At 35.6% G+C, this 144,179-nt stretch overlaps 5 protein-coding genes, 1 long non-coding RNA gene and 2 pseudogenes across 16 annotated transcripts; 6 read left to right on the top strand and 2 right to left on the bottom strand.

Moving 5' to 3' along the window:
• Positions 1–2,692: 2,692 nt before the first annotated feature.
• Positions 2,693–5,117, top strand: LOC146903797 (uncharacterized). Its single transcript, XR_015020370.1, has 2 exons — positions 2,693–2,954; positions 4,866–5,117. It is a non-coding gene; the product is annotated as an uncharacterized LOC146903797 (long non-coding RNA).
• Positions 5,118–10,297: 5,180 nt separating this feature from the next.
• LOC146903798 (stress response NST1-like protein) lies at positions 10,298–15,956 on the top strand. The gene is made up of 3 exons (XM_085729779.1): positions 10,298–10,479; positions 11,236–11,639; positions 15,445–15,956. Exons 2-3 carry the CDS (start codon positions 11,271–11,273, stop codon positions 15,613–15,615), a joined length of 540 nt encoding a protein of 179 aa, XP_085585905.1. The 5' UTR covers positions 10,298–10,479; positions 11,236–11,270; the 3' UTR covers positions 15,616–15,956.
• Positions 15,957–18,566: 2,610 nt separating this feature from the next.
• LOC146903799 (ubiquitin receptor RAD23d-like) lies at positions 18,567–23,718 on the bottom strand. Its single transcript, XM_085729780.1, has 12 exons — positions 23,540–23,718; positions 22,387–22,548; positions 21,616–21,663; positions 21,245–21,315; positions 21,112–21,156; positions 20,736–20,913; positions 20,077–20,220; positions 19,922–19,987; positions 19,787–19,834; positions 19,606–19,709; positions 19,183–19,261; positions 18,567–18,864 (listed from the first exon to the last, which is right to left on the bottom strand). Exons 1-12 carry the CDS (start codon positions 23,603–23,605, stop codon positions 18,748–18,750), a joined length of 1,128 nt encoding a protein of 375 aa, XP_085585906.1. The 5' UTR covers positions 23,606–23,718; the 3' UTR covers positions 18,567–18,747.
• An 11,805-nt stretch (positions 23,719–35,523) lies between these two features.
• On the bottom strand, positions 35,524–36,987 carry LOC146903800 (uncharacterized; annotated as a pseudogene).
• On the top strand, positions 36,785–49,521 carry LOC146903801 (2-alkenal reductase (NADP(+)-dependent)-like). Its single transcript, XM_085725521.1, has 4 exons — positions 36,785–36,884; positions 38,484–38,593; positions 47,761–47,843; positions 48,065–49,521. The coding sequence occupies exons 1-4, from the start codon at positions 36,785–36,787 to the stop codon at positions 48,441–48,443; spliced, it is 672 nt and encodes a 223-aa protein (XP_085581647.1). The 3' UTR covers positions 48,444–49,521.
• A 1,978-nt stretch (positions 49,522–51,499) lies between these two features.
• Positions 51,500–58,491, top strand: LOC146903802 (pentatricopeptide repeat-containing protein At4g21880, mitochondrial-like). Of its 9 annotated transcripts, none has more exons than XM_085728108.1 (15): positions 51,500–51,884; positions 53,210–53,903; positions 53,979–54,155; positions 54,276–54,340; positions 54,641–54,748; positions 54,942–55,055; positions 55,844–55,948; positions 56,060–56,164; positions 56,254–56,418; positions 56,497–56,624; positions 56,702–56,777; positions 57,113–57,187; positions 57,305–57,522; positions 57,605–57,789; positions 58,408–58,491. In XM_085728108.1, the coding sequence occupies exons 1-14, from the start codon at positions 51,837–51,839 to the stop codon at positions 57,747–57,749; spliced, it is 2,223 nt and encodes a 740-aa protein (XP_085584234.1). In that variant the 5' UTR covers positions 51,500–51,836; the 3' UTR covers positions 57,750–57,789; positions 58,408–58,491. The 9 variants fall into 9 exon arrangements, 8 of the variants coding, with proteins under 8 accessions (XP_085584234.1, XP_085584235.1, XP_085584238.1 ...); XM_085728109.1 differs by having other exon boundaries at positions 51,500–51,711; positions 51,767–51,884; positions 57,605–58,491; XM_085728112.1 differs by having other exon boundaries at positions 51,500–51,711; positions 51,767–51,884; positions 53,657–53,903; positions 57,605–58,491.
• A 13,544-nt stretch (positions 58,492–72,035) lies between these two features.
• Positions 72,036–74,087, top strand: LOC146903803 (2-alkenal reductase (NADP(+)-dependent)-like; annotated as a pseudogene). The gene is made up of 4 exons (XR_015020037.1): positions 72,036–72,222; positions 72,339–72,505; positions 73,306–73,388; positions 73,608–74,087. The product of XR_015020037.1 is annotated as a 2-alkenal reductase (NADP(+)-dependent)-like (transcript).
• Positions 74,088–77,863: 3,776 nt separating this feature from the next.
• Positions 77,864–82,910, top strand: LOC146903804 (pentatricopeptide repeat-containing protein At4g21880, mitochondrial-like). 2 transcript variants are annotated; one of them, XM_085728116.1, is made up of 13 exons: positions 77,864–78,628; positions 78,709–78,885; positions 79,006–79,070; positions 79,367–79,474; positions 79,668–79,781; positions 80,571–80,675; positions 80,789–80,893; positions 80,983–81,147; positions 81,226–81,353; positions 81,429–81,504; positions 81,958–82,032; positions 82,150–82,358; positions 82,440–82,910. In XM_085728116.1, the coding sequence occupies exons 1-13, from the start codon at positions 77,914–77,916 to the stop codon at positions 82,582–82,584; spliced, it is 2,187 nt and encodes a 728-aa protein (XP_085584242.1). In that variant the 5' UTR covers positions 77,864–77,913; the 3' UTR covers positions 82,585–82,910. The 2 variants fall into 2 exon arrangements, with proteins under 2 accessions (XP_085584242.1, XP_085584243.1); XM_085728117.1 differs by lacking the exon at positions 80,571–80,675.
• Positions 82,911–144,179: the final 61,269 nt, after the last annotated feature.

Genomic DNA, 144,179 nt, shown 5'->3' on the forward strand with positions numbered 1-144,179 from the left:
CTTAATGTTTTCCTTGATGGCGTATTTGTCTGTAGAGAGTCAGTCGATAATTGATAGATTGCCCGTGGTGAATGAATTTCCTGAAGTTTTTCCTGATGAGATTCCAGATGTGCCACCAGAGAGGGATGTTGAATTTTCGATTGATCTTGTACCGGGTACGAAGCCTGTGTCGATGGCTCCTTACCGTATGTCAGCCTCCGAGTTGGCAGAATTGAAGAAGCAGTTGGAAGAATTGCTTAATAAGAAGTTTGTAAGACCGAGTGTCTCACCTTGGGGAGCGCCGGTATTGTTGGTGAAGAAGAAGGATGGTAGCATGAGATTGTGCATAGATTACCGTCAGCTTAATAAAGTGACGATAAAGAACAGGTATCCACTTCTGAGAATTGACGACTTGATGGATCAATTAGTGGGTGCTCGCGTGTTTAGTAAAATTGATTTGAGGTCAGGTTACCATCAGATTAAGGTGAAGGATGAAGATATGCAGAAGACGGCCTTTAGGACACGGTATGGCCATTATGAGTATAAAGTGATGCCCTTCGGTGTCACTAATGCGCCAGGTGTGTTCATGGAGTATATGAACAGAATTTTTCATGCTTTTCTGGATAAGTTTGTTGTTGTATTTATTGATGATATCTTGATTTATTCTAAGACTGAAGAAGAGCATGCAGAACATCTGAAGATTGTGTTGCAGGTGCTGAAAGAGAAGAAGTTGTATGCAAAGTTGTCAAAGTGCGAGTTCTGGTTAAGTGAAGTAAGTTTCCTTGGCCATATTATTTCTGGTAGTGGTATTGCAGTTGACCCGTCGAAGGTTGAAGCGGTATCACAATGGGAGACTCCTAAGTCAGTTACAGAGATTAGAAGTTTTCTTGGTTTGGCTGGTTATTACAGAAGATTTATCGAAGGATTTTCGAAGTTGGCACTTCCATTGACTCAGTTGACCTGTAAAGGTAAAGCTTTTGTGTGGGATGCTCAGTGTGAGAATAATTTCAATGAGTTGAAGCGAAGATTGACAACGGCTCCAATTTTAATTTTACCAAAGCCGGATAAACCTTTTGTGGTATATTGTGATGCGTCCAAGTTGGGCTTAGGTGGTGTGCTTATGCAAGATGGCAAGGTAGTAGCTTATGCTTCGAGACAGTTGAGAATTCATGAGAAGAATTATCCTACACATGATTTAGAGTTGGCTGCTGTGGTTTTTGTGTTGAAAATTTGGAGACATTATTTATATGGTTCCAGATTTGAAGTGTTTAGTGATCATAAAAGTTTGAAATATTTATTTGATCAAAAGGAGTTGAATATGAGGCAGAGAAGGTGGCTAGAGTTGTTGAAAGATTATGATTTTGGTTTGAATTATCATCCGGGTAAAGCTAATGTGGTTGCAGATGCCTTGAGTAGGAAAACGTTGCACATGTCGGCTATGATGGTGAAAGAATTTGAATTGTTGGAACAGTTTAGAGACTTAAGTCTTGTTTGTGAATTGGCACCTCAGAGTGTGCAGTTGGGTATGTTGAAAATTAATAATGATTTCTTGAAGAGTATCAAAGAAGCCCAGGAGGTTGATGTGAAATTTGTAGACTTGATGGTTGCTAGTAATCAAAATGCAGATGGTGATTTTCAGGTTGATGATCAAGGAGTGTTGAGATTCCGAGGGAGGATTTGTATTCCTGATAATAATGAGTTGAAAAAGTTGATTTTAGAAGAAAGTCACAGAAGTAGCTTGAGTATCCATCCGGGAGCTACAAAGATGTATCATGACTTGAAGAAACTGTTTTGGTGGACTGGGTTGAAGCGAGATGTCGCGCGGTTTGTATATGCGTGTTTGACTTGTCAGAAATCGAAAGTTGAACATCAGAAGCCTGCTGGTTTGTTGACGCCTTTAGATGTGCCTGAATGGAAATGGGATAGCATCTCCATGGATTTTGTGACTAGTTTACCAAACACTCAAAGAGGGCATGATGCCATTTGGGTTGTTATCGATAGATTGACGAAGTAAGCACATTTTATTCCTATTAATATCACCTATTCAGTAGCTCAGTTGGCGGAGATTTATATTCATAATATTGTGAAGTTGCATGGTGTCCCGTCGAGTATTGTGTTGGATAGAGATCCGAGGTTCACTTTGAGATTTTGGAAGAGCTTGCAAGAAGCTTTGGGCTCTCAGTTGCAGTTGAGTTCGGCTTATCATCCGCAAACAGATGGTCAGTCGAAAAGGACGATTCAATCATTAGAAGATTTGTTGAGGGTGTGTGTGCTTGAGCAAGGTGGAGCTTGGGATAGTCATCTATCGCTGATAGAGTTCACGTACAATAATAGTTACCATTTGAGTATTGGTATGGCACCTTTCGAAGCTTTATATGGTCGCAGGTGTAGAACTCCTTTATGTTGGTTTGAGTCGGGAGAAAGTGTTGTGTTAGGGCCTGAAATAGTTCAGCAGACCACGGAGAAGGTCAAGATGATAAGAGAGCATATGAAAGCGTCACAGAGTCGACAGAAGAGTTATCATGACAAGCGTAGGAAGGACCTTGAATTTCAAGAGGGTGACCATGTGTTCTTGAGAGTCACTCCTATGACCGGTGTGGGTCGTGCATTGAAGTCCAAGAAGTTGACTCCAAAGTTTATTGGTCCTTATCAAATATCTGAGAGAATTGGCACGGTGGCTTATAGAGTTGGTTTGCCACCACATCTTTCGAACTTGCATGAAGTGTTTCATGTGTCGCAACTTCGGAAGTATGTAGCGGACCCTTCACATGTTATTCCTAGAGATGATGTGCAAGTTAGGGACAATCTTACGGTGGAAACTTTACCTTTGAGGATTGATGATCGTAAGGTGAAGACGTTGAGAGGCAAAGATATACCTCTAGTGAGGGTTGTTTGGGGAGGAGCAACTGGTGAAAGTCTTACTTGGGAGTTGGAGAGTAAGATGCAGGAGTCATATCCTGAGTTGTTTGCTTGAGGTAATATTTCGAGGACGAAATTCTATAAGTTGGGGAGAGTTGTAACGCCCCATTTTTATTCTATTACTTTTAATAGATGTGTGAATATTTTTATATGACTTTATCTGTTAAATATATGATTTTATGTGAAATATGTGTTTTGAGTGATTTTATGTGATATATGGTGTGATGCTATTTTATTATATGATTTATGGAGTTGAGTTTTATTTAAATGAATATGGCTTTATTATTTGTGGAAACATTAGGAGAAATAAAAATAGGAGTAAAATATTAATATTTTGGTTAATGGGAGTTAATTAGTAATTATGTGAGTTTAAGGGAGTTAAGAAAAATAAAGGAGAGGTTATGTTTATTGGGAAATAGAATAAAGAGGAGTCAGAAACATTTTTCACGTACAAAAGTAAAACATAAGTTTTGGGAGAAGAAGAGAAAACCTAGAAGAGGCAAAGAGAAGAGGAGGAACAATTCTGTAAGCTTTTGATTCATCTAAACTAAGGTAAGGGTGGGATTCCTTTCAATAATCATGGTATATAATTTGAAAATTGATGAATTTGTTGTTCTTGGTTTTTAGGGTTTGAGAAGTTATGTTAGATGTTGAATTATGATGAAACTTGTTGTTGAATTGCATGTTTCTACGTTGTTTTGGTTGCTAGGTTGTATATGGAACCTATAAACATTGTTCTAATTCATTTTGGGTGATTAGGGGATCAAAAATTGGGTTTTGGAGTGAAAACTGGTCTGTTCTCGTAAATCTGTTCATGTCCCATCGTAGTACGATGCTGGGAAATCGTACTACGATTTTTCCAGCAGCAAACAAGAATTTTTCAGTGTATCCCATCGTAGTACGATGCATTCCATCGTAGTACGATGTAACAGTGACAGCATTCCCCTGTTTCGTGTTCTTGCGTCTTTTTCACCCGTTTCTGTTTTGAATTAGCTTTCGGTGTAAACATGAAAGTTGTAGATAATTAAGTTAGCTTTAAAATGGCCTTGGTTTGGAGTGGAAAAGATTTGTAGATTTTGAGTTATGATAAAAATAGTCCAAGTGGGTCTTTAGCAAAATTTAAGAAAACTTAGCATAACTAATCCCAAGTTAGTCCAAAAACTTATGGTTGGTTTCCCAACTTCAAACTTAAGTGTTAGGGATTTAGTTGAGGTGTTTTATGGATATTTGAATTATGTTCTATTGATCAAAACTTAATTGCTTTTGGGGGATGTTTTAGATTCTGAGATGAATGTAATTGATTTATGTATATATATATATGCTATGTTGTTGATTTCCGTTGTTGATGTCGTTGTATCATCTGATGTCAAAGTTGGGGAGTGTGTCATAATTGTTTTAGGCACGTATGTTGTTGTTGTAGTCGTTGTTGAAGTTGTATGTTGATATACACAAGTTGAGTCCATTTGCATACTCACATCTGTTGGGGGCTTATGCCCTGGAATGTTCATCATTCAACCCGTTGGGGGCTTATGCCCTGGAATGTTTATCATTCACCTGTTGGGGGCTTATGCCCTGGGATGCTTTAACCATCCAAATTGTTGGGGGCTTATGCCCTGGAATGTTTAGCATTCAACGCGCGTAGATTGGTACCACCTGCATGATGCATTAGTTGTTGTTGTCGTAGCATTGTTGGGTTGTTGTTGTCGTTGTAGCATTGTCGAGTTGTTGTCGTTGTCGCATTGTCGAGTTGTCGGTGTCGTTGTGGATAACGTTGTTGTTGTTGCTGTACCTTGTTGCTGAAAATAATTATGTCGTTGCCTATGTGTTTATTTAAATACATTATTAATGATGCCTGTTGTGATATGCTTTGTTGTTTTCATTAATTTGATGAATTATATATTATTATTATTGGATAAGTTTCTCACCCCTTCTGCGTATATGTTGCCTCGACCGTGGGTAATGTGCAGGTACTGATGACTTGTAGGTTTGGTCGGCTCAAGTGTCTAGGGCTCTGATACATACTAGGATGGGGAAATCGTTGCGAATGTCTTCTCATTTCTTTTATGTATCACATATTTTGGAAAAGACTTGCTATTAGAGTTTATCGTTGTTGAAAATAAAGTTGATTTATGTTGGGGCCTATGTGCCAAGATTTTCATTGATGTTGAATTTTGGTTGAAATTATATTTTTAAAGAATTATTCCGCTGCGGTTTATTAAGATTCTTTATGTTGGTCTTAAATAAATAGATATTTTCTATTTATGAATTTTTGAAAAGTAGTGTGACACTCCGTTGTGTGATTACTCTGATTATAATAATTAATATTACGTTGTTGGGAGAACGGGGTGTTACACTTCTGATGATGCAGCTTCTGATGATGTAGCTTCTGATGAGATGACTTCTGCAGCTTCTGATGATGTGACTTCTGGACCTCTTGTCTTCAGGAGCACTATTCTTCAGGAGCAGCTTACTTCAGGAGCGCTATTTCTTCAGGAGCAAGTTGCCTTCAGGAGCGTCCAAGCTTCAAATTTTTGTTGTTTCCATAGCTCTTTATTTGCTCATTCAGAACCAATGATGATGTAACTTTATAATTATGGTCCTGTACACTTGAACAAATATTAGCTAATCCAATTTACAATTTTTAATACCTTGTTATCATCAAAACTCTTTAAGGTTTATTGTTAAACACATTTTGTTCCAACATCTTATTCTTTTTAAGGCATCTCATGACTCTTTCAATAGCTTGACAATGCTTCTCACACCGGCTACTGAAAAACTTGCACAAACGACATAGACAATATAGGTCTAATACATCCAGTGACATAACAACTATATAACAATTTTGACCTTTGAAACTAGTGTTAAGAAAAGTGGTGAAATCACACTTGACTTTGTCCTAAACAAAGTATTAGTCCCCACTCAAGCCAATAAATTATTAAACCTAGCCAAATGAATTATATATTATTTCTTAGTCGAGGATAGAAAAGGAAGCATGTAGGAAAGAACCACATGCATAGGTTAGGCCAATTCAAAACAAAAAATGAGGGTGCGTTTCTTTCAGTTTAAAAAAAAATAGATTTTATGTTAAAAGAATCTAGAGAATTTTTTTAGAGATTTTTAAAAAAAATAATTGAAGTTATTTTTGTTTCCCTCCTATCCATAAAAATTCATTTTTCTAAAAAATGAGTTGTAACTTGTACATGTGTTACCTCCTTGTTGTTTAAAAAAATAGATTTTGAGAAAAGTTAATCCTAATAGCTTTTCATTTTATGATCAAAATAGATTTTTTTAATAAAATAATTTTTCCAAAAATCTTAAACAAACACTTACAAATGAAAAAAAAGATTTTTTTAAGAAAAAAAATAGATCTTTTTTTGAAAAAAATCTTAAACAAACGGGCCGTGAATCTCATATCATAGTCATGTTTATTGTACTAGGAACGGCTACATTTATTATATAAGTAGCATATATTACAAATATTGTCATGTTCATAAAATCAGAACACAAATAATTCTTTTATTGAAGCTATATAGTTGTTTTCTTATAAGAATCTTTTTTTTTTTTAAAGAATTCTTATAAGAGTCTTTGATCATAAACTCTTTCGTTGTTCTCTCATTATCAAAGTTTCTAGCAAATTAAAAATATTCATAATTTAAAGTGAGAAAAATAGGTCTTATTGGAAAAAGCTTCACTTCCAAATTGAAAAACTTAACATCACTTGCAATTTCTAGGATTGCTATCTTGAAGAACCATCGAATATTTAAGTTAATTTTCTCATTTCAAGTTATGAATATTTAAAATTTGCTAGAAACTTTGATGATGAGAGAACAATGAATGAGTTAATGTTCAAAGACTCTTATAAGAAAACAACTATATATATATATATATATATATATATATATATATATATATATATATATATATATATATATATATATATATATATATATATATATATATATATATATATATATAGCTTCAATGTAAGAATTAGTTGTCTTCTTATAAATAAATAAATGTAACCCTTCTTATTCTTGTTACCATTAATATGACTATGATATGAGATTCATTCTTTGTTTTGAATTGACCTAACCTATGCTTGTGTAGTTATTTCCTACATGCTTCCATTTTGTATCATAAAGTGAAGAAAAATATATAATATATTGTGCCAACTTGAGTTTCTTGTTTAGGATGAAGCCCTTGTTAATATGAGTTACACGTAACCTTTTCCATTTCTTTATTCTAAAGTTTTTTTTATTTTAAATAAATTTATTTTGATGTTTTTTTTTGAAGAAAAATTTATTTTGATGTTAAAGGGTGAGAATTTTACATTCTCGCGGGAATAAGATATCATCACTTTTTTTTTTGTAAGTGTAAGATATAATCACTTGTCACTTGTCATATTATTTTAAATAATTTATTTTCAATTTTTTAAAATTTTAAATTACATATATTTTAAAACTTACCAAATACATTGAGATGGATAAGATTCTCAAAAATTCCTTTAAAAAAATTTCTTGAAAATATTTCATATTCTTAAGACGGTACTCCTTCCGCCCCGCAATAGATGACCCATTTGAAAATGTGCAATTTTGACCTAACTTACTCTGACCGTATTTTTCTACTAATATACAAAGATAAATAATATCATATAAGATGTCTTTAGATTCGTCTCAATGAGTATTTTCAAAATATCAAATTTTCATAATTTTTTCTAATATATTATTCAAGATATTTAAGCTCAAAGTTATGCATTGGCATACGTATAAGGTCAACTGTGTCAAGTATTATGGGACGGAGGGAGTATTTTTTTGACAATTAACTTCTTTTTCTCTCTCTTCTTATTTAGTCACGATGTAGAGAATCGTGACATGATAGCCTTTAAAAATTCAAAATCTAACTTTGACACTCTGCAAACCGTGTCGCATTATGCAATCGTGACACGATTATGCTGACAGTGACAGATCCAATTTATGGGTGGAAAATCGTGTCACGGTTGCAAAATCACGACACGATGCTATAAAATCAATTTCTTGTAGAATCTTACTTTTTGGTGCTGTATTTCTTCGTCCAAAGGTAGAGTTCTTTGGAATGGCGAAGCTCTTGAAGAGTTTACTCTCGAGATTCTTCAAGGAGATCCCATATCTCCTTATTTATTTGTTTTGTGTATAGATTAAACTTACGATGGGAAGACTTATGATTTCTCATTTCTTATCTTCCTTTGGCATATGATCTTATTTTGTTCGTTGAGGCAAATATGGAGCAGCTAGAACTCATATCTATGGTCCTTGAAGTGTTATGTAAAAGTTCATGTCAAAACGTCAATAAAGAGAAGTCTATGGTATATAGGGGTGTTCAAATCCAAACCGATCCAAATTAAAACCGTAAACCGATCCAAAAAATTGAAAACCGCACAAAACCGAATATTATTGGATGTGTTTAGATGACATTTTGTGAAAACCGCTCGGATTGGATCGGATTTTGGATTGATTTTTCAAAACCGAACCAAACCAAACCGAACCGCATACAAATATTTTAATACATAATAAATTATATTAAGCTATTATTTTTTTCTTTTTAATTATTTTAATACTACGTATCAGTTTAATTTAATCATTTTTTTTTCATTTTGTATGTTTGAAAGATAATCAATCGTTGTTATTCCGTACTATTAATTTTTTATAAAACATATGTTATTTTTTGTATCGAACCCATTATTTTATCGTACTTTTATAAGATTATTATTAATAAAAAAAGTTATAATTTGTAATTTGGATATCCAAAAACCGATCCAAATTAAACCGCATTAATTTGGATCGGATCAGATCGGTTTTTTAAAATCAATCATCCAAAACCAAACCGAACCGCATATAATTTTATCTTTGGATCGGATGAGTTTTTGCCTCAAAACCGATCCAAACCGGACCGCGAACACCCCTGACGGTATATATCTCAAACAATGTTGGTTGGCACAAGAAGAAAAGTTTGAATGAAGCTTTGCGGATCCAGTCAATGGATGATCTAGCAAAGTATCTAGGCATGCTGATATTGCATAAAAATGTCACAAAAAATACCTTCTAATTTGTATTAGATGAAGTTAATCAGAGACTTAGTGTGTGGAAAGCCAAAACTTCATTGTTTGCTGGAAGGGTGACATCGGCTATCAGTTATTCATTGATCAATTTTATGTAAAAAAATTATATATTTTAATGTTTTAATGTGTTGATTACATAATTTTTAATATAAAGATTTTACTTTAATCTTCTTAACAACTGCCCTTAAACTCATTAACATTTCCCTTATAAAAATCCAAACCTTGTAGCTTGGGATATGGTTTTGTAAGCATAAAAACAAGGTGGTCTAGGTTTGAGGAAGATGTGAAATGTTACTATGGCATATATGAGGAGGGCTGTTCGAGATATATGAGGAGGCTGTTCGAGATTCTCTTTTATGCAACCTCAGAATATGTGAACGACAATTTTGCGTAAGGTGGTCTAGCTGTTTTTTCTAGAGGTTTCGAGTTTTTGGTGGTGGCCGAGGTTTGAAACCCGGACCTTACATATATTATACATTGTCTCTACCAACTGAGTTAAGTTCACCAGAACTGAGGTTTCGAATTACTTGTTTAGGATGAAGCCCTTGTTAATATGATTTACACATAACTTTCTCATTTCTTTATTCTAATGTTTTTTTATCTTAAATAAATTTATTTTGATGGTAAAGGGTGAGAATTTTACATTCTCGCAAGAATAAGATATAATTACTTTTTTTTTTACAAGTATAAGATATAATCTTTTTTTTTTTTGGTGTCCGGGGTTCGAACCACGAACTTGTATATATTATACATTGTCCTTACCAACTGAGCTAAATTCACGGAGACATAAGATATAACCACTTGTCACTTCTGATATTATTTTAAATCATTTATTTTCAATTTTTTAAAATTTTAAATTAAATATATTTTAAAACTTACCAAATATATTGAGATGGGTGAGATTCTAAAAAATTCTTTTAAAAAAATTTCTCAAAAATATTTCATATTCTTAAGACGGTATTTTTGTTGGCAAGCAGTTTAATAATTTGAATTCCATTTCAAAGATGAACAAATGAGAAATTAGAGTTTTAACCTTGATTTTGCGTATATAACACGATGTTTAAGGAGATCGATCGTAATTGAACTGATTATATTTTGATATTTGAATATGTAACGAATAACCACAATAATTTTTTAATGTATCGAAATTTTAATATAGGTCTTAATTTTTTTTTGATCCAATATAGTTCTTAATTATACACTATGTTACTCAAAATTGTCTTTAACATTTCAATGTTGACATTAACTCTTTTAATATTAGTAACTAAGTATCTATAAGGTCATTCTTTTTTCTTTTAAAATAGTGATTAATACCAACGCTCAGAAACACATCATTCATAGACGCGTATTAAGGGTTATATGCCATAAAAAAAAAAAAAAAAAACCAATTTTGGTTCCCAATTTGTCTCACGTTCTTTCACCCCAAACAGACAGACCCTTCGTTCTTTCTTCTTCTTCTTCTTCTTCTTCGCAAGCAAGCATCACAGGTATTAACAACACTGTGTTCCTCTTATTACTTTCTTTGACTCTTTCGAATTCATATCGACCTATACCTAATCAAGTTTCTAACTTTAACCCCATTTTTATTTTATGTAGTAATTATTATTTTATTTCTTGTTAAACCATTTTGGGTTTTTCAGTTTATTTACTCAATTAAGCACTTTTGAACTTTATAAAAATAGCTTATGAAATGTTCATAAGCTGTTTTCACCCACCTTATTTCCACAAGCTCTCTAGGATAGGTTGTACGAAAATAGTTTGACTTTATGAAAAAGGGTCTGTTTGAATTGACTTATTTGAGTTTATATACTCTCAAACTTTTGTGAGAGTGTTTGGATTGACTTATTTTTCAGCTTATGAAAAACAATTATGCAAATTCATAAGCTCTTATGTTAATTTATAAGTTCTCGCTTATGAAAATTGTATCTTCATAAGCTATTTTTTCATAAACTACATTGACGAACTTTTGAATAATACATAAAAGCTTATTTATTTGCATAAGCTAAAAAATAAGTCAATACAAACGGACCCATAGCTTATACATAAGCACTTTTGCTATAAGCTGAAGGTTAAGCTATTTATCCAAACAGGGCATTTTTATGAATCTTAAAATAAATAAATAAATTTGGGTTAAATTTTTCTTGTTGGGTTTCTGTTATTTTGATTTGCGGTTTTAGTCTCAGTTATTTAGCCTTTAGGTGAAAGAACTACAAACTAAACAGAACTGATAAACTGTGAATCAGGGGATTAGGGTTTACTGCACTTTTTGATTTCAACAATGTGGCGTTCAACCGTTAGATCATTTGCCACACGCGCCGCTAACTCGCACCACAACAACCACCATGAAAACCACAAATTCCTCTCTCCACATTCCTTTGTTGGAAGCTGGAAAGCTCCGAGGGATCCTAAGGAAGCCGAAGCACAGCTCGCTCAGCTTCGCAGAGACTACGCGAAACAGGTGAAAGAGGTTCGGAAGGAATACATTCTAGAAGTGGAAGCTATGAGGTTGGAGAAGCAGCAGAAGGATGAGGCTCGTAAGGAAGCGCTTAGAGTTGCGAATGAAGAGAGGAAGAAACTGAAGGCTCAGGAGAAAGAACTTAGAGCTCAAGAACGGAATATTGCTCAACAACAATTTCGTGAAACCCTTGTAAGTCCTTTTTTTTTTTCCTTTTCAATTTGTTATTGTGGAAATTGAATAAGCTATGTGGTCATGTATTGCATGTTGTGGATGAATTCGAGGATTATTTGAAAATTTGATATGTTTATGTTTAATTTTCTGATGTATACTTGTTTATTTTCAATACTTGGTAGTTAGTTAGGTGTTCCGGGTTCTTTTTAGGTTTATCACTCACTATTATGACTGTTGGTGTTAACCAACCATTGATGAAACCTATACATTGTTTTCATTTCTTTGACCCAACAATCGTCTAGATCCGCCCGTTTCATCAAAGTGTATGTCGGTTTAAACAGGTTTCAGGCGGGTCACTCAAAGTGTGCTAGCCCTTTGACCAATGCACATGTAGTAAGAAAAGTGGCTGTCACATTAAATTTGAAAGTCCGCCATTTGTCTGTTAGCAGGCCTCCTATTACTAGGGTTAAGTTAATTGGGTGTTTTAAATTTAAAAAAGTAGGAAACCAATGGCGTTTGGTTGTTTTTATGTTTGGTAGATTGGGAGAGAGTAGGTTTTCTAATTCATAGAGGTTGTCTATGTGTCGGGGCATTGTATATCATTCTTGTAAATCACTTCCTCCTTCCCTATATGTAATAGGGCAGAGCATCGGATGGGTTTGGTCGGTTTCGGTTGAAAAACTGTCCATTTGTGCCAACGGTTTAGGTGGATGGGGGGTTAGGCGGGTGGATTTCTTCGGCTTACAGTAGTGTTGGTTCGGAACTCTGATCTTTTTCACATCGGCTCATTTTAAATTTAACATAATAATCTAGGTGAGAAAGTGTTAAAAAAAGAGGATGTGTTCTTAATATTTGTTTCCATATATCAATCTAATAATAATAATGAAATAGTAATCAGTAGGTGAAAACAGTGCAGCTTTTGATAGCTAGACTAGAGCAATGGTTTTAAATAATTCACTGAATAATGTGTATAATGTTGAGTCGACAAGTTATAGCTAATAAGAAATATATGGACGGCATATTTAACATTTTGAAAAAGCTTTTATACTATCGGTTATGGGTACAACTGTATTCTAAATTACAGAACCGACTTCGACCATTTAAGACCGTGTTAACTATACATTTTTTTCATTTCTTTGACCCAACAATCGTCTAGATCCACCTGTTTCATCAAAGTGTATGTCGGTTTAAACAGGTTTCAGGCGGGTCACTCAAAGTGTATGTAATAGCCCTTTGACCAATGCACATGTGTTAAGAAAAGTGGTTTTCACATTAAATTTGAAAGTCCGCCATTTGTCTGTTAGCAGGCTTCCTATTACTAGGGTTAAGTTAATCGGGTGTTTTAAATTTAAAAAATTAGGAAACCGATGGTGTTTAGTTGTTTTTATGTTTGGTAGATTGGGAGAGAGTAGGTTTTCTAATTCATAGAGGTTATCTATGTGTTGGGGCATTGTATATCATTCTTGTAAATCACTACCTCCTTCCCTATATGTAATAGGGCAGAGCATCGGATGTAATAGGGCAGAGCATCAGATGGGTTTGGTCGGTTTCGGTTGAAAAACTGCCCATTTGTGCCAATGGTTTAGGTGGGTGGCGGGTTCGGTGGATGGCGGGTTAGGCGGGTGGATTTCTTTGGTTTACAGTAGTGTTGATTCGGAACTCTGATCTCTTTCACAATGGCTCATTTTAAATTTGACATAATAATTTAGGTGAGAAAGTGTTAAAAAAAGAGAGGATGTGTTCTTAATTTTTGTTTCCTTGTATCAATCTAATAAGAATAATGGAGAGTACTAATCAGTAGGTGAGACGGTGCAGCTTTTGATAGCTAGATTTGAGGAATGTTTTTAAATAATTCATTGAATGTGTATAATGTTGAGTTGACAAGTTATAGCTGATAAGAAATATACGGACTGCAAATTTAACATTTAGAAAAAGCTTTCATACTCTCGGTTATGGTTACCACTGTATACTAATTTACAGAATTGACGACTTCAACCATTTAAGACCGTGTTAACTCAACATTTTTCATTTATTTGACACAACACCTATCTAGAGCCGCCTGTTTCATCAGTGTATGTCGGTTTAAACAGATTTCAGGCTGGTCAATCATGTTTGCTCACCCCTAATATGTTAGAGCCCTTTGATCATCAATGCACATGAATTAAGAAAAGTGGTTTTCACATAAAAATTGAAATTCTGCCATTTTTCTGTTAATAAGCCTCATATTACTAGGGTTTATGTTATGGGCAGACCTAATTGATAGGGCCCATTTAAGTTAATCAGGTGTTTTAAATAAATAAATAAAAGATAGGAAACCGATGTCATTCGGTTGTTTTTATGTTTGGTTGCTTAGGAGAAAGGTTGATCTCTAATTCATAAAGGTTGTGTTAGTTTCTAGCAGTTATTTATTTGGTTCTAGGCAATTGTATTTCTCCCTGTTATTCGTGTATCCAACTCTTCCGAAAGTATTCTCATAGTTTTGTTAATTATAAAACCAGTTATATCCAATATACATTGCCCATCATTTCCCCGTTTATGCCAGATCTTATCAGTGTCAGCAGGTAAATTTTTTGTGTGATTGATAGACTCCTCCTTATAACCGATATGACGAGCTTCATATCAGAGCGCTTCAGAAGTCCTGTTCAAATCCAAAGCACGTCATTTATGATGTCTCTGTTTTAATCTGGCTTTGCACATGACATTGGAGCGTTGTAGTCTAGTCGCTAGTTTACATGACCCAAAATTACCTGCCTGGTAACTTGGATCACACAGTATACACTATACATCTTGTTCACGTACTTTTGTTTTGTTTGATTTAAGGAAAATGTTAACTTGTGCCCTCAAGGCACAAGTTAAGAAACCAAAGATAGAAACATTTTGTTGGAAATTGTACATTCAATAGTCTAGATATTTAAAATCTTATCTTTTCAAGACATAATTTATGATTTAATTCCATTTTTAGATTCTTAACTTGTGCCCTTAGGGCACAAGTTAACACTACCCTTGATTTAATTATGAAGGTGGCTGTTAAAAAGAAAAAAACTAAATGGATTTTGGGGTTGTATAACTGTGGTTGATTTCCTAACTACACATAAGCGAATGTAAATAGTTATAACTTATATGCTGGCCAAAAGTAAAATGAACCTGGCTTAACTTGTGTCTCTTATTTTTTGTTCATATTTGAAATTTGAAACCCAATTTAATGTTTTATTAACTTGGTCTAAACTTCAGATTTCAAAGTCTATTCTTGATCCTGTCAAAAAAAAAAAAGTCTATTCTTGATGCAAGAAAATGTTGTTTTAATATTCTTGCCCTCAACATAACATTTATTATGTCTCACTCTTTGAGAAGTGAAAACATTTTGACTCTGCAATATGTTTCTTTGGTTTAATACTTATGGACATATTTTTATAGTAGTTAAGGTGGATTTCACATTGATAATGTGCAGGATGTCTAGAATCTATGAACTTTGAAGACTAGTTTTGATCATAAATTAAGCGTATGTGTGTTGTATTTATACCTGACAGATAACCAACCTTCATATTCTAACTTCTAAGCAACATTATTAGTTTAAAATTTCTTACGCAAGCCGATCTATTTTTTGTCTTTGTTCTACAACTTTATGTTAGTTGATGCATTTGTAGTCCATACTAAAAACCTATATTCAGATCAGTTATGCAAGTGGAACACGGTTTTCGCTTCTCGTTTAATTTAATATTTGAGAGAAACTTTGATCAAGTTGCTCTGTACAATGTTTGTTTCATGTTATTCAATTAAATAGTCTTTAGTATTAATTTTACTTTTTGTTATTTTCGTGAATCAGTTGAAAGAAAGAGCGGAGAAACTTGAAAGTTGGAGAATGCAAGCCAAAAAGCATGAAGAGAAGAAAGCCGAGAAGAAAGACTTATTGCATAAACGAAGTTCACTGTGGGTTGATGAAGCTGAACTCGAGAAGGAAATCACAAATGTTGTAATTGCTACAACATATCTTTGAACCCCTCGCAGTTTCATATCTCTACTGGTTAGTAGAATTTTGTCCTATGTTCAAAGAAGCTTCAGAGAAATAATTATTTCGTCTAGAGTATCATATTTGTGCTTAGCTGTTGTTCTACAGAAGTTGCATTACAAAGCATGAACATAAATCTTTTGTTGGTTGTTCTTGGGAATTTTGAAGAGATGCATAGAAACCATGCTCCAATCTTTTAAGCGACTTGGTAGAACAAACAAGTGGTGGATTTGATGTTGATGCTCTGCTGATTGAAAACATTGCAAAACACTTCTTTATTTTAGTTTGTTTTGACCTTTTATTAATTCGAATGGGTTGTTTGGTTCGTACTTCATAGTCTCCTCAACGTAACATTTAGAATTGGTTAACTTGGAAAACTCGGGCAGTTAATGAACAATTAACCGAAAAATTATGTTTAATGTGCTTTTGATAAGCTCTCAGTAGTTGAGTTTGCTCGATGATGATCTCAAGGAAATTGCATTGAAATTGTGTTATCATTAGAGGGTAAAAAGAAAGAAAGAAAGAAAGAATGAAAACCATGCTCCTACTACTCTTGGAAAAATGAAGATTTATTATATACTGTATTTATTATCATTAGAAACCTACAAATTAAGGGAATACAAAATTTTGTATTGTGAAAAACAATAAATTCTCCAAAGTCCTGTCTCCCAAATCTCTTCGAAAAATTTCATTCAAATTCTTCCTCCCCTAAACTCAGTCAAATAAGAACACTTGATCATATGAGAAATATGAACATTAAATTTCATCAATGAATTAAAAATTAACGGACTGGGTTAGTCTCTCATCGAAAGAGGTCGTGTATGGTCTAAATTTTCACACACTTCAAAATGCATTTGGGATGCTTTTATTTGATGAAGTGACAAATCATTAAACCGAGACAATAACTCCATAACTTGTCCAAACAATTCTCAGTGGTTTTCTAAAAATTAAATCAAAAGTATTTTTGGTCGAAACAAATATTTGAATGTTGGGTCATGAAACGATTATGTATGTGTGTTTTTACTTTCTTTTTTTCATCCGTGAGGACGAGTTTTTCTTACTTATATGTTGTTTATCTTCTTCTTTTTCATCGAATTTCAAACGTTTGACTTAACATTTGACGCATCAACAATCTATATCTCTAGTGTGGGTTCATCCATTCAACACCAATGGAACATGTTGCCTAACCATCCTTGTCCTTTTGATACAAGAGTCGGCCAACATTTAGTCAAATCATTGACTCTAATTCATTGTTGGATCATGTGAAGAATTTGATGATCATCACACTATGCTAAGAGCAACCACAAAAATGGATTGGATATCACCTTCAAACTCAAAACTTAAAGATATTAAGTATCCTCCCACCGTCCCAAAATATAAGTAAAAATTGGTCAACGAAAGTTAATGTATTTGGTACAAATTTTTAACCAGATACATTAACTTTTGTTGACCAATTTTTGCTTATATTTTGGGACGGATGAAGTATGTGTTTTTTGACATATATAACTGTTCAACATCTATTTTTTCATTGAGTGTAAAATTGTTAACTCATTTGACACAATAATATCGCATAAATTTGAATAAACTTGTCAAAGCCACTACATCCGAAACGGTGAAAATATAATTGATTCCTTTACAATTCACTCTAACCAATTTGAAAATATAATTGGAATAAACATAGGAATGAAGGAATAAAGCCTAAACCATGTTGCACGTAATCGGAATGAACATAGGAAGAGGAAGGAATAAAGCCTAAAGTTACGAACTAATCTGATCTGTTAATTTTTATTATATACTCGAGATTCAATGTCCTCGTATGTCACAATAATAACTCACATGCGTTGCTCCCTTGTACAATACTTTTAGCATGTGTTGTCTAATATCTATATCCCTATTCTGAATAAGACGGCCAACACAAGTCAATATATATCACTATAAGCTATTAGATTCAAGTGGTTAATAAACTTCAAATGACGATTTTTTTTCTTTAAAAAAAAAAACGCGAATTCGATTCTTGAATTGAACAATTTTTAATCATACTTTTAAGTTTCGCAAAAACAAAGATTGAGTCTCTTTCCCCTACCACTCTAAATTTGGCAATATGAGCGATAGCAATGTGGTTCAAAGGTTGAGTGAGAATGTCTTTCAAATAGGCAAAAGATGGATAGGGTTGAGAATTTTAAGGTGGCAAAAATAGGGATTGCCCATAAAAGCAGCCAAAGTTGTTTCCTATTACTGATTAAACATGTCTCTGCATGCATTTGGAATCTGATCTCATAAACTTTGAAATTCATTTGAAACTAAGAGTAAAATAATTTTTATCTTTTCCAGAGCGCGTTGTCCTATAAATATTAGTGTTAACACACCAAGTGCTATGCTATTGTCCAACGTTCAAAATGCTACCATTTTACTTGTTTGTGCTGATTCCAAACATACATGTTGCTCTCAGTCCAAGCTAGTTCCTTTGTATTTGTGACCGCCTTAATTTCCCTTGTTATTAAAGATATACAGAAATTTAACAATCGGTTCATGTTTAAGCTTAACCAAAAATAATTCTCAAAGCTTAGGAATTCTTAAGCTTAACAAAACTTAATTCCAATACGAAAACAATTAACTTTTATCAATTTGTCAAATCATAACACCTTTTTTCTCCATAAAAAATCGTTTTCCATAAATAATTAGAATTATAAAGTTAGTCAAAAAATTCTCAATTTAAAATTTTTGCTTAATCTAATTTTTTAGGTTAGGTAAAAATATAATTCATTAAAAATATTAGAGGAAATTATTTTTCCATGGCGTTGTAAGTGTGCTGGTTGCCTTGTTCAAAACCCGCAATCTTCTCAGCTTGGTTATTCGAAACCACGAAATAAAAAAATATTAAGACAATACCACGCACTGAAATATACAATTCAAGAATAACTGTAAATAAATCTATGGTCTATCCCAACACAATTCTAATTTCTAGTCAATGGTGATTTACAGATACTTTGGTTCCCGAAAACAACAAAAAGTAATAAAGATCACTTCTCCAAAGAGTTTAGGACACAAACAATTGACACAAGAACTAACATAGAAAAATGATAGACACAGAAATACCAGTGTTAAAATCTAGAATTTTGACTAATCATCAAACTCATTTTGGTGATCCAATAGGTAGTTGGCTGCCAGATCCTCGTTTTTATTGCACGCAAAGAACACCTCCAACACAAGATCTCGGTCGAACCCCATATCCTCAAGCTGCCAAAATGTCATGGTCAGTTATGTTATTACATTATTGTGAGGATGAACAGAGATCAAATGCTAGCGGTGCACATATATATAAAGTACAAACATAGTCCTGAGAAAGATGCATGAAGAATTCTATCAACATATCATTGTTAAGAGTGCAAAACCAGTATTTTGGTTGAGCTCTACATTTACTGTTCATAATATAATAACATGCAAGCTTCAACTATGCAACATTACTAAACATGCCATGGACAAGCAAATACATAGAAATAGAAAAACGCGTTCACAATTAAAACAGCTTAATGGAGAGTACTATCACTAGCTTACCCGTTGAATGGCCTCGTTCTCTTCTGGGGTGATAGTAATGGTCTGAGGAGCCAAAGCACCCAACTGTCCCTCTAGGTTCCTGGTCATACAAATACAAAAGTGAGCAAACAAATGTCTTAATAGGCCAAAATATTTTCTAACCATCTTCCCTAGATTAATATATGGTTTATTTATATCCTTTGTATTATAACCAAGGTCCAGTGATAAAATGATGACCCTATGCATCTGCTTGTGGTGTGTGTTGTGAATTCTTTATCAAATTGTTTAACACAGAAGTTTTTCCATTAAGCTCGTCATCTGTGTATAAATTTGAATAACTATATCTTTTGGTGAAAATGGTTTTAGTCAAGTTGGAGCATATTGAAAAATTCATACAATATATAATGAAATGAAAATGCAACAAGCCTAAAATAGTAATCTTACTCTTCGCCTCCAGGCTCATTTATAAGACGTAAGAAGTCAGCTTGATGCTCTTGGATGAGTTCCATTAGGTTTGGATTTTGTTTTCCTAGTTCCTGAAGCATGGGCTGCAAAGAAAACAAAGATGAATAATGATGTCCTAGAAAATTATAGTAATGGAGTCAACAAGCACTAACGATGATACCTGCAAGATTTGAGGGTTTGCTTGCACCATTGTTCTCAAGGCTTGGAACTGAAATGTGAAAGAAATATTAAGATGCATAAATAATGAAAACTAATATGGCATTTAGCTCCTCTGTAGAAAACACAATTAAACTACCTGTTGACTGTTTCGCAGAAATTCCAAGTCACCTGCATTTTCATTTGCACCCAAATTGGGAATGCCCTGATTAAAAAAAACAAAAAAATTATAATTCTAGCACCATTATTGTTTAAATTTTATTGCACAGGAAAGAGACAGTTCACAGTACACACCTGAGGGAACAAGTTCAGTGGGTTGGTGTTAGGCCCAACAGCAGGCACAGCTGGTTGGGCTGGAGGCTGAGCTGAAGGGTTTTCTTCCTGCCCAACATTGGTGGATGCAGCAACTGCTGGAGCTTCAGCTTGTTCGGGGATGCCCTATCAGTTAAATTATACATGGATGTTAGATAAAATAGATGTAACTCTGTAAACAAAATCAATTATTGATACATTATTTATCCATTCTTAATACAAAACCATAACCACTTTGCTGCAAACACACAAATTATTATATTCAGGCCATCCTGTGATAAAATATGAACTATATGATGTGGTTAAATAAGTTATTTCAACATTAGAAGAGCCATTGTTTGACACTCAAATATTAAACATGCACCTGCCTTCACCGTTATTCATTGTATTATCTTTTAAGATCGGCATGTATGTAAGTAGCAAATCATTAAAACTGTACTGGTACAAGATGACAGTTTACTACAAGCATAAGTTGTGCGGGCATAGTTCTTTGTGCAGTATGTCAATCAAAATTCAAAATGTAGACTGAAACAGATGTATTTAAAAGAGCTTCGAACAAACAAGCTACCAAATTAATAGCAAAAACACCCATACTCGATACTTCACATGGGAAAGCTAGATTATGTGGGTGACAGACTTACAGAATATAGATATTCAACAGCTCTTTCGGGATTATTATATGCAGCACGAAGAGCTCGGATCACAGTGTCCCGATCCCAACTTCCTCCCCCCATTTCTAGAATTTGTTGGATAGTTGGTTCTAAAGTACTTCCAGCAATGAGATTAGATTCAGCTTGGCCGTATGTGTCAGGCACCACACTGCAATAAACAACGTATGAAATTGCACTTGAGAGTTTACAAAACAGTAATATGTATCATTGCAGCAATAAACAGATGCCTAAGAATAAGAGAATAGGCGGTGATAACAATAAGACACTATCTACACAAGGGAGCCACAACTGATGCATATTTATGTACTGATGAAATTTTAAAAGCTATTATATGTCAGATGCTTACGTAGTGGGAGGAGTTACAGGACCTTGCGCAAGATTGGATTCTCCCCTGAAAGTGAGATGAATTTAACGAATTTTACACAAAGAACAACAATCATGCTAAAACTATGAAGCCATAGAAACAAATGTGAACTTACTGTCCGACAGTTGATGCAGGAGGCTGAGGTGTTGACGAAGGGGGAGGCAAAGAACTTGCAGGTTGGGCTGCCTACATATATAAATAGCGAGCAAAAAGAAACAACAATTTAAAATAGTGAAATTTCACAATGGTCAACAAGTAAAGTAAAATCAAAACCTAAATAATCATGCAAAATTGGATATTGTGAAGAGGACTTAACAAAACAATAATACATTAAATCATCAACCAAATCATTGCATTACCCATCTAGCTTCACAGTCACTAAAAACTGATCAAGCAAAGAGTTTTTTTAAAGAACTTCATCAAGAAATTAAATAATTTTTGACAAAGATTGTAAGGAAAGAAATTGACAAGAAAATTTGTACTTACCGGTGGGGCAGCTGAAGCAGCAGAGGCTCCACTTGATGATACCTTATTCTGCAAAGGGAAGATCGCTACAAAAGTTTAGAAGTGAACCAATGGACAGAATATTACAACTTAGGCATCTCTCAACAAGCCAATGATTTTTCTTGTTCCCCATTAAAAGGAAGCAATAGAAGCATTTTTCAACGCATTCATTAGCACCCAAAAAATAATGAAGGAAGGTTAAAAGACATAAAGGACCTGCTGTTAATGTCTTACTAACCCACACATTTAAACATCAAAAACTCATAAAAATGTCTTACTATCAATATTAATCAGTGAAACACAATAGACAAAGGATATGCATTGTTAATGTAAATCAATTTAACACCAATATCCAATAAAAATCCACAATTCTGCCATATCACCCCACTTTTGTAACTGCATATTTGAAATTGATGGTATGATATAGAAAAAATGATTGGATGTTGGCATAAACTGACATAGAAAACCCATTACATGGAAAATTAAAGCTTCTCTCATTGAATGTCAATGGATAATGGTGCACTTACAAAATTTTAAGCAAAAGTTAATATTATTTAATGCAAAACAATAAAGTGCAAGCTAAGTACTATCCACAAAAAATTGAATTAAAGGTAGAGCACATGTGCGTTTAACTATCCTTGTTTTCTAGCTTCCCCAACTGAATTAACTTAAATACTTCAAATCATGCTAAAACATAAGAGTACAAAAACAATCCAATCATTAAAATAACATCATCTTAATCATCAACATCACCTTAGACAACATGATCACGACAAAACTATTCTCAGCAACTTGATTTTCTTCCAAGGTAGTCTCATCCTTAAGCACTTTTCCTTGATGAATAAGCATTTGTTGTGCAGCAGGGTAAACAGCAGCACCCTGTGCTCCCTCTATATTTTTCTTCACATCACCAACCTAATATCCATCAAGAAACAAACATACATATCAATTAACCACAAAAACTTAAACTTCTCAATTCAAATATTCGACTGCAATATATTACAACAATATTAGTCAATCAATTAGTCTAACTAACTAATTAATCTAATTAAGTAGTATGACTAAGCCTGTATTTGGCTCCTTGTTTGGAGTAGCCAGAATTGATTCTAGACATGCAAAATTTATATCGAAATGTTTGATTACTCTCAAGTAAAATTGATTTTGCCTCCAGAATTGATTCAAATTTGAAGCTTTTGACTCTAAACGTGATTTTTACACTGAAATCTATTGTTACTCACTTTTACAAATCCAACCATAAACAACTTAACATTCAAATCAGTAGTAAAATCAATCTTACAAATCAATTTAATCAGAACCAAAACATGCACTAATATTGCATCTAATACATTATACACAAATGTAAATCTTAAACAAACTTAATGTGAATAACTCCCCTAGTCAGAAAGTACCAACACTTTAAATCCCGTGTTCGATACATGTCAGTGTCTGGGATCATGACGACACATGAGACAGACACGTGATTGATTACATTAAATTATATCATATTTTTATATAAAAAAAAAAAATTCAACCTATCTTAGTATCGTATCTGGTGTCTGTGTCAGTTCTTTAAACTAAACTGGAAGGTGTGTCCGACAATAGACGTGGATATCTCTCCCAGCACTAAAGCACTGACACTTCAATTCAAATCTTGTGTTCGACACCGACACCGACACATGTAACTACATTCAATTATAGTATATTTTTAAACAATCATCTAACGTCGACGTATCAGTGTCGACGTATCAGTGTCGTATCAGGTGTCTGTGTCACTTCTTTATACCGAAACAATTTATTTCAACCAACTTTTTTTATACCAACAACATAACCCAATAATTAAAATTAAAAGAAAATTGAAAAACCTAAAAAAAATTGAATTATTGAATTGAATTAAGAGTGTGATTACCGTATCTTGAGCGTTCACTTGGATCTCAAAGTGAGTTCCCTTAAGAGTCTTCACGTTAATCTTCATATTTGATTTTTTCCGATCAGAAATCACCACCGCGCACACGGTGGAGGAGGGGTTTTTGCTTCGGTTTGGGGGAAAACGCGCACACACGAAACTTCACAGCAGAACTTTGGAATCGAAACCAATGCAGTCCCTTTTTCGCTTTTATATTGCTTTGATTAGTTATAGCCTGTGAGCGAGACCACCGTGAGGGTTAGTTTGTTGAATTTATTTGGTAACACGTGGCGAAAGATGGGAGGGGATTATGTGATGTTGAAATTTGATTGGATGGAGTAAAGGTTTGTTGTTTGTTGATACGGTAGGGATTTCGGATGGAATGCTCTAGATTTTAGATTTCTTTCCTTTTGGTTGTTTTCCTTTTAAAATAATCTTGACCAATTATTTTTTTTTATAAAATAATATATTTAATTTATTTTGTTTTGAAAGGATATATTTAATTGATATGGACTGAAAATATAAATATTTGTTATTTCCCCTAAAAAAAGATTTGTTTTTTTTTTACAAAAAAGATTTGTTATATTTTTAATTTACTAAAATAAAATATAAATATTTGTTATTTCCCCTAAAAAAAGATTTGTTATATTTTTAATTTACTAAAATCAATCATAATTTTTGAATCATTAACAATATTTAATTTTAATTGTATATACTTAAAAAAATTGTTTGTGTAAGGTGTGTAACGAATTAAAGTTCAGATCCCAACTGAAAGATATTGATATTTATCAAATGCACTTCATATATGATCACAAAGAAAAACTATAGGAAAAAAGTCATGTTTAAATTATTTAGGGGAAAAGTCGTATTTAATTGAAAATGTAGAAGTTTTATAATATCCCTACCAATCTGAGGCTCAAACTCTACTTTTGCATATAATACAATGTTCCTGCCAAATTAACTAAGGTCTCATGAATCAAAATTAAACTCTAACATAATAGTATCATCCCTTCAAAATATTATTTGACTCATTAAATATAACATATCTTTTAATAATTTTTAGTGGATATTTATCTTTCATGAAATCATATTTTATTAAATTATGATGATTATAGGAGTTAGTAATAATATTAAATTTTTGTCAACAATGGCTTATTTATATAATTTGGGGTGGGGTGTGAATAGTGAAGTGTGGAACTGGCGCATGTGCCTGTTTGTGTGGGACGAGGAGCATATGTGGGAATTATGTGAGCTGGTAACATCTATTGTTTTGCAGGTGGATGAGGAGGATAGATGGATTTGGCAATTCAATTTGGACAAATGTTACACTGTGTGTAGTGCATATGATTACATGACTGTAATGGGTTATGATGTTATTAGTGACGACAATCACAATATTTGGTTCAAAGTTGTTCCTATTAAAGTTTCTTTGTCTGTTTTTTATTTGCTGCTTAATCGCTTGCCTACAAAGGATAATCTATTGAAAAAAGAAATTATTTCTTTGAACGATTGTCTTTGCTCAAGTGGGTGTGGCACCTTGTAAGATAGATATCATTTATCTGCAAGATGTGATTTTTTTGTTATACTATGGTCCTTGATAGCTAATTGGATAGGTTTAACAGCAGTTTGTCAAGGTTTTACTAATGAATATCTTTTGCAATTTACTTTTATATGTGGCTATTCGAAAAGAGAGTGGATTTCGTTGAACATTGTTTGGTTCTGTACGGTCTAGATTATTTAGAAAGAACACAATTGCCAGATTTTTCAGCAAAGAGGAAAACTTGAATACTTTGTGTGAGAAGATCAAGCTTCGTTGTTTTTTATAGTTGAAATCAAAATTCATTACTTTTTATTTCAATTATCATTTTTGGAGGTTTTTTTTTAATCATTTTTGAAGGCTTAATCCTCGTTAATGCTTTAATGTAATCTCTTAGTTGCTTTGTTTTTCATGTGTTTGCTCCCTCATATACTACTCTTATTTCGTGTATTTTTTGTAATATTCTCTAATACACCTTATGTTGGGAAGATTATTATTAATGAAATTCCATTTTAGTGTCCTAAATTTTTTTTTGGTCAATGACTTACATTTAGAGAGTTAAATAATAGTACTTTTGGTGTTAACCCTCCGATTCTCAAGAAAAAAGGACGTGTTAATCATGATTTCAGCAAATATTTCTAGTAATAGATTTATTTTGTCAAATAGTTTAGTGGGGAGAAGAATACAATGGATCAACTAAAAATAAAATACAAATTCATTAATTAAATCTTTATATATACTATACATAAAGAGAATAGAGTATTTTTGGGAGATATTGGGCTGAATTTTTTTGTTATTCCAATTATACCCTTAAACAACTTTTTCTATAATAATGTTATATTGTTGGTGTTATTAAAAAGATAAGAATTTTTATTATATTTATTATATTATTGTTGTCATTGAAAAATATAAATATGGTTTGTTGAGTTTGTTACATTTGAAAGTCACAAATATCTACGCTTATAATTTTAATCTATATAAAAACTTTATAAAGAATATCGTTTGTAATTTACACGCAAATTTCTATAAATTATCATTGATAAACTACATGCGTTAGCGCAATAAAAAAAGCAGAAAGACGGACACTCCTGTTTTTCCACTAGTATAGAATAAAATACATATATTTTATTTCTAAAATTAATATAAATTATTTCTTTAAAGAATATTAATTAAAAACTGAAAAAAAACTGTAAATTTAAATACTAATAGTATGTTTAAAATTTAAAGAAGGAAAAAAAAAACTAAATATTTTTAATATGGGTCACCTTTCAATAATGGTGGTCATATATTTTTTAAAAAAATTAATAGTAATAGTGGTCAATGCTTCTTAATAATGAATTAGAAAATGATTATTTTTTAGGCAATCTTGGATATTTATTTTACTAATAATAAATTAAAAATTGAAGAATAAAAGAGTGTTGATGAGGTGGCGACAACCAACTATGGTCATCGGTGGTCAAGGTCGAGACTTTGTCGTGACCTAACTGGAGCTATGCACCATATGGCTCTGTGTGACTATAGACACACCAAAACTTTTTCAAAAACTACATGCCTATGAGAATGAATGTTAGAGAAAGTTGGTGACTTGTTTTGTTCCAATTAGCTATTGTTAGGGATTACAAATGAACTTAGACTAATAAACAATTGTTATCTCCGCAAAATGTATCATGACTATTCAATTCGAATCATATGACAATTTTTTTATAACTCTCCAGAAACCTAATATTTCTACTATAAAGGCTATTTCATGCCTCTACACATGTACGTACTTTTCTAAACTAAAACCACATGTTCACAACACTTTCTTTCTTGATCGTCGAAATGTTTGCAGATATACCACCTTCGAGGAGGAGGTGTTGTTCAACGTCTACCCCCTTCCACTCCTTAACAACCACTCATGCCGAAAATCTCAAGTATAGAAGGATCAATGCCGAAAATCTCAAGTATAGAAGGATCAATATTCAACATTGTTAAAAAAAAAAATACATTGTTATTAATTAAAAAACTTAAGTTTAATCGCGGCAAAAAAAACTTGTGTAATTTTTAACATGATAAAACTCATTCAATTACGGGTAAAAAAAATATAACTCAATAGTGCCAAATTTTTAAAAATATTTTGTTAAAAACTCATGAAACATGTTTCTTTCAAAAAATTATTTATTGAATTCAAAGATTAAAACCAATGACTAGTCGCTACTGCAAAATTTGGCAGCCAAACATTCTTTACGACACAATAAGAATCAAATTTGAGAACACCAAGTGCTAAAATCTAACACTATTGTCTTGTAACTATAGCTAAGTTGGTAACTACCTTAAACATTTGATATATTGAGGTAAAGTTTAGAATCCTCAATTTCTCAGTTCTCCACATTTAAGACATGTGATTCAATGGTTGTAGGGATGACAATGGGTACCTAATGGGCAGGGTACTATAATACCCATCTCCATACCCGCGTTTGTAAAAATATGCCCGTACCCGAGCCCGTACCCTCGTGGGTAACAACTTTAGTGCCTTTCCCCATACCCTATGGGCACCTAAGTGCTCATACCCGCACCCATTACCCGCATTTTAACTATGAAAAGACAATAAAAAACATCAAAATTGAAATAAAATTATGATCCAAAAATTTTTCAAATCAACTCATAAAATAGTACGAATCATAGTATTTAGCCAAAAAGCAATGAAAGGCCGGCAGCGGCAGAGATTCAACGCAATAGGAGGGGTAGAGTTACTGTATTAAGTTGTTTTAGGTTTAAGTTTAGGCTTAAATAGTTAAATAAATAAATTAATTGTACACAAAAAATAAATAAATTATTTATCATATTATATAAATAGATATATGCGGGTTGCGGGGATTGGTAGTACAGTGCCCATACCCATTCAAAGTTGCGGGTAATTACCCATACCCAAGCCCATACCCATTAAAGCAGGGTTTTACCCTACCCGTAGCGGGTATTTTTTGCGGGTGCCTATAGGGTCTGGGTCCAACTGCCATCTCTAAATGGTTGGATGTCACTTCATAATCCATAAGCATCCCGACAACTAATGATCTCCAAACTAGGTTATGTTCTTCACCACTCTTGCACAACACACAATGTGATGGACACTCAACACACACACGCGCGCGCGCGCACACACACACACACATATGAGACCGTTCTTTGTCTGGGAATTGAACCTTCGGAAAGAGCTCCACCTTGCATTGCCCCAAATTGGGCCTCTGCCAAAAGATGGATGTTTGACGGTGGAACTAAGGACCGAAGGGTTTGTTCTTACTAAGAGTGTGGAGGGGGTTTTTCCGTTTGAGGTGGTGGAGGCATTGGCAAAGGTGTGGGAATCAAGGGCCCCCGTCGAATGTGATTAACTTTTTTAGATTAATGTTCCTCCTAGGGATAATCTCCTTAGATGTAGGATGGTCACTACCGGTGTTACTAGTTATAGTTTTTGCAACGAGCCGATGGAATCAAATTCACCTAGACACAGGGTTTCTATATTAGAAAAATGGGACCTTGAATCATAACTGAAATAGGTCTACTTGCTTAAGCGTCGTGAACATAGAGCTTAAATTGTCAGCGAGATTAGGAACTAAATAAACCCAATTAAAATATAAGGGGCATTTAGTAAATCTTAATTGCCTTCACCATTATGCATTAAATTCTATTTTTATTTTCAATTGAATACCTAACAATTGACCCCCCCCCCCCCCCCCCCCCAAATTTACTGAAATAGGTCTACTTGGTTAAACATCGTGAACATAGAGCTTAAATTGCCAGTGAGATTATGAACCTAGATAAACCCAACTAAAACATAAATGGGATTCAAGAAATCCTACTTACCTTCACCATTATGCATCAAATTCTATTTTTATTTTCAATTGCATACTCAATGATTGAACCCCCTCCCTATTGATTTTAATCAAGTAAAGTTAAAAATGACCGAGCAAGAAAAACAATCCTTTTGAAGATGATCTTACTTATTGCTTTATTAATTTTGCGATTTAGTACACTTACCGAATTTGTCATCAATATGCAAAGGAATTTTCAGTAACTAGAAAGGTCTATAAATAAAAAAAAGAGTGAAATGAAGAAATGAGAAAAAGAAATACAGTTTGAAGACTGAAATTTGTAAAATGGAGCGAGCTGAAAAGAGAACAAAATTCAAAACGATTGTAATATCCCACTTAGAACTTTGTCACTATCAGTTCTTTCAAAAAAAAAACTTTGTCACTATCAGTGTCAATTAATGTTGTCCGATCAAACTCTTAAGGGAAGGGTAAATTCATAATTTCTGTGTAAGATTATAAAAGGGGTAAAAACCCACTTTTCTCTCATTTTTTTCTTCCTCCATTTCTCTCACGACCAAACACCTTCCTCTCAATTCTCTCTTCCTCTCTCACGACCTCCTCTCCCTCTTCTTCCAATCTCCATCAATTTCACTTCAAAACTCAAACCAACGTACATGTAAACTTAGAATCATGGATTAGATGGCATTATGGACCTAAAATATGCTTGACTCCTTCCCTCTTTTCCTCCTAGACGAACCCACTCCTTCAATTCCATTAATTTGAAATTATGGAAAAAACCTCAAGCTGAGTTGGTGTTGCATGTGGTATAGAAGAAAGGGTTGGAGAAGGAATTAGGAACTGAAGATTGGGCAAGAGAACTGAAGCATGATTTGTTTGTGTATGGGGTTTTGGAACTACTCTTGTGTTGTTTAGGATTGGTTCTATGGCACCAATGGCACCATTGCTATGGCACTGAAGTATTTCCCGTTGTTTATATTCAAGTGTAAAGCAAGTATGGACATATGCTTTTATCATTGCGTGGCATCAGAGAGTGTGCATATTATGTACTATTAATTATTAAAAAGCGGTAGGCCACTGACACGGGAAATTAATTACTCCCTCCGTCCTAAAATATAAGCAAAAAAATCTCATTTTCTTTGTATCAAAATATAAGCAAAAAACACCAACTTATATATTATTATTGTGTTTTTTCAAACAAATCATCTTTTCCAATATAAAATTAAATGCATGTTGCATTCAATTTGTTTCTCTTTTTATTTTTTCCATAATTTTTAACCAATGAGAATTATTTTTACATCTTTCCATGAAACTTATTCCAAGGATAACACAAAAAATTATACCTCAAATCACTAAGTATTGGTTTTCTTAATAAGTGTGAATTAGTATTTTTTTGCTTATAAAAAAAGACGGAGGGAGTACGTCTTTATTACCAGTTTAATAATAAGTATATACATTAATAAATCAGACATGTTGTATCTCATAGCAGGCCCAAGTAAGGTTGGTGGGATTTTCTCAGATAGAAAATCCATACAACATTAATAAACAAGTAAGTTGTGTATTTTGTTGTCCACGCCAGTGGGACACGAAGATTCACGTTAGTGGGATGTGACACTTTCTGTACGGATGGCTCGCACGACGACAAGAGGAGTCTAGTGTTAGCCTGATATGATAGGAATTTTCACCGGTCAGCAGTGGTATGTGGCTGGGGTTACTTCACCCAGTGCATGGCTGCATGCTGTAAAATGAACTCAGATAATATTGTTTGTTCAACGCTAACCTTCTAACATAATATGAAAACACGACATGAATATGACAAGACTTATGATAGTACACAGTTTGCGATCCTAGATTTCCCCCGATCGCTAAGATATGCAGAACAGAATAGTAAATCCTGAATAGGTTTATGTACGGACAAACGACAATCATAGGTTCCCCGAGATTGCTTGCGATCTAGGATAGGTGGAATTCACTGAGACATCCTGCCTCACCCCCAATCCCTTTATTTATTTTATTTTATTTCAGATAAACAAGTTGATCGTGGCAAGAGGAGGCAAACATGAAGCTGAATGAGTTACCGGCATATACATGTTTCGTACCAGCCTTAGATAATTCCTTATTTATTCAAATATGCATTAGATATATTTATTTCACAGATGATAATTTATCAGATGAACAAACTTGTAGTGATGCTTGTATTCATTCGAACAAATTCTACTGTAATTTTAATGTGTCCATCAAGTTTATTATGCATGCTAAATATTCTCGACAATTTAGTATGAGTGTTACAACGATACATTGTGGATATGTGCTAAATCACAAGAAGACAAAGTTAAATAAGATTGTATTCAATTATGGAACCCTAGTTTAAGAGTAAGATCCAAAAAGTCTGCAAGGTTGACTATCATGCCTCCCAATGTCAAGTTTTAGGCCTCGGTGCACCTTGGATTCAAATATGATAATTCTAGTGACACATACAAGGCAAGTAAAAAAATTTATTTTTAATTTCTAGTTTGGGATTTAGAGTTGGTTGAACTTTAGTTTCAATATTTAGTTATTGAAGTTTATTATATCTAATTTGTTTTACACTTTTAATTCATTGTAATATAAATCTGATTTGAGATTATTTGGAATTGTTTGCTTGGTTTATTTGAATGGAGATTGATAAGATCTAGAATGATTGTTTATAGGCTTAATTGAAATTTTGGTTCCTCTTTGTTCAATTTTTGGATTTTGGTCCTCCTATTTTTAAATCCGCAATTTTGGTCCCTCAATTTTTCTAATTTTTCAAATTTAATCCAAAATTTCAATTGACGTTGATGCGACACAGTTTTAGATGACATGACACTAAAACTAGTATCCACATGAAAGCCATGGCAAGAACTTGTACATGATTTCAAGTAGCAACAACTTGGAAAGAAAAGTAGCAACAACAATTGTGTCATCATGTTTTGTCCACAACGATAAGAATGGATCTCTTTAGTTTTGCATTCCACTTCCTTTCTCGACCGTTTACCCTTTTGCAGATAAACTCATTGCTAAACCGCATATGTTGATAGAAATTAAAAGTTAGGGTTCATAGTTTTTAGTTTTTCTGAAAATCACAGTGCAAACTTCTTGATTTATGCTTACTTAATCAAATTTTAATTGGAATTTTCAATTAATTATTGAATATAAAATTATTCTTCAAAAAAAATTATTGAATATAAAATTTATCGCTACTTGATGCGTTACTTAACTTTATGCTCAAACAAGATTACAATATGTGAATGATTTGAAACCTATGATAAGTCAAATAGAAACTCCAGGATGTCTTTGGTCCACTTTGAACAAGAAACGATCGATTCAATTTGGTTTTCGGACCAGAACTAAAAAACCGAGCCAAGACGAACTAAAACCTACATAAAATTAGTAGCTTAAGGTTATGAGGCTTCATTTCTTATTCCCTTGAAACTATTACTTGGGATTTTGTTTTTAAATGTGAAAGCTGATCTTTATTTTCCAAAATATGAAAATAAACAATTTCCACCAAGAGCAAAAATATATGTAGATAAGTCTTTGAAATGGTCGACATGAAAGGATTAAAGAATATCAGGCTAATAGTCATTCAAATAACTTTGTATTTGGATTAAAATTCAATGTTGGGGTTACTCAATTACTTTGTATTTTTTTGACGGACTTACCTTGTGCTTGAATGCTATTGAATATGTCATAGTGTCATTTAAGTGTTTACGATTAGTATACTTACGTGTTACAATATTCTTGAATTGATGTATTTTAATTTTGCATAAAATATACTAGTATGTAGTTTTATTATATAAGTATTAAAATAATTTTAAAATTCAAAATTTCAATTTGGATAACTGAATTCATCCAATTTAAACTGCATTAAATTGGAGAAAATTAATTTTTTAAGAGAGAGATCTAAACCAAACTGAACTACAAGTATTTTAATCTTTAGATAAAATAGTTTTTGTCTCAAAACTGAGACGAACCACAACACATATACATCTAACTAAATTCATCAAATTTTGATTTATTTTGACTCGTTACTAAGGAAGAATAGCACCCTTAGCCTCCTTCACAAAAAAAAAACCCTCAGCCTATCTTTAAAAAAAGATAATAATATAATTTTGAACCGATCCAAAACTCTTTTAAACCTACTGAATTTTATTTTATATTCATATTTAAGCTTTAGGGTACCACATACATAATTATAGATAAGGTTGTAATTGTACCAGTAACTCATTAAAAAAAAAAAGATAAGGTTGTAATTACATGTAAATTAGGTAAATAATAGGCTATCTTGCGCATGGCCATTGCGCAAGAATGACACGCAAAAATCGAGAAAAAATAGTTATTAATCGATTATTTATGAATTTTTTTTCCTAACTACCCTCTTAAAAAAATAGAATACTTTTTTTCTTTTTACCGGAAAAAACGTAATACTCTTTATTTACATTTATTTTATACGATTGAGTCAAACAAATATTTATTGCATGTTTTCTCAAGAACATTATATATAGAACAATTGAGGTCATTTTATCTCAACCACAACATTCAGGTGATTAACATATTGTTCAAAAACGAAGCTCTCACTCTGCAACAAAGTTTCAATCAACCCTCTTCTTCGCATAAAGTATATCCTTTACTAAGAAGATTACAAGGTATAAAGCGTTTTTATTATAGCTCAAAATTATTTATTTTAGTTTAATTAATTTATGATTTTTTTTTTCTTTTCAAATTTTACATCAAAAATACTTCACGACGTTCACTTCGCCAACATTAGCCAAAAAGAAGGTTCTCGTTCATAATGGATGCAACTGGCACTGGAAAAAAACTTTCCATCTACTTAGATACTCAATTCTTTTATGAAATCATCAACAAGGATCTTGAGTTGTCACCAACAGGTACGAGAATCTCAACGTTGTTCAATTCCACATCACATGTTAGGCATCATCAATTATCCTAATTATGAATTCACTGTGATTGATTTTTGCAAACACATGCTTGAAACTCTATATTTCATAGTTCAAAATGAACACCTAACTATAGGAGGGTAAAATTACAACATGGAAATATTAGTTGATGACCCAATCATTGCATTTTATTCAAATTACTATTGTTGTTTCATTTGAATGGACATTTATTTGACTATTTTGTTACAATACTTGTATAAAAGAGTTGATGAAATGGGGTTGGCAGGGATTGTGGATGAGAAGTGAAATTTTTGTATTTGGAGCAAACTGCATAAATGGGATCGAAAGGGCAATTGGGGTTCATGAGCTTGATTATTATTTTGAAATAGAAAAGGAAAAAGACGTTGACAAGGTTCAAAAGGAAAATATAGTAAATTAATGTATTCGAAAACCAAAGACAACACTTGCAAATTGGTTGAAAATCAACACTTGAAGATCCACAAGATGATTGGTAAGCTTGGATATAAGATGTACAAAATTAATTCTACGAAAACCTTTGAGGCTATTTCAATGCTTTGACTTAACCATAATCTCTTGATGCTAATGTTGATAATCTCCTCCAATTAAAATAGCCTCAAATACTTTTTGTAGAATTAAATTTGTTCATATTCCATCCTAGCTTATCAATCATCTTATGGTTATTCAAGAGTTGATTTTCATCAAATTTGCAAGTGTTTTTTTTTTTTTTTTTTTGCTTTTCTAATGCATTCCTTACGTGTATTTTCCTTTTGAACCACGTCAACACCTTTTTTCTTTTCTATCTCAAAATGATAATAAGCTCAGGAACCTCAATTGTCCTTATAATCCAAGGGTGTAGTTTGGTCCAGGCACAAAAATTTCTCTGATCTCATACTCAAGCCCTGCCTCAACCATTTCATCAACTCTTTTGTATAAAGATTGAAACAAAATAGGCAAATAAACGTCAAGTCAAATGAAACAACAATAATTTTTTGTATAAAATGCTATTATTGGCTCATAAACTAATATTTGTCGGTGAAAATTTTACCCTCCTACAATAATGGGTAGATGCTCATTTTCAATTATGAAATCTAGAGCTTCAAGTACATGTTTTAAAAAATCAATCACATTAAAATCATAATAAGGATTATTGGTGATGCTTAATATGTGATGTGGAATTGAACCATGTTCATATTCTGATACCTTGTTGGTGACAAGTCAAAACCCTTATAAACTTGAATTTTGTTAAAGTTGATGAATTCATAGAAGAATTGAGTACCTAGACTAGGTAGATGGGAATTTTATCTTTTTAGTGCCATATGCACCTATTATGAAGAGAACCTTATTGTTTTCGGCTAGTGTTGAGGAAGAGAAATCCATGAAGTTATTTTGATGTAAAATCTAAAGATAAAAACAACACAAAAAGAATATTTAAAACTAAAACAAATAGTTTTGATCTAGAATCAAAATGCATTATTCCTAATATCTTCTTATGATAATGCCGTCTCCTCCTACTCTGCCTGCTGATGTCATAGACTAAATCCTCTCATGGATTCTAGTGAAGTTGCTGGTGAAATTCAGTTGTGTTTGCAAACATTGGAATTCACTCATCTTTGATCCAACATTTTCAAAGATTGTAGACTACACACTTTCTTGGGTCGTAACTCAAACACCCATCGTCCATCATCAACGAAGATGAATGTTGTCGTCTTAACAACTGCTTGGTCTGTTTGATCTTGCTAAATAACAAGAAGACAAAGTTAAATAAGTTTGTATTCAGTTATGGAACCCTAGTTTAAGATTAAGATAAAAAAAAGTCACCAAGGTTGCCTGTCATGCCTCCTAATGTCAAGTTCTAGGCCTCGGTGCACCATGGATTCAGATATGATGATTCTAGCTTATTTGTAGGTTTGATTGAATGCGATTGGTGGATTAATTGTAATTTTTCTGAAGCTTTTCCATTCTTTTAGCTACTTGATACCTTTATGCTCAAACAAGATTACAATATGTGAGTGATTTGAAACCTATGATAGGTCAAATAGAAACTCCAGGATATGTTTGGTCCACTTTGTACAAGAAACAATTGGTTCAATTTGGTTTTCGGACCACAACAAAAAAATCGAGCCAATACGAGCTGAAACCTACATAAAATTAGTAGCTTAAGGTTGTGACTTTTCATTTTAACAACAAAACTATTAGTCGCAGTGGAAGGAAGTCATGTTAATCCGAAGTTCGAGAGAAAAGTAAAGTTTGGCGAACTCATGTTTTCCTGAAAAATTCGTCCTTCACTCAAGCTTATTAACTATTTGAGTACATTAATCGCACTTAACTTAATTTGTTTTTTTGACAAAACACTTAACTTAATTGTTAAGAAGTCTAAATTTCGTTACTTTTCCTTATAATCAAGTAGTTATATATACGACATGAACAATAAAATAGTATACATCTTATTAGAATAGGTTCATGCATTTCGTTACTTTTTTTACACAAGGCACAATAATTGCCCTTGGGCGTGTGTTGATGTCCATCTGATGCAGTTTTAGTTTCAGGTGCAGAATGGATGAATGTTTATCCACACTTGAGGGCTCCACCACATGATCAACAAGTGACCTTGTTGCACCCTTTGATGTTGTAGTGTTTACTATAAACATTAACCTAAATTTTTTTTACAGCAATGAGAGCCAAAACTGTAGCAAGTTTGTTTGTCCTGTTCTAATTTTAGCCAATATGGCTGATGGTGGTGCCACTATTCCAGTGATTATCATAGATTCACATTCTTATTCATGAAGTCTGCAAACATCTTCTCTTTGGCTTCCTCATTAGCTTCTTTCCATTGTTCAAAAATTTCTCGCATGATGCAAAATATGTGAGAGATCATGTACAGTGGCGGAGCCAGGGGGTGGTAAGGGGGAGCCACCGCCACCCCATCTTAAAAAAAAATATTTTTTTTACCCTGGAATCCCTTGACGTAATGGAGTTTGGTTGGAATCGGAATCGGAATCTGATGAACGTTGTAAGGATTGCCGCGGAAAATCATGAAAAGTGTGAAATTGTAGGCGTCGGACTATTCTGTTCATGCTGTTTTAGAGTTGTTGTTTGCGGGTCAGATCTACAACCCGTTTTCTTAAAACGATGATGTTATTAAATCCATAAAATACAGCACATGAAAGGCACATGCCGCAAATAACTAATGTTCCTTCTTTTCTTTGTCGTTTTTTGTGTTAAATGCTGAGGTTTTTTTACTCCTTTTACAATTTGCTTTCTTTTTTGTTTTCAATAATTAATAACTAATAATGTGATTTAAAAAATTCATACACACAAACAACATAAAATTCCCTTAAGAAAAACAATAAAATCAATAATAAGATTTGAGAGAAAGTGGTTGGGATAAATTGTTTGACAACGTGTGGTCTTTTAGTTCCGAGTCAATTATTGATGATTTCAAATCAATCAAAAAACGTAAAATGTTACTTTAATTTTTTTTTGTTGAAACAATGTTATTTATGTATCTAATGATCGATTTTATATATTATGTAGTTTAAATTTTGAATGATCGATTTTTTGTTTTTTTTTTTGTAGTGGCCAAGGTTCGAACCCCGGACCTTGCATTGCATATTTTATGCATTATCCATACCTTGCGGATCGATTTTTGGTTTATTACAACTTAAATGTACTGTACGCAATATGATTTATATATTTTAGTTTATTTTAATGGCGGCCACCCCAAACTTTTTTGTCTGGCTCCGCCACTGATCATGTATACATGAAAATTTTACTACAAGTTGAGTAATTGCGTATAGACAAAAAGTCTCACATTGTTAGGAATTTAGGCTAAAAGTAGTTCATAAATACACAAACACTACTCCATCCACCGAGGCGCTTTTTAACTACAGATAAAAACCTTGAGGACATAGTCAGAAGATACAAAGCTAACAAACCTAAGATAAGTGTTGCAATTGATTTGAGGTTAAAATATTGATGAGTCTACGAAAAAGAGGGCCTAAGCTACGCATGAGGGATGACAGGCCCTTGGGCCCCTTAGTTTCGAGTGGGGGGCTACTACTACTCGGGCACACCCAAAAGTCTCACATTGATTGTGAGTTGAGACTATGTGATGACTTACACATAAGATCAAAAAATGACAATACCTTCGAAAAGAGGTCCGAAAAAAAATCTTGAAAACAATTTCTCCTTCTAAGACTTTAGGGGTGATGTGAAACCAAATTGTGAGAGTGAACTCAAAGCGATATTTTTCCATGCTTCATTGGGTTTTTGTTCTAACTATGTTATAGCTGCAGATTATTCAATGCCTTTGACGATGACTAATCTATACTATGGAACCAGACCGACCACCTTCGGAGGAGCTCTCCTCGTAACCACATTTTTTTTTTCATTTGCGTCTCGAACCTTAGACATTGCTTAAGAGATCTGAGTCCAATTCCACTCGGATATATGACTCAGATCTGAGTCCAATTCTATCTTATTATTGGTAAGCTAAGTGTTGGCATAGTTTTTTTTTTAAATAATAGTTGAATTGTTAATTAAATTAGTATCAGTAGTTCCTTTAAAAACAACAGACATAAATATAAGAGGGATGTCTGGTTCCACTTCCAACTTTCTTAAACAACATACAATCTTTGCCTTTTAAGTTTGCTTTTTAAATTTTTAAGTGTTATATGTTTTTGTATCAGCAGCATCAGGTGCCGTGGGTCAACTTGTTGGTCAGCTTGCTAAGTTGCATGGTTGCTATGTTGTTGGAAGTGCTGGATCAAAAGAAAAGGTATGTTTCTCTATTTTTCTTTATAGTCACCAAAAGCAAGACTACGTAACTGCGTCGATGCTTTTGTTTAGGCGAATGTATAGGTTTATAAAGATCACTGATAATGTGCTCATATGTTGTTTCTCACAATAAATAACCTCCCAAAATAGTTTTTTTTCAAGCAAAAATTGTTGATTTACATAGTAGAAGTAACCTATTGCAGAAACTTCCCCAAAATCCGCTAACTTGCGAGCACAGTTATTTATTCTCTATAGATGTCAGTGACCTTGAATTACATAGTAGAAGTAAGGAGACCATTATTCCATTTGTTTGTAATTTGCCAATGAACAACTTGGACTACCGGATAAGAGTTACGCTCCAACCAGAACTGATGCCACCCTTTCGTATAGCTTATGAACAAGTGTTTATTTAGCTCTTAGTTACATTTTGAATAATTTATTCACAGTTTATTTAGCTTATCTTACAACTTAATGAAGGAAAATCGAATACAACAGAAGGGAGTAGAAGCAGCGGAATAATTTCGATTTTCTTTCCTTGGATCATTACGAAATTTGACATGAATCAGTGATACGATTGTTACCTCGATAGTTTCTGTTCTGAATCACGATCAGAGCTAAGCAAAGCAGCAAAGCCTCTAGTAAGTCCACACGAACAGTGCTCCTCCAAAACTCGGTGCTAGCCAATGAATTGGAAGTGCAGAGAAGAAAGGGGTTGCTTCAAAAACGTGTAACCTAAAACTTCAGCATCAGAGTTCTATTTATAGAACTTCTAGTGTGCTCTGCAAGTCATAAGTCACTATTGGGCTTCAGTAAGCCCAACAACGAGTTTAGTAATTTTGCTAACTAATTAGCGTTATTTACTAAACGCACCCCTTATATAAGTCATACTTATATATTTCTCTTTTGACTGTTCTTTGTGTGTGACCCTATAGGTTCTAGTCACGTTGGCAATAATATTAAATCTAATATTTAATATTATAAACAATGAGCGGTATCTAGCAACACATCATTGCTACCCAAGTGACAAGAATGTCAAGTGATCTGACGAAACCTTTCCATGATAATACTTATGTGTACAATTACTCCTTTGTCTCGATATCTCTATTGATCCCAAGGCATAGATATTGTCACCCTTGTATAGATCAATGTTTATATTTCTTGATTCCGAAATATACTGAATAACGAATAAGTCCAATATCTTATATTGACTTAGTTCGGCATGGCCATGCAGTTTTACAGTCATATTTCATCAAGAGGCCTAAAGATATATCTCCTGTTTATGAGGAGGGACAAATCCCATCTAGGACACTCATGTCCCTCAGCATGCTTCATCAAGTACCCATCAACCAACGTTATGGTTATCCTTTTACAGACAACGTTAGAATGGCAACAAAGCACTTAAGTCCACATCTAGGGATCATAGTGGTTTCAGGTCCAAGAGCGATATACACTATTATCATTGTGAGAATATCTTATGACAATTGCATAACTTACTATGTAGTATTCTCACGGCGGGTCAATCCAATATAAATATTACTCCTAATATTTATATCTATGTGAAGACTTGATAACTCTTTATCCATGATCTGTGAGATGTGATCATCAGTCTACCCACATAATAGTCTCTATGCTTTAATGATATCCCACTTCTCAATAAAGCTTGACTACGGATACTTTTAGAATAGTTTCCTTATGTTTAACGGGGTCTCACAATTAAGTTATACTTAATGTTCCATTAAACGGACTAACTATTCTAGGGACTTCATTATTTTGAAACAAAACAAAATCAATAAAGAAATGCCTTTTAATTTATATTTTCACAATATATATATTTATATCAATATCATGATACAAAGCCAAACCCAATCAATATAGATTGGCTATTAGGGCTTACTTCAACAATCTCCCACTAGCACTAAAAGCCAATCAAATATTAACTCAATATCTATTGGTCAAGTGTTAGCATCAAGCACACTATGGGCAAGATACTCTACTAGCAGATAAGGAACTCTTTCCTATGTTGGTAGGTCATACTTCTTTCAATTTACACTTTCGATTTTCTATCGAAAAGAAATTGAAGTGTCAAAGCATACATTTGGATCATTGGTGAGATCAAGTTTTCATTGCTTGCAAGATTTAAACCAATTTTACCTCAGAAGAGATCAATGGAATCCGCAACGCAAGAAACACGTGTTTTCACTCATTTATGAGCTAAACAATCCAAATCATATATATTTGACATCTGTAATAGAAACAACTACTATTTGAAGCTTGTACTTTTACAAATTTCATAGTTGATATCCTAGCATAACATTTATTCCAAATTACGATCTGGATATACTGTACACCGATATGAAAGTCAACACCATTGTAACTCATTTACAATGTTTCTTTCATATGTGTTCAAGAAACAATCCTTAGTCCTTTAAGACATCCATGGATATTCTTGAAAGTATTCTAGTGTCGAACACTACAATCAATTTTGGTACATATTGAAAATAATTTTCTAACCATGTCTCACATGTGTAGATAAATTGTTTTGGTGACTAGTATGTCATCCACATACTCCACCAAACTAATATCAATGCTCCCACTATTCTCCTTGTGTGCACACGATTTTTATTAATCAAAGTTTTTCATAAAACTTCACTAATAAAACAAATAATTCAACTTCAAGAAGCTTGCTCCAATTCATACATGAATTTTGTAATATATATACCTTTCTAGCATCCTTTGGATTAACGAAATCCTACATATGTCAAATGCATATATAAGGTTATTCAAATTAAGGAATACAACCTCGTTATCCATCTTCTAGAACATGTATTATACAACAATGGCAATTGGGATCGTTAGATTTAAGCATTACGATGATGTAATGGTTTCGTCATAATTTGCATCATGAGTTGCATGAAACCATATACAATCAATCACATCTTAAAGGTATTCATAATACCATCCATGTCAATATTCTAAAAGAAAACTCACATTCCAACATCCATATATGGTCTGTGTACATAGATCCTTTATAAGATCCCATGACATATAGCCACTTCTCAAAGTTCAAGCCATTTAGATCTTGTGCTACTCAAACTGATGATTTAATAACAACCCTTTGTTGAATCAACTCGTGTTCCATTTTTAGAGAGATGTGTATTTTGTGTTACTTGTCTTAATTCAAGTTCTACATCACTCCCACTGGCTCCTGTAGAGACATACTCCTTGAAAAGGAATACTCCAGTTCTAGCGACAAACAAATTTTGTCAAAAAAGAAGATGTAGAAATAATATCCTTTAGTTTCCTAAGGATAGTTACACAATTATACATTCATTAAATTCGAAGTTTAGTTTATCTAATGAACCATATAACCTCAATTTATCATAAAGTCAAAACTAGGTACTCTTACCTCCATATCTAATATGGTGTCTTTATGATTACTTAATTGGAACTTTGTTGTGGGTGAAGAATAACTGTAATTTAGTTAATTTCAAGAGTCATTGAGTTATAATCAAACTATTTTAGATCGAGTTATGTCAAACATGAAGCGATATAAATAATCATTATACTCATTAATCAAGCATTTACCATCACGACTTACTCGTATAGTCTTTATACTTTCCTTTTACTTCATTGTTAAAATCTTTGAACAATTTCAAAGTTTTCTTGAATCGTGTCAAATACACTTTGCTTATCTACTAAATGATTTAGTAATGTTAGATGAAGTAATAGAAACAATATCTAGCAAATATGTTTAGTTCTCCATATACATCTCATATGTATATCAATTCAAATAAATTATGTGTCCTTTCACCTTTGTTGGTGACCGGTGTACTAATCTATTTTGAAAAGTGGGGCTCACATCCTTCAAATGATATAAAATCAAATGAGTCCAATAGTCCATATCCATGGATTTTTGGAAATGTGAATCACAATTGTTTGTACTAAACGTTGATGCCAATAATCTACAAAAGGTTCAAATCTCATTTGATCCTCTTTTCACATAAGTTATAGACCAGCTTATCAAGATCATGGAACTCAAATCCATTACTTGATTAGCATACTTCTATAGAAAACATAATTTGCATAATAGGACAACGTTTGTCTATTATTCAACTACACAATCATTCTCTTGTCAATACAAGATTTATGATTTAATGCTTCTATTATAAGATTTATGATTTAATGCTTCTATTTTATATGGAATTTAATAACAATTATTTGGTTCCATATCAAGTTAAGTTTAAGTCCAAGCATAAGCTCTTATAGTCAATGAAACAATTTGTTTCATTCCAGACGTAGGTGAACTTCACTTATAGTTAACATTCTGCTTCTTTAAAACTCTCTATATTTCAACAAATATGAGATTAATCATCAAGTATCATATACTTATGATGAAGAAGTAGAAATTTAACTTTCTATAACTATATGGGTAAATAAGAAGTCTTACTTCTTTCTTATATTTTGACCCTTTCAAAACTACGAGCAATTTTTGTTTTTCAACTTTTGAAATAATTGCTTCCCCCTTTTGCAACCGTGTTTAACCTTTCAAAGGTAGAAAAAATAGAATTTGAATTTTATTCTTATCCATGTACATCTACTTGATAGTCTTAAACTATTCATCTTATAACATTGAGGTTGAATGATCATATCATTCTCCATCGTCGTTACCACTATGAGATATCCTATATCTACTCATTTGACCCAATGCTTCTGATAAGCGTTGTTTTTCAAATATAGACATAGAAAGTTGCTAGGAAATAACTGCTCGAGAATATACAGTTTTTCTCATTCTTAAGAACAATTCTTAAATTTTGTACCAATTCAGAAACTCTTTTCTGAAGATTTTGTTCTTCATAAGAACATTTAACAGTATAATAAAATTATATATGCCGAAGAAATTCTAAATATAGAAAATAAAATAAAATTGTATCATGATATAAAAACATAATTAATTAGGTCTTTAATTAAATATGCTCCCACTATTTTACTCAAAACAAATGACCTTCAACATTTGAATCGGAAAATCTCATTGGAAGATTTTCTAGTGGGTTGAAATCCATATTTCACCTTGCTTTAAGTCAACGGAGGCTGTACTCAAAACTCAGTTATTTAGGTAGGAACTCCTTCCAATTGTATCTCATACAACTTTCAAATCATTTGAGTGAATAACTCCTTACTCTAATCTATCATATAGATGTTCCCAAACATTGCTTCTAAATTTATTTTAATCTTATTAAAATTAACTTAGTTAAGTTAAACCCAAAAGAATAACACTTGGGTAAATTGGATTACCGCACCGCAACTTACTAGTATAGAAAGTGCACCTCGCGGAGGCGAAACCTACACATTTCGATATTAGTCTTGAAGGGTGTTAAACTTTTGGAAAGCATTAAACTTAATATTTTGAATTGAAGGATTTTTATTAAGTTTGATCTCACCTCACCACGGCTTATATATCATATATATTCGCACTCCAATCATAACATGCATAACGATTATACAATAATAAAAGTGACATGATTATGGCCATCCTAACGCTATGACTCTCTCAAGCCAATGAGAGAATCTAAACTAATCCTAGAAACGACCTTGCTTCTCCAAGTTTGACCTCCAGGACTATCCTAACGTCATGAGCCCTATTACTTCTTTGTATTCTATTTACATTACATATGAAAGAAAACTCGTTTTACATAAAACGAGGGAGTGGATGAGAAGAGAATGTACAATAGAGATATAAAAGAGAGGCACGACACGCAGGCCGTATTTCAAAATCCAAAAGAAATAAAATAAAAGGACTAAGGCCATAATCATTCACATGATAATAATAACAAACACACTTTTATTATTATTAATTATACCTTATAATTAAATAAATTAAATTAAAATTTGACATATGATCACACTACGCAGATTAGCTGGGGGTTTAATTGAGTACCAAAATATATTATATTGAGTACAAAAATATATTATATTAAGTACAAAAATATCTCATATTATGTACCAAAATATATTTTATTGAGTACCAAAATATATTATATTATGTACCAAAATATATTTCAGATCAAGTACTAAAATATATTAGATTGCATACCAAAATATCTCAGATTGTGTTCCAAAATATTCTAGATTGCGTATTTCGCATCAACACTTGACACGTTTATGAACACCCAAATCGTTTCGGCAAATATTATGATCAAATCCAAAAGATCATATATGATATTGAAACTCTTTCAAATCATGATTCTTTTAAATTATAAACAAATCAAGTTAAAGTCATGCAAATCGATTAAATAATTTCAAAAGATCATATATGACATTGAAACTATTTCAAATCATGATCTTTTAAATTAACTATCAATTTAGGATCGTTTATTACCATTCAAACAACTTTTGAAAAACAATCCAAAAGGTAGAATTTTTATTTACTTAATTATAGTAATATTGACACTCAATAATTATTATAATTAAATCTTCTTTATTTAGGCAATCAATTTATTACCAAATTCAAAAATCATATCTGATATTGAAACTCTTTCAAAATCATGATCTTTTAAATTTACTACCTTTCTCTAATTAAATAAATTAATTAAACATAAATACTTTCAAGGATTGTTTGTTTAGCATGAACAACCGGATCTATGATGCTTCACCAGATTCGGATATTGAAGCTCACTCTCACGAAATGTTCAAATTCACAACAATCTCTTAGAAAACAATTGATCGAATGATACAACCATAATAATACAACGCTTGTATAGTTAGGTATCCTAATACAACAATCAAACATCAATAGTTTTAACAATTGTTTGTTCAGTATGGACAACCGGATCTTTGATGCTTCACCAGAATCGGTATTCGAAGCTCAATCTCACGAGTTGACTACAAATTCACAATCAATTATATAAAACCTATTGAACGAATGATATCATCAATATATCACTTATAATGATGTTGTATTAAAATCATATATCACATATATGATATTGATCAATCAATTTTAATTAATATTTAAATTTAAATATTAAAATATTAACACTTAATATTCTATTTTATTAACGGATTTGCATTCCAAATTAATTCCTTATAGAATATCAAAATATTAGCAAATCAAATATTTGCGAAAATATTATTATCTCTTAAAACAATTTTAAAAGATAATCTAATTTGATTTGTTTCCAATCATGTTCCCGTCGATATGTATAATCGATATGTCGATACTTCACCAGAAACGGTTTCTGAAACATCAAACAAATCGAAAAGCCATGCACAGAAAACATGATACGATGCCAATTTTAATTCTCTTTGTTATTTAATTCCGATTCAAAATGTTTAATCATATTAAAACATAAAGCAGTAACAAAGCAATCCGATTCATGGTTTCGTAATTGGCTCTGATACCACTGAAGGAAAATCGAATACAACAGAAGGGAGTAGAAGCAGCGGAATAATTTCGATTTTCTTTCCTTGGATCATTACGAAATTTGACATGAATCAGTGATACGATTGTTACCTCGATAGTTTCTGTTCTGAATCACGATCAGAGCTAAGCAAAGCAGCAAAGCCTCTAGTAAGTCCACACGAACAGTGCTCCTCCAAAACTCGGTGCTAGCCAATGAATTGGAAGTGCAGAGAAGAAAGGGGTTGCTTCAAAAACGTGTAACCTAAAACTTCAGCATCAGAGTTCTATTTATAGAACTTCTAGTGTGCTCTGCAAGTCATAAGTCACTATTGGGCTTCAGTAAGCCCAACAACGAGTTTAGTAATTTTGCTAACTAATTAGCGATATTTACTAAACGCACCCCTTATATAAGTCATACTTATATATTTCTCTTTTGACTGTTCTTTGTGTGTGACCCTATAGGTTCTAGTCACGTTGGCAATAATATTAAATCTAATATTTAATATTATAAACAATGAGCGGTATCTAGCAACACATCATTGCTACCCAAGTGACAAGAATGTCAAGTGATCTGACGAAACCTTTCCATGATAATACTTATGTGTACAATTACTCCTTTGTCTCGATATCTCTATTGATCCCAAGGCATAGATATTGTCACCCTTGTATAGATCAATGTTTATATTTCTTGATTCCGAAATATACTGAATAACGAATAAGTCCAATATCTTATATTGACTTAGTTCGGCATGGCCATGCAGTTTTACAGTCATATTTCATCAAGAGGCCTAAAGATATATCTCCTGTTTATGAGGAGGGACAAATCCCATCTAGGACACTCATGTCCCTCAGCATGCTTCATCAAGTACCCATCAACCAACGTTATGGTTATCCTTTTACAGACAACGTTAGAATGGCAACAAAGCACTTAAGTCCACATCTAGGGATCATAGTGGTTTCAGGTCCAAGAGCGATATACACTATTATCATTGTGAGAATATCTTATGACAATTGCATAACTTACTATGTAGTATTCTCACGGCGGGTCAATCCAATATAAATATTACTCCTAATATTTATATCTATGTGAAGACTTGATAACTCTTTATCCATGATCTGTGAGATGTGATCATCAGTCTACCCACATAATAGTCTCTATGCTTTAATGATATCCCACTTCTCAATAAAGCTTGACTACGGATACTTTTAGAATAGTTTCCTTATGTTTAACGGGGTCTCACAATTAAGTTATACTTAATGTTCCATTAAACGGACTAACTATTCTAGGGACTTCATTATTTTGAAACAAAACAAAATCAATAAAGAAATGCCTTTTAATTTATATTTTCACAATATATATATTTATATCAATATCATGATACAAAGCCAAACCCAATCAATATAGATTGGCTATTAGGGCTTACTCCAACACTTAAGGGCTTGTATAAGTGTGTATGAGAGAACTTGCAAAAGAAGTTTATGAAATCATCGATATGATATTTTTAACTATTTTTAATAAACTTCCTTAGATAGCTTATGAATACATCTTACAACTTATATCAGAACAGTTTAATCACATTTTTCACTTTGTCATAAAATAACTTATAGATAAGTGCTTATCTGATGAACACTTTTTCAATAAGCATTTAATTCATTTGTTTGCAGAAACGTATAGATACTTAGATACACATGTATGCAGACACAAATACTTAAACCAGACATTTAGTTTAGTTTGCTTTTTAATTGACTCACCAAATCTGTGACATTAGGTTGAACTTCTAAAGAATGAACTTGGATTCGACGAAGCTTTTAACTATAAGGAAGAATTAGACCTGGATGCAGCTCTAAGAAGGTGAGTTTCATGTACAAGGATGTTATAAAATTTTGAATGGTTGGCCATTTGTCTCGGAAATTTAAATGATTTAGGTAGTTTGTTTGAAAATTAAACTTCCTTATAGAAGCACTTCTGAGTTCTGAACGGGACCTGTTTGGATAAGCGCTGTATTCATATAATCTATAAGCTGTTTTGTATCCTTCGTTTATCTAAACTTTTTTCGTTGGCTCAATTGACAGGTATTTTCCTGAAGGCATTGACATTTATTTTGATAACGTGGGCGGTGACATGCTTGATGCGGCCCTCCTTAACATGAAGATTCATAGCAGAATTGAAGTTTGTGGGATGATTTCTCAGCAAAGCATTTCTGATCCTAAAGGGATTCACAATTTATCCTCTCTCATTTATAAGCGCATTAGAATGCAGGATTTTTTGCAAAGCGATTACTTGAACTTGTACCCAAAATTCTTGGAACAGGTTTCAAGTTTCTACAAACAAGGAAAGATTGTGTATTTTGAAGACATGAATGAAGGCTTGGAAAGTGCTCCAGCTGCTTTTGTTGGACTTTTCCTTGGCAAGAACGTTGGTAAGCAAGTCATTCGTGTTGTACATGAATGATTTCACCTTATCATATGTTCACCTTGTGTTGTAAAACGTATCATAGTTCCAAATCAATGTTCTGGTCATGGTTGTGATTTTGCAAACTTTGATATTGGAACAAAATGTGAACAAATCCGATGCGGCTACAGTTTTGCAGTTGTAGACCGTAATTTAGAACTATAAAATAAAACATATGATACATTTCAATATCTTTGGACATATTTGAACTGCGGCATGGCCTTATCGTGTTACGTTTATTCTATGACAGAAAATGTTGATTTTTCAATATGTATTTGGTTTGATTTCTTTGCATTTGGCTTTGCTCATTTGAGTCTCAGGTTGGATTATTTCACTATAGAAGATAAACAAACAGGTCCTTAACATAGAACTTCTGAGTAAAAAGCGAGCTAAGGAACTAAACAGGAAACCAAGAGGCACAATATCCAACATAAACCTAGTGGGATCGCCATCACGTCCCATTTTCACCAAAACATTTACACAATAATTCAGGTCGCGATAAATATGAGACATTGATGTCGTCCAATCTCAAAGGATGTGCAAGACGTGTTTAAGGAGTGGTTGAAGAAAGATATTTGGAGAGGTTCCTTTGAGAGCAAGATTCACAATGACTTTAAAATCTAATTTGAGCATGATAGAATTAAGACAAAAAATTTCAAGTGGTGTATAAAAAATTGCCTAGTTTTTGCAACAATGACAAAATCATTGGCCACACCTTAACTCAGCGTAACAAAATTCATGAAAAGGCTGTGAAAAAAATATCTAATTATGGATGTAGAAGTAGTCCCTAAGACTCAGTTGAGGCAACAACTTCTATGAGATTTGGTTGCTATCACTCCTTATGTCTCTAAGAAGAATAAAAATCAAATTAAATTGCAACGATCGAAAAAATAAAAATGCCATCCATCATAAAAAAACTCACTATAAGTCAAGGTCTCTACAATTTGTAACACACGTAAGACCAACAAAATACATCATAAAAAACTCACTATAAGTCAAACTAGCAACAAAAATAAAAATGCCATCCGTCATAAAAAACTCACTATAAGTCAAGGTCTCTACAATTTGTAACACACCTAAGACCAACAAAATACATTCCAAGGGTTATGGTCGAAAAGTTGTTTGGCTATTTTCAACCAAATACATTCCCCTAGTTTTTTAATCAATGTTACACTTCTTCATCTTTCACTTAATTCTTTGACTTCACTTGTTCTTAGGTACTGTTTGACGCGACTTTTTTTTTTTTTCTTCTACTTCTCTACATTTTTAAAGAGAAGGTAGGTCAAACACAATATCAATTAAATACTATAAAAAAAGTATTTTTTTTAGAATGCGTTGAGGATGCCTTATTATCCTAATAATGTTGTTACCTTTGTTTAAGTTAGAAAACAAAGAAAAAGATTTAATATGATGGATATCTATAAAGAGAAATAATATTTGAACAAACACTTTTAAACAATTTTTTGTGACAACTTTCTCTCTCATACTTTCATTGTATTTTTTTTTTCTCTCTATTGTTATTGTCCAATAAAAAGAGAGGAAAAAAGGTTGTCATTAAAGTTGTTTGATTTTGGTTGTCCAAATATCACTCCTCATCTATAAAAGACATTTTTTCTAATAATAAAATTAAGGCTAAAATATGGTTTTAGTCCCTGCAAATATGTCTCGTTTTGGTTTTAGTCCCTGTAAAAAAAATTGTTTTTGATCCCTGCAAATTTTTTTGTTTTTTAAAATAGTCTCTGGAGGGACTATTTTCAAAAACAAAATATTTTGCAGGGACCTTTTTAAAAAAGAAAATATTTTGCAGGGACCAAAAACTATAAAATGGGTTCAGTCATCATGTGCCACGTATGCAAATCATCACAAAAATGAGGTCAGGGACTATTTTAAAAAACAAAAAATTTTGCAGGGACCAAAAACAATTTTTGACAAAACACTGGAGAGCCTATAGACCCTCAAATGGAGGTATTTTTAACATTTTGACTATTTTTTGCTGGGTTATGGAACTGGGATCATGAAAATGCTAGGGTCATTACCAAGGGTGGGGGGGGGGGGGGGGGGGGGGGGGGGGGGGGGGGCATGGGTTGGATGCATTTTGTTGTTTTTTCCAGCCAAAACTAACATGATTAGTTGGTGAATATATAATGCATACAACAAATACTATTGAAAGCAACATATGGTTGAACATGATGGAAGAGTATGTAGTTCAGAGGACACATAATAACGTTTTTAGAGTCAATTTAATCTAACTGTTAACAAATAGAGTCTACCATGACCAATGTATGACACTTCCCCACCCTAGAAGCTGTCACCATCTATGTAAAAAATTCCATGGTATAACTCGATTTCTATTTGATCGATTAGTGAATAACTATGAACATGTTTGTTTTAAATTTTAGTGAAACTAAATAGGAAAATACATGACCGATCTATGTTATTTGTACAACTAAAATTTGACACAACAACCTATTAGTTTGTGAGGAGCACAGAAATCGAAACCAAGTAAAATATATTTAAAAATAGCAAATGAGTTGTTGGTTGTACGATTTGGTTGTGCACATATCATTCCTCTAAAAGAAAGTTTTGTGCTTAACTTAGAATAATGTTTTAGACATGCTATAAGTTGAATGAATTTTATTGATTGAACTTTTCATTGTAAAAGACATACAATTCTATCAATTTTTCTTCTTATTTTCCTTCTATAATTATTACAACCCAAAAAAACAATAAAACTTTGTTTATACAGGTTTGACCACACCAGCCGATCTAAGTTCTAAAACATTGTTTTTTATTTCCATTTTTTTAAGACTTTTAATTTTTGATAAAACTTTAACCGTTTATTTTCTATTTTATTTTATTTTTTTTGAAATAAAAACTGGTATATTAATGAATTAATTCAGAGAAGTACATATGTACTTACTTGGTTAGGGACATATTTCCCCACCAAATATTATTGGGTTCAGTCAGAGTGAGCTAGATGGGCCAAACAGTGGGCCACTTGATTGCCTTGCCTAGGAGTAACTAATCTTCCATATCTCAGATAAGTTCTATCGCCTGTCCTCTTGCTCTTCAGCTTCTCAATCACACTTTCAAAGATAACATCTCTGAAGCCACCAGCTGCAGCAGCGAGGACCATAGCAGCATAGATAGAGAAAGCTTCAGCTGTAGAAGGACATGCGAATCCATTTCTGCTCCATGTAAGCGGACACCTGCACTTCGCCTTCTTCGTTCCGAATGATACAACCAATTCCCCATCGGCCAGCAACTTGTTTGTTCCATTTTGTCCTATGATTCGTGAGCTTAGGATGCTGATTGTCCCGCAGGTTCGTGTGAGCTGGTTCTTTCTGAACTTGCTGATCCGGATGCTTTGCGTTTGCCTGAGAGAAAGCCGCCATGCTGGAGGCTGCACGTTGGATAATGGTTACGCGCGTGCCACAGACTGTAAGTGATAGAAGCTATCTGAATAATAGTGTTTTCGTCCCCTTTGTCGTAATAATTTCCGTTATTACGACAAAGTTGTACTTCCAGTCAAAGGGGTCATTGTTAAGCAGATCCTTTACCATTAATGTGTTAGTGCTGTTGATATTAGGAGAAAAGGGCTTGAATCCATTTTGGTGAGGGAGCCAATTGTCTTCACCTACTCTTACTTGTTGCCCATTGCCAACAACTTCCCTTATTGATAATCCAAATAGCCTGATGCATACTTCTCCAGGCATAGATTTAAGCACATCAGAGTGAGGGAAATATTTGGCTTTGTAGCATTTGGGTTTATTTTCTATTTATATCCTCTAATTATTGTTATGTATGCTTTTTCACACTTTACATTTATGATAATGAAAATAAATCAATTGTTAGTATGAATAATTAGATAACCGATAAATTTGTTTTTTTGGATAGAATCATAATTATTTTGCTTTATTTATAATTTTTATTTTTGGTAAATAACAATAACTTTTTAATTCCCTAAAAAAACAATAACCTATGTATTCTTTATAAAACGATGAAATATGATAAATATTAGAAATTAAGGTGAAGTGGGGTCCACGGGAGGATCGAAGACGACGGTAGAGAGAAGGGTGAGGGAGGATAGATATGGTATGGACAAACAAACAATGGTATCTAAGAGGACTCCTTGATCTAGCAATGAATAAAGATGGTCTACCATAGACCACATGCAGGATGTCTACCCTAACTATCGCCTACAAACATAATCTAGTGTAATTTAAAAAACTTTGTAGTACAAGGTCTTTGTATGAATTTGTTATATTTGATGATTGGTGATAGAGACATGTGTATTCTTAGAAATTGGGTTGGACCCTAACCCATCCTTACAAAATTGGTTTGTAAAGTGAGGATTGTCCCACTTATTAACACATTTCAGATCATATTTTGTCCAATATGGGTGGGCTTGATAGGTATTATGGAGTGAAGTGAAATACTTAAGGCTGGCTCACATCAAGTAGTATGGGATGTTTGATGAAGAATTTAAGTAGTTTGAGAGGTTTTAGGTAAAAAACCTCAATACCGTGACTTTAAAAGTTGTGGATTGGAAGCATGAGCAAACTGATAGCTATGGTTTATGAATAAAATTGGAATTAGGTTATAAAGATAAGGGTAAAATAGACAAGTAAGATTTATATATAGAGATACCATAGATCCCTAATTTTTTGACGGCGATTCAACTCGTTTCTACAAATTTGCAATTAAGCGACTACCTTGCAAATTCACAAAACATGATCGCGACTACCTTGCTTCACTCCTTGCAGTGCAGATCAATGATGACGCGCGCCTTTTCCCTTCAAAAACTAAGGGTTATTAGCTATCATTTCAGTTCTGATTTGCACAGCATCTGCAAAACATCGTTTTCATGGAACCCTATCCCCTTATCCCGCAAACTCCATGATGCTCCTTCGGTTAGGAAGCTTCAGGACGACGCTTCAATGAGACGAGAGGTACTAACAAGGAAACAATCGTGGATAAAACCGTGGCTTTGTACAGAGGTTACCATTGATGAGCAACAACAACAACGTTTCGAATTTCTTTTAGAATACTTAGGGCTAACCACTCTTGTTCGTATGATTCACGTGCATGGTTCGTCAATAGGGTTGGCGGGGTTTGATAGATTAGTGAAACTGCTTATAGAGAAGGCTAGGTCGACCGGAGATAAATGCATTTCGCTACAACAATTGAATTTGATTCGTCATCTTTTGCAGTCAATGCCAGTTACACTAGAACTAGAAGAAGAAACATACGGTCCAGTTCTCAAGTATATAATTGACATGGTAGATGTTGGACAATTTCAATTTTTCTCTAAATTGATTAAAGATCATAATCACAAATCAAAATCAATTTCACGATTGGGATATTATGACATGTTGATGTGGATAAGGGTTAATGACGAGGCCATGATCCGCGATGCTTGTGAATACATTACTAGCGGAAACATAACTGATTTACGAGGTAGATTAATCTGTTTTTATCCAATACTTATATTAATGAAAACAACTTATTTGTATGTATTCAATCTTGTTGCAGAAAGCTACTTTTTAGCTCTTTGTGAAAGTGACCGCAAGGAACAGATTTCGGATGCGTTCGAAAATATAGACATTCCAGATACTGTTTCTTTAATATTTATACCAAATATATTCAAATCATTAGGAAGGCTACAGTTGAAATCCAAGGCAGAAAAGTTACTATTGGATTATTATGAAGGTACCATTATTATGTTACTGTGTTTTTGATCTGTTTCTTGATTGCTTACCTTTAGAATTTCAGTTTTCAAAGATTAGAAACATTACAAATGCTGTTATTCTCCAAAATGTCCAAGTGCAGCTGATGATCTGGATGAAATTTCAAACTACATTGCTGCTTATGCATTTAGCATTCCAAATTTAGAGGTGACGAACTTATCATGAATGCTTATTGTACGTAAACACCCTTGATGATATGTGATGTGATACTGCAAGGCAGTTATGCGCGCTCATCTACAATTTTCAATCGATTTTACAAAATTGAGCATATCCCATCATAAAACAAGTTTTGCAATTTATGCATTTAAAATATTTCACCGTCGATTTTGCCCATGTTTACTGCCACCAAGAAAGCGATACTAAAAGCATAATTTTTTCTGACAATAGTTGTATGTTACAATTTTTTTTTTCTTAACAATTTTCTTATAATTTTTTGGTAATTTCAAGGTTGAGCACCTCATAAAAGAGATTGAGAATTTGCATGGTCCGTTCAAAATTTCACCTGCATCCTCTACGTATGAAAAGCTACTTTTGTATTGCTGTGGTCAGAACAAGGTATAATTTTCTCCTTTATTCATTCTCATATTATGGTTATCACATAAATAGATAATTGTCATAGAGTCATCCATGAGAAGGAAAACTATAACAAGACGTTTGCTCCCTTTAGATCAAATTCTATCTTCTCTCTGTTTTATGTTACTGTCATTTTTCAAAACTGCATTTCATTTTTTCTTTTTAACTTATGCAGGTGGATGCAGCTATTTATGTTGTTGATAAAATGTGTGAAGCAGGCTTTATGCCTTCCAGTCAGGAAATGCAATCTGTATTAGAGACTTGCTCAGAAACTAATCAAGATTTTCAGGTACTATATATCTTACGTAGAGCAGCTTCCCTATTTTTTTTTTCTTTCTTTGAATTATATTCTAATCCATTTCTTCGCACAATATGTTGCGTTGGATGAGTGGTAAGACTAGACAGGATATGATTATGAATGACACCATTAGAGAGAGATTTGGGGTAGCACTATAGTAAAAAAGATGGTAGAAAATAGGCTAAGGTGGTTTGAACATGTAGAGAAAAGACTCGTAGATGTTGTAGTACAAAAAGTAGATCAGATGGAGGAGGGTGGGATCAAAAGAGGTAGAGAAAGACCTAGAAAAACTATAAGAATTGTTAGGAAAGATTTAGAGGTTAACGAGTTGGATCCAGATATGGTTTATGATAAGACACTATGACTTAATTTGATCAATGTAACCCACTCCACTTAAGGCTTGATTGTTGTTGTTGTTGTATTTCTTCGCACAATATGTCATGTAAGATATTCTTTAAAATATGCTCCAGCATATGTAGGGACCAAGAAGGGGTCATGCCATTTGGTGTATTGTATACAGCCTTACCATATATTTTTTTTTAAACAAGAGGCTGTTTTTAAGACTTGAACCTGTGACATTTCAGTCACATGACTACAACTTTACCGTTGCTCCAAGGCTCCCCTAAAACTTTTACACTTTACATAATGAAATGTATCATTCCTTTTTCCCATTTCTGTAATTTTGGGAAATGACATAAATAGTGAAGTAACTATGGGTTAACATTTAAGTGAAGCATTCTTTCTTATTTGTCTTGTTTCATTTTCTATTGAAAATCAAGGTTGATCAAATATATTCCATCTTAAGTCGCCATCGCCGTTACGATTTCAAGAGAAATGGAAAGATTTACTGGCTTTCGGTACACTTTAGTGTAGTGATGAAAGATGTAAGTTTTACCTTTTTTATTTTTTAATGTATGCTTTCAAAAGATATCATTGTAGTAAAAAGCTTTCTTTCAATATATTATCAAGTTGCTAATTAGAATATTTACTTGTAGTATTATGAAGAGATGGAACAATCTGTAATCCACTTCGCAGAAGAAGTTTTTGTAGCCCTTATTCATGCATATGTAGCTTACGGTGAATTTGAGAAAGCAAAACAGGTATGTGCAAATATATATGATGTCTTTCTACAGTTTCTCTTTCGGAGTGACCTTGTAAAGGACATAGCATGTTGTCCTTAACATTACAGGTTGTTCTAGATCAACGCATACCAGTGAAGTGGTTAATTGAAATTAAAAGCATGCTTGTCTCATCTCTTGCATCGCACGGGAAATTGTCCGAGGCACTTGTTTTGTTGGAGGAAATCAAGAAAGCTGGACAAACTTTGAACCCTAAAGCTGTTTTATGTCTCATGGTAAGGTTTTAGATTATTATTAATTTGTATGCCTTCCACTTTAAACCTTAAAACTCATCAATCATTGTACACTCTTAGGATGTGTTATGTAATTTACACGGCGAGTTGGAGAGGGGTCTTCTCCTATGCACGGAGTTGAGTGGCGAAGATTGGGTTCAAGGTTGCAAAATGGTTCTCCGGTACTCGATTCAATACAAAAATTTAAGGTATGAATATTTTTTTCCCAATATTAAAGTATGATTTTATTCTGTCATTTGTTTTATGTTCATTGTATATTTCGCAGTTATACCATTGAAATGTGTAAACAACTCAAGGATCATTTCGAAAGTGATGCATTCAAGAGAGAGAATCTTTTTAGAGTAAGTTATTATTTCCAATAATCATAACACATCAAGGATTTTGTTACATTAACAAAATATAATTCTCCCTCATTCTCTTACTCTAAATCATCCATCAATTCTTTAATGCATGAGTGAATTGTTGGAACCATAAATCTATAAAATACTGTTAGGAGATACGCTTGGTGTGGTTGTGCAATACACATCAAGGAACTCATTGTATCCTGAAGGGGATTTGTTGGTCATTCTTATTGCATTCAATATACAATTATTAGTGGAGGCGAATCAAACCTAAAGGTTAGTGTGGCAACCCCATGCGTTTTAAGTTTTACATGCATAACCATTAAACTTTTCAGGGTTCAAGTGTAGCAGCTTCTCCCGAACAATTAAATTTTATAGTAGCCCAGAGAATAGAAAATTTTCGTGATGAAGTAAGTTTTTGTTTCCTTATGACTTGAATAAGGATTCACGATTATAAGAATTACATTTTTTTGGTTTAATATTTCTGCCTGTATGAAGCATGACATATTGGTCGCATGTATGTACAGGCCTTTGATCTAATTTTGAAATATGGGTCCACACATTTGCAATTTGGATTGGACTTGCTGGATCTAATAAAAAAAGAGGTTGGCCTTGTTCCTTCAATAGAATGTCTTGATAGTCTCCTATCTGTTTGTGCCATATCAAGAGATTTGAACAATGCTAATTTGGTTTGGAAAGAATATGCACTTCTTGGTTATCAGCCTTATATAGATAGCTACGTGAGGTGGGCTTGTATCCTTTATATTATTTTTTTCATTCTTTTATAATATTTTCCTTCTCCTTATGATGTTACTTTATGGCTGTAGAATGTATCACGCACTTTTGGCCTCGGGAGATCACAGATCTGCTGACAGTATACTCGATGAAATTCCAAGTTATTTCTCTCCTATTGTTTCCGCTCTGAAGGACAGCTTCGTCAAAATGGATGATGTACACGTATCCGATACGTAGGGGTGGCAAAACGGATCCAACCCGCCAGCCTCTGTTGTCAATAGCGGCCAAACGCGGCGCGGCCGAAAACAGCCTAGCGCGTCAGAGCGCGACCGAGTCGCGCGTTAGGGAAAAGCGGGTCAAAAGCGGGTTTCGCGGCCGCTATCTGGTGGAGCGGCGTGGACCAATAGCGGGTCAAAGCGCCGCTTTTTCGGGTTGGAGCACAAAACCACTGCGTTTTGGTTTTTGGTGATTGTTTTCGGTCTGGTTTCCAGTTAGATCTGTAACATAGAGATGAGGGGAGGAAGAGGAAGGAAGAGGAGAAAGAGAAAGAGAAAAGAGAAGGAAGAGTTAAGATCTACTGTAGATTTGTGTTTTGGTTTTGTGGTGGACAACAGCTGGACTTTTCCTTCTACCAAAGTGAGACATACAGCTGTATTACACAGTTTTTTTTTAAGTAAAGATGTACTACATACTTCTTTTCGGACTCCACTTTGGTGCCATAGCTTGTGTGCCATTGGTGCCATAGCTTGTGTACCATTACATCTCCACCACACACACACACATCCCCACACACATCCACACACATCAATGGCCAGGATTTTCCCAATGGCACCAATGTCACACAAGCTATGTCATGGAAGTATTTTCCCTTCTTTTCCCATAGATTATTATTATTATATGTAGTAAAGTTTTGTAACCTTCACACTCTCCTTCTAAACGTGCTTTAAAAAAAAATAATCCATATGTCGCTTGCCACCCATGTTAACCTTTACACAGTTCTTTTCCCATAGATTATTATTATTATTATTATTATTATTATTATTATTATTTCATGCCTCTACACATGTACGTACTTTTCTAAACTAAAACCACATGTTCACAACACTTCCTTTCTTGATCGTCGAAATGTTTGCAGATATACCACCTTCGAGGAGGAGGTGTTGTTCAACGTCTACCCCCTTCCACTCCTTAACAACCACTCATGCCGAAAATCTCAAGTATAGAAGGATCAATATTCAACATTGTTAAAAAAAAAATACATTGTTATTAATTAAAAAACTTAAGTTTAATCGCGGCAAAAAAAACTTGTGTAATTTTTAACATGATAAAACTCATTCAATTACGGGTAAAAAAAATATAAACTCAATAGTGCCAAATTTTTAAAAATATTTTGTTAAAAACTCATGAAACATGTTTCTTTCAAAAAATTATTTATTGAATTCAAAGATTAAAACCAATGACTAGTCGCTACTGCAAAATTTGGCAGCCAAACATTCTTTACGACACAATAAGAATCAAATTTGAGAACACCAAGTGCTAAAATCTAACACTATTGTCTTGTAACTATAGCTAAGTTGGTAACTACCTTAAACATTTGATATATTGAGGTAAAGTTTAGAATCCTCAATTTCTCAGTTCTCCACATTTAAGACATGTGATTCAATGGTGGTAGGGATGACAATGGGTACCTAATGGGCAGGGTACTATAATACCCATCTCCATACCCGCGTTTGTAAAAATATGCCCGTACCCGAGCCCGTACCCTCGTGGGTAACAACTTTAGTGCCTTTCCCCATACCCTATGGGCACCTAAGTGCTCATACCCGCACCCATTACCCGCATTTTAACTATGAAAAGACAATAAAAAACATCAAAATTGAAATAAAATTATGATCCAAAATTTTTTCAAATCAACTCATAAAATAGTACGAATCATAGTATTTAGCCAAAAAGCAATGAAAGGCAGGCAGCGGCAGAGATTCAACGCAATAGGAGGGGTAGAGTTACTGTATTAAGTTGTTTTAGGTTTAAGTCTAGGCTTAAATAGTTAAATAAATAAATTATTTATCATATTATATAAATAGATATATGCGGGTTGCGGGGATGGGTAGTACAGTGCCCATACCCATTCAAAGTTGCGGGTAATTACCCATACCCAAGCCCATACCCATTAAAGCAGGGTTTTACCTACCCGTAGCGGGTATTTTTTGCGGGTGCCTATAGGGTCTGGGTCCAACTGCCATCTCTAAATGGTTGGATGTCACTTCATAATCCATAAGCATCCCGACAACTAATGATCTCCAAACTAGGTTATGTTCTTCACCACTCTTGCACAACACACAATGTGATGGACACTCAACACACACACACACACATATGAGACCGTTCTTTGTCTGGGAATTGAACCTTCGGAAAGAGCTCCACCTTGCATTGCCCCAAATTGGGCCTCTGCCAAAAGATGGATGTTTGACGGTGGAACTAAGGACCGAAGGGTTTGTTCTTACTAAGAGTGTGGAGGGGGTTTTTCCGTTTGAGGTGGTGGAGGCATTGGCAAAGGTGTGGGAATCAAGGGCCCCCGTCGAATGTGATTAACTTTTTTAGATTAGTGCTCCTCCTAGGGATAATCTCCTTAGATGTAGTATTTAGCCAAAAAGCAATAGTATTTAGCCAAAAAGCAATGAAAGGCAGGCAGCGGCAGAGATTCAACGCAATAGGAGGGGTAGAGTTACTGTATTAAGTTGTTTTAGGTTTAAGTCTAGGCTTAAATAGTTAAATAAATAAATTATTTATCATATTATATAAATAGATATATGCGGGTTGCGGGGATGGGTAGTACAGTGCCCATACCCATTCAAAGTTGCGGGTAATTACCCATACCCAAGCCCATACCCATTAAAGCAGGGTTTTACCTACCCGTAGCGGGTATTTTTTGCGGGTGCCTATAGGGTCTGGGTCCAACTGCCATCTCTAAATGGTTGGATGTCACTTCATAATCCATAAGCATCCCGACAACTAATGATCTCCAAACTAGGTTATGTTCTTCACCACTCTTGCACAACACACAATGTGATGGACACTCAACACACACACACACACATATGAGACCGTTCTTTGTCTGGGAATTGAACCTTCGGAAAGAGCTCCACCTTGCATTGCCCCAAATTGGGCCTCTGCCAAAAGATGGATGTTTGACGGTGGAACTAAGGACCGAAGGGTTTGTTCTTACTAAGAGTGTGGAGGGGGTTTTTCCGTTTGAGGTGGTGGAGGCATTGGCAAAGGTGTGGGAATCAAGGGCCCCCGTCGAATGTGATTAACTTTTTTAGATTAGTGCTCCTCCTAGGGATAATCTCCTTAGATGTAGGATGGTCACTACCGGTGTTACTAGTTATAGTTTTTGCGGCGAGCCGATGGAATCAAATTCACCTAGACACAGGGTTTCTATATTAGAAAAATGGGACCTGAAATCATAACTGAAATAGGTCTACTTGCTTAAGCGTCGTGAACATAGAGCTTAAATTGTCAGCGAGATTAGGAACTAAATAAACCCAATTAAAATATAAGGGGCATTTAGTAAATCTTAATTGCCTTCACCATTATGCATTAAATTCTATTTTTATTTTCAATTGAATACCTAACAATTGACCCCCCCCCCCCCCCCCCCCCCCCCCCCCCAAATTTACTGAAATAGGTCTACTTGGTTAAACATCGCGAACATAGAGCTTAAATTGCCAGTGAGATTATGAACTAGATAAACCCAACTAAAACATAAATGGGATTCAAGAAATCCTACTTACCTTCACCATTATGCATCAAATTCTATTTTTATTTTCAATTGCATACTCAATGATTGAACCCCCTCCCTATTGATTTTAATCAAGTAAAGTTAAAAATGACCGAGCAAGAAAAACAATCCTTTTGAAGATGATCTTACTTATTGCTTTATTAATTTTGCGATTTAGTACACTTACCGAATTTGTCATCAATATGCAAAGGAATTTTCAGTAACTAGAAAGGTCTATAAATAAAAAAAAGAGTGAAATGAAGAAATGAGAAAAAGAAATACAGTTTGAAGACTGAAATTTGTAAAATGGAGCGAGCTGAAAAGAGAACAAAATTCAAAACGATTGTAATATCCCACTTAGAACTTTGTCACTATCAGTTCTTTCAAAAAAAAACTTTGTCACTATCAGTGTCAATTAATGTTGTCCGATCAAACTCTTAAGGGAAGGGTAAATTCATAATTTCTGTGTAAGATTATAAAAGGGGTAAAAACCCACTTTTCTCACATTTTTTTCTTCCTCCATTTCTCTCACGACCAAACACCTTCCTCTCAATTCTCTCTTCCTCTCTCACGACCTCCTCTCCCTCTTCTTCCAATCTCCATCAATTTCACTTCAAAACTCAAACCAACGTTTAGATGGCATTATGGACCTAAAATATGCTTGACTCCTTCCCTCTTTTCCTCCTAGACGAACCCAATCCTTCAATTCCATTAATTTGAAATTATGGAAAAAACCTCAAGCTGAGTTGGTGTTGCATGTGGTATAGAAGAAAGGGTTGGAGAAGGAATTAGGAACTGAAGATTGGGCAAGAGAACTGAAGCATGATTTGTTTGTGTATGGGGTTTTGGAACTACTCTTGTGTTGTTTAGGATTGGTTCTATGACACCAATGACACCATTGCTATGACACTGAAGTATTTCCCGTTGTTTATATTCAAGTGTAAAGCAAGTATGGACATATGCTTTTATCATTGCGTGGCATCAGAGAGTGTGCATATTATGTACTATTAATTATTAAAAAGCGGTAGGCCACTGACACGGGAAAATAATTACTCCCTCCGTCCTAAAATATAAGCAAAAAAATCTCATTTTCTTTGTATCAAAATATAAGCAAAAAACACCAACATATATATTATTATTGTGTTTTTTCAAACAAATCATCTTTTCCAATATAAAATTAAATGCATGTTGCATTCAATTTGTTTCTCTTTTTATTTTCTCCATAATTTTTAACCAATGAGAATTATTTTTACATCTTTCCATGAAACTTATTCCAAGGATAACACAAAAAATTATACCTCAAATCACTAAGTATTGGTTTTCTTAATAAGTGTGAATTAGTGTTTTTTGCTTATAAAAAAAGACGGAGGGAGTACGTCTTTATTACCAGTTTAATAATAAGTATATACATTAATAAATCAGACATGTTGTATCTCATAGCAGGCCCAAGTAAGGCTGGTGGGATTTTCTCAGATAGAAAATCCATACAACATTAATAAACAAGTAAGTTGTGTCTTTTGTTGTCCACGCCAGTGGGACACGAAGATTCACGTTAGTGGGATGTGACACTTTCTGTACGGATGGCTCGCACGACGACAAGAGGAGTCTAGTGTTAGCCTGATATGATAGGAATTTTCACCGGTCAGCAATGGTATGTGGCTGGGGTTACTTCACCCAGTGCATGGCTGCATGCTGTAAAATGAACTCAGATAATATTGTTTGTTCAACGCTAACCTTCTAACATAATATGAAAACACGACATGAATATGACAAGACTTATGATAGTACACAGTTTGCGATCCTAGATTTCTCCCGATCGCTAAGATATGCAGAACAGAATAGTAAATCCTGAATAGGTTTATGTACGGACAAACGACAATCATAGGTTCCCCGAGATTGCTTGCGATCTAGGATAGGTGGAATTCACTGAGACATCCTGCCTCACCCCAATCCCTTTATTTATTTTATTTTATTTCAGATAAACAAGTTGACCGTGGCAAGAGGAGGCAAACATGAAGCTGAATGAGTTACCGGCATATACATGTTTTGTACCAGCCTTAGATAATTCCTTATTTATTCAAATATGCATTAGATATATTTATTTGACAGATGATAATTTATCAGATGAACAAACTTGTAGTGATGCTTGTATTCATTCGAACAAATTCTACTGTAATTTTAATGTGTCCATCAAGTTTATTATGCATGCTAAATATTCTCGACAATTTAGTATGACTGTTACAACGATACATTGTGGATATGTGCTAAATCACAAGAAGACAAAGTTAAATAAGATTGTATTCAATTATGGAACCCTAGTTTAAGAGTAAGATCCAAAAAGTCTGCAAGGTTGACTATCATGCCTCCCAATGTCAAGTTTTAGGCCTCGGTGCACCTTGGATTCAAATATGATAATTCTAGTGACACATACAAGGCAAGTAAAAAAATTTATTTTTAATTTCTAGTTTGGGATTTAGAGTTGGTTGAACTTCAGTTTCAATATTTAGTTATTGAAGTTTATTATATCTAATTTGTTTTACACTTTTAATTCATTGTAATATAAATCTGATTTGAGATTATTTGGAATTGTTTGCTTGGTTTATTTGAATGAATTGAAATTTTGGTTCCTCTTTGTTCAATTTTTGGATTTTGGTCCTCCTATTTTTAAATCCGCAATTTTGGTCCCTCAATTTTTCTAATTTTTCAAATTTAATCCAAAATTTCAATTGACGTTGATGCGACACAGTTTTAGATGACATGACACTAAAACTAGTATCCACATGAAAGCCATGGCAAGAACTTGTACATGATTTCAAGTAGCAACAACTTGGAAAGAAAAGTAGCAACAACAATTGTGTCATCATGTTTTGTCCACAACGATAAGAATGGATCTCTTTAGTTTTGCATTCCACTTCCTTTCTCGACCGTTTACCCTTTTGCAGATAAACTCATTGCTAAACCGCATATGTTGATAGAAATTAAAAGTTAGGGTTCATAGTTTTTAGTTTTTCTGAAAATCACAGTGCAAACTTCTTGATTTATGCTTACTTAATCAAATTTTAATTGGAATTTTCAATTAATTATTGAATATAAAATTATTCTTCAAAAAAAATTATTGAATATAAAATTTATCGCTACTTGATGCGTTACTTAACTTTATGCTCAAACAAGATTACAATATGTGAATGATTTGAAACCTATGATAAGTCAAATAGAAACTCCAGGATGTCTTTGGTCCACTTTGAACAAGAAACGATCGATTCAATTTGGTTTTCGGACCAGAACTAAAAAACCGAGCCAAGACGAACTAAAACCTACATAAAATTAGTAGCTTAAGGTTATGATGCTTCATTTCTTATTCCCTTGAAACTATTACTTGGGATTTTGTTTTTAAATGTGAAAGCTGATCTTTATTTTCCAAAATATGAAAATAAACAATTTCCACCAAGACCAGAAATATATGTAGATAAGTCTTTGAAATGGTCGACATGAAAGGATTAAAGAATATCAGGCTAATAGTCATTCAAATAACTTTGTATTTGGATTAAAATTCAATGTTGGGGTTACTCAATTACTTTGTATTTTTTTGACGGACTTACCTTGTGCTTGAATGCTATTGAATATGTCATAGTGTCATTTAAGTGTTTACGATTAGCATACTTACGTGTTACAATATTCTTGAATTGATGTATTTTAATTTTGCATAAAATATACTAGTATTTAGTTTTATTATATAAGTATTAAAATAATTTAAAAATTCAAAATTTCAATTTGGATAACTGAATTCATCCAATTTAAACTGCATTAAATTGGAGAGGATTAATTTTTTAAGAGAGAGATCTAAACCAAACTGAACTGCAAGTATTTTAATCTTTAGATAAAATAGTTTTTGTCTCAAAACTGAGACGAACCACAACACATATACATCTAACTAAATTCATCAAATTTTGATTTATTTTGACTCGTTACTAAGGAAGAATAGCACCCTTAGCCTCCTTCACAAAAAAAAAACCCTCAGCCTATCTTTAAAAAAAGATAATAATATAATTTTGAACCGATCCAAAACTCTTTTAAACCTACTGAGTTTTATTTTATATTCATATTTAAGCTTTAGGGTACCACATACATAATTATAGATAAGGTTGTAATTGTACCAGTAACTCATTAAAAAAAAAAGATAAGGTTGTAATTACATGTAAATTAGGTAAATAATAGGCTATCTTGCGCATGGCCATTGCGCAAGAATGACACGCAAAAATCGAGAAAAAATAGTTATTAAACGATTATTTATGAATTTTTTTCCTAACTACTCTCTTAAAAAAATAGAATACTTTTTTTTCTTTTGACCGGAAAAAACGTAATACTCTTTATTTACATTTATTTTATACGATTGAGTCAAACAAATATTTATTGCATGTTTTCTCAAGAACATTATATTATATATAGAACAATTGAGGTCATTTTATCTCAACCACAATATTCAGGTGATTAACATATTGTTCAAAAACGAAGCTCTCACTCTGCAACAAAGTTTCAATCAACCCTCTTCTTCGCATAAAGTATATCCTTTACTAAGAAGATTACAAGGTATAAAGCGTTTTTATTATAGCTCAAAATTATTTATTTTAGTTTAATTAATTTATGGTTTTTTTTTCTTTTCAAATTTTACATCAAAAATACTTCACGACGTTCGCTTCGTCAACATTAGCCAAAAAGAAGGTTCTCGTTCATAATGGATGCAACTGGCACTGGAAAAAAACTTTCCATCTACTTAGATACTCAATTCTTTTATGAAATCATCAACAAGGATCTTGAGTTGTCACCAACAGGTACGAGAATCTCAACGTTGTTCAATTCCACATCACATGTTAGGCATCATCAATTATCCTAATTATGAATTCACTGTGATTGATTTTTGCAAACACATGCTTGAAACTCTATATTTCATAGTTCAAAATGAACACCTAACTATAGGAGGGTAAAATTACAACATGGAAATATTAGTTGATGACCCAATCATTGCATTTTATTCAAATTACTATTGTTGTTTCATTTGAATGGACATTTATTTGACTATTTTGTTACAATACTTGTATAAAAGAGTTGATGAAACGGGGTTGGCAGGGATTGTGGATGAGAAGTGAAATTTTTGTATTTGGAGCAAACTGCATAAATGGGATCGAAAGGGCAATTGGGGTTCATGAGCTTGATTATTATTTTGAAATAGAAAAGGAAAAAGACGTTGACAAGGTTCAAAAGGAAAATATAGTAAATTAATGTATTCGAAAACCAAAGACAACACTTGCAAATTGGTTGAAAATCAACACTTGAAGATCCACAAGATGATTGGTAAGCTTGGATATAAGATGTACAAAATTAATTCTACGAAAACCTTTGAGGCTATTTCAATGCTTTGACTTAACCATAATCTCTTGATGCTAATGTTGATAATCTCCTCCAATTAAAATAGCCTCAAATACTTTTTGTAGAATTAAATTTGTTCATATTCCATCCTAGCTTATCAATCATCTTATGGTTATTCAAGAGTTGATTTTCATCAAATTTGCAAGTGTTTTTTTTTTTTTTTTTTTGCTTTTCTAATGCATTCCTTACGTGTATTTTCCTTTTGAACCACGTCAACACCTTTTTTCTTTTCTATCTCAAAATGATAATAAGCTCAGGAACCTCAATTGTCCTTATAATCCAAGGGTGTAGTTTGGTCCAGGCACAAAAATTTCTCTGATCTCATACTCAAGCCCTGCCTCAACCATTTCATCAACTCTTTTGTATAAAGATTGAAACAAAATAGGCAAATAAACGTCAAGTCAAATGAAACAACAATAATTTTTTGTATAAAATGCTATTATTGGCTCATAAACTAATATTTGTCGGTGAAAATTTTACCCTCCTACAATAATGGGTAGATGCTCATTTTCAATTATGAAATCTAGAGCTTCAAGTACATGTTTTAAAAAATCAATCACATTAAAATCATAATAAGGATTATTGGTGATGCTTAATATGTGATGTGGAATTGAACCATGTTCATATTCTGATACCTTGTTGGTGACAAGTCAAAACCCTTATAAACTTGAATTTTGTTAAAGTTGATGAATTCATAGAAGAATTGAGTACCTAGACTAGGTAGATGGGAATTTTATCTTTTTAGTGCCATATGCACCTATTATGAAGAGAACCTTATTGTTTTCGGCTAGTGTTGAGGAAGAGAAATCCATGAAGTTATTTTGATGTAAAATCTAAAGATAAAAACAACACAAAAAGAATATTTAAAACTAAAACAAATAGTTTTGATCTAGAATCAAAATGCATTATTCCTAATATCTTCTTATGATAATGCCGTCTCCTCCTACTCTGCCTGCTGATGTCATAGACTAAATCCTCTCATGGATTCTAGTGAAGTTGCTGGTGAAATTCAGTTGTGTTTGCAAACATTGGAATTCACTCATCTTTGATCCAACATTTTCAAAGATTGTAGACTACACACTTTCTTGGGTCGTAACTCAAACACCCATCGTCCATCATCAACGAAGATGAATGTTGTCGTCTTAACAACTGCTTGGTCTGTTTGATCTTGCTAAATAACAAGAAGACAAAGTTAAATAAGTTTGTATTCAGTTATGGAACCCTAGTTTAAGATTAAGATAAAAAAAAGTCACCAAGGTTGCCTGTCATGCCTCCTAATGTCAAGTTCTAGGCCTCGGTGCACCATGGATTCAGATATGATGATTCTAGCTTATTTGTAGGTTTGATTGAATGCGATTGGTGGATTAATTGTAATTTTTCTGAAGCTTTTCCATTCTTTTAGCTACTTGATACCTTTATGCTCAAACAAGATTACAATATGTGAGTGATTTGAAACCTATGATAGGTCAAATAGAAACTCCAGGATATGTTTGGTCCACTTTGTACAAGAAACAATTGGTTCAATTTGGTTTTCGGACCACAACAAAAAAATCGAGCCAATACGAGCTGAAACCTACATAAAATTAGTAGCTTAAGGTTGTGACTTTTCATTTTAACAACAAAACTATTAGTCGCAGTGGAAGGAAGTCATGTTAATCCGAAGTTCGAGAGAAAAGTAAAGTTTGGCGAACTCATGTTTTCCTGAAAAATTCGTCCTTCACTCAAGCTTATTAACTATTTGAGTACATTAATCGCACTTAACTTAATTTGTTTTTTTGTTTTTTTGACAAAACACTTAACTTAATTGTTAAGAAGTCTAAATTTCGTTACTTTTCCTTATAATCAAGTAGTTATATATACGACATGAACAATAAAATAGTATACATCTTATTAGAATAGGTTCATGCATTTCGTTACTTTTTTTACACAAGGCACAATAATTTCCCTTGGGCGTGTGTTGATGAGTATCTGATGCAGTTTTTGGTATGTGCTGTTGTGAATGATCTGATGTAGTTTCAGGTGCAGATGGATGAATGTTATCCACACTTGAGGGCTCCACTACATGATCAACAAGTGACCCTGTTGCACTCTTTGATGTTGTGGTGTTTACTATAAACATTAACCTAAATCTTTTTACAGCAATGAGAGCCAAAACTGTAGCAAGTTTGTTTGTCCTGTTCTAATTTTAGCCAATATGGCTGATGGTGGTGCCACTATTCCAGTGATTATCATAGATTCACATTCTTATTCATGAAGTCTGCAAACATCTTCTCTTTGGCTTCCTCATTAGCTTCTTTCCATTGTTCAAAAATTTTTTGCATGATGCAAAATATGTGAGAGATCATGTCATGTATACATGAAAATTTTACTACAAGTTGAGTGATTGCGTATAGACAAAAAGTCTCACATTGTTAGGAATTTAGGCTAAAAGTAGTTCATAAATACACAAACACTACTCCATCCACCGAGGCGCTTTTTAACTACAGATAAAAACCTTGAGGACATAGTCAGAAGATACAAAGCTGACAAACCTAAGATAAGTGCTGCAATTGATTTGAGGTTAAAATATTGATGATGTCTACGAAAAAGAGGGCCTAAGCTACGCATGAGGGATGACAGGCCCTTGGGCCCCTTAGTTTCGAGTGGGGGGCTACTACTACTCGGGCACACCCAAAAGTCTCACATTGATTGTGAGTTGAGACTATGTGATGGCTTACACATAAGATCAAAAAATGACAATACCTTCGAAAAGAGGTCCGAAAAAAAATTTTGAAAACAATTTCTCCTTCTAAGACTTTAGGGGTGATGTGAAACCAAATTGTGAGAGTGAACTCAAAGCGATATTTTTCCATGCTTCATTGGGTTTTTGTTCTAACTATGTTATAGCTGCAGATTATTCAATGCCTTTGACGATGACTAATCTATACTATGGAACCAGACCGACCACCTTCGGAGGAGCTCTCCTCGTAACCACATTTTTTTTTTCATTTGCGTCTCGAACCTTAGACATTGCTTAAGAGATCTGAGTCCAATTCCACTCGGATATATGACTCAGATCTGAGTCCAATTCTATCTTATTATTGGTAAGCTAAGTGTTGGCATAGTTTTTTTTTTAAATAATAGTTGAATTGTTAATTAAATTAGTATCAGTAGTTCCTTTAAAAACAACAGACATAAATATAAGAGGGATGTCTGGTTCCACTTCCAACTTTCTTAAACAACATACAATCTTTGCCTTTTAAGTTTGCTTTTTAAATTTTTAAGTGTTATATGTTTTTGTATCAGCAGCATCAGGTGCCGTGGGTCAACTTGTTGGTCAGCTTGCTAAGTTGCATGGTTGCTATGTTGTTGGAAGTGCTGGCTCAAAAGAAAAGGTATGTTTCTCTATTTTTCTTTAATGTATAGTTACCAAAAGTAAGACTTCGTAACTGTGTCGATGGTTTCGTTTAGGTGAATGTATATGCTTATAAAAATCACTGATAACGTGTTCATATGCTGTTTCTCACAATAACCTCCAAGCAAAAATTGATTGCAAGAGCATCACAATAAAGCGAAACATCGCAATTATGTTGTCATCTTTAGCTCTATCAATTATCTGCAGCAACCGAAAAATGTATTGATCAAGGAAGAAAAGATAATGAATACAAAATCATGAAGGAGATCTACGAATTATATAAGAAAGAAAAAACCATCTGAAATTAGGCAGACTAAACCTATTGTAGAAAAAACTGTCCTGATGAAATCCAGAATTAAATACCGCAAGTGTAACATTTAGAAACTTCCCCGAAATATGCTAACTTGTGAGCACAGTTATTTATTCTCTATAGATGTCAGTGGCCTTTAATAACATAGTAGAAGTAAGGAGAACAACATAAGGGGAAGAGACACTCCGACCAGAAATTATGCCACACCCTTTCTTATAGCTTATGAACAAGTGTTTATTTAGCTCTTAGTTGCATTTTGAAGAATTTATTCCCAGTTTATTTAGCTTATCTTACAACTTAAGAACTTGTATAAGTGTATGAGAGAACTTGCAAAAGAAGTTAATGAAACCATCCATATGTTATTTTCTACTATTTTTAATAAACTTCCTTAGTAGCTTATGAATACATCTTACAACTTATATCAAAACAGTTTAATCATATTTTTCATTTTGTCATAAAATAACTTATAGATAAATGCATAATAACGTATGCGTGATTTTCATGGTTCTTATATTCCTCCTTTTGTCATAATAACGTATGCGTGATTTTCATGGTTCTTATATTCCTCCTTTTGTTCCTTCTAAGGTATATACCAACCTTTATCCCTTAATTTACTATATGTTAATTGGTGTTTGAACAATAGAAATATAAACCTCTGTCGCACCGACACGACACTTCTGATCTAAGACATGTCTAGTGTCTGACACATACACACACGGACATGTGCCATTATAGTCTATTAGTTCATTTTTTAAAATGAATATGAGTTTTGACATGTAAGTCTTGTGTTAGGGTAAATGCTTGTTAGTTCTAAGAGTCTGTTTGGTGGATTGAATCATTTGAACTTACTGGTATAAACATTTGTGAGACTCTTCATAAGAACTTATGAAAATAGCTAAATAGCTTAAGACATGTTCATAAGCTGTTTTTTGCTTGTTTTTATAAACTTTTGAGGATATATAGCTTATGAAAACAACTTATAACTTATACGAAAACAATTTTACTTTATTGTATCATTTGTTATACAAATAACTTATATATAAGTACTTATATATTAAGTGCTTAATTACGGGGTTTATCCACATACAGTTTAAGTGCTTGTCTGGTTCCACAATTGAAATCCCTCAACTTGAGTTTGCATTGCATTGGTTGGGTTTTGCTCCTATATATAATGAGAAACAATTTTGATTCCAGAATATCAATTCTAAGTTGAACAAACTATTTATAGCTTTTGTATAATCAAACATACACTAATTTGATAGATTTAAATTAGATGAGGGAATACTTTTACATTTCTATAGTTCAGCACAGGAAATAGCACAGAAAATAATAGTGTAGTTACTTTCAACATTGTGAGTCTCTCTCAGAGAACTTATGAAAGCAACTTATGGCATTGCCCATAAACTATCCTCTATAGTTTAAGAAAGCAACTTATGACTTGTATGATGAAAACCATTTGACACATAACATAGAGAATGATAGTTTAGAGAACATATGAAAAGCATACTCCTAACCTCTTTTCCTCATTTTTCGCTAATGTTATTTATATTTACTTATAGTTTCTTCATGTAACTTTTGTCACACTAACGTTGAGCACGTGCGTCTAATCTATGAATGAAGGCGCTTGAAGGATTTGGTGTGTCTAAAGTAATACAATCTGATAATCCAAATTTCAAGGCCGGTGATTACATTTCGGGGTTTACTGGCTGGGAGGAATACAGCATCATCACAAAAACAGACCAGTTGCGAAAAATTGAGCCGGATGATCACATTCCCCTTTCCTTCCATCTTGGTCTTCTAGGTACCTATCTAGAATGCTAAATACTTCTACAAGAGTTTAAATCCTGGTCCTTTAGCCTTTGGTTCAAATCAGTTGAGTTACTCAGCCTCCAATAATTAATCCGTTTTAATGTATAGGAATGCCGGGATTTACAGCGTATGCTGGATTTTATGAGGTGTGTTCCCCAAAAAGTGGAGAATATGTTTTTGTATCAGCAGCATCAGGTGCTGTGGGTCAACTTGTTGGTCAACTTGCTAAGTTGCATGGTTGCTATGTTGTTGGAAGTGCTGGCTCAAAAGAAAAGGTATGTTTCTCTATTTTTCTTTATAGTCACCAAAAGCAAGACTACGTAACTGCGTCGATGCTTTTGTTTAGGCGAATGTATAGGTTTATAAAGATCACTGATAATGTGCTCATATGTTGTTTCTCACAATAAATAACCTCCCAAAATAGTTTTTTTTCAAGCAAAAATTGTTGATTTACATAGTAGAAGTAACCTATTGCAGAAACTTCCCCAAAATCCGCTAACTTGCGAGCACAGTTATTTATTCTCTATAGATGTCAGTGACCTTGAATTACATAGTAGAAGTAAGGAGACCATTATTCCATTTGTTTGTAATTTGCCAATGAACAACTTGGACTACCGGATAAGAGTTACGCTCCAACCAGAACTGATGCCACCCTTTCGTATAGCTTATGAACAAGTGTTTATTTAGCTCTTAGTTACATTTTGAATAATTTATTCAGAGTTTATTTAGCTTATCTTACAACTTAAGGGCTTGTATAAGTGTGTATGAGAGAACTTGCAAAAGAAGTTTATGAAATCATCGATATGATATTTTTAACTATTTTTAATAAACTTCCTTAGATAGCTTATGAATACATCTTACAACTTATATCAGAACAGTTTAATCACATTTTTCACTTTGTCATAAAATAACTTATAGATAAATGCTTATCTGATGAACACTTTTTCAATAAGCATTTAATTCATTTGTTTGCAGAAACGTATAGATACTTAGATACACATGTATGCAGACACAAATACTTAAACCAGACATTTAGTTTAGTTTGCTTTTTGACTCACCAAATCTGTGACATTAGGTTGAACTTCTAAAGAATGAACTTGGATTCGACGAAGCTTTTAACTATAAGGAAGAATTAGACCTGGATGCAGCTCTAAGAAGGTGAGTTTCATGTACAAGGATGTTATAAAATTTTGAATGGTTGGCCATTTGTCTCGGAAATTTAAATGATTTAGGTAGTTTGTTTGAAAATTAAACTTCCTTATAGAAGCACTTCTGAGTTCTGAACGGGACCTGTTTGGATAAGCTGTATTCATATAATCTATAAGCTGTTTTGTATCCTTCGTTTATCTAAACTTTTTTCGTTGGCTCAATTGACAGGTAATTTCCTGGAGGCATTGACATTTATTTTGATAACGTGGGCGGTGACATGCTTGATGCGGCCCTCCTTAACATGAAGATTCATTGCAGAATTGAAGTTTGTGGGATGATTTCTTAGCAAAGCATTTCTGATCCTAAAGGGATTCACAATTTATCCTCTCTCATTTATAAGCGCATTAGAATGCAGGATTTTTTGCAAAGCGATTACTTGAACTTGTACCCAAAATTCTTGGAACAGGTTTCAAGTTTCTACAAACAAGGAAAGATTGTGTATTTTGAAGACATGAATGAAGGCTTGGAAAGTGCTCCAGCTGCTTTTGTTGGACTTTTCCTTGGCAAGAACGTTGGTAAGCAAGTCATTCGTGTTGTACATGAATGATTTCACCTTATCATATGTTCACCTTGTGTTGTAAAACGTATCATAGTTCCAAATCAATGTTCTGGTCATGGTTGTGATTTTGCAAACTTTGATATTCAAAATGTGAACAAATCCGATGCGGCTACAGTTTTGCAGTTGTAGACCGTAATTTAGAACTATAAAATAAAACATATGATACATTTCAATATCTTTGGACATATTTGAACTGCGGCATGGCCTTATCGTGTTACGTTTATTCTATGACAGAAAATGTTGATTTTTCAATATGTATTTGGTTTGATTTCTTTGCATTTGGCTTTGCTCATTTGAGTCTCAGGTTGGATTATTTCACTATAGAAGATAAACAAACAGGTCCTTAACATAGAACTTCTGAGTAAAAAGCGAGCTAAGGAACTAAACAGGAAACCAAGAGGCACAATATCCAACATAAACCTAGTGGGATCGCCATCACGTCCCATTTTCACCAAAACATTTACACAATAATTCAGGTCGCGATAAATATGAGACATTGATGTCGTCCAATCTCAAAGGATGTGCAAGACGTGTTTAAGGAGTGGTTGAAGAAAGATATTTGGAGAGGTTCCTTTGAGAGCAAGATTCACAATGACTTTAAAATCTAATTTGAGCATGATAGAATTAAGACAAAAAATTTCAAGTGGTGTATAAAAAATTGCCTAGTTTTTGCAACAATGACAAAATCATTGGCCACACCTTAACTCAGCGTAACAAAATTCATGAAAAGGCTGTGAAAAAAATATCTAATTATGGATGTAGAAGTAGTCCCTAAGACTCCGTTGAGGCAACAACTTCTATGAGATTTGGTTGCTTTCACTCCTTATGTCTCTAAGAAGAATAAAAATGAAATTAAATTGCAACGATCGAAAAAATAAAAATGCCATCCATCATAAAAAACTCACTATAAGTCAAGGTCTCTACAATTTGTAACACACGGAAGACCAACAAAATACATCATAAAAAACTCACTATAAGTCAAACTAGCAGCCAAGGTCTCTACACTTTGTAACACACCTAAGACCAACAAAATACATTCCAAGGGTTATGGTCCAAAAGTTGTTTGGCTATTTTCAACCAAATACATTCCCCTAGTTTTTTAATCAATGTTACACTTCTTCATCTTTCACTTAATTCTTTGACTTCACTTGTTCTTAGGTACTGTTTGACGCGACTTTTATTTTTTCTTCTACTTCTCTACATTTTTAAGGAGAAGGTAGGTCAAACACAATATCAATTAAATACTTAATAAAAAAATTATTTTTTTTAGAATGCGTTGAGGATGCCTTATTATCCTAATAATGTTGTTACCTTTGTTTAAGTTAGAAAACAAAGAAAAAGATTTAATATGATGCATATCTATAAAGAGAAATAATATTTGAACAAACACTTTTAAACAATTTTTTGTGACAACTTTCTCTCTCATACTCTCATTGTACTTTTTTTTTTCTTTCTCTCTATTGTTATTGTCCAATAAAAAGAGAGGAAAAAAGGTTGTCATTAAAGTTGTTTGATTTTGGTTGTCCGAATATCACTCCTCATCTATAAAAGACATTTTTTCTAATAATAAAATTAAGGCTAAAATATGGTTTTAGTCCCTGCAAATATGTCTCGTTTTGGTTTTAGTCCCTGTAAAAAAAATTGTTTTTGATCCCTGCAAATTTTTTTGTTTTTTAAAATAGTCTCTGGAGGGACTATTTTCAAAAACAAAATATTTTGCAGGGACCTTTTTAAAAAAGAAAATATTTTGCAGGGACCAAAAACTATAAAATGGGTTCAGTCATCATGTGCCACGTATGCAAATCATCACAAAAATGAGGTCAGGGACTATTTTAAAAAACAAAAAATTTTGCAGGGACCAAAAACAATTTTTGACAAAACACTGGAGAGCCTATAGACCCTCAAATGGAGGTATTTTTAACATTTTGACTATTTTTTGCTGGGTTATGGAACTGGGATCATGAAAATGCTAGGGTCATTACCGGGGGGGGGGGGGGGGGGCATGGGTTGGATGCATTTTGTTGTTTTTCCCAGCCAAAACTAACATGATTAGTTGGTGAATATATAATGCATACAACAAATACTATTGAAAGCAACATATGGTTGAACATGATGGAAGAGTATGTAGTTCAGAGGACACATAATAATAACGTTTTTAGAGTCAATTTAATCTAACTGTTAACAAGAGTCTACCATGACCAATGTATGACACTTCCCCACTCTAGAAGCTGTCATCATCTAAGTAAAAAATTCCATGGTATAACTAGATTTCTATTTGATCGATTCGTGAATAACTATGAACATGTTTGTTTTAAATTTTAGTGAAACTAAACAGGAAAATACATGACCGATCTATGTTATTTCTACAACTAAAATTTGACAAACAATGCAACAACCTATTAGTTTGTGAGGAGGAGCACAGAAATCGAAACCAAGTAAAATATATTTAAAAATAGCAAATGAGTTGTTGGTTGTACAATTTGGTTGTGCACATATCATTCCTCTTTAGCCAACCTTTATTTTTAGAGATTATGGCATGACATGATCCACATCAATGTGAGCTTAATAAAGAGTAATTTGTTTTTGAAAATTAGGCGAGGACAAAATTCTCAGTGATTGTAATTGTACATAGACTAATTATCAATTCATAATACGTTATGGTGTGAGTTACAATAATTGGCTATTGTGTTTCTAAATATAAGCATTAAATATAGTTTGTAAAAAAAAAAAACATTAATTATATATAAGTTATAGACGTTATCACCAGCTCAGTCGAGTGGTAAGTTTTGAAACAAATCTCTGATCCTTGTCTTTGCCAATTTTTTGGAAATCAAAAAATAAAATTCATTCAAGTGCAACACATGTTTATACAGGTTTGACCAGCCGATCTAAGTTCTAAAACATTGTTTTTTATTTCCATTAAATAATTAGATAACCGATAGATTTGTTTTTTTTGGATAGAATCATAATTATTTTGCTTTATTTATAATTTTTATTTTTGGTAAATAACAATAACTTTTTTATTCCAAAAAAAAAAACAATAACCTTTGTATTCTTTATAAAACGATGAAATATGATAAATATTAAAAATTAAGGTGAAGTGGGGTCCACGGGAGGATCGAAGACGACGATAGAGATAGGGGTGAGGATAGATATGGTATGGACAAACGATGGTATCTAAGAGGACTTGAAATATGATAAATATTAAAAATTAAGGTGAAGTGGGGTCCACGGGAGGATCGAAGACGACGATAGAGATAGGGGTGAGGATAGATATGGTATGGACAAACGATGGTATCTAAGAGGACTACTTGATCTAGCAATGAATAAAGATGGTCTACCATAGACCACATGCAGGACGTCTACCCTAACTATCGCCTACAAACATAAATGTAGTGTAATTTAAAAAACTTTGTAGTACAAGGTCTTTGTATAAATTTGTTATATTTGATGATTGGTGATAGAGACATGTGTATTCTTAGAAATTGGGTTGGACCCTAACCCATCCTTACAAAATTGGTTTGTAAAGTGAGGATTGTCCCACTTATTAACACATTTCAGATCATATTTTGTCCAATATGGGTGGGCTTGATAGGTATTATGGAGTGAAATACTTAAGGCTGGCTCACATCAAGTAGTATGGGATGTTTGTTGAAGAATTTAAGTAGTTTGAGAGGTTTTAGGTAAAAAACCTCAATACCGTGACTTTAAAAGTTGTGGATTGGAAGCATGAGCAAACCGATAGCTAGGGTTTATTTTTATGAATAAAATTGGAATTAGGTCATAAAGATAAGGGTAAAATAGACAAGTAAGATTTATATATAGAGATATATCACCACAACAAGACCAAGACCTCAAAGTAGATCCCAAATTTTTTGACGGCGATTCCAATTCAGCATACGCACGAACTGGATCATGATAGCGACTACCTTGCTTCGCTCCTTGCAGTGCAGATCCTTTTCCCTTCAAAAACTACAGGTTATTAGCTATCATTTCAGTTCTGATTTGCACAACATTCACAAAACATCATCGTTTTCATTGAACCCTATCCCCTTATCCCGCAAACTCCATGATGCTCCTTTGGTTAGGAAGCTTCAGGACGACGCTTCAATGAGACAAGAGTTACTAACAAGGAAACAATCGTGGATAAAACCGTGGCTTGGTATAGAGGGTACCATTGATGAGCAACAACAACAACGTTTCGAATTTCTTTTAGAATACTTAGGGCTAACCACTCTTGTTCGTATGATTCACGTGCATGGTTCGTCAATAGGGTTGGCGGGGTTTGATAGATTAGTGAAACTGTTGATAGAGAAGGCTAGGTCGACCGGAGATAAATGCATTTCGCTACAACAATTGAATTTGATTCGTCATCTTTTGCAGTCAATGCCAGTTCAACTAGAACTACTAGAAGAAACATACGGTCCAGTTCTCAAGTATATAATTGACATGGGAGATGTTGGAGAATTTCAATTTTTCTCTAAATTGATTAAAGATCATAATCACAAATCAAAATCAATTTCACGATTGGGATATTATGACATGTTGATGTGGATAAGGGTTAATGACGAGGCCATGATCCGCGATGCTTGTGAATATATTACTAGCGGAAGCATACCTGGTTTACGAGGTAGCTAATTAATCTGTTTTTATCCAAGATGCTTATCTTAATGAAAACAACTTATTTGTATGTATTCAATCTTGTTGCAGAAAGCTACTTTTTGGCTCTTTGTGAAAGTGACCGCAAGGAACAGATTTCGGATGTGTTCAAAAATACAGACATTCTAAAATTTGCTTCTTTCATATTTATACCAAATATATTCAAATCATTAGGAAGGCTACAGTTGAAATCCGAGGCAGAAAAGTTGCTATTTCGATTTTATTACGGTACCATTATTATGTTATTGTGTTTTTGATCTGTTTCTTGATTGGTTACCTTTAGAATTTCAGTTTTCAAAGATTAGAAACATTACAAATGCTGTTATTCTCCAAAATGTCCAAGTGCAGCTGATCATCTGGATGATATTTCAAACTACATTGAAACTTATGCATTTAGCATTCCAAATTTAGAGGTGACGAACTTATCATGAATGCTTATTGTACGTAAACACCCTTGATGATATGTGATGTGATACTGCAAGGCAGTTATGCGCGCTTATCTACAATTTTCAATCGATTTTACAAAATTTAGCATATCCCATCATAAAACAAGTTTTGCAATTTATTCATTTAAAATATTTCACCGTCGATTTTGCCTTGACTGCCAGCAAGAAAGCGATACTAAAACCATAATTTTTTCTTACAATAGTTGTATGTTACAATTTTTTTTCTTAGCAATTTTCTTATATAATTTTTTGGTAATTTCAAGGTTGAGCATCTCATAAAAGAGATTGAGAATTTGCATGGTCCGATCGAAATTTCACTTGCATCCTCTACGTATGAAAAGCTACTTTTGTATTGCTATGGTAAGAACAAGGTATAATTTTCTCCTTTATTCATTCTCATATTATGGTTATCACATAAATAGATAATTGTCATAAAGTCATCCATGAGAAGGAAAACTATAACAAGACGTTTGCTCTCTTTAGATCAAATTCTATCTTCTCTCTGTTTTATGTTACTATCATTTTTCAAAACTGCATTTCATTTTTTCTTTTTAACTTATGCAGGTGGATGCAGCTATTTATGTTGTTGATAAAATGTGTGAAGCAGGCTTTATGCCCTCCAGTCAGGAAATGCAATCTGTATTAGAGACTTGTTCAGAAACTAATCAAGATTTTCAGGTACTATATATCTTACGTAGAGCCGCTTCCCTGTTTTTTTTTTCTTTCTTTGAATTATATTCTAATCCATTTCTTCGCACAATATGTTTCGTTGGATGAGTGGTAAGACTAGACAGGATATGATTATGAATGACACCATTAGAGAGAGATTTGGGGTAGCACCTATAGTAAAAAAGATGGTAGAAAATAGGCTAAGGTGGTTTGAACATGTAGAGAAAAGACTCGAAGATGTTATAGTACAAAGAGTAGATCAGATGGAGGAGGGTGCGATCATAAGAGGTAGAGAAAGACCTAGAAAAACTATAAGAATTGTTAGGAAAGATTTAGAGGTTAACGAGTTGGATCCAGATATGTTTATGATAAAACACTATGGCTTAATTTGATCAATGTAACCCACTCCACTTAAGGCTTGATTGTTGTTGTTGTTGTATTTCTTCGCACAATATGTCATGTAAGATATTCTTTAAAATATGCTCCAGCATATGTAGGGACCAAGAAGGGGTCACGCCATTTGGTGTATTGTATACAGCCTTTTACCATATATTTTTTTTTTAAACAAGAGGCTGTTTTAAGACTTGAACTTATTACATTTCAGTCACGTGACTACAACTTTACCGTTGCTCCAAGGCTCCCCTAAAACTTTTACACTTGCATAATGAAATGTATGATTCCTTTTTCCCATTTCTGTAATTTCGGGAAATGACATAAATAGTGAAGTAACTATGGGTTAACATTTAAGTGAAGCATTCTTTCTTATTTGTCTTGTTTCATTTTCTATTGAAAATCAAGGTTGATCAAATCTATTCCATCTTAAGTCGCCATCGCCATTACGATTTCGAGAGAAATGGAAAGATTTACTGGCTTTCGGTACACTTTAGTGTAGTGATGAAAGATGTAAGTTTTACCTTTTTTTTTTTTTTTAATGTATGCTTTCAAAAGATATCATTGTAGTAAAAAGCTTTCTTTCAATATATCATCAAATTGCTAATTAGAATATTTACTTGTAGTATTATGAAGAGATGGAACAATCTGTAATCCACTTCGCAGAAGAAGTTTTTGTAGCCCTTATTCATGCATATGCAGCTTACGGTGAATTTGAGAAAGCAAAACAGGTATGTGCAAATATATATGCTGTCCTTCTACAGTTTCTCTTTCGGAGTGACCTTGTAAAGGACATAGCATGTTGTCCTTAACATTACAGGTTGTTCTAGATCAACGCATACCAGTGAAGTGGTTAATTGAAATTAAAAGCATGCTTGTCTCATCTCTTGCATCGCACGGGAAATTGTCCGAGGCACTTGTTTTGTTGGAGGAAATCAAGAAAGCTGGACAAACTTTGAACCCTAAAGCTGTTTTATGTGTCATGGTAAGGTTTTAGATTATTATTAATTTGTATACCTTCCACTTTAAACCTTAAAACTCATCAATCATTGTACACTCTTAGGATGTGTTATGCAATTTACACGGCGAGTTGGAGAGGGGTCTTCTCCTATGCACGGAGTTGAGTGGCGAAGATTGGGTTCAAGGTTGCGAAATGGTTCTTCGGTACTCGGTTCAATACAAAAATTTAAGGTATGAATATTTTTTCCCAATATTAAAGTATGATTTTATTCTGCCATTTGTTTATGTTCATTGTATATTTCGCAGTTATGCCATTGAAATGTGTAAACAACTCAAGGATCATTTCGAAAGTGATGCATTCAAGAGAGAGAATCTTTTTAGAGTAAGTTATTATTTCCAATGATCATAACTTTGGGCAAAGGGGTGTTTAATGAACCATATCAATGATTCAAGTTATAGGGGTGTTTTCTCTCATGTGAAGGGTCAGATAATGCACTATAAATGCTTGACATTTGGGTATTAATTTGGACACACACAGAAAAAAGAATTTTGTTACATTAACAACATAATTCTCCCTGATTCTCTTACTCGAAATCATCCATCAATTCATTCTTTAATGCATGAGTGAATTGCTGGAACCATAAATCTATAAAATACTGTTAGGAGATACGCTTGGTGTGGTTGTGCAATAACTCATAGTATCCTGAAGGGGATTTGTTGGTCATTTCTATTGCATTCAATATACAATTATTAGTGGAGGCGAATCAAACCTAAAGGTTAGTGTGGCAACCCCATGCGTTTTGAGTTTTACATGCATAACCATTAAACTTTTCAGTGTTCAAGTGTAGCAGCTTCTCCCGAACAATTAAATTTTATAGCAGCCCAGAGAATAAAACATTTTCAAGATGAAGTAAGTTTTTGTTTCCTTATGACTTGAATAAGGATTCACGATTATAAGAATTACATTTTTTTGGTTTAATATTTCTGCCTGTATGAAGCATGACATACTGGTCTCATGTATGTATAGGCCTTTGATCTAATTTTGAAATATGGGTCCACACATTTGCAATTTGGATTGGACTTGCTGGATCTAATAAAAAAAGAGGTTGGCCTTGTTCCTTCAATAGAATATCCTAATAGGCTCCTATCTGTTTGTGCCATATCAAGAGATCTGAACAATGCTAATTTGGTTTGGAAAAAATATGCACTTTTTGGTTTCGGAGATAGCTACGTGAGGTGGGCTTGTATCCTTTATATTATTTTTTCCTTCTTTTATAATATTTTCCTTCTCCTTATGATGTTACTTTATGGTTGTAGAATGTATCACGCACTTTTGGCCTCGGGAGATCACAGATCTGCTGACAATTTCCTCGATCGAATTCCAAGTTATTTCTCTCATGTTGTTTCCGCTCTGAAGGACAGCTTCGGCAAAATGGATGATGTACAAGTATCCGATACGTAGGGTGGCAAAACGGATCCAACCTGCCAGCCCGGCCCGTTTAGCCTGCTATTTTTAGCGGGTTGAGTCGAAGTTTTGAGCTTGCTTCCATAGTTGGTTCGCCCTGCTTGATGAAAAAATGGGGCAGGCACGAGGCAGGGCGGGTCGATCCACTTAACTCGTTTTTCTTTTATTTTTTAGGCTTCTTTATCCTTCTGGGATTATTTTGGTTGTTGGATTTATAATAAGATTTGTTTTATGTTGGTGGATTTTCTTTATTTTGCTATTTATGAAGTATGATGTTGAGTTTGAGTTCGACAATTTGTTAATTATATTGTTTTTACCACAAATTTCTTTGTTGTCTATTATTTTATATTTTCTTATGATAAAAGCTTGGTAAAAGCAACACAGTTTTTTGTAGCAATAAAGTTGTAAAAAAATTCATTCAAAAATGGATAGTAATATATTGCATAAATCAATAGTTCACAAACTTTAAGCAATTTTGTCATAAACTCAAAAAATATTCACATGGTCAAGGTAATGCACGTAATTGTTTTTTTGGTGCCCACGGTACAAATCATCAAATTATGTTTGATTCTCCTGTGATAAAATTTAATTTTGAGTGAATTGACTTTGTAAAATTGATTGTTACTAAAAATGAGTTGAATGAGTGATTTGTGTTTGGATTCATGTAGAAGTGAGTCGAATAAGACATTTATGTGTAAAAGAAGCCCATGCATAGACCAGATCTGCAGACTAGACAGATGTCTCCAACAATGAGTTGAGATGTCCTCGAATTGGTTATATATGTAAAGAGCTAGGTGCATATGAGCTTGAAGACGGTTGTTAAAACTATTATACTACTACAATATATAATATTCTCTTGTGTGTAATTGTGATTCTCAACAAGCTTCATTGAATATTTATTCTTGTGAAGGATTTCTTATCCTCCTCTCTTTGTATATCTCTTCTTTCTTACCAAATTTTTTTAATTTAAAAACCCCCACTTCATCATCCTTGGTTGGTACTTGGTACATACTCTAAAATATAAAACTCGACATAATATATTATCTTCTCTTAAACTAGTCAAACACATATCCTTTATAACTAAATAAGAATTTGAGATACAAAACAGACAAATTAACAATTATCAGTAATTCTGAGTGGAAGGAAGATATCTTGGTTTGACAAATTGATGAATTGCTATTGACCAGTGACCCTGCGATGAATGCAGCCAAGTGCCAAAGCAATTGATCCAGCAAAGTAGGAATCAGTTGCTCCATTTAGATCACCATCAAAGATGGGGAAAAAAAAAATCAGAAATGAAAGCACTAAATAACACAGACCAAACATAAGAAGCTATATGTGAGTGTGGAAGAAGAAAAAAATTTGTTTTAGGTCATCACAGTTCAGTGGAATTAACATGCAGTTTGAGAAGCAGACTTAAGAACTTGCCATTCTAGCAGTGAAGTTATCATTTCCAAATCGAGCTAAATATCCAAGAACTTCACATGATGCTCTACGATGTGATGCAAAAATGTCTCCCTCCTCCAAAATACTCTTCCATTCAAAATTTGGCAAACAAGAATAGCAAAAATTAGCGTTGACAAATAATTAAATGTGAGTGATAGTGTCTCCGGCTTCAAGGTTAAATTTAAGTTGTTGGCAAATGGAAACATATCAAATAATCATGATAAAAACAATAGAAACTAAAACAACATTGCATGGAAAAGGATATATGAAATGAGATGGATAAACAAATCAAAATGTAGTAATGAAACTACAAATAAATTCTAACTTAAATTGTACAATAACAACAAAGCACTTTTCCTATGAGATTAGCTACATAGATCAAATGACATCATTTTGTTCCATTAAATACCATGTTTTCACCAAGAGACAGATTCTGAATAAGGCCTTTTAAAATAATTTCTCCCAAGAGTCATTCATAGTCCTTCTCCACATCTATTTATCATACTATCCTCCATCTAATCAATTCTCCTCACATGGCCAAACCATATTACCGATAATTCATCGTTGTGTCTTCAAACAAGCAAGAGACAATATTCTTGACTCTCAATGTATATCAAGTTATCAGCATATATTTAGTGTAATTTAGAACTAGTATAGATATTAAGTTCGGCAGGAGAACGATCATTTGGCTTCTACAGAAATTAGTTGTTGTCAAGATAACAAGATTACTTGTACACTGTACAATCCTATGATTTTTTGGCAGGATATCAGTGCTGAATCGGTGTCTGAATCGTGTCCGTGTGTGATTGGAGTGTAATATATTACACCAATCTTCATCGCATAATCAAGAGATTACCGAGCTTCTGCAATCCTAACCACGATGATTTGCCATGACGTATTTCCTAGTGAATATCAATTGATTCCCCGCTACTCTCTTCTTCCTATTATTTGTAGCCTATGCTCTCGCTTTCAGTAATTAACTTCCTAGTTAACTGGTCTAACTAAATGAGTACTAGATGACAGAACAATTATTGTCAAAATACAATAAAATTCTTATTTCTAAAAGAATATTTTCTTTGGGTGTTTACTTTCGTCAAATTATGAAGGATTTAACTTCTCATCGCCCTTTTATCCTTAAAGCACTTATGATATATGTAGTTTTGGGTTTAGGAAAATTCTTATTTCTTTTTAGATAGTAATTTCTCTTCTGAAATTTATTTTTACATTAATGATACAAAATAGAAATTTGTAAGTTTCTAAGTCTTCCTTCTTGGAAGGCATTGAACTGAAACAAAATTTTCATACTTTTCTTTTGTTTTTAAAACTCATAATGATAAAACAAGAGTACCAAAAATGGTTTGAGCATAACTATCATGTGTTTAAAGAGGTTTCAGTAGCACAATGATTTATTTGGTATAAGAAATAGGCATTTTTCTTCGATTTGGTGTAAGCATATGGTCTACATAGGGGGTTTCCATAACAAAAATTATGAAGAAATGTGCAGCATTCTGTTTTTTTTACCTATTCGTTTTTGTGTTTTTATCTTTGTTGAGGATGATTCTGTACATTTAATTCATGGTTGTGATTTTGCAAACATTGACGTTGCAACAAAATGCAAGGTTTCAAAAAATGGAACGTTACCGCAAAAACGGGCGTTACAAATCGGTATCGGCAGTCACCGTTACCATTTTTGTCCCTTTTCACGCAGAGGAAAAAAATCACAGAAAAATCGCCGTTACGAACGTTACGGAACGCCATTACGGCCGCGAAACGCCGTTACGGCCGTGAAAGTACAGAAAATTGGAAAAGGAGAAGGAATCTCAGATTGAAATTTAAAGTACAAGCCTACAAATTTAAGGACACAGTTTGTTCTTCATTCACATCCGGCAGCTGCTTTTCTTTGTTCTCTGTTCACAACTTCACTTACCAATCACCATACGTGCCTCAAGAGTCAAGCCCTCAACCAGATCCATATCTGCTTCTTCAAGAGGTAATTTTAAATTGACAGTTTGACACTCTTAATCTCAACTCAGCCTCTTAATTTGGGTATTTGGGTAATAAAGATTAGAATTTAGATGGAATTTTAGAGAAAAATTGGGGCTTTGATGTTTCAAAGTTGAAACTTTGATTGTGTATGTTGTTTGTGATTGTGATTCTGTTGGTGATTGAAAAGAAAAATAAAGGCTTATTTACATTTTTAGTCCCTTAACTAATTATGTGGTTTCATTTTGGTCCCCTAACTAATTAATGTTACAAACTGGTCCCGCAAGTCTATTCCGTCCTTCAGTTAAGTCCCTTCCGTCTGTTTTAAATTTGAAAACGTTAACTTGTGATGACGTGGCAAGTGTGGGTTGGGGATAAGGTTGTGACATGGCAAAAGTGGATCTTTTAGAGAGATTTGTAGAGAGAGGAAACTACTACTTCATCTTTCTCTCTTCTCCCGTCGTTCCTTTTCTTCTTCCTTCTTCCTTCCTTTCAAATTTCTTCTTCCTACCCTTCCCAAATTCAAATACTCTTCACTAAACAAACCTAGATCTCGAAATTACCTGAAATCCCAAATACTTTTTCAAAACCAGATTTTGAAACTCATCATGTCCACTGTTTCCCAGAATTCGAAAACCAACTCAATGCAGCAAAGAGGTAACTCGTCAGCTTCGTGTTATGAATCTATTCTCAGGAGAAGATCATTTAGAGAATGTAGATGTGGTGAAAAACAAGTGTTGCGAACTGTTAGTGATGTAACCAATCCGAATTTTGGGAATTTTTTTTGGGGATGTATCAATTACAAGAACCAATTTGATAAAGGTTGCAACTACTTTAACTGGTTTGATGCAAGGGATGATATCATTGTTGCAAAAGATCAGGAGATTGAGAAGCATAAGAAGAAAACTGCGAAGTATAAGATTGCATTAGCTCGTTCACAAAAATGGTTGAAAATATTTATTGCATTTGGAATTGTAAGCTTTGGGATTGTCCTAGTATTGTTAACAATATCGTTGTGTAACAATAACAATCTTTTGGGTCAATTGTATTTGAAGTAGTTTAAGGAGGTGTATGTAATGCCACTGTGTTGGTGAATTGTTATCTGAAACAATGTATTATTATCTTCTAAGTTAATGTATGATTATCTTTTGAATCAATGAATGGTTTCATTCTCTATTTATTTGCATATAATAAGCTGCTATGATAATAAGCTGCTATGATCATAAGCTACTATGATAATAACCTCCTAAAAACAAAAAACCAGTACAGGAAATAAGGTATCAGCAGCAGTAATAAGCTGCTATGATAATAAGCTGTTATAACAGAAGCAGCACAGACCAGCACATGAAATAAGGTAACAGCAGCAGTAATAAGCTGCTATGATAATAAGCTGCTATAACAGCAGCAACACAGTGGATAAACAAGACACTTATAACTTTAATGCCAAAATAGAGACACTTATAACATATAACTTATAACATAAAATAAGTCTTACATTCATAATTAAATAGAGACATAATGCCAAAATAAGGTAACCAGAACATGAACTTAGGTAATCCTTAAAGTTATACATCCCAAAAAAGGTTACCATAAAGTCAGTCATACTTGACCAAAATGAGTCTTAATACCAAAATACTAACAAGTCATACATGACCAAAATGACATAAACAGAAACTAAATTTGAAGATAAACATAATTCAGGTGTTTTATGGCAGAGTTGATGTTGATCCCTTCTTCTTTTCAAGTGGTGTTTTTTTCTTCTTTGTTGTTGGCTGACTTAAGGAAGCCCTTTTTGGTGCCTTGTCCTTCTTACTCTTCTGAGATGGTTTTGAAGTAGTACCAGACCTCATAGAATGAGTACTTCCATTTCCACCAGTTGCATTAGCAGTACCAGTTGCAGTAGATTGTACAGAAGCTGATGCAGTTGCAGTTGCAGCAGTTGCAGAAGCTGATACAGTTAAGGTTACATTAGTACCAGTTGCAGCAGATTGTGCAGAAGCTGATACAGTTAAAGTTGCATTAGTACCAGTTGCAGTAGATTGTGCAGAAGCTGATGCATTTGCAGTTGCAGAAGCTGATGCATTAGCACTAGTGTTGCCATCTGTAGCAGTTGCAGGTGTGGGTGGTGGTGGTAGATTGCAGGTAGATTTGTTGTGACCCTCTTTCTTGCACCTACTGCACTTGACTCCATTTTTAGACCTCTTCAATTGTTGTTCATCCCTCTTTTCATCTGCATCCTTTCTTCTTTTTTTCTTTGGCCTTCCAGGCTGCCTCTTGATTGGAGGTGGTTGAAGATCTGCATACTCAGTCCTTCTCCATAGAGCCTGCCCATTAGTTGGATATATGATAGATGTAACACCCCGTTTTCCTGACTTAAAAATTTCATAAAAATTATCAGAGTTTATCAACATAACGGAGCATCACATACATCAATACATCATTTAACAACAAATATAATAATAGGGAATACTATTTATTTAATCAACCTGTCTTTATAAAATTCAATAGTCAAAAGCAGCGGAAATTTAGTTTACAACGTCACATAAAATCTTTGGCATAAAAGGCCACAACTTAACATCTCAAATAGCCTTCATAAAATGTTCAACATTTATTAAATAAAATACGTAACAAGGAAAACAAGCATCAGACAATTCCCCATCCCGTTACATATCAGAGCATCCTAAACGACATGATGTGAGGAGTCTACTCACGAACACATCTAGTCTTTATTACCTGCACATTACCCACGGTCGAGGCAACATATACGCAGAAGGGGTGAGATTTCACAATCATTAAAAATAAATAATAATTCATAAGAAATAACCAACAACATATATCTAACATTAATAGCATCATCTTATTATCATTTAACAAGGTTAAGTAATCAACAACTTCATAGTTATTCAAAGGTAGCATATTCATCTTAATTCACTTCATTTACATCATTATAATTATTGGGACAGCAACAACAGCAACAAGGCAGCAACATCATCACAGCATTCATCATTTATTTTAAGTTATGATGACTCTACAATGCAACAACAACATCAACAACAGCTTAGACAACTTTAACATGCATGTGGTACCACCAGGGCATTAAGCCCCCATCTCTAAGGTCATATTTGGACCGTCGGACATTAAGCCCCCATCGCTAAGGTCATAAGAACCTGTCAGGCATTAAGCCCCCATCACCGACTATGCAACAACTCGACTCTAAATGCAGCAATCTTCATTTTTAATGTTAAATTAATTAACAAATAATTCACAAAACTCCTTACATCAAAACAGCATCACTAGAACATCATAATTAGCAGTACCATCGTTATTAACAACACCAGAAACTAATTCATCAAGGAACGGGCGAAAAGACACAATTTCGTACAGCAGCAGGTCTGCACTACACTAGCTCGCAACGGCGAGCTATACTACTCGCAACGGCGAGCTGAACGGGGAAGCTCGCAACGACGAGCAAGGTTACTCGCAATTGTGAGTTGGGGTTTACTCGCAACGGCGAGCTGAATCGCTCGCACCTGCGAGCGATGACAACAGAACTGGGTTCTGTCGCAGCTCTGTTTCTCTCGTCTCAGTCATCCAATTTCACTACCCAGACCCCAAATTCGTTAGGAATCAACATCTAAACGTTTTCTATGATTGGTTAACATCATTCTACATCAAATTACACAACAATTCACTTAAATCTTCCAATTTTAATGATTTTTGGACCTAATCCCAATCCCATAACCTACAACAATTGACCACTTCCTATGAATCAAAACTTGTTAATAATGAGAGTTAGTCTCACCCTTACCTTAGATTATGTTTCTGAAATCCAACAGCCGCGTTCTTCGTTCTTTAGGGTTCTCTCTGACTTTTCTTCTTTCTCCATTCTTTTCTCTGTTGTACGCGTTCTCTTTTTCTCTCCCAATTACAGACTTTTATTCTTTCCCTAATTGCTCTTCTCACCACAACTTACTCTTTCCCCTAATAATTAATTATTTCTACTAATAACAATATTTCTCCCCCACTTAAGAAAATACTTATATTATTAACATATCTTCTACCAATATATTTTTATATATATATATATAATAGTTCACACAATATTCTAATAAAAGCCATAAATCACTTAAATGTTAATTATGAAAAAGTGGGAGTTACAACTCTCCCCCACTTAGAATATTTACGTCCTCGTAAACGTACCTTGTTCAAACAACTCTGGGTAAGATTCCCGCATCTTACTCTCCAATTCCCAAGTCAAACTTTCACCCGCTGCTCCTTCCCAAACGACCTTCACAAGGGGTATCTCCTTGCCTCTAAGCCTCTTCACTTCTCGATCCTCTATTCTCACTGGTAGGGTCTCGATCGTAAGGTTATCCCTTACCTGCACATCATCTCTTGGAATCACATGGGATGGATCCGGCACATACTTTCGAAGTTGCGATACATGAAACACATCATGCAAGTTCGAAAGATGCGGTGGCAAACCCACCCTATAAGCAACCGTTCCGACCCTTTCTGAAATCTGATACGGACCAATAAACCTCGGAGTCAACTTCTTTGACTTCAATGCACGTCCAACACCCGTCACCGGAGTGACTCTCAAAAACACATGGTCTCCCTCTTGAAACTCAAGATCCTTCCTGCGCTTATCATGATAGCTTTTCTGTCTATCCTGTGACTCTTTCATCTTTTCTCTAATTAACTTCACCTTCTCGGTAGTCTGTTGGACAATTTCTGGTCCCAATACCACACTCTCACCGGATTCGAACCAACACAACAGAGTTCTGCATCTCCGACCGTACAATGCTTCGAAGGGTGCCATTCCAATACTAGCATGGTAACTGTTGTTGTACGTGAACTCTATCAGAGGTAGATAACTATCCCAAGTTCCACCTTGCTCAAGCACACAAACTCTCAATAAATCCTCCAGCGACTGAATTGTCCTTTCCGATTGTCCATCCGTCTGCGGGTGGTACGCTGAACTTAACTTCAAATTAGTGCCCAATGCCTCATGCAAACTCTTCCAGAACCTCGATGTAAACCTCGGATCTCTATCCGACACAATACTCGATGGGACACCATGTAGCTTCACACATCTCTAACATAAATCTCTGCTAACTGGGACACAGTAAAAGTAATATTAATCGGAATGAAATGAGCCGACTTCGTCAATCTATCTACGATCACCCAAATTGCATCATTCCATTTGTTGGTATTCGGCAAACTCATCACAAAATCCATGGATATACTATCCCATTTCCATTCCGGAATCTCTAGCGGTGTCAATAACCCAGCAGGTTTCTGATGCTCAACTTTCGACTTCTGACAAGTCAAACATGCATACACAAATTATGCCACGTCGCGCTTCAAACCTGACCACCAAAACATTTTCAAATCTTGATACATCTTAGCAGCTCCTGGATGAATACTCAAACTGCTTCTATGGCCTTCTTCAAGGATCATCTTCTTCATCCCATCATTATCAGGAATACCAATTCTTCCTCGAAACCTCAACACTCCTTGGTCATCAACCTTAAAGTCACTGTCTACAGCAGGATCGCTTGCAACCATTAAATCCACCAACTTCACATCTACTTTCTACGCCTCTCTGATACTATCCAGAAATTCATTGTTGATCTTTAACATCCCCAATTTCACACTCCTTGGCGACATTTCGCAAACCAAACTCAAGTCTCTGAACTGTTCTAGCAATTCCATCTCCTTAACCATCATTGCCGACAAGTGTAAAGTCTTCCTACTTAAGGCATCTGCAACAACATTAGCTTTACCCGGATGATAATTCAAACTAAAGTCATAATCTTTCAATAATTCGAGCCACCTTCGCTGTCTCATATTCAATTCCTTCTGATCAAACAAATACTTCAAGCTCTTGTGATCACTAAACACCTCAAATCTCGAACCATACAAGTAATGCCTCCAAATCTTAAGTGCAAATACAACTGCAGCTAATTCAAGATCATGAGTAGGGTAGTTTCGTTCATGAGTTCTCAACTGTCTTGATGCATGTTATACCCTAATTTTGGACCTAAAAATACTTGTTCAATTCTTCCTTTCTTGCATTTCAAGTCATTTGATATGTCTTTGATCAATTACATCTTTCTCTGCATTTTATTTCAATATTACTTGCAAAATTTACAAAAAAGGGTATTTTAGTCATTTCCTGCATTCAACTCATTTTAATCCTTGAAAATTGTTTGAGTCTTTTAAATTGGTTTGTATAGGTCCTTGTTTCAATCTCATGTCAAAATTCATTTCAAAAATATCAGTTGAGTCATTTTTTAGTCAGTTTAGCCCCTAGGGGCATTTTAGTCATTTCCTATGTCAAAATTTCTTTCAATCTTTTAAAAATTTGTTTGAGTCCTTTCAAATAGTTTGAATAAGTCTTCATTTCAATTCTATGTCAAAGTCCATTTTAAAATTGCATTTGAAGTCATTTTGAGCCAGTTTTGCCCCTAGGGGCATTTTAGTCTTTTCATGTGTTAAAGCCCTGTTTAAATTCTAAAAATTGTCTCTGAGTCTTTTAATTCGCTTGTATGAACTCTTGCTTTAATCCCTTGTTAAAAAATCATTTTAAAATTGCATTTGAGTCGTTTCGAGTCATTTTAGTCCCTAGGGGCGTTTTGGTCATTTCACATAATATTTCTGATTCATTTTAATCTGCTTTGTTGTTTTTAATCGTCTCGCTTTACGTTAATTTTCAATTTACTCTTTCAATTCAATTTTAGTTTTAATTTTCATTTTGGTCCTCGTACTTTTGTTATTTACATTTTAATCCTTTTTAAGTGTGTTAAGTCCAAGTGCCACGTGTCCAAATGCTATTAGTCCACAAAAGTTTGTTAGAGTCCAAGTGCCACATGTCTCTATCCTATTGGTCCAAGGCCAATGAACTAGCCTATAAATTGGTCAAAGGGTCAATTAATCATTCAACCAATCATTTTTACAAAAAAATCATAAAAAAATCAATTTCTCTTCTCCCTTTCTTCTCTCACGTGACTCTCTTCTCCTTCCATCCCAACAAACTTTTTCTCCACCATTTTCACCACCCTAACAACCTTCTTTCTCCACCATAACTAACCACTCAACCACCATAACAACTTTCCTCCACCACTTTCAATCACCCTAACCAATTCTAACCACCACCTTCAACCTCCACAACCACCATAAAAAACTCCACAACCACCACTCTCCTCCACTCTAACAACCTTCAACCTCCATCAATTCACCAACATTCATCATCAACCTCACACTATTCCTAAAAATTCATTATTGCAAGTCTCAAATCCACCGCCATTTTACACACAATCATCATCACAACCGTGAAGAAAACAATTCCAAATCTCACGACAAACGCACGCTAATTTCGAAAGCTTCGAATCTGTCAAGAGTGCTACAGCAAAATCATAACCAAACTGATCTGAAGAGAGGAAGAAGCAAGCAAACCGAACCAGCTCAAGCAGTGGAGTCTCGGTGAAAATCGGTAACGGAATCAAAGAAGAAGAAGGAGTTTAAACGCAAGCGGTATCGACGGAACGGAGGTAACGATTCTTTCCCCCTCTTGCTCTAATTTCGTGACTGTAATTGCGGTGTTGAGCCTTGTTCTTCGAATTTGCGTGAAAAGTATCGATAGATCCGCGAAGAGGGAAGAATTTCGAGCAAAAAGATGTAAAAAAAATCCGGTTTGCAAAAGTTTTGAGCTCCGGCCACCGTGCCGGTGCCGGAGCTCCTTGTCGGAATTCCTTTCTCTTCGCCGGAATATTGATGAAGAAGGTGAAGCTTGGTTTAGAGAGAGAGGGAATCGCTGCAATAGTGAGAGAGAGAAGAGTAGTATTGTGTTTTGAATGGAAAAGAAAATCACGTGTGATTTCTCTCTACAACAACAACTTGCATTTTTAACCCATGCCATTAGCTTGACCCATAATCCATGATCCATACCCATAATCTTGACCCAGTTTTTCATCTTGGAGTGGGCTTGGGCCCTGGTGTTGTTGTTGATTTCGTTTTGTGCATGTTCTTGCTGTTTGTATACTGCAGATTGATTCTTGCACCCCCCTACTGTGTTAATTTCTCATGATAAAAACTCCAAATAATTTTCCATGTGTTCTCTAATTTTTTTTTCCTCTACATTTTTGTGGTTTCTTGCATGTTAAAAGACTACGAAGAACATGTGAAAAAATATTTTTGTTGTTAATTCATTTCTTTCCAATTCTTGATAAAGCCTTATTGAAAACTTGTAAAAAAAAAAAACCTTGTGATTTCTTTTACATTTGTTTTGAATAATCGAGGCCTGTTTCTTGGGACCTTTTTCATGTTGAAAATTGATGGGAAGATATATGTGGGATTGTGTGGGATTTGCGTTGTTCTTGTCATATATTGTGAAGCTTTTTTGCACATTTTAGTTCCAATATCTCGACTCATGATGATTGGTGCTTGAAGAGTAACTTTGAGGCATTGTTTGTTGTTTAATTTGGAATATTTGGTGCTGTTTGTGATATGTGATGATTGGTTTCTTATATGGCAAGTTACTTGAATTTTAGCGTGTGAATTAGTGCAAAATAGACCTAAGAGTATACCACGACCCTTTGGCTTGTGATTTTCTTGTGACCCTCATATTAGGGCTGACCCCAAAACCCCTTGAAAAGTGTCATAACATGAGGGTTATGAGTCTTTTGTGTGCTTGGGATTTTGGTATTTTGTTAGGTGTATTTTGTCACCTTTTCTTGCCATTTTTGTTATGTTATCATGCCTTATTTCTTTGCCAATTTTCTACTACCCTATGCCTATTATTACTAACCCTTTCATTTCATGTTTCATACATTTCATGAGCATTTCATCCTCCATCTCACATCCTCATCCTTTTATGTCTTACCCTTTAAATTCCATGCAAAAATTAGAATGTAACACCTAGGAATTTTGTAACATTTTCCTTTATGCCTTTAAATTTCTTGCAAGACCATAGAATGTATCTAGGCCAATGATGTAATAAGGACAATGGACTCTAATAATGTACACCGACACAAGCACCGACACATGCACACACATCACTTTAGGTATATAGCTAGAATATGCATGTTTAGATGTATGTTTAGGATTGTATGTTTAGATGAATGCTTAGGATTTACATTTAGAAAAATCAATTTCCCAAAAAATATGAACAAACTTCACTCAAATGCTTTTCTCAATAAACCTTGGGATCAAAATCCCATTGATTTTCCTTTTCTTTTCTTAAACAAAAATCTTAATGAACCTTAATAATACTTAGACCACATTTTGCAAGTAACTAATTCCACCTCACATTTTATAAATCTCATGCCCTTGAGGCCTCTTTCTATTCTTCAAAATCCCATTTTCAAACTTAAAATCAACCAACAAAAACAAAAACATTTTTGGAAGAGAACTACGATGGATTTGATCCCTTAAACGGGTATGTAGGCAAGGAACAAAATTCCTTCAATTCAAATAAAATAAAAATTCAAACACATTCTTCTCCCTCCAATTCTTCACTTAGTAAATTCTTAGGTGTAAATAACATTTTCAAATAGCATTTAAAAATAGAGCGCGCGCGTAGAAATTAAAGACGGTTCCTATAGGATACTATAGTCGTTATGGGTGCCTAACACCTTCCCGTAGCGAAAACTACTCCCGGACCTCGATTCTCAAGGGTTTTGCTTACTTTTTCCCTTCCCAAGAAAAAATAAGATATCAAAGGTTAAAAAGGTCCAAACGTAATCAATGTTTGACACCCGAAAACCAAGATAAAACAGCTGGCGACTTCACTGGGGAGATTCGAGAGTTACGCCTAGTCTTTATTTCCACGCTTGCGCTTTCGTTTTTACTTGCTTCTTTTTTTTCTTATGTGAATAAATGTTTAAATTCTTGCAAACGTGTGGGGTGAGACTACCAAAAGTCCTGCACCCGGGCTGAGTGAACTTAGGATTTAGGAGGGATATAGTCGACAATTCATTCCGGGGGTTGCCTCGTGTTTTGGATTATGCGATCAATCCCACATAGTTGAGGCATTTTGGGGGTGATGTTGTCGGCGCGTGTTGTCGCGTTTAGGCACTTTACTTCTAATTGTTCTATGACGCTATGAACCGTAGATAACCAAACCCATCCATGGCCATTTTCTAGGACGTAGTGCGGAGGCTAAACCGAGTGTTGTCTCGAGTTTTAGTCGTCACGCGATGCTACACTCAAGTTAGACCTTCCACGGATAATCATGGAGCGAGTGTTGTCTCGTGACACCATAATATACGTCGGAGAGGTTGCAACTTGGGAACCTTTTTAGAACCCGGTTACTATTTCCTAAAGCCTTAGTTTCACCGGACACCGTGTCCACCCGTGACTCCTTGACTTTGAATCTCAACCCACCATGTTTTCTCCGTACTTGAATGTGATCATGCATACATGCATACATGCATAAACTTTTTTCCATGCATTTATCGGAAGACTTAGACAAGTCATCTTTTGAACATCACAGATGTGAACACCAAGTGATACCATCTCAACTAAACTTGTAGTTTTTCTCAAGATCTTCAAATAAAACTGTGTTTCTCCGTGATGTTCACAACCACTTTGACAAAGTCCTCTGACAAAAAGAGTCTTTTCGCATTTGCATATCATGCATCATATGCATCATTCATCGGTCACAAATGGCTTCCCGTGCTCATTGTCTCCTGGTTCTTCTGCCGCAGTCTGAAAGGTGGCTCGTGCTCGCAAGATTCACCAACCAGATAGAGTTCATCAGACAAGATTGTACAAGAGAAGAAACATGGCTAACCTTGAGGAAGAGAATGCCAGCCCCTCAGGCCATCCCATTGAAGAGTCTAATCTGGACGAAATTTTGAGGCTCATCAAAGAGAGTGACTATAAGATTGTAGACCAGCTGCTGCAAACTCCATCAAAGATATCCATCTTGTCTCTGCTCTTGAGCTCAGAAGCTCACAGGAAAGTGTTAATGAAAGTGCTAGAACAGGCATATATTGATCATGAAGTCTCTGTGGATCAGTTCGATGGAATAGTGGGTAACATTACTACTTGCAATAACTCGGGGTTTGGTGATGATGAGCTCCCTGAAGCCGGAAAACATCACAACTTGGCTCTGCATATCTCAGTGCACTGCAAGTCTGACATGATATCCAATGTGTTGGTGGACACTGGATCATCCTTAAATGTAATGCCTGAATCTACACTGAGACAGTTGAGTCATCATGGAATTTCTATGAGGGGAAGCAGCTATTTAGTTAAGGCTTTCGACGGATCTCGCAAAGATGTTCTTGGGGAGGTAGATCTACCAATTACCATTGGTCCCGAGACATTCCAGGTCACTTTCCAGGTCATGGACATCAATGCTTCTTACAGTTGTCTCATCGGAAGACCGTGGATTCACGATGCTGGGGCAGTCACTTCTACTTTGCATCAAAAGCTCAAGTTCATGAGGAACGGTAAGCTTGTCACAGTACATGGTGAAGAAGAATATCTAGTTAGCCAAGTGTCATCTTTCTCTTGTGTTGAAGCAGGGTCCGCTGAAGGGACATCATTTCAAGGCTTGACTGTTGAAGGCGCGGAGCCTCGAAGAGCTGGTACTGCTATGGCTTCATTGAAAGATGCCCAGAAGGCTGTTCAAGAAGGGCAAGCTTCTAGCTGGGGCAAAGTGATTCAGATTTTGGAAAACAAGCGTAAAGAGGGCCTTGGATTCTCCCCAACCTCTGGTGTTTCAACAGGAACTTTCTACAGTGCTGGGTTTATCAATGCTATTGCTGAAGATACTACTGAAAGTAGTTATGTGCCTACATTTGTTGTACCAGGAGGCACTGTGAGAAATTGGGGGGCCATTGATGTTCCTTTAGTCATGCATGCTTCCATGTAATGTGTTGTGTTGCTCATGTTTTCTTTGTTTTCAAAATAACAATCATTTCGCTCTGCCCAAGGCGAAAGTGATATCATTGTAAGGGCATGTTTGTTTCGGTATTGCCGTTATTAATAAAAGTTGTCGTCTTTCTCACGACTCTTTGTTTTTTTACTTTTTAGTGCCTTTTTCTTGGAAATAATGGTAATGCCAGAAAAAACCAAAACATCTGTATTTTCTTATTAATTTCAAAAATCTGCATGAAAAACATTTTTTCTAAAAAATCATCCTAATCATCTTATGCAGATTGAACCACAATAAACCCGTTGAACACAGTAACCCTATGGTTCCTCCAAATCTTGAATTCCCTGTATACGAAGCTGAAGATGAGGAAGATAATGAAGAGATACCGTATGAGATCACTCGACTGCTTGAACAAGAAAGAAGAGCCATTCAGCCTCACCAGGAAGAGATTGAGCTTATCAACCTGGGTACTGAAGAGAACAAGCGAGAGATCAAGATTGGTGCTGCACTCGAGCCAGAAGTGAAGAAGAAGATTACTCAGCTTCTCCGTGATTATCCAGATATCTTTGCATGGTCTTATGAAGATATGCCGGGTCTAGATCCCAAGATTGTGGAACATCGGATACCGACAAGACCTGAATGTCCTCCTGTCAAACAGAAATTGAGAAGGTCTCGTCCAGACATGGCTCTTAAGATCAAGGCTGAAGTGCAAAAGCAAATTGATGCAGGTTTCCTCATGACAGCTGAATATCCTGAGTGGATTGCCAACATTGTACCAGTGCCAAAGAAAGATGGGAAAGTTCAAATGTGTGTTGATTACAGAGATCTGAATAAGGCCAGTCCAAAAGATAACTTCCCATTGCCTCATATTGATGTGCTTGTTGACAGTACTGCTCAATCCAAAGTGTTCTCTTTTATGGATGGTTTCTCCGGTTACAACCAGATACGGATGTCACCTGAAGATAGAGAAAAGACGTCCTTCATCACTCCATGGGGAACGTGTTGAAGCAAAAATCTTTTTGATGAATGTTTTAATGATAACAAACCTCGTGGAATAAATAATAAGTTTTATGAATGGTGATCTACTGATGGTTGCACTTGAGTTTTTGTTAAAAGAACAGGAATCACATAAGTGGATAAGCTAGAAGCCACCCGCATTGATAAGTGCATCATATCTACTCAACAATGAAAGAATGAGTATACCATCAGTTGAAACAACAAGATCATATCTCCATGAAGATTCACAACTCAAGAATCATGATGGAAGAACTTGAATCATGCTGGAAGAACTTACATCACAAGCTGCACAAGAATGTGCTTGAAGTTATGTGACAAAACTCACATTGAGTTTTATCTTATATGATTTGAAGATCCACCATGGGTAAAGAAGATAAAAGGAAATATGCATACAAGTTAGGAAGATTCTCAGAACCTCCTCAAAGTATCACACTTCCAAAGCTTCTGAAGATATGAAGTTCAGAGTTCAGAATGTTCATATGAACAGAGATCAGAATGTTCATGTGAATGGAGTTCATAACAATCATGAACATTAACCCTGAATATATCCAGAAATAATAAAGGATTATTTCATGGATAAACAAGAATATTTAAAGTCATCAGTTACATGCAATAATGAACTAGATGCAAAGAAATATTCTTTTGGACTTCAAAGAAAGAATCATCTTGTTTGTCAAAACAAATGATCACCCATTTATATGCTTCAAGTAATTTTTGAAGGAAATAAATAAACAACTTTCATAAGGTTCAAAGTGTTGAAGGACATCAGAATGTTCAACACAAAGTACAACAGCCAAAAAGGAAGGAACCCAGAAGAAACATTCTGAAGTTCATATGTTTGAACCCAGAAGGAGTTCAGAAGGTTGCTCAGAAGGTTCATTAGAGCAAAACCATAAATCAATGTCCACACCAAAAACATGCAAGAACAGATGTGACATTAACATATCTTATGCATACAATGATTTTGACTTTGGATCAAGAAATCATTAAAGGCATCTATGATGATTAAAGGATTAATGGACTTTGATAGTTCTTGGTATTTGTGCGTTCTTGAGTGATTAACCAAGACACAAACAAAGTTAAAACATACCAAGATACAAGAAATCAAAGAACATTTGCATTCATGAACTAACTCTGAGTTCAGAAAGTTAGTTCAGAATGTTGTTCAGAATGTTGATCAGTGAGTTGATCAGAACGTTCTGATGATAGTTCAGAAGGTTGTTCATAAGAAAACCTAGAATCATCAAGAACATGAAGAACATGCAAACTACAACGTGACATAAATATATGTCCAGGAAAGTACAATTGCATGGATGCTTCAGAAATAAAAGCTTGAGCAAGCAAAAGTATCAAAAAGGTCTTCAAGGTTCATTCAAGACTATGAACACTTGAAGTACTAGGATTATTCCAATGAGAATATTATCCTAGATGTTGCATTCACTGCACTTCAGTCGTGTCTCTACTATTAGGATTGATTACATCAAAAGTAGTCTTACAAATCATCCTAAAGTAAGCACAAATGAAACATTCTGATGATCAGAATGTTCACTTCTGCACATGCTTCCAGCTATGAACAATGTAGTTGGTAGAAAGAAGAAAAAGGTAGCAAAAGGAGATCTTGCATCAGAGATAACTTGTACTCTGAACAAAATCAAGCAAATCTCCTAGAAGCATGGGCCTGAAGCTGCAGACCACTATCCTCTCTTTCCTGTACAAAGTCCAAGACAGATTTGGTTCACTTTATCCTACTTTTCCAGCAACTTTTGAAGCATATGGAGAAGCTACTTTTTGGAGGATAAAACTCAAACAAATCTCACATCACATGCTGGGCAAGCCCAGAAATTCATCCAACATTCATCCATGATGAACCCAGATGAAGAACATCATGAATTTCTAACATTCTGATGAAGAACACAGCAACATTCTGATGTTCATCCTGGGAACGCAACAACATTCTGATGGTCAGAATGTTCACCCAGATTTTCAAGTAAAAGCTTGTGGGGCCCAGGACACGTGGCATAACACCATTGGACACCCTACAACGGCTATTTGAGCCCAAAGACTATAAATACAGATCTAAGGCTCAGCAAAACTGGCACCATTGCAAAGCATACAAGAAAACATCTCAAATATGTTTGAAGCTTTAGCATTCGAATTGGTCATCACTGAAGGCTCCTTCTACCTTCTTTGTAGTGTAAACCAATTCTTCCTTATCTTGTTACAGATAAGTTCTCCCTCCTTTCTTCTCTGAATTGATCATCACTGAAGGGTCTTTATACCTTCTTTATAGTGTATATCAATTCTCTTTGTTATCTCTTGTAAAGTGATGTAGCTTTTTTCCTACATGTCATTTAACTATGTACACGTGAGTATATATAGGATCGTTTCCACAGGGAGTTACGTTTAATCATAAGCATTTACACAATCGTTCACATTAAGGGTTTGGATATAATTTGTTTGGTTGTAACACTATATCCATATTTGACACTGAAGTTTTAGCCTCAAGATGCCTATCCTCCGGAAAGAACCTTTCTTGAAATGCTTTCTCTAGCTCACCCCAATTTTCCATCAAAGAAGTTGGTTGATCAAGATACCACTCCTTAGCCTTCCCGATCAAAGAATGAGGAAACAATTGCACAAACACACCCTCTTCCTCATCTTCCTTCATACCAAGTGTACCGGCGGTAACATAGAAGTTGGTAAGGTGTTTATATGGATCCTCATGATCCATACCAGTAAATTGGTTATGAGTTATCAAGTTTATCAACCCCGACTTCAGCTCAATTGATTTGGCATTACGATTGCCAAGATTTGCTAGCCTCCTAGGACTAATCCACATAGGTAGAGCATCATTATCATTTTCCTGAGCCATGACTACTTCTGGTTCACTCTTCGGAGATGAAGGTGGTGAAGAATGTGAAGAATCACCAAGTGAAATAGTATGCACCGAACCTGACGGAGAAGGAATAAAAAGTAAAGATTCCGGCTGAGCCAGCCTGGCTAATCTCTTAGCTTCCTTTGCTTGAGCTCTAAGTAACCTAGCAGTTTTCTCAATCTCAGGATCAAATTGTAGGTCTTCGTGAGCAACGGTACCTCGCATAAACAAAGTTCACCAAGACTATACCAAGTGGTTAGCATAAAAAATAATGAATGATATATGTGTATGTGTATATGCATGAAAGAATTTTGTGCAAAATTGACTTAACATGACAAAATTGTTTCCATACTTATAATATAAAAATACGCTACTCCCCGGCAACGGCGCCATTTTGATGTAGCTTTTTTCCTACATGTCATTTAACTATGTACACGTGAGTATATATAGGATCGTTTCCACAGGGAGTTACGTTTAATCATAAGCATTTACACAATCGTTCACATTAAGGGTTTGGATATAATTTGTTTGGTTGTAACACTATATCCATATTTGACACTAAAGTAAAAACGAGAGGGGATCGAACTATTTCGCTTGCGGTATAAGATAACGAGCAAGCATAACAGCAACAATCTCTCGATCGATTAACAGACTCTAGCTTTATAACCAATATTATTACAATCATTTCTACAATATCCTTCGTGTCCAAAGCGACATCGTTATTTCCAAGTTAGCGTTCAAACATTCGTGTCCAAATTCCTTAAACGATAACAAAGTCGATCGGATAACTTAATCGACCGTGTCCAGCCTGATTAAGTATCCGAAAGCATTAAAATCTTGATTAAAAGTAATTATCAAAGGTTTACAAACTTGTCAAGAGTGATATAACATAAGATAGATTGTTATTCTAGTTCTAGATTCAAGAGTTTGTGTCCAAATCATCTTGAATCTCTTTGAAAGCATTAAAAGCAAGAATAACAACAATATTGAATCATTAAGCTAGAACCTTATATATTAAAAGATCAAAAGATTACATAATAGCTTGATAGTTACCTCAATACTACAAAGAAGGTGATAGTTACATATAGACATGTAAACTAATGCAAGGAATGAAGGAAAGATGAAGATTCCATGCCAAGATCCTTGATGTCTCAATGAATCTAGGGTTGAATCTACTCCTTAATCACTTGCTTTGTGTTTCTCTCTATGAAATAGCTCTAACCTCTCTCTAGAAATGTATAAAATGTTTCAATGGAATAGTGAATGGTTCTAGAGAGAGGCAAAACTTGTATTTAAATGGGCTGAAAACGTGCAATCTCGCTTAAGCGAGATTCATCTCGCTCAAGCGAGAAGCCTAAATATCTAACAATGGCCAATGAAGTCTTGCCACGTAGCCCTGCTCCTTGATGAAGTTGTATCTCGCGTAAGCGAGTGAGACCTCGCGCAAGCGAAGTTGCTTGAAACTTAAACCGCCTTAGAATCCTGCTTGAGCGACATGGAAGCGAGATAGAAAGCGAGATGCTCATCTGTTCCCTGGAGAAATCTCGCGTAAGCGAGATGATCTCGCGTAAGCGAGATTCTAAAATTCACAAGCGACCCTGGAAGCGAGATGCAAGCGAAGGTTGAGCTTCTCCCTGGAGGAATCTCGCTTAAGCGAGATGACCTCGCGTAAGCGAGATCTGCTTGGTTCACACAACTTGAGTTTTGGTCCTTGCTTGTCATTTCCTGCATAAATTGGGTAGAATTAGGCATATAAAGCATAAATGGTATAATTACAACAATTGGTTGCTTTTCCGTAGATAACTTGCATAACAAGTCACTAAAAATGCCTCTTTTAACACATGAAATATATTACTTTTGAGCACTTATCAAACTCTCCCCAACTTAGCTTTCTGTTTGTCCTCAAACAAAAGAATCAAAAGGAAACTCACAAGGCTTTGGACAAGCTTTCTAGCACACTACCAAACAATTCAAATCAAATAAAAATTTTCAAGTGGTGATTCAAATGTGAAAGCTCCGGCAAGCATGAAGTTCTCCATTATTCCTAGCACAGCTATAAATGTGAAACAAGTCCTAAGCACAAAATACACATCATAAACTTCAAAGTATAAACATATCTATCTATGAACCACACCTAACACACTTCTTTGAAAGTAAATGCAATATAATGATAACAATGAATGAGGTAATGAACACACATCCAACAATCATGCTAACATACTATTTAAGTTAGGTGTCCATCCAAATATCATCTCAAAAAGCATAAAAGCATGGATCAAAAGGTCTTGCAAGGGTTATAACTTGGCCGGGCTACAAAAGAAATGTCATATGTGGGGCAATTGATCAGAAAGCCTATCAAAGAGGAACATTTTTTTGTATCACAACTTGAAATCCATATACTTCCCTACCAAGAATTAAAACCATTGGTGATTAACAATCAAACTTATAACCTTGACAACTTATTCTATTTTTGATTTTTCTCTTTCTTTTTCTTTTCTTTTCTTTTCTTTTTCAAATGTACAATTTTTCTTTGATTCAATGTTGTCAGGTTATTTTACAACTTCACCATAACTTAACATATAATGCCTCCTTTTTCTCCCCAACTTGAATACAACAAAACTCTAATTGAATGTTCCCCTATCCTAAGGCAAGGGACAAAGTACAAAAAGGTTAAGGGTTCAACAAAGTAAAATTATCAAAGTCCTATAAGATTCAACCATGAACTGGATTTTTGAAAAATTTCAGGCAAATTCAACAAGCATTGTGCTTATGAATATTGACAGTTCATGTTTGAGGACTTGATTCATTTGGCTCAGATTGGGGTATCAGATACTCGCTCTTCTCACAGGTAGGCTTTATGTGGTCAAGTAGGTTACTCTCAATTCAAAAAATGCCTTGATCCTTTCCATGCTTTCAAACAATTCAAAATAATTATCAGATTTAACATAACTAAAACAAGTTAGACGATGATTATCGGTCTCCAGCATATATACAACAGATTGAAGCTACCTCACATTTAGGTTAAGTACTAAGTGGTTCAAAGATATTCATGTTTATGAAAAGACTTAAATGATATATATTTTGTGCACAGTACAAATTTCAAATTCATAGTAACACCTAGAATAACAGGAAACCAATACCTTGGCAATGCGCTTTCTCACAATTCATATCATTATCACTCACCTGCTTTTGCTCAATAATTGGCTCCTTAGAGCACTTTAAACATTGATGTTCATGAGCAATTTTTTCTTTTGACTAAACACAAGCAAGATTAATCAAAAATTTCATCCAAAGCAATAAGTTAAAAATCAAACAACAAGCTAAGCTATTTAACCCAACGAAATTAAAATTAAACCAAAGTAATGAACACCCAAAACCGTGCTCAAAAAGTATAAGTTCAAAAGCTATAAAATTGTTCCAGCATAAAAATAAAAACATAAACTAAAAAGTCAAAGCAGAAGTCAAAGTAAACTAAGCATCAAAAGAATGCGGTCAGTGTGCCGCATCATCATCCATATCATCCTGCTGAGATAAATGGACACTAGCTGTCCTCTCTGGATCATCATCGACACCATGCACACTAGCTGTCCCATGCACACTAGCTGTCCTCACCGCATCACCACCAATGTGGACACTGGCTGTCCTAGTAAAGTCATCAGCTGCTCCACCAAATGCTGCACCACTGCCCCCTCCTGGGTAGATTGGCCTGTCCCCAGGCCACATGCAAGAATCATAGTACTGTGCAGGAGTGAACATAAAACACCGGGGATCCATGTGAGCATCGTAAAGATGCGAGTAGATGCCTTGGTTGCTGCGGAAAATAGCAGCCTGCTGATCCATTATGTGATTCTCTCTCAGCTCCTGTGCTTGAGCTAACTGAAAGGCTTGCTGCTGCTGTGCCTGAGCTCTCTCAACTGCTCGCTGCTCATACTGAGCCATGTATGCCTGAAAAGATGAAAAATCAAAAGTGCCTGACTGCTGAGGTGGTGGCATAGTCTGGTGAGGATCTTCATGCTCTGGAAAGTCCTCAGGTTGGGGTACATCCTCAGGTTGGGGTACATCCTCAAGTTGGGGTACTTGAGAAGAAGAAGCAGCACCTTTGGCTAATGCTCTAGAAATGTAACCCCGAATGTATTTGTCATCAATGGGAGAAACCAACTCTTCAGAAAAAGGCTCGGTGACTGGCACCTCATGATGCCTAAGTAATCCCATAATAAAGCCGGGAAAAGCAAGCCGGGTCTCTGGTCCCGCTACACCACCGAGAGCTACATGCTTCAGCTCTCTTGAAATAATCGAAGCCAGATCCACCGGCCTTCCTTTGCAAATGTGCCAAATCAGAGGAGGCATTATTCTCTTGGGAGTTGTGGTGACATGACTCTTCGGCCAGACATTATGAACTAAGAACTTAAACAGAATCCCAGCTTTTGGCCTTATATCAGTGAAGGCCGCCAAATTGCGGTTACCCGCTTTGGATTCAGTATATGTCCTACCCGGTAGCAAAATCTCCCTCTCAATCTTTCCAAGATTCCAATCAGCAGCTCTCTCTCTCTCCCCATAAGGACACAAGGCAGGTGTGTCAGGGTCATCAGACTCAGGTAGGGTGTAAGGGTTGCCTAGATACTCATTAATCGCATCCCTATCGAAGCGGATGGTTTTTCCTCTCACCATGGTGGTGTAAGAAAATGCAGCATGCATTTCCTTAGCATCACAATCTGGTAAAGAATTGGCATAAAACTCTCTCAAGAGATCTAGGTTGATTTTGGGATATGGGTTAAGGAGTTTCTCCCACTTTCTCTCAGTGAAAATGGCTGCTATGTCAGCATACTCTCCCTCAGGGTTAATCCGGAAAATTTTGTCATGCCAAGTTTTCTCTTTTTTCAGCTCGAGAAACCTGGCATAGGTTTTGTTGGACGTGTAAATGGTACGGTCCGGGTTTCTAGGTAAGGGTGCAGGACGGTTTACAACACCGGATGAGGAAGCAGTGGTTTTACGTTTCTTGGTTGGTTGATTTTTGGGGGCCATCTGCAAAACAACTAGAAAAACCATATACAGTATAGCAACAATTGATCAGCACAGTATGGAATCAAATAGAAGTACACAGATTAGATTAACACAAAAGTCAGAAATAACAAGAAGGCACTAGGCTATCTCGCTTGCAACTCGCTTAAGCGAGACCAGAAGCGAGATATTGAAGGAAAATCTGGGCAAAAATATGAAGACTCGCTTAAGCGAGAAAATTAGTTAAGAACTTCGCTTAAGCGAGGTTCTTCTGATCCTGCGAAAATCAACCCATTTCCAGAATTTTCAACCAAACCCACAATACTTTTGACCAAAATTTAACCTCATTCCTCTACTCACAAAACCAACTCATGAAAAGAAACCAAAATCAAGACTTGTGTTCAACATTAAATCGAAACCCTTATTTTCCAAAGATTTCAAAATGGGTCAAAATTTACACAATTGAATGTTGAAGAAAAACAGTGATGATTTTGATTCATTTTCATTGTTATGAACCTAAGGAAACAGTCTCTAGTCACAAATACTTAAATCTAACCCTAGCCATTCTAAATTTGCATAAAGCATGAATTTTGAAATTGAAAAGCATGGCACAGAAATAGAAATCAAACCTGTTGAAATGATGATTAATGAAGCAAGCAAATGATGATGAATGAAGAAGTATGCAAGTGCTTGACTATGGTTGAATTGGTTTTGATTTTAGGGTTAAAGTTTGTGAGGAAAAGAAAAGTTTAGAGAAAATGGAGAAAAGGAAAGTTAGAAAACGTAAATGAGTGGAAATGAGTGGATGGGGGAGTGGTTAAGGGGAGTTAATCCCCTTGGAAACCGTTACCCTTTTTGAATTAAAAACTCATCTCGCTTGCGCGATATTAACTCGCTTAAGCGAGATTTCTCCAGAACCAACAATTCGAAAATGCAACAATCTCGCTTAAGCGAGATTAACTTCGCTTGAGCGAGATTTCTCCAGCTATGCTTCTTACTTTGTTTTGCTCATGAAATTATTCCTAAATGCATTAAAACATGAAAATACTTACAAAACTGGGTGTGACTCCCAGCAAGAGCTTGTTTTACGTCCTTAGCTTGACGGATTTTGAAGAAATCATGGCTCGATTAGTGAAATCGTCGTCAAACACCGATCAATTTCACCACCGAAGTAGGGCTTAAGCCTTTGCCCATTAACAGTCCAGTTGGCTTTGGTGACTGGGTCCTCAAGTTCAACAGCTCCGTACGGTTTGACCTCTTTAACCATGAAAGGTCCAGACCACTTAGACTTCAATTTGCCCGGAAACAACCTCAGTCTTGAATTGAAAAGTAATACCATTTGTCCCGGCATGAATTGTCTCAGAATGATCTTCTTGTCATGATACTTCTTGGTCCTTTCTTTGTAGAGCTTTGAAGATTCATAAGCTTGATTTCGCAATTCTTCAAGCTCATGCATTTGAACTTTTCTTCTTTCACCGGCTTTCTCTTGATCAAAGTTTAGGAACTTCAATGCCCAAAATGCTTTATGTTCGAGCTCGACCGGTAAGTGACAAGATTTGCCATAGACCATTTGGAAAGGAGTGAGGCCTATAGGAGACTTGTATGCAGTCCTATATGCCCACAAAGCTTCATCAAGTTTAGCCGACCAATCCTTCCGAGATGTAGAGACCGTCTTCTCAAGTATGCGTTTGACCTCCCGGTTAGAAACTTCGGCTTGTCCATTCGTTTGTGGATGATACGGTGATGCTACTTTGTGCTTGACTCCATAATGATCTAGGGCCTTGGCAAGTTGTGTGTTGCAAAAGTGTGACCCTCCATCACTAATGAGAACTCTTGGTGTACCAAACCGGGTGAAAATATTCTTTTTTAGGAACTTCACTACCGTCTTGCTATCGGCTTTAGGCGATGCTACGGCTTCCACCCACTTTGAAACATAATCAACAGCTACCAAGATGTACTCATTTGAATATGATGAAGGAAAAGGGCCAACAAAATCTATACCCCAACAATCAAACACTTCCACTTCAAGGATGAGTTGTAGAGGCATCTCATTTCTTTTTGACATTGATCCGGTTCTTTGGCATTCATCACAATACTTGCAATGTAAATTGGCATCTTTGAATAAAGTTGGCCAATAGAACCCGGATTGAAGTACCTTTGCGGCCGTTCTCTCCCCGTTGAAGTGACCTCCATAGGGCGAATTATGACATTGCCATAGGATCTTCTTTGCCTCTTCATCATCTACACACCTACGCAAGAGATTGTCCGCTCCAATTTTGAACAAATAAGGCTCATCCCACACAAAGTGGTTAGCATCATGAAGGAACTTCTTGCGTTGTTGCCATTCAAAATCTTCCGGAATGAACCCGGTTGCTTTGTAGTTTACCATGTCGGCAAACCACGGTCTCACATTGATAGCTAGCAACCGTTCATCGGGAAATTCTTCACGAACCTCCGGTTCATTCTTGGTTACCTCATTGTTTGTCAACCTTGAAAGGTGATCAGCTACAAGATTCTCCGTGCCTTTCTTATCCTTGATCTCTAAGTCAAACTCTTGAAGCAACAACATCCAACGGATGAGCCTTGGCTTTGAGTCGGACTTAGTAAGGAGATACTTGATAGCTGCATGGTCAGTGTAAACAACAATTTTGGAACCTACAAAGTAAGAACGAAATTTCTCCATTGCATAAACTATTGCAAGTAACTCTTTTTCAGTTGTGGCATAATTAATTTGTGCTTCATTTAAAACCTTACTTGCATAGTGAATAGCATGAAAAATTTTGTCCTTACGTTGACCCAAGACCGCACCAACAGCATAATCACTTGCATCACACATTAATTCAAAATTTAAATCCCAATTAGGAGCAATGATTATTGGTGCGGTGGTCAACTTTTCTTTTAAAGATTCAAATGCATCAAGACATTCATTATCAAAAACAAAAGACTTATCTTTGTTGAGCAAGTTGCTCATTGGCTTTGCAATCTTTGAGAAGTCTTTGATGAATCTCCGGTAGAACCCGGCATGACCAAGAAAACTCCGCACACCTTTGACATTTACCGGTGGAGGAAGCTTTCCTATGACATCGACCTTTGCTTGGTCTACCTCGATACCCTTAGCAGAAATCTTATGACCAAGGACAGTACCCTCGGTATCCAAGCTATTCAAACACGTATCAAATGACGAACCGAAAACCGAGAAATCATCCATGAACACCTCCATGCATTTTCCAATAAGTTTGGAGAAGATTGCTTGAACACACCGTTGAAAAGTTGCGGGTGCATTACACAAGCCAAATGGCATTCTTCGATAAGCAAAAATACCAAAGGGGCAAGTGAAAGCCGTCTTCTCGTGATCATCTGGGTTCATGGCGATTTGATTGTAACCGGAGTAACCATCTAGGAAGCAATAAAAGGATTGACCGGAGAGTCTTTCAAGCATTTGATCCATGAAGGGCAAGGGAAAGTGATCCTTCCTTGTTGCTTGATTGAGTCTTCTATAATCTATACACATCCTCCATCCGGTGACGGTTCTAGTTGGGATCAACTCATCTTTATCATTAGTGATCACCGTCATTCCTCCTTTCTTGGGGACTACTTGAACCGGGCTTACCCAAGCACTATCCGAGATAGGATAGATCATGCCGGCTTCAAGCAACTTCACTACTTCCTTTCGCACCACCTCTTTCATGTTTGGATTTAAGCGGCGTTGTGGTTGTGCTACCGGCTTGAAGTTTTCTTCCATCATAATCTTGTGCATACAATAAGATGGACTTATCCCTTTCAAATCGGATAACTTCCACCCTATTTCTTCCTTGTTGGCCTTGAGAACCTCTACCAACTTTGTTTCTTCATCGATGGACAAGGAGCTACTAATGATCACCGGTTTTGTACCATCTTTCTCAAGAAAAACATATTTCAAATTAGATGGTAAAACATTTAATTCTACCTTGGTGTCATCAACTTTTGCTTCTTCCTTGGATTCTTCTTTCAAATCTTCAAGTATAGCTTGATTAGGAAGAACCTCCTTCAAGGAATCTAGCTCCTTCAAACACTCTTCAATGGCACTTGCTTCGTCTTCATCAATAGCATTGAGTGCGTCCACCAAAGCACTCTCAAGGGGTGTTCTATTGTGTAATTGCTTCCGAGTAGTCAAGATGACTTCTTCGGTTGCATCCATTTTGAAACATGCACCCTTGTCTTTCGAGTACTTCAAAGCTTCTCGGATGTTGAAGGTAACCTCTTCATCATTTACCTTGACCTTCATGATATTATCATCAAGGTCAATCATCATCCGAGCCGTTTGCATGAAATTCCTTCCCATTAAGATAGGCACATCCTCATCTTCTTCGACATCCATAACCACAAAGTCAGCCGGAAAAATAAATTTGTCCACTTTTACAAGAACATCTTCGGCCATACCTAGTGGTTTTGCAAAGGATTTGTCGGCCAATTGCAACATCATCCTAGTCCGCTTTATACAAAGGTCACCAACTCTTTTGGCAACGGACAAAGGCATGAGATTGATGCTTGATCCAAGATCAAGTAGTGCTTTACCTACAGGTGTTGTGCCAATAGCTACCGGTAGAGTGACTCTTCCCGGATCTTGCTCTTTCTTAGGCAACGTTCTTTGAATAATAGCACTACAATTGGCATCGATTTGAATCGTCTCTTCATCGTTGATTCTTCTTTTCTTGGAAAGGATATCTTTCATGAACTTCGCATAGACCGACATTTGCTCCAAGGCTTCTGAGAATGGTATATCAATTTGCAACTTCTTGAAGAGTTCAAGAAACCTTGCGTATTGCCGCTCTTTGTCTTTCTTCGATGGAGCATGTGGGTATGGTAAGCGTTGAGCCACCACTTGCTTCTCAACTACTTGTTTCTTCCCTTTATCTTTCCCCACATCTTTATTCTTCCTCTCCATCTCCTCTTGTTCCACTAGATCTCTTTTTTGATTTTTTTCTTTTTCAACTAATGCTTCTTTATTCTTTATATACACTTCCTCCTCTATCTCTACACTATCCTCCTCGAACTCCTCTTTTTCCTCCTCGTTAACAACTTCATCATCCTTCTCTTCAACAACAATATCATCACCTACCCCTTTACCTACTACTCTCCCACTCCTTGTAGCTATAGCTTTTGACTGCTATGCCTTGTGGTGCTCCTTAGGATTTGGTTGAGTGTTAGCGGTGAAAGCTCCCAATTGCGGAGGACCTTGAGCCATTTGTTGTGCTAACTGACCAACTTGTGTCTCAAGGCCTTTGATCGACGCGTCGGTGTTTTTCTGGTTAGCCATGGACACTTGCATGAATTGTTTCAAGACCTCCTCGGTGCTTTGGGAATTGTTAGGTTGTTGGGGGTTATTTGGTGGTGGGAATTGGTATTGATTATTGAAGGGTTGTTGGAATTGGGGGAAAGGTTGTTGGTAGAAATTTGATTGAGGATATTGGTAGTTATTGTTGTAAGGTGCTCTCCACGGTCTTTGTTGGTTTTGGTTGGCCGGATACCTTCCTTGGAAGTTGGAAGTACCCGGATTTTGGGATTGTTGTGAGGTTCCGGCATGTTGTGGTTGGTTAGGCCTTTGTTGGTTTCCCACATAGTTGACCTCTTCCTCTTGAAAAGAACCGGGTTCGGGACAATAGCCGGTTGGATGATCCCCCGTACAAAGTCCACAAGTATTGACTTGAGCGGTTCCTCCTTCTTGCTTGAGAGATTCAAGAATTTGTTTTGGCATAGCTCTCATCTCCTTTTGCATAGCTTCTATTTGTTGAGTGAGAAGCTTATTTTGAGCTAAGACCGCATCATTTGCTTCTAGTTCCAGAATACCGACTTTCCTTTGATTAGGATTCCGGTTGTGAGAGGATTTTCTTGTGTTGAGAGCCAATTGGTTAATGATTTTGACAGCTTCAGCTGGGTTTTTCAAAGCAATAGAACCTCCAGCACTTGCATCTAGCATCGTCTTGGACATGTCTTGAAGCCCTTGACGAAAAAGATATAGTTGCATTTGGCTATCAAAACCATGCTTTGGACAATTCCTTAGCAATGATTTATAACGCTCCCAAGCTTCACAAAGAGTCTCACTTTGGCCTTGAGCAAAAGTTGTAATTGAAGTTTTAGCCTCAAGATGCCTATCCTCCGGAAAGAACCTTTCTTGAAATGCTTTCTCTAGCTCACCCCAATTTTCCATCAAAGAAGTTGGTTGATCAAGATACCACTCCTTAGCCTTCCCGATCAAAGAATGAGGAAACAATTGCACAAACACACCCTCTTCCTCATCTTCCTTCATACCAAGTGTACCGGCGGTAACATAGAAGTTGGTAAGGTGTTTATATGGATCCTCATGATCCATACCAGTAAATTGGTTATGAGTTATCAAGTTTATCAACCCCGACTTCAGCTCAATTGATTTGGCATTACGATTGCCAAGATTTGCTAGCCTCCTAGGACTAATCCACATAGGTAGAGCATCATTATCATTTTCCTGAGCCATGACTACTTCTGGTTCACTCTTCGGAGATGAAGGTGGTGAAGAATGTGAAGAATCACCAAGTGAAATAGTATGCACCGAACCTGACGGAGAAGGAATAAAAAGTAAAGATTCCGGCTGAGCCAGCCTGGCTAATCTCTTAGCTTCCTTTGCTTGAGCTCTAAGTAACCTAGCAGTTTTCTCAATCTCAGGATCAAATTGTAGGTCTTCGTGAGCAACGGTACCTCGCATAAACAAAGTTCACCAAGACTATACCAAGTGGTTAGCATAAAAAATAATGAATGATATATGTGTATGTGTATATGCATGAAAGAATTTTGTGCAAAATTGACTTAACATGACAAAATTGTTTCCATACTTATAATATAAAAATACGCTACTCCCCGGCAACGGCGCCATTTTGATGTAGCTTTTTTCCTACATGTCATTTAACTATGTACACGTGAGTATATATAGGATCGTTTCCACAGGGAGTTACGTTTAATCATAAGCATTTACACAATCGTTCACATTAAGGGTTTGGATATAATTTGTTTGGTTGTAACACTATATCCATATTTGACACTAAAGTAAAAACGAGAGGGGATCGAACTATTTCGCTTGCGGTATAAGATAACGAGCAAGCATAACAGCAACAATCTCTCGATCGATTAACAGACTCTAGCTTTATAACCAATATTATTACAATCATTTCTACAATATCCTTCGTGTCCAAAGCGACATCGTTATTTCCAAGTTAGCGTTTAAACATTCGTGTCCAAATTCCTTAAACGATAACAAAGTCGATCGGATAACTTAATCGACCGTGTCCAGCCTGATTAAGTATCCGAAAGCATTAAAATCTTGATTAAAAGTAATTATCAAAGGTTTACAAACTTGTCAAGAGTGATATAACATAAGATAGATTGTTATTCTAGTTCTAGATTCAAGAGTTTGTGTCCAAATCATCTTGAATCTCTTTGAAAGCATTAAAAGCAAGAATAACAACAATATTGAATCATTAAGCTAGAACCTTATATATTAAAAGATCAAAAGATTACATAATAGCTTGATAGTTACCTCAATACTACAAAGAAGGTGATAGTTACATATAGACATGTAAACTAATGCAAGGAATGAAGGAAAGATGAAGATTCCATGCCAAGATCCTTGATGTCTCAATGAATCTAGGGTTGAATCTACTCCTTAATCACTTGCTTTGTGTTTCTCTCTATGAAATAGCTCTAACCTCTCTCTAGAAATGTATAAAATGTTTCAATGGAATAGTGAATGGTTCTAGAGAGAGGGAAAACTTGTATTTAAATGGGCTGAAAACGTGCAATCTCGCTTAAGCGAGATTCATCTCGCTCAAGCGAGAAGCCTAAATATCTAACAATGGCCAATGAAGTCTTGCCACGTAGCCCTGCTCCTTGATGAAGTTGTATCTCGCGTAAGCGAGTGAGACCTCGCGCAAGCGAAGTTGCTTGAAACTTAAACCGCCTTAGAATCCTGCTTGAGCGACATGGAAGCGAGATAGAAAGCGAGATGCTCATCTGTTCCCTGGAGAAATCTCGCGTAAGCGAGATGATCTCGCGTAAGCGAGATTCTAAAATTCACAAGCGACCCTGGAAGCGAGATGCAAGCGAAGGTTGAGCTTCTCCCTGGAGGAATCTCGCTTAAGCGAGATGACCTCGCGTAAGCGAGATCTGCTTGGTTCACACAACTTGAGTTTTGGTCCTTGCTTGTCATTTCCTGCATAAATTGGGTAGAATTAGGCATATAAAGCATAAATGGTATAATTACAACAATTGGTTGCTTTTCCGTAGATAACTTGCATAACAAGTCACTAAAAATGCCTCTTTTAACACATGAAATATATTACTTTTGAGCACTTATCATAAAGATAACTTCTTCCTCTCCCTCCTCTGTTTGTTTCTCAAACATTCAAACTCCAAACATCTTGTAAACTCTCATCTAGCTTTAGGGGTACTAAAGTGTTAGTTTGAGCTGAAGGTGTAAAAGTCTAAGTGGGTAACTTAGCAAGAAGAAAAGAAAGTCTCATCTAGCTTTAGGGGTACTAAAGTGTTAGTTTGAGCAAAAGGTGCAAAAGTCTAAGTGGGTAACTTAGCAAAAAGGTGCAAGCCTGCTGAGGCTTAGAGAAAACAGGATTGTAAGTGTTCAGGTGAACACAGATTGTAAGGTGCAGGATTTGAGAGGTTATCTCAAGCATCATAGTGGAAACTCTCACAAGACTGTGAGGAGTGGACTAACCCACATTGGGGGAACCACTATAAATCTCTGTGTGTTCATTCTCTCTTCCCTATACTCTTTATTTATTGCAAACACAAACACACACATACACATTTATCTTGTTAAACTGTTTCTGTTAAACTGTTTCTGCTCTAAGAACGTCAGAACGTTCTGAAGTCAGAAAGTTAACTTAACTATTCCAAGTAAACTACTTGAGAATCATTTTTAAGTTGCAGGTGAATTTTTAAAGGGTCACAATTCAAACCCCCCTTTCTTGTGACTATTTTATCCACTTCAGAACGTTCTGTTATAAAGTGATGCCGTTCGGCTTGATAAATGCTGGTGCTACCTATCAAAGGGGTATGACCACTCTGTTTCATGATATGATTCACAAAGAGATTGAAGTATATGTTGATGATATGATTGTGAAGTCAAGTGATGAAGAGCAACATGTTGTGTATTTGAAAAAGATGTTTGAAAGACTGAGAAAGTACAAGCTGCGGTTGAATCCTAATAAATGCACATTTGGTGTAAGATCTGGAAAGTTGTTAGGCTTCATTGTCAGCCAAAGAGGCATTGAAGTTGATCCCGACAAAGTCCGAGCCATCAGAGAAATGCCGGCCCCTCAAACTGAGAAGCAAGTCAGAGGTTTCCTCGGACGTCTGAACTATATTTCAAGATTCATATCTCACATGACCACTACCTGTGGACCAATTTTCAAATTGCTCAGAAAGAATCAGCCTGTTGTATGGAATGACGAATGCCAGGAAGCTTTTGATAGCATTAAAGAATATCTGTTGGAACCACCTATCCTTGTCCCACCAGTGGAAGGAAGGCCTTTGATTATGTATCTGTCAGTGTTAGATGATTCAGTGGGTTGTGTCCTCGGTCAACAAGATGAGACTGGTAAGAAAGAGCATGCTATCTACTATCTGAGCAAGAAGTTTACCGACTGTGAGACTCGGTATACAATGCTTGAAAAGACTTGTTGTGCTTTAGCTTGGGCTGCCAAACGTCTGCGTCATTATATGGTGAATCATACAACTTGGTTGATATCCCGAATGGATCCAATCAAGTACATCTTTGAAAAGCCTGCTGTTACTGGAAAGATTGCACGTTGGCAAATGTTGTTGTCTGAATATGATATTGTGTACAAAGCTCAGAAAGCAATCAAAGGAAGTGTCCTTGCTGAGCATCTTGCTTGTCAGCCTCTTGATGATTACCAGCCAATTAAATTTGATTTCCCTGATGAAGAGATTATGTATCTGAAAGCAAAAGACTGTGAAGAGCCATTGATCAATAAAGGACCGGATCCCAATAGCAAATGGGGATTGGTGTTTGATGGTGCTGTTAATGCTTATGGTAAAGGAATTGGGGCCATCATTGTAACTCCACAGGGGCACCACATTCCTTTCACTGCTCGAATAACCTTTGAATGCACAAACAACATAGCTGAATATGAAGCATGCATCTTGGGCATTGAAGAAGCCCTTGATCTGAGAATTAAGCATCTTGACATCTATGGAGATTCCGCACTTGTTATTAATCAGATAAAGGGTGAATGGGAGACTCATCATGAGAAGCTGATCCCATACCGTGACTATGCAAGACGTCTGTTGACATACTTTACCAAGGTTGAGCTGCACCATATCCCTCGAGATGAAAATCAGATGGCTGACGCTCTTGCTACTTTGTCTTCTATGTTTCGTGTCAATCACTGGAATGACGTGCCCGTAATCAAAGTACAGCGTCTTGATAGACCCGCTCATGTGTTTACTATTGAAAATGTGCCAGATCAAGCTGATCAAGATGTGAATGATGGAAAACCTTGGTATTACAACATCAAACAATTCTTGCAGAATCATGAATATCCGCCTGGTGCTTCCAACATGGATAAAAATACTTTGAGACGATGGGCTAGCAAATTCCTTCTGGACGGAGAAATCCTATACAAGAGGAACTATGACATGGTTTTGTTGAGATGTGTTGACAAACAAGAGGCTGAGAAATTGATGCATGACGTACATGATGGTACTTTTGGGACCCATGCTTCGGGCCACACCATGTCAAGAAAACTGTTAAGAGCCTGCTATTACTGGATAACTATGGAACGTGATTGCCACAAACATTCTAAGAGATGCCACAAATGTCAAATTTATGCTGACAAGATTCATGTGCCTCCACACGCTCTCAATGTTATATCTTCCCCATGGCCTTTCTCTATGTGGGGCATTGACATGATAGGAAGAATTGAACCAAAAGCTTCCAACGGACATCGTTTCATTCTAGTGGCAATTGACTATTTCACCACGTGGGTTGAAGCTGCTTCCTATGTGTTTTATCTTGGTTTTCAGGTGTCAAACATTGATTACGTTTGAACCTTTTAAACCGGTGATATCTTATTTTTTCTTGGGAAGGGAAAAAGTAAGCAAAACCCTTGAGAATCGAGGTCCGGGAGTTGTTTTCGCTACGGGAAGGTGTTAGGCACCCATAACGACTATAGTATCCTATAGGAACCGTCTTTAATTTCTACGCGCGCGCTTTATTTTAAATGCTATTTTGAAAAGTAATTATTAAACCTAAAAGTTTCTAAGTGAAGAATTGGAGGGAGAAGAATGTTTTTGGATTTTTATTTTATTTGAATTGAAGGAATTTTGTTCCTTGCCTACGTACCCGTTTAAGGGATCAAATCCACCGTAGTTCTCTTCCAAAAATGTTTTTGTTTTTGTTGGTTGATTTTAAGTTTGAAAATGAATTTTGAAGAATAGAAAGAGGCCTCAAGGGCATGAGATTATGAAATTGTGAGGTGGAATTAGTCATTTGCAAAAGAAGTCAAATATGATTATTTTCATTGAATTTTTGATTAAGAAAATAAAAGGGAAAATTACAATGGGATTTTGATCCCAAGGTTTATTAAGAAAGCCATTTGAGTGAAGTTTGTTCATATTTTTTTTTGGAAATTGATTTTTCTAAGTATAAAGCCTAAACATTCATCTAAACATACAATCCTAAACATACATCTAAACATGCATATTCTAGCTATATACCTAAAGTGGTGTGTGTGCATGTGTCGGTGCTTGTGTCGGTGTACATCATTAGAGTCCATTGTCCTTATTACATCATTGGCCTAGATACATTCTATGGTCTTGCAAGAAATTTAAAGGCATAAAGTAAAATATTACAAAAACCCTAACTTTTACATTCTAATTTTTGCATGAAAGTTAAAGTGTAAAAAAAGATGAAAACCAAGGATATAAAATGATGAGATGAAGATGATGAAAGATGCTCATGAAACATGAAACAAAATGGTTAGTAATATAAGGCACAAAATGATAGAAGGGATAGGTAAGAAAATGTTAAGCAAATCGATGAGAATTAACACTAAAGTGGCAAAATATGCCTAAAATTTACCATGACATGAAAGCAAGATTATGACCTATAATTTTCATATCCTTTGCAAATTTTCAAAGAGTTTTATTTCAGCATATGATATGAAACTTGCAAGGCAACATCAAGCTTCAAAAGTTTTGGCATACTTTAGACCTATTTTGCACCAATTTGCACATGGTAGTATTCAAACAATTTGCAATACAAGAAATCAATATCATACATCACAAAACAGCATCAAATATTCCAAATTAAACACCAAACGATATTTCAAAGTTATTCATCAAGCACCAATCATCACGAGCCAAAATATTGGAACCGAAATATGCAAAAAAAAAAAAAAACTCCACAAAATTTGACGAAAAGTCACAAAAGTCACAAACAAACTCACATATATTTTCGATGCAATTTTCAACGTGTAAAACAAACGTTCCATGCCAACAATTGATCACAACAACTTCGCACCAAGGCTTTAGAAATTTGATCAAGATTCGAACAAAAATTGACACAAATCACTAATCAAGAATCAAAATATTTTTCACATGTTGTGATCAAGACTTGGCGTGTAAGACACATCAAAAATCATCAAGAAGCATAAAAAGAACTACTAGAATTTTGGTGGAATTTTCAAAAGCTTTTAGGCATGGCAGGGGGTGCAGTGATCATGCAAGGGGATAACGAAAAGTAACCAGAGAACAAGCAAGAGACAAAGGAAATGGGCTCCATGCTGGATCAGCCCAGGATCCATGGGTTATGGTTTGGATTACATGGGTTATGGCTTGGATTACATGAGTTAATAAAAAGCTTGCTGTGTTTGAAAAGAAGACAATTCAATTGTCTTTCTTCCCTTTCACGTACCATTCCTTCTCTCACACAGTGCCGCCCCCAACCTTCTTCTCAGGCCGGCAATGATTTTCCGACGCGGTGGCCGGCGGTGGCACCACCGCGTCGGAGTTTTTAAACTCCTCCTTTTCTAAATTTTTTTACATCAAATTAAAGCTCTTTCACTCCTCTATTCGAATCCGACATCAAAATTCACCGAAACGAAGCACAAATGTGTAGATCTATGGCATACAATTCGAAAATTCCCTAGAGAAAGAAGAATAAAGATTGAATTCGTGAGTTACCTCTTCACCGTCCAGTTTCCGCTTCAACTTCAATCTATGCGATTCCGAGCTTCTTGTTACGAACAGGTGCGGTTCCGCTCTTTCTTGCTTCTTCTTCGAATTTGTTTCGGCTCAGGTATGCTTGAAAGGTTGCTGCGATCTCCTTGTCATTATTATTGATGTCATTGCTGTTCCGATCAGCACCGTTTTCCTCTCCCTTAGCTTCCGTTTCAGTGATATCGTTCGACGGATTCGTGAACGGATTGTGTACTGCTCGCGGTGGTGATTGGTGTGAGGATTGGGGTATGAATTGGTTGAGGTGTGTGATGAATTTGGGAAGTTATGGAGGTTGTTATGGTGGTTATGGAGGTTGAAGTGAGGTTGAAGAAGTTAGTTATGGTGGAGATTGTGGTGGAGGAAAGTTAGTTGTAGTGGTTTTTGTGGTGGTAGAAATTAGTTGGGGTGGTGGAAAGAGTTTGTTAGGGTGGAGGAAGTGGTGGAAAAAAGTTGGTTATGGTGGTGATGGAGGTGGCCACGTGAGAGAAGAAAGAGGGAAGAAGGAAAAAATGATTTTTGTGATTTTTTTGTGAAAATAATTAGTGAAAAAAATGATTAGTGTAAAAATGATTAGTTGTGAAATTTTGACTAAGGGTTTGACTTATATAGGTGATGTGGGAATGCTTGGACCAATGAAATAATGCCATGTGGCACTTGACTTGTAACAAACTTTTGTGGACCAATAACATTTGGACACATGGCACTTGGACTCTAACAAACTTAAAAGGGATTAAAATGTAAATAACAAAAGTGCGAGGACTAAAATGAAAATTAAAGCTAAAATTGAATTGAAAAAGTAAATTGAAAATTAACGTAAAGCGAGACGATTAAAAACAACAAAGCAGATTAAAACGAATCAGAAATATTATGTGAAATGACCAAAACGCCCCTAGGGACTAAAATGACTCGAAATGACTCAAATGCAATTTTAAAATGATTTTTAACAAGGGATTAAAGCAAGAGTTCATACAAGCGAATTAAAAGACTCAGAGACAATTTTTAGAATTTAAACAGGGTTTTAACACATGAAAAGACTAAAATGCCCCTAGGGGCAAAATTGACTCAAAATGACTTCAAATGCAATTTAAAAATGGATTTTGACATAGAATTGAAATGAAGACTTATTCAAACTATTTGAAAGGACTCAAACAAATTTTTAAAAGACTGAAAGAAATTTTAACGTAGGAAATGACTAAAATGCCCCTAGGGGCTAAACTGACTAAAAAATGACTCAACTGATATTTTTGAAATGAATTTTGACATGAGATTGAAACAAGGACTTATACAAACCAATTTGAAAGACTCAAACAATTTTCAAAAATGAGTTGAATGCAAGAAATGACTAAAATACCCTTTTATGTGAATTTTGCAAATAACATTGAAATAAAATGCAGAGAAGGATGCAATTGATCAGAGACATATCAAATGACTTATAATGCAAGAAAAGAAGAATTGAGCAAGTATTTTTAGGTCCAAAATTAGGGTATAACAGCTGCCCCTATTTAAGTTTCTTTGTCCGGAGAGTCAAGAGACGAAGTCTTAGAGTCGACGGGACGAAGATACTTAAATATTAACATTTGCACTGCTTTTGGACATAAAAATACGTTTTCAGATTTTCAAAAACGTGAATGCCATGCAATATTTCATTTATGAATGCAAGACAATCGAACCGGAATCTACGGGCTGTGTCACACCACCAAGGGATTTATAGACATCAAGGGAGAAAGAACGGGCAACAAATAGACAGGTACAAGCTGTTCTTTGGATCGAACTTGCCACTTGACCGAGAGATACAAACAAGAGATGGGTACAAGCTGTTCTTTGGATCGAACTTGCCACTTGACCGAGAGATACAAACAAGAGACGGGTACAAGCTGTTCTTTGGATCGAACTTGCCACTTGACCGAGGAAATACAAACAAGAAACGGGTACAAGCTGTTCTTTGGATCGAACTTGCCACTTGACCGGAAATATAGACAAAAGGTAGATACAAGCTGTTCTTTGGATCGAACCTGCCACTTGATCAATACCACAACATGTAAGGAGGTGCAAACTATTCTTTGGATCGAACTTGCCGTTTGACCGATAACAAAACATAAGCAAAGGGTGCAAACTGTTCTTTGGATCGAACTTGCCGTTTGACCGGAAACATAGACATATAAGCAGGTACAAGCTGTTCTTTGGATCGAACTTTCCACTTGACCGATAACAAGATACAAATTGAAAGTCTGGTTTAACAAGATACCAATTGAGGGTAAATTGTCATTGACTTGATTTGAAAATAGACATGACCATTTTTTGTTGGCCCAAAAGTAAATTGACATTGATTTGAATTGAATTGAAAGTTGAAATTGACATCAGCATTGACATTGATATTGACATTGGCATTGACATTGACATTGACATTGACATTGGCATTGACATTGGCATTGGATATTGACATTGACATTGACATTGACATTGACATTTGACATTAACATTGACATTGACATTGACATTGGCATTTGACATTAACATTGACATTGACATTGACATTGACATTGGCATTTGACATTAACATTGACATTGACATTGACATTGGCATTTGACATTAACATTGACATTGACATTGACATTGGCATTTGACATTAACATTGACATTGACATTGACATTGGCATTGACATTTGACATTAACATTGACATTCGACATTAACATTGACATTGGCATTTGACATTAACATTGACATTGGCATTGACATTGGCATTTGACATTAACATTGACATTGACATTGACTTTGGCATTTGACATTAACATTGACATTGGCATTTGACATTAACATTGACATTGACATTGGCATTGGATATTGAAATTGACATTGACATTGACATTGGCATTTGACATTAACATTGACATTGACATTGACATTGGCATTTGACATTAACATTGACATTGACATTGACATTTGACATTAACATTGACATTGACATTGGATATTGACATTAACATTGACATTGACATTGACATTTGACATTGACATTGGATATTGACATTTGTCATTAACATTGACATTTGACATTGACATTTGACAGCTGACAGCTTCGAATTTGACAGTTGAAATTGAATTGAACTTGACAGTTGAAATTGAGATTGACATTTGGAATTGAAATTGAAATTGGCATTGAATTTGACAGTTGACAGTTGGATATGCAACATGTATGTATGGTATAGCAAGATTGTTGGATGTATGAGCACATAAAATGCATGATTGTGCATGTATGAATGCTTGAAATGCACGATTGGCTTGTAATTTGACAGAGAAGGTTTCACAGAGATAGACAAAACATTGGAAGATTGGGCACGTAGTGGCTCGTGCTGCGACATATTCACAGGGGAAGAACCTCTTTGGGGAGACCGTCGTTGAGAGACGTATCAAAACCATGGCAGAGGGCAATTAAAATTTGTAAGGAAGGGACCCTTGGAAGGTTCTTGGATACAGGTCGCCGTTGCTAGGCGTGTCAGTGCTGGGTGAACATTGGATGTTCGCATCTGTGGTCAATGCTTTTTCAATATTCCATTCTTTCATTTTTCATTTTCAAACCCCACTTTTGCCTGAACCGCCCTTTCGGGTTTTCGATTCACCGGGGAGTAAAGATTCTTTTCATTGCCCCGTTTTTGCCTGAATTGCCTTCATAGGTTGTCAATCCGCGGGGTGCTCATTTTTGCCTAAGCCGCCCTTTCGGGTTTTCAACTTAGCGAGCTCTTTATTTGTATTTTTTCATTTTTTTCATTTTCATTCTGTTTTTTCATTCTTGCCATTAACCACAGATCATCCTGGGGAGTAACCTGCTTGTAACATGTATTGAAATAGACATTGACACTCATTTATTCATGCATGTCTCATTGAAATGTACCATATTGCTCAGGTTTGCTTTCAAAATAGACAGAAAAAGATTTTTCAATTTTTCAAAAATGTTTGTTTCAGATATTGACATTATCAAAATAGAAAGAAAATGTTTTGTGTATAAAGCATTGAAAGTAGAAAGAAAAATGGAGTTTCAAACAGTAGAAAGGCTCAAATTGATGTAGAAGAGTGAGGGTCAGCCAAAGGCATGACTTCACAGATTTACAAAGCTTGGAAAATGGTAATTTTATTGGTTGGTGATACATTGAACACGATGACCGCTACATTTCATAGAAATTTTGAATCCACAAGTACAGAAGCCTCTGATGAAGAAGATCATTGACAGTTGCAGATGCCCCAAGGGTGATGGTGATTTGCCAGATATAGTTACTTGTCTTTTATTGACCTCATTTTTGCATGAACCGCCCTTTCGGGTTTTCGGCTCATCGAGGCGCTCATTCTTGCCTGAGTTGCGTACAATCTCAGCGAGCTTTTTCATATTCATTTTTTTTTGTCCCTAACTTTTGCCTGGATCGCCCTTTCGGGTTTTCGATCCACCGGGAAGCGCATTTTTGCCTAGGCCGCCCTTTCGGGTTTTCGACCTACCACGCTGTTCTTTTCTTTCTAGACAAAGTATTTCTTGACTATATCGGCATTAACAGGATTTGGAAGCTCAACACCATCCTCATGATCCATACCAGTAAATTGGTTATGAGTTATCAAGTTTATCAACCCCGACTTCAGCTCAATTGATTTGGCATTACGATTGCCAAGATTTGCTAGCCTCCTAGGACTAATCCACATAGGTAGAGCATCATTATCATTTTCCTGAGCCATGACTACTTCTGGTTCACTCTTCGGAGATGAAGGTGGTGAAGAATGTGAAGAATCACCAAGTGAAATAGTATGCACCGAACCTGACGGAGAAGGAATAAAAAGTAAAGATTCCGGCTGAGCCAGCCTGGCTAATCTCTTAGCTTCCTTTGCTTGAGCTCTAAGTAACCTAGCAGTTTTCTCAATCTCAGGATCAAATTGTAGGTCTTCGTGAGCAACGGTACCTCGCATAAACAAAGTTCACCAAGACTATACCAAGTGGTTAGCATAAAAAATAATGAATGATATATGTGTATGTGTATATGCATGAAAGAATTTTGTGCAAAATTGACTTAACATGACAAAATTGTTTCCATACTTATAATATAAAAATACGCTACTCCCCGGCAACGGCGCCATTTTGATGTAGCTTTTTTCCTACATGTCATTTAACTATGTACACGTGAGTATATATAGGATCGTTTCCACAGGGAGTTACGTTTAATCATAAGCATTTACACAATCGTTCACATTAAGGGTTTGGATATAATTTGTTTGGTTGTAACACTATATCCATATTTGACACTAAAGTAAAAACGAGAGGGGATCGAACTATTTCGCTTGCGGTATAAGATAACGAGCAAGCATAACAGCAACAATCTCTCGATCGATTAACAGACTCTAGCTTTATAACCAATATTATTACAATCATTTCTACAATATCCTTCGTGTCCAAAGCGACATCGTTATTTCCAAGTTAGCGTTTAAACATTCGTGTCCAAATTCCTTAAACGATAACAAAGTCGATCGGATAACTTAATCGACCGTGTCCAGCCTGATTAAGTATCCGAAAGCATTAAAATCTTGATTAAAAGTAATTATCAAAGGTTTACAAACTTGTCAAGAGTGATATAACATAAGATAGATTGTTATTCTAGTTCTAGATTCAAGAGTTTGTGTCCAAATCATCTTGAATCTCTTTGAAAGCATTAAAAGCAAGAATAACAACAATATTGAATCATTAAGCTAGAACCTTATATATTAAAAGATCAAAAGATTACATAATAGCTTGATAGTTACCTCAATACTACAAAGAAGGTGATAGTTACATATAGACATGTAAACTAATGCAAGGAATGAAGGAAAGATGAAGATTCCATGCCAAGATCCTTGATGTCTCAATGAATCTAGGGTTGAATCTACTCCTTAATCACTTGCTTTGTGTTTCTCTCTATGAAATAGCTCTAACCTCTCTCTAGAAATGTATAAAATGTTTCAATGGAATAGTGAATGGTTCTAGAGAGAGGCAAAACTTGTATTTAAATGGGCTGAAAACGTGCAATCTCGCTTAAGCGAGATTCATCTCGCTCAAGCGAGAAGCCTAAATATCTAACAATGGCCAATGAAGTCTTGCCACGTAGCCCTGCTCCTTGATGAAGTTGTATCTCGCGTAAGCGAGTGAGACCTCGCGCAAGCGAAGTTGCTTGAAACTTAAACCGCCTTAGAATCCTGCTTGAGCGACATGGAAGCGAGATAGAAAGCGAGATGCTCATCTGTTCCCTGGAGAAATCTCGCGTAAGCGAGATGATCTCGCGTAAGCGAGATTCTAAAATTCACAAGCGACCCTGGAAGCGAGATGCAAGCGAAGGTTGAGCTTCTCCCTGGAGGAATCTCGCTTAAGCGAGATGACCTCGCGTAAGCGAGATCTGCTTGGTTCACACAACTTGAGTTTTGGTCCTTGCTTGTCATTTCCTGCATAAATTGGGTAGAATTAGGCATATAAAGCATAAATGGTATAATTACAACAATTGGTTGCTTTTCCGTAGATAACTTGCATAACAAGTCACTAAAAATGCCTCTTTTAACACATGAAATATATTACTTTTGAGCACTTATCAAACTCTCCCCAACTTAGCTTTCTGTTTGTCCTCAAACAAAAGAATCAAAAGGAAACTCACAAGGCTTTGGACAAGCTTTCTAGCACACTACCAAACAATTCAAATCAAATAAAAATTTTCAAGTGGTGATTCAAATGTGAAAGCTCCGGCAAGCATGAAGTTCTCCATTATTCCTAGCACAGCTATAAATGTGAAACAAGTCCTAAGCACAAAATACACATCATAAACTTCAAAGTATAAACATATCTATCTATGAACCACACCTAACACACTTCTTTGAAAGTAAATGCAATATAATGATAACAATGAATGAGGTAATGAACACACATCCAACAATCATGCTAACATACTATTTAAGTTAGGTGTCCATCCAAATATCATCTCAAAAAGCATAAAAGCATGGATCAAAAGGTCTTGCAAGGGTTATAACTTGGCCGGGCTACAAAAGAAATGTCATATGTGGGGCAATTGATCAGAAAGCCTATCAAAGAGGAACATTTTTTTGTATCACAACTTGAAATCCATATACTTCCCTACCAAGAATTAAAACCATTGGTGATTAACAATCAAACTTATAACCTTGACAACTTATTCTATTTTTGATTTTTCTCTTTCTTTTTCTTTTCTTTTCTTTTCTTTTTCAAATGTACAATTTTTCTTTGATTCAATGTTGTCAGGTTATTTTACAACTTCACCATAACTTAACATATAATGCCTCCTTTTTCTCCCCAACTTGAATACAACAAAACTCTAATTGAATGTTCCCCTATCCTAAGGCAAGGGACAAAGTACAAAAAGGTTAAGGGTTCAACAAAGTAAAATTATCAAAGTCCTATAAGATTCAACCATGAACTGGATTTTTGAAAAATTTCAGGCAAATTCAACAAGCATTGTGCTTATGAATATTGACAGTTCATGTTTGAGGACTTGATTCATTTGGCTCAGATTGGGGTATCAGATACTCGCTCTTCTCACAGGTAGGCTTTATGTGGTCAAGTAGGTTACTCTCAATTCAAAAAATGCCTTGATCCTTTCCATGCTTTCAAACAATTCAAAATAATTATCAGATTTAACATAACTAAAACAAGTTAGACGATGATTATCGGTCTCCAGCATATATACAACAGATTGAAGCTACCTCACATTTAGGTTAAGTACTAAGTGGTTCAAAGATATTCATGTTTATGAAAAGACTTAAATGATATATATTTTGTGCACAGTACAAATTTCAAATTCATAGTAACACCTAGAATAACAGGAAACCAATACCTTGGCAATGCGCTTTCTCACAATTCATATCATTATCACTCACCTGCTTTTGCTCAATAATTGGCTCCTTAGAGCACTTTAAACATTGATGTTCATGAGCAATTTTTTCTTTTGACTAAACACAAGCAAGATTAATCAAAAATTTCATCCAAAGCAATAAGTTAAAAATCAAACAACAAGCTAAGCTATTTAACCCAACGAAATTAAAATTAAACCAAAGTAATGAACACCCAAAACCGTGCTCAAAAAGTATAAGTTCAAAAGCTATAAAATTGTTCCAGCATAAAAATAAAAACATAAACTAAAAAGTCAAAGCAGAAGTCAAAGTAAACTAAGCATCAAAAGAATGCGGTCAGTGTGCCGCATCATCATCCATATCATCCTGCTGAGATAAATGGACACTAGCTGTCCTCTCTGGATCATCATCGACACCATGCACACTAGCTGTCCCATGCACACTAGCTGTCCTCACCGCATCACCACCAATGTGGACACTGGCTGTCCTAGTAAAGTCATCAGCTGCTCCACCAAATGCTGCACCACTGCCCCCTCCTGGGTAGATTGGCCTGTCCCCAGGCCACATGCAAGAATCATAGTACTGTGCAGGAGTGAACATAAAACACCGGGGATCCATGTGAGCATCGTAAAGATGCGAGTAGATGCCTTGGTTGCTGCGGAAAATAGCAGCCTGCTGATCCATTATGTGATTCTCTCTCAGCTCCTGTGCTTGAGCTAACTGAAAGGCTTGCTGCTGCTGTGCCTGAGCTCTCTCAACTGCTCGCTGCTCATACTGAGCCATGTATGCCTGAAAAGATGAAAAATCAAAAGTGCCTGACTGCTGAGGTGGTGGCATAGTCTGGTGAGGATCTTCATGCTCTGGAAAGTCCTCAGGTTGGGGTACATCCTCAGGTTGGGGTACATCCTCAAGTTGGGGTACTTGAGAAGAAGAAGCAGCACCTTTGGCTAATGCTCTAGAAATGTAACCCCGAATGTATTTGTCATCAATGGGAGAAACCAACTCTTCAGAAAAAGGCTCGGTGACTGGCACCTCATGATGCCTAAGTAATCCCATAATAAAGCCGGGAAAAGCAAGCCGGGTCTCTGGTCCCGCTACACCACCGAGAGCTACATGCTTCAGCTCTCTTGAAATAATCGAAGCCAGATCCACCGGCCTTCCTTTGCAAATGTGCCAAATCAGAGGAGGCATTATTCTCTTGGGAGTTGTGGTGACATGACTCTTCGGCCAGACATTATGAACTAAGAACTTAAACAGAATCCCAGCTTTTGGCCTTATATCAGTGAAGGCCGCCAAATTGCGGTTACCCGCTTTGGATTCAGTATATGTCCTACCCGGTAGCAAAATCTCCCTCTCAATCTTTCCAAGATTCCAATCAGCAGCTCTCTCTCTCTCCCCATAAGGACACAAGGCAGGTGTGTCAGGGTCATCAGACTCAGGTAGGGTGTAAGGGTTGCCTAGATACTCATTAATCGCATCCCTATCGAAGCGGATGGTTTTTCCTCTCACCATGGTGGTGTAAGAAAATGCAGCATGCATTTCCTTAGCATCACAATCTGGTAAAGAATTGGCATAAAACTCTCTCAAGAGATCTAGGTTGATTTTGGGATATGGGTTAAGGAGTTTCTCCCACTTTCTCTCAGTGAAAATGGCTGCTATGTCAGCATACTCTCCCTCAGGGTTAATCCGGAAAATTTTGTCATGCCAAGTTTTCTCTTTTTTCAGCTCGAGAAACCTGGCATAGGTTTTGTTGGACGTGTAAATGGTACGGTCCGGGTTTCTAGGTAAGGGTGCAGGACGGTTTACAACACCGGATGAGGAAGCAGTGGTTTTACGTTTCTTGGTTGGTTGATTTTTGGGGGCCATCTGCAAAACAACCAGAAAAACCATATACAGTATAGCAACAATTGATCAGCACAGTATGGAATCAAATAGAAGTACACAGATTAGATTAACACAAAAGTCAGAAATAACAAGAAGGCACTAGGCTATCTCGCTTGCAACTCGCTTAAGCGAGACCAGAAGCGAGATATTGAAGGAAAATCTGGGCAAAAATATGAAGACTCGCTTAAGCGAGAAAATTAGTTAAGAACTTCGCTTAAGCGAGGTTCTTCTGATCCTGCGAAAATCAACCCATTTCCAGAATTTTCAACCAAACCCACAATACTTTTGACCAAAATTTAACCTCATTCCTCTACTCACAAAACCAACTCATGAAAAGAAACCAAAATCAAGACTTGTGTTCAACATTAAATCAAAACCCTTATTTTCCAAAGATTTCAAAATGGGTCAAAATTTACACAATTGAATGTTGAAGAAAAACAGTGATGATTTTGATTCATTTTCATTGTTATGAACCTAAGGAAACAGTCTCTAGTCACAAATACTTAAATCTAACCCTAGCCATTCTAAATTTGCATAAAGCATGAATTTTGAAATTGAAAAGCATGGCACAGAAATAGAAATCAAACCTGTTGAAATGATGATTAATGAAGCAAGCAAATGATGATGAATGAAGAAGTATGCAAGTGCTTGACTATGGTTGAATTGGTTTTGATTTTAGGGTTAAAGTTTGTGAGGAAAAGAAAAGTTTAGAGAAAATGGAGAAAAGGAAAGTTAGAAAACGTAAATGAGTGGAAATGAGTGGATGGGGGAGTGGTTAAGGGGAGTTAATCCCCTTGGAAACCGTTACCCTTTTTGAATTAAAAACTCATCTCGCTTGCGCGATATTAACTCGCTTAAGCGAGATTTCTCCAGAACCAACAATTCGAAAATGCAACAATCTCGCTTAAGCGAGATTAACTTCGCTTGAGCGAGATTTCTCCAGCTATGCTTCTTACTTTGTTTTGCTCATGAAATTATTCCTAAATGCATTAAAACATGAAAATACTTACAAAACTGGGTGTGACTCCCAGCAAGAGCTTGTTTTACGTCCTTAGCTTGACGGATTTTGAAGAAATCATGGCTCGATTAGTGAAATCGTCGTCAAACACCGATCAATTTCACCACCGAAGTAGGGCTTAAGCCTTTGCCCATTAACAGTCCAGTTGGCTTTGGTGACTGGGTCCTCAAGTTCAACAGCTCCGTACGGTTTGACCTCTTTAACCATGAAAGGTCCAGACCACTTAGACTTCAATTTGCCCGGAAACAACCTCAGTCTTGAATTGAAAAGTAATACCATTTGTCCCGGCATGAATTGTCTCAGAATGATCTTCTTGTCATGATACTTCTTGGTCCTTTCTTTGTAGAGCTTTGAAGATTCATAAGCTTGATTTCGCAATTCTTCAAGCTCATGCATTTGAACTTTTCTTCTTTCACCGGCTTTCTCTTGATCAAAGTTTAGGAACTTCAATGCCCAAAATGCTTTATGTTCGAGCTCGACCGGTAAGTGACAAGATTTGCCATAGACCATTTGGAAAGGAGTGAGGCCTATAGGAGACTTGTATGCAGTCCTATATGCCCACAAAGCTTCATCAAGTTTAGCCGACCAATCCTTCCGAGATGTAGAGACCGTCTTCTCAAGTATGCGTTTGACCTCCCGGTTAGAAACTTCGGCTTGTCCATTCGTTTGTGGATGATACGGTGATGCTACTTTGTGCTTGACTCCATAATGATCTAGGGCCTTGGCAAGTTGTGTGTTGCAAAAGTGTGACCCTCCATCACTAATGAGAACTCTTGGTGTACCAAACCGGGTGAAAATATTCTTTTTTAGGAACTTCACTACCGTCTTGCTATCGGCTTTAGGCGATGCTACGGCTTCCACCCACTTTGAAACATAATCAACAGCTACCAAGATGTACTCATTTGAATATGATGAAGGAAAAGGGCCAACAAAATCTATACCCCAACAATCAAACACTTCCACTTCAAGGATGAGTTGTAGAGGCATCTCATTTCTTTTTGACATTGATCCGGTTCTTTGGCATTCATCACAATACTTGCAATGTAAATTGGCATCTTTGAATAAAGTTGGCCAATAGAACCCGGATTGAAGTACCTTTGCGGCCGTTCTCTCCCCGTTGAAGTGACCTCCATAGGGCGAATTATGACATTGCCATAGGATCTTCTTTGCCTCTTCATCATCTACACACCTACGCAAGAGATTGTCCGCTCCAATTTTGAACAAATAAGGCTCATCCCACACAAAGTGGTTAGCATCATGAAGGAACTTCTTGCGTTGTTGCCATTCAAAATCTTCCGGAATGAACCCGGTTGCTTTGTAGTTTACCATGTCGGCAAACCACGGTCTCACATTGATAGCTAGCAACCGTTCATCGGGAAATTCTTCACGAACCTCCGGTTCATTCTTGGTTACCTCATTGTTTGTCAACCTTGAAAGGTGATCAGCTACAAGATTCTCCGTGCCTTTCTTATCCTTGATCTCTAAGTCAAACTCTTGAAGCAACAACATCCAACGGATGAGCCTTGGCTTTGAGTCGGACTTAGTAAGGAGATACTTGATAGCTGCATGGTCAGTGTAAACAACAATTTTGGAACCTACAAAGTAAGAACGAAATTTCTCCATTGCATAAACTATTGCAAGTAACTCTTTTTCAGTTGTGGCATAATTAATTTGTGCTTCATTTAAAACCTTACTTGCATAGTGAATAGCATGAAAAATTTTGTCCTTACGTTGACCCAAGACCGCACCAACAGCATAATCACTTGCATCACACATTAATTCAAAATTTAAATCCCAATTAGGAGCAATGATTATTGGTGCGGTGGTCAACTTTTCTTTTAAAGATTCAAATGCATCAAGACATTCATTATCAAAAACAAAAGACTTATCTTTGTTGAGCAAGTTGCTCATTGGCTTTGCAATCTTTGAGAAGTCTTTGATGAATCTCCGGTAGAACCCGGCATGACCAAGAAAACTCCGCACACCTTTGACATTTACCGGTGGAGGAAGCTTTCCTATGACATCGACCTTTGCTTGGTCTACCTCGATACCCTTAGCAGAAATCTTATGACCAAGGACAGTACCCTCGGTATCCAAGCTATTCAAACACGTATCAAATGACGAACCGAAAACCGAGAAATCATCCATGAACACCTCCATGCATTTTCCAATAAGTTTGGAGAAGATTGCTTGAACACACCGTTGAAAAGTTGCGGGTGCATTACACAAGCCAAATGGCATTCTTCGATAAGCAAAAATACCAAAGGGGCAAGTGAAAGCTGTCTTCTCGTGATCATCTGGGTTCATGGCGATTTGATTGTAACCGGAGTAACCATCTAGGAAGCAATAAAAGGATTGACCGGAGAGTCTTTCAAGCATTTGATCCATGAAGGGCAAGGGAAAGTGATCCTTCCTTGTTGCTTGATTGAGTCTTCTATAATCTATACACATCCTCCATCCGGTGACGGTTCTAGTTGGGATCAACTCATCTTTATCATTAGTGATCACCGTCATTCCTCCTTTCTTGGGGACTACTTGAACCGGGCTTACCCAAGCACTATCCGAGATAGGATAGATCATGCCGGCTTCAAGCAACTTCACTACTTCCTTTCGCACCACCTCTTTCATGTTTGGATTTAAGCGGCGTTGTGGTTGTGCTACCGGCTTGAAGTTTTCTTCCATCATAATCTTGTGCATACAATAAGATGGACTTATCCCTTTCAAATCGGATAACTTCCACCCTATTTCTTCCTTGTTGGCCTTGAGAACCTCTACCAACTTTGTTTCTTCATCGATGGACAAGGAGCTACTAATGATCACCGGTTTTGTACCATCTTTCTCAAGAAAAACATATTTCAAATTAGATGGTAAAACATTTAATTCTACCTTGGTGTCATCAACTTTTGCTTCTTCCTTGGATTCTTCTTTCAAATCTTCAAGTATAGCTTGATTAGGAAGAACCTCCTTCAAGGAATCTAGCTCCTTCAAACACTCTTCAATGGCACTTGCTTCGTCTTCATCAATAGCATTGAGTGCGTCCACCAAAGCACTCTCAAGGGGTGTTCTATTGTGTAATTGCTTCCGAGTAGTCAAGATGACTTCTTCGGTTGCATCCATTTTGAAACATGCACCCTTGTCTTTCGAGTACTTCAAAGCTTCTCGGATGTTGAAGGTAACCTCTTCATCATTTACCTTGACCTTCATGATATTATCATCAAGGTCAATCATCATCCGAGCCGTTTGCATGAAATTCCTTCCCATTAAGATAGGCACATCCTCATCTTCTTCGACATCCATAACCACAAAGTCAGCCGGAAAAATAAATTTGTCCACTTTTACAAGAACATCTTCGGCCATACCTAGTGGTTTTGCAAAGGATTTGTCGGCCAATTGCAACATCATCCTAGTCCGCTTTATACAAAGGTCACCAACTCTTTTGGCAACGGACAAAGGCATGAGATTGATGCTTGATCCAAGATCAAGTAGTGCTTTACCTACAGGTGTTGTGCCAATAGCTACCGGTAGAGTGACTCTTCCCGGATCTTGCTCTTTCTTAGGCAACGTTCTTTGAATAATAGCACTACAATTGGCATCGATTTGAATCGTCTCTTCATCGTTGATTCTTCTTTTCTTGGAAAGGATATCTTTCATGAACTTCGCATAGACCGACATTTGCTCCAAGGCTTCTGAGAATGGTATATCAATTTGCAACTTCTTGAAGAGTTCAAGAAACCTTGCGTATTGCCGCTCTTTGTCTTTCTTCGATGGAGCATGTGGGTATGGTAAGCGTTGAGCCACCACTTGCTTCTCAACTACTTGTTTCTTCCCTTTATCTTTCCCCACATCTTTATTCTTCCTCTCCATCTCCTCTTGTTCCACTAGATCTCTTTTTTGATTTTTTTCTTTTTCAACTAATGCTTCTTTATTCTTTATATACACTTCCTCCTCTATCTCTACACTATCCTCCTCGAACTCCTCTTTTTCCTCCTCGTTAACAACTTCATCATCCTTCTCTTCAACAACAATATCATCACCTACCCCTTTACCTACTACTCTCCCACTCCTTGTAGCTATAGCTTTTGACTGCTATGCCTTGTGGTGCTCCTTAGGATTTGGTTGAGTGTTAGCGGTGAAAGCTCCCAATTGCGGAGGACCTTGAGCCATTTGTTGTGCTAACTGACCAACTTGTGTCTCAAGGCCTTTGATCGACGCGTCGGTGTTTTTCTGGTTAGCCATGGACACTTGCATGAATTGTTTCAAGACCTCCTCGGTGCTTTGGGAATTGTTAGGTTGTTGGGGGTTATTTGGTGGTGGGAATTGGTATTGATTATTGAAGGGTTGTTGGAATTGGGGGAAAGGTTGTTGGTAGAAATTTGATTGAGGATATTGGTAGTTATTGTTGTAAGGTGCTCTCCACGGTCTTTGTTGGTTTTGGTTGGCCGGATACCTTCCTTGGAAGTTGGAAGTACCCGGATTTTGGGATTGTTGTGAGGTTCCGGCATGTTGTGGTTGGTTAGGCCTTTGTTGGTTTCCCACATAGTTGACCTCTTCCTCTTCAAAAGAACCGGGTTCGGGACAATAGCCGGTTGGATGATCCCCCGTACAAAGTCCACAAGTATTGACTTGAGCGGTTCCTCCTTCTTGCTTGAGAGATTCAAGAATTTGTTTTGGCATAGCTCTCATCTCCTTTTGCATAGCTTCTATTTGTTGAGTGAGAAGCTTATTTTGAGCTAAGACCGCATCATTTGCTTCTAGTTCCAGAATACCGACTTTCCTTTGATTAGGATTCCGGTTGTGAGAGGATTTTCTTGTGTTGAGAGCCAATTGGTTAATGATTTTGACAGCTTCAGCTGGGTTTTTCAAAGCAATAGAACCTCCAGCACTTGCATCTAGCATCGTCTTGGACATGTCTTGAAGCCCTTGACGAAAAAGATATAGTTGCATTTGGCTATCAAAACCATGCTTTGGACAATTCCTTAGCAATGATTTATAACGCTCCCAAGCTTCACAAAGAGTCTCACTTTGGCCTTGAGCAAAAGTTGTAATTGAAGTTTTAGCCTCAAGATGCCTATCCTCCGGAAAGAACCTTTCTTGAAATGCTTTCTCTAGCTCACCCCAATTTTCCATCAAAGAAGTTGGTTGATCAAGATACCACTCCTTAGCCTTCCCGATCAAAGAATGAGGAAACAATTGCACAAACACACCCTCTTCCTCATCTTCCTTCATACCAAGTGTACCGGCGGTAACATAGAAGTTGGTAAGGTGTTTATATGGATCCTCATGATCCATACCAGTAAATTGGTTATGAGTTATCAAGTTTATCAACCCCGACTTCAGCTCAATTGATTTGGCATTACGATTGCCAAGATTTGCTAGCCTCCTAGGACTAATCCACATAGGTAGAGCATCATTATCATTTTCCTGAGCCATGACTACTTCTGGTTCACTCTTCGGAGATGAAGGTGGTGAAGAATGTGAAGAATCACCAAGTGAAATAGTATGCACCGAACCTGACGGAGAAGGAATAAAAAGTAAAGATTCCGGCTGAGCCAGCCTGGCTAATCTCTTAGCTTCCTTTGCTTGAGCTCTAAGTAACCTAGCAGTTTTCTCAATCTCAGGATCAAATTGTAGGTCTTCGTGAGCAACGGTACCTCGCATAAACAAAGTTCACCAAGACTATACCAAGTGGTTAGCATAAAAAATAATGAATGATATATGTGTATGTGTATATGCATGAAAGAATTTTGTGCAAAATTGACTTAACATGACAAAATTGTTTCCATACTTATAATATAAAAATACGCTACTCCCCGGCAACGGCGCCATTTTGATGTAGCTTTTTTCCTACATGTCATTTAACTATGTACACGTGAGTATATATAGGATCGTTTCCACAGGGAGTTACGTTTAATCATAAGCATTTACACAATCGTTCACATTAAGGGTTTGGATATAATTTGTTTGGTTGTAACACTATATCCATATTTGACACTAAAGTAAAAACGAGAGGGGATCGAACTATTTCGCTTGCGGTATAAGATAACGAGCAAGCATAACAGCAACAATCTCTCGATCGATTAACAGACTCTAGCTTTATAACCAATATTATTACAATCATTTCTACAATATCCTTCGTGTCCAAAGCGACATCGTTATTTCCAAGTTAGCGTTTAAACATTCGTGTCCAAATTCCTTAAACGATAACAAAGTCGATCGGATAACTTAATCGACCGTGTCCAGCCTGATTAAGTATCCGAAAGCATTAAAATCTTGATTAAAAGTAATTATCAAAGGTTTACAAACTTGTCAAGAGTGATATAACATAAGATAGATTGTTATTCTAGTTCTAGATTCAAGAGTTTGTGTCCAAATCATCTTGAATCTCTTTGAAAGCATTAAAAGCAAGAATAACAACAATATTGAATCATTAAGCTAGAACCTTATATATTAAAAGATCAAAAGATTACATAATAGCTTGATAGTTACCTCAATACTACAAAGAAGGTGATAGTTACATATAGACATGTAAACTAATGCAAGGAATGAAGGAAAGATGAAGATTCCATGCCAAGATCCTTGATGTCTCAATGAATCTAGGGTTGAATCTACTCCTTAATCACTTGCTTTGTGTTTCTCTCTATGAAATAGCTCTAACCTCTCTCTAGAAATGTATAAAATGTTTCAATGGAATAGTGAATGGTTCTAGAGAGAGGGAAAACTTGTATTTAAATGGGCTGAAAACGTGCAATCTCGCTTAAGCGAGATTCATCTCGCTCAAGCGAGAAGCCTAAATATCTAACAATGGCCAATGAAGTCTTGCCACGTAGCCCTGCTCCTTGATGAAGTTGTATCTCGCGTAAGCGAGTGAGACCTCGCGCAAGCGAAGTTGCTTGAAACTTAAACCGCCTTAGAATCCTGCTTGAGCGACATGGAAGCGAGATAGAAAGCGAGATGCTCATCTGTTCCCTGGAGAAATCTCGCGTAAGCGAGATGATCTCGCGTAAGCGAGATTCTAAAATTCACAAGCGACCCTGGAAGCGAGATGCAAGCGAAGGTTGAGCTTCTCCCTGGAGGAATCTCGCTTAAGCGAGATGACCTCGCATAAGCGAGATCTGCTTGGTTCACACAACTTGAGTTTTGGTCCTTGCTTGTCATTTCCTGCATAAATTGGGTAGAATTAGGCATATAAAGCATAAATGGTATAATTACAACAATTGGTTGCTTTTCCGTAGATAACTTGCATAACAAGTCACTAAAAATGCCTCTTTTAACACATGAAATATATTACTTTTGAGCACTTATCATAAAGATAACTTCTTCCTCTCCCTCCTCTGTTTGTTTCTCAAACATTCAAACTCCAAACATCTTGTAAACTCTCATCTAGCTTTAGGGGTACTAAAGTGTTAGTTTGAGCTGAAGGTGTAAAAGTCTAAGTGGGTAACTTAGCAAGAAGAAAAGAAAGTCTCATCTAGCTTTAGGGGTACTAAAGTGTTAGTTTGAGCAAAAGGTGCAAAAGTCTAAGTGGGTAACTTAGAAAAAAGGTGCAAGCCTGCTGAGGCTTAGAGAAAACAGGATTGTAAGTGTTCAGGTGAACACAGATTGTAAGGTGCAGGATTTGAGAGGTTATCTCAAGCATCATAGTGGAAACTCTCACAAGACTGTGAGGAGTGGACTAACCCACATTGGGGGAACCACTATAAATCTCTGTGTGTTCATTCTCTCTTCCCTATACTCTTTATTTATTGCAAACACAAACACACACATACACATTTATCTTGTTAAACTGTTTCTGTTAAACTGTTTCTGCTCTAAGAACGTCAGAACGTTCTGAAGTCAGAAAGTTAACTTAACTATTCCAAGTAAACTACTTGAGAATCATTTTTAAGTTGCAGGTGAATTTTTAAAGGGTCACAATTCAAACCCCCCTTTCTTGTGACTATTTTATCCACTTCAGAACGTTCTGTTATAAAGTGATGCCGTTCGGCTTGATAAATGCTGGTGCTACCTATCAAAGGGGTATGACCACTCTGTTTCATGATATGATTCACAAAGAGATTGAAGTATATGTTGATGATATGATTGTGAAGTCAAGTGATGAAGAGCAACATGTTGTGTATTTGAAAAAGATGTTTGAAAGACTGAGAAAGTACAAGCTGCGGTTGAATCCTAATAAATGCACATTTGGTGTAAGATCTGGAAAGTTGTTAGGCTTCATTGTCAGCCAAAGAGGCATTGAAGTTGATCCCGACAAAGTCCGAGCCATCAGAGAAATGCCGGCCCCTCAAACTGAGAAGCAAGTCAGAGGTTTCCTCGGACGTCTGAACTATATTTCAAGATTCATATCTCACATGACCACTACCTGTGGACCAATTTTCAAATTGCTCAGAAAGAATCAGCCTGTTGTATGGAATGACGAATGCCAGGAAGCTTTTGATAGCATTAAAGAATATCTGTTGGAACCACCTATCCTTGTCCCACCAGTGGAAGGAAGGCCTTTGATTATGTATCTGTCAGTGTTAGATGATTCAGTGGGTTGTGTCCTCGGTCAACAAGATGAGACTGGTAAGAAAGAGCATGCTATCTACTATCTGAGCAAGAAGTTTACCGACTGTGAGACTCGGTATACAATGCTTGAAAAGACTTGTTGTGCTTTAGCTTGGGCTGCCAAACGTCTGCGTCATTATATGGTGAATCATACAACTTGGTTGATATCCCGAATGGATCCAATCAAGTACATCTTTGAAAAGCCTGCTGTTACTGGAAAGATTGCACGTTGGCAAATGTTGTTGTCTGAATATGATATTGTGTACAAAGCTCAGAAAGCAATCAAAGGAAGTGTCCTTGCTGAGCATCTTGCTTGTCAGCCTCTTGATGATTACCAGCCAATTAAATTTGATTTCCCTGATGAAGAGATTATGTATCTGAAAGCAAAAGACTGTGAAGAGCCATTGATCAATAAAGGACCGGATCCCAATAGCAAATGGGGATTGGTGTTTGATGGTGCTGTTAATGCTTATGGTAAAGGAATTGGGGCCATCATTGTAACTCCACAGGGGCACCACATTCCTTTCACTGCTCGAATAACCTTTGAATGCACAAACAACATAGCTGAATATGAAGCATGCATCTTGGGCATTGAAGAAGCCCTTGATCTGAGAATTAAGCATCTTGACATCTATGGAGATTCCGCACTTGTTATTAATCAGATAAAGGGTGAATGGGAGACTCATCATGAGAAGCTGATCCCATACCGTGACTATGCAAGACGTCTGTTGACATACTTTACCAAGGTTGAGCTGCACCATATCCCTCGAGATGAAAATCAGATGGCTGACGCTCTTGCTACTTTGTCTTCTATGTTTCGTGTCAATCACTGGAATGACGTGCCCGTAATCAAAGTACAGCGTCTTGATAGACCCGCTCATGTGTTTACTATTGAAAATGTGCCAGATCAAGCTGATCAAGATGTGAATGATGGAAAACCTTGGTATTACAACATCAAACAATTCTTGCAGAATCATGAATATCCGCCTGGTGCTTCCAACATGGATAAAAATACTTTGAGACGATGGGCTAGCAAATTCCTTCTGGACGGAGAAATCCTATACAAGAGGAACTATGACATGGTTTTGTTGAGATGTGTTGACAAACAAGAGGCTGAGAAATTGATGCATGACGTACATGATGGTACTTTTGGGACCCATGCTTCGGGCCACACCATGTCAAGAAAACTGTTAAGAGCCTGCTATTACTGGATAACTATGGAACGTGATTGCCACAAACATTCTAAGAGATGCCACAAATGTCAAATTTATGCTGACAAGATTCATGTGCCTCCACACGCTCTCAATGTTATATCTTCCCCATGGCCTTTCTCTATGTGGGGCATTGACATGATAGGAAGAATTGAACCAAAAGCTTCCAACGGACATCGTTTCATTCTAGTGGCAATTGACTATTTCACCACGTGGGTTGAAGCTGCTTCCTATGTGTTTTATCTTGGTTTTCAGGTGTCAAACATTGATTACGTTTGAACCTTTTAAACCGGTGATATCTTATTTTTTCTTGGGAAGGGAAAAAGTAAGCAAAACCCTTGAGAATCGAGGTCCGGGAGTTGTTTTCGCTACGGGAAGGTGTTAGGCACCCATAACGACTATAGTATCCTATAGGAACCGTCTTTAATTTCTACGCGCGCGCTTTATTTTAAATGCTATTTTGAAAAGTAATTATTAAACCTAAAAGTTTCTAAGTGAAGAATTGGAGGGAGAAGAATGTTTTTGGATTTTTATTTTATTTGAATTGAAGGAATTTTGTTCCTTGCCTACGTACCCGTTTAAGGGATCAAATCCACCGTAGTTCTCTTCCAAAAATGTTTTTGTTTTTGTTGGTTGATTTTAAGTTTGAAAATGAATTTTGAAGAATAGAAAGAGGCCTCAAGGGCATGAGATTATGAAATTGTGAGGTGGAATTAGTCATTTGCAAAAGAAGTCAAATATGATTATTTTCATTGAATTTTTGATTAAGAAAATAAAAGGGAAAATTACAATGGGATTTTGATCCCAAGGTTTATTAAGAAAGCCATTTGAGTGAAGTTTGTTCATATTTTTTTTTGGAAATTGATTTTTCTAAGTATAAAGCCTAAACATTCATCTAAACATACAATCCTAAACATACATCTAAACATGCATATTCTAGCTATATACCTAAAGTGGTGTGTGTGCATGTGTCGGTGCTTGTGTCGGTGTACATCATTAGAGTCCATTGTCCTTATTACATCATTGGCCTAGATACATTCTATGGTCTTGCAAGAAATTTAAAGGCATAAAGTAAAATATTACAAAAACCCTAACTTTTACATTCTAATTTTTGCATGAAAGTTAAAGTGTAAAAAAAGATGAAAACCAAGGATATAAAATGATGAGATGAAGATGATGAAAGATGCTCATGAAACATGAAACAAAATGGTTAGTAATATAAGGCACAAAATGATAGAAGGGATAGGTAAGAAAATGTTAAGCAAATCGATGAGAATTAACACTAAAGTGGCAAAATATGCCTAAAATTTACCATGACATGAAAGCAAGATTATGACCTATAATTTTCATATCCTTTGCAAATTTTCAAAGAGTTTTATTTCAGCATATGATATGAAACTTGCAAGGCAACATCAAGCTTCAAAAGTTTTGGCATACTTTAGACCTATTTTGCACCAATTTGCACATGGTAGTATTCAAACAATTTGCAATACAAGAAATCAATATCATACATCACAAAACAGCATCAAATATTCCAAATTAAACACCAAACGATATTTCAAAGTTATTCATCAAGCACCAATCATCACGAGCCAAAATATTGGAACCGAAATATGCAAAAAAAAAAAAAAACTCCACAAAATTTGACGAAAAGTCACAAAAGTCACAAACAAACTCACATATATTTTCGATGCAATTTTCAACGTGTAAAACAAACGTTCCATGCCAACAATTGATCACAACAACTTCGCACCAAGGCTTTAGAAATTTGATCAAGATTCGAACAAAAATTGACACAAATCACTAATCAAGAATCAAAATATTTTTCACATGTTGTGATCAAGACTTGGCGTGTAAGACACATCAAAAATCATCAAGAAGCATAAAAAGAACTACTAGAATTTTGGTGGAATTTTCAAAAGCTTTTAGGCATGGCAGGGGGTGCAGTGATCATGCAAGGGGATAACGAAAAGTAACCAGAGAACAAGCAAGAGACAAAGGAAATGGGCTCCATGCTGGATCAGCCCAGGATCCATGGGTTATGGTTTGGATTACATGGGTTATGGCTTGGATTACATGAGTTAATAAAAAGCTTGCTGTGTTTGAAAAGAAGACAATTCAATTGTCTTTCTTCCCTTTCACGTACCATTCCTTCTCTCACACAGTGCCGCCCCCAACCTTCTTCTCAGGCCGGCAATGATTTTCCGACGCGGTGGCCGGCGGTGGCACCACCGCGTCGGAGTTTTTAAACTCCTCCTTTTCTAAATTTTTTTACATCAAATTAAAGCTCTTTCACTCCTCTATTCGAATCCGACATCAAAATTCACCGAAACGAAGCACAAATGTGTAGATCTATGGCATACAATTCGAAAATTCCCTAGAGAAAGAAGAATAAAGATTGAATTCGTGAGTTACCTCTTCACCGTCCAGTTTCCGCTTCAACTTCAATCTATGCGATTCCGAGCTTCTTGTTACGAACAGGTGCGGTTCCGCTCTTTCTTGCTTCTTCTTCGAATTTGTTTCGGCTCAGGTATGCTTGAAAGGTTGCTGCGATCTCCTTGTCATTATTATTGATGTCATTGCTGTTCCGATCAGCACCGTTTTCCTCTCCCTTAGCTTCCGTTTCAGTGATATCGTTCGACGGATTCGTGAACGGATTGTGTACTGCTCGCGGTGGTGATTGGTGTGAGGATTGGGGTATGAATTGGTTGAGGTGTGTGATGAATTTGGGAAGTTATGGAGGTTGTTATGGTGGTTATGGAGGTTGAAGTGAGGTTGAAGAAGTTAGTTATGGTGGAGATTGTGGTGGAGGAAAGTTAGTTGTAGTGGTTTTTGTGGTGGTAGAAATTAGTTGGGGTGGTGGAAAGAGTTTGTTAGGGTGGAGGAAGTGGTGGAAAAAAGTTGGTTATGGTGGTGATGGAGGTGGCCACGTGAGAGAAGAAAGAGGGAAGAAGGAAAAAATGATTTTTGTGATTTTTTTGTGAAAATAATTAGTGAAAAAAATGATTAGTGTAAAAATGATTAGTTGTGAAATTTTGACTAAGGGTTTGACTTATATAGGTGATGTGGGAATGCTTGGACCAATGAAATAATGCCATGTGGCACTTGACTTGTAACAAACTTTTGTGGACCAATAACATTTGGACACATGGCACTTGGACTCTAACAAACTTAAAAGGGATTAAAATGTAAATAACAAAAGTGCGAGGACTAAAATGAAAATTAAAGCTAAAATTGAATTGAAAAAGTAAATTGAAAATTAACGTAAAGCGAGACGATTAAAAACAACAAAGCAGATTAAAACGAATCAGAAATATTATGTGAAATGACCAAAACGCCCCTAGGGACTAAAATGACTCGAAATGACTCAAATGCAATTTTAAAATGATTTTTAACAAGGGATTAAAGCAAGAGTTCATACAAGCGAATTAAAAGACTCAGAGACAATTTTTAGAATTTAAACAGGGTTTTAACACATGAAAAGACTAAAATGCCCCTAGGGGCAAAATTGACTCAAAATGACTTCAAATGCAATTTAAAAATGGATTTTGACATAGAATTGAAATGAAGACTTATTCAAAC

Source organism: Medicago sativa, chromosome 7, assembly GCF_051527215.1.
Source record: "Medicago sativa cultivar Bolivia chromosome 7, Bolivia_mono, whole genome shotgun sequence".
NCBI lineage: Eukaryota > Viridiplantae > Streptophyta > Magnoliopsida > Fabales > Fabaceae > Medicago > Medicago sativa.

Bases quoted from the DNA above. Each gene is read 5' to 3' on its own strand.
- LOC146903798 (XM_085729779.1), top strand. From the start codon at position 11,271: ATGTGGCGTTCAACCGTTAGATCATTTGCCACACGCGCCGCTAACTCG. The intron at 11,640-15,444 runs GTAAGTCCTTTT...TTCGTGAATCAG, and splicing joins AACAATTTCGTGAAACCCTT to TTGAAAGAAAGAGCGGAGAA.
- LOC146903799 (XM_085729780.1), bottom strand. From the start codon at position 23,605: ATGAAGATTAACGTGAAGACTCTTAAGGGAACTCACTTTGAGATCCAA. The intron at 19,835-19,921 runs GTAGTTTAATTG...TTCACATTTCAG, and splicing joins TTCTGCGAAACAGTCAACAG to TTCCAAGCCTTGAGAACAAT. The intron at 19,262-19,605 runs GTAAGATTACTA...TTGTATGACCAG, and splicing joins AATGAGCCTGGAGGCGAAGA to GAACCTAGAGGGACAGTTGG.
- LOC146903801 (XM_085725521.1), top strand. From the start codon at position 36,785: ATGGAGTTTGGTTGGAATCGGAATCGGAATCTGATGAACGTTGTAAGG. The intron at 38,594-47,760 runs GTATGTTTCTCT...CTGTGACATTAG, and splicing joins GTGCTGGATCAAAAGAAAAG to GTTGAACTTCTAAAGAATGA. The intron at 47,844-48,064 runs GTGAGTTTCATG...CTCAATTGACAG, and splicing joins CTGGATGCAGCTCTAAGAAG to GTATTTTCCTGAAGGCATTG.
- LOC146903802 (XM_085728108.1), top strand. From the start codon at position 51,837: ATGCTGGAGGCTGCACGTTGGATAATGGTTACGCGCGTGCCACAGACT. The intron at 55,949-56,059 runs GTAAGTTTTACC...ATTTACTTGTAG, and splicing joins TTAGTGTAGTGATGAAAGAT to TATTATGAAGAGATGGAACA. The intron at 57,188-57,304 runs GTAAGTTTTTGT...ATGTATGTACAG, and splicing joins TAGAAAATTTTCGTGATGAA to GCCTTTGATCTAATTTTGAA.
- LOC146903804 (XM_085728116.1), top strand. From the start codon at position 77,914: ATGATAGCGACTACCTTGCTTCGCTCCTTGCAGTGCAGATCCTTTTCC. The intron at 79,475-79,667 runs GTATAATTTTCT...TAACTTATGCAG, and splicing joins ATTGCTATGGTAAGAACAAG to GTGGATGCAGCTATTTATGT. The intron at 81,354-81,428 runs GTATGAATATTT...TATATTTCGCAG, and splicing joins GTTCAATACAAAAATTTAAG to TTATGCCATTGAAATGTGTA.